Genomic DNA, 138,048 nt, shown 5'->3' on the forward strand with positions numbered 1-138,048 from the left:
GGCCCTTGGACTCCAACACTGGCCCTGCTGCTCAGGCAGAGAAGCTGTGGCCTCTCCAGGGCTGTAGCCCGGAAAGCCCTGCCTTCGCCTGCTGATCATCTGCCAAAATGCCAAGTGGTCCTTGTGTAAACTGTGTTTTGTGTTCCCGGGGAAACAATGCTGCTTGCATTGTTTGGGGCTGAAATAGCGTCCTGGAGAGCCTCAAAGCCCTCAGAAAGCTCTGGCTTTCTATAAATACAGAGAGGCAACTGGGAAGGGGGACTGGAGCTTGCGACAGTCGCTAGAAGGAAGGTTTCTGCCCATCTCCAGGTTGTGTCACACATGCTTGTTGTCCGGACCACAGGGAGCCACAGCTGAGGCGCAGCTTAGCATCCTCTACACGTGGCCAGACGCAGGTGAGCTGGGAAGGGCTGTGCCTGCCTGGCAGGGCCTTTGTGAGGCTGCTGGCTGCGACCTGCACCCTCCCCGTGCACTCACGGGCACACGCACACGCGTCCCGCTCCCGGCCCCGTGCGCCCCAGCTCCCGTTTCCTCCCCGCGGCAGCCGCGGCGGGCGGGATTAGTGATTTATTAATGAAGCAGAGTGACTGTGCCGCTGGGGCGTGCCCGGCGGAAATGTCTGCTCCGAGAGATTGGATAACCCTCTGGCCTGTTTCCCCTCGCAGCCTTCAAACGGCCGCGGCTCCCAGAAGCACCATATCCTTTTCCTCTGGCTGCCAGCTCCCTCCCTCCCTCCCTCCCTCCCTGGGGCAGGCTGGCTGCCACTGAGGGCACGGGGCGCTGCAGGGACACCCTCGCTCTCCACTCTAGTGCCTGATCAATGGCACCAGTTACAGGATCATTTCTTGTTATTTGGTTGCCACAGGACCCATAATTAGTTTATTATCATCCATGGAGATAATAGATGTTGCATTCCAGTTGCTCTAGGAGTAAAGCTGTGTTTAACTCTGGGGAGCTCCAAAAGTAAACAACCAGGGAAGAACTGGCTCAGCGAGCAATTGCTCGTGGGCTGAAACCTTTCCTGGGAAAACTGAAGCCAGAAGCAAATATTTATGACTGACCTGTAAACACCCCTGAGGAAGGTTTCATAGAGGGAACCATCCCTGTTGTGCCTGTGCACCCTCTGGTCTGACACCAGGTGGGCTCTGGGCTGTGAACACCAGGACCTGCCCACAGGGTGCTTAGAATCATAGAATCATGGAATGGTTTGGGTTGGAAGGCACCTTAAAGCCCACCTTGTTCCAAACTCCCTGCCATGGGCAGGGACACCTTCCACTAGCCCAGGTTGCTCCAAGCCCTGTCCAACCTGGCCTTGGACACTTCCAGGGATGGGGCAGTCACAGCTTCTCTGGGCAACCTGTGCCAGGGCCTCCCCACCCTGACAGGTAAGAACTTCTTCCTAATATCCAATCTAAATCTCTCCTCTTTTAGTTTAAAATCATTCCCCTTTGTCCTATCACTATCTGCCTGTGTTTCCAAGCACGGAGAACTGGTGATCAGCAGTAATGCAGTGTGTCCCCAGCGTGGCTGAAACCCTGGGCCGTGGGGTGTGGAAGGAATGTGTGTGCACCCGCACGCACATACGCAGCCTGTGCATCCCGTGGCAGATCCTGCCCACCTCCATCAGCACAAACTGCTTCCAGGAAATGAGCTGGGACAGGAAACAAGCACTAATGAAGAATCCCTTGGTGAAAAATATGTTTCTACAACCATTAGATTATTTTGTCCTTGAGAGGCAGGGGAGGAGATAATAAAACAGTTTCACTGCATTCCAGCCTTGGCTTTGGGGGCACTGATGCTGTGCTGTCCAAGGGCCCTCTCTGGGGGTGCCTAATCACCCCCTTGTTCCTATCAGGCCCCACCTTGTCCCACACTGCTGTGGGAGTGAAAGCATCTGCTGTGGGGCTCTTCCTCTGCAACTATGTGCATTGGCTCAGGTCTTTACTGAACAGAGAGGTGGCCGTAGGGTAACCATCCAAAGAGCCAAAGCCAGAGCCCGCTTTGAGAAAGAGCCTGGGGAAAAATACATCCTAATTTAAGTGATGGCATGCTCCCTCCTTTCAGATCAGAAGGGTCCCTGTGGGGTTTGTGCAGGGGATGTGTGTCTCCTGCCAGGGACAGCAGTGCCTGCAGGTTACCCCAGCTGGCTCAGTGGGCACCACAACAGGGACACACAAGTAGCAGGGACTGTCTCAGCCATGAGATGTCCTGTGAACATCCTCCAGGCATGGGCTGGGGCATCTATTGAGGTTGGAGGGGACCTGTGCTGTCTTCTTGCATGTCTTCTGCCCATTCCCGTGGCAGTTCCCAGCCCGAGACTGCCAACTGTTCCACACCCTGGGGTGCCTGCAGCACCCACATCCCAGCTGAGCCCGCCGCTCGGCATCTCCTGGGCGGCCAGCAGCAGTGACATTCCTTTAGAGATGGGACGTTTCTGCTCAGGAAGGCCTGAAAAAAGCCAGGGACAAAGGGGGGAAGTGATGGTGGCTGTGTCTGGAGTTATCTTGCCGCTGCACTTGCGGGGGCCGCTGAGTGACAGCGCTTTTCTGTTTCGCTCCGGAGAGTCAGGAAACACTCATCTCCGCCGGCTCCCTTCCTGCCCTGCCTCGCCTGTGCTGTGGTTCTGTGGGTCTGGGAAGGGGGATGGAGCCCACCAGCCTTCCTGGTGGTGCCCAGTGCCTTCCCTGTGGGTCCCTGTGTCAGCACATCCTAAATCTCCTCAACCAAAGTCCTGAAGCCAGGTGGGCTTCTCCTATGCGGAGCATAGCCAGGATGGCAATGGAACATCGATGCCTTTTACCCAGACCAGCTTGTTCCAGCAGGTGGGAAATTGGTCAAACAGCTCCAGACAGCTTGGAAACCCCCAAACCAGCTGCTTTTCCACTGATTCTTCACTCTTTCAGTTCATTTAAATCAGATCATTTCTCTGACTCGGCTCCTCAGCAGACTCCCAAGAGAGGAAAGCCCGAGGGTGGGAAAAGGCAGGGAACTGCACATGGTCCCCTGGCTGGTGGGCATGGGAGCCTGGGATGGGAGATGCACCATCCTGGCCGTGCCACTGAGCTGCAGGAAGCTGGCAGAGAATCACAGCCCCACTCCTGCAGCCAAACTGGCCCTGGGATGGCTGCACAGGGAGGGGATCCCCCAGCACAGCCTTCGTACAGTTTCCTCAGCACAGCCTTAGTACAGGGTGCAGGACCATTGTATCCTCTTCCCTCAAATGGGAAGTGAAAGAGCAGTGGTAAAAGGATGTTTAGCTTAACCCTGTCTGCTTTGGAGTATCCTGTGATGAAATGTTGCTTTACAGCTTCTTCCAGAACTTACTCCACTCTGGATGCCAGTGATGCACCTGGGGCTGCAACAGGAACAAAGGAATCTGTTTTCTCTCCCTTTAGGAGTGAGAGAATCACACTAATGTTTTCAGTGGGAAGGACTAGTTTTTCCACCATGGAAAAAAAAGTGTTTTCATTTTGCTAATAATATTTAGTACTTCTCGAGCCAAAACCAGCCCCAGGGGCGTTGGCTGGACTGAGCTATGGCTTCTCCCACTCTTGTGCTGCCCCTGTTTCAGCCACACACACAGTCTGGTGTCACTGGTCCCTTGGTGCCAGTGGTGGGACAGGAATGAGGATTTCTCCTGCCTGTGTGCTTAGAGCCAGTGCACAAACCCCAGGTCCTGCCATGGAGACCTGAAGGAAGGAGTTTATGCAGCACCACAAGCACGACAGGAATCTGGTTTATCACTAGAGCTGGTTTAACTCTCCCAGGCTGTCCTGGTGTTTGAGGTGCATTTCAGCTTCTTTCAGACATGGATGTTTTATAGCTCACTTGTCAGCCAGGTTCTCTGCCAGCACTGCCCACTGTGGTTTCAGCCCCTTTTAACACTTTGACAGCCCTGCTGGGTCCTGTTTGCTTTGCTGTTTGTCCCAGGCTGGGGTGGGCAGGATGTGCTACACCACGAGGACCTGCTCTGATGGTGTGACAGGGATTTTAGGGGTCCCATTTATGGGAGGGTCTGTCACCAGGCCCTGCTTTCAGGCACTGAAAACACCATTGCTGGAGATTTTGCTTCTCTTTTCAGGCTTTTAAAAATTATTCGAAAACACAGAGGTTTCCACAGTGACTTACAGGTTTGGAAATGTGAGTGGTGTGATTTTTAATGGGGGTCAGAGAACTGCCAAGTTTCAGATCCAAAATGGAGATGTTTGCTTGGGCACAGACTGGGGCACCCCTAATCCCACCACATCTGGAGATGGCATTTGATCTCCTTCCCCTGGATGGATCCACTCGGCTCCTTGTGATGGAAATGTCACAGTCACTGCCTGCAAACCTGCCCCAGTCTCTGAGCTGAACAGTCCTACAACAGATTTTTCTAGGGCCAAGTTCCTAAAGTCCCGCAAAAACAGGGCTTTGTCATGGAAATGCTGAGACGACATTAATGGCAGTGTCCTGAACGCAACTCTAATTAAAGAGAGGAAGGAGAACTGAAGCAGGATGTCCTGTTTGGCTGCCCAGGATGGAAAGCTTGTCACAAATAAAGTGCATTCTCGTACTTTGTCTCCGTCCCTCTGCACAAGGCTTTCCCAGATTCTGCAAACGCTCGTTTTCTTATCTCTCCTGGATTCTTGTTTCTTTTCTTTTGAAACAGCTCCTCACAAGAATGTTTTTTCTCTGCCATATTCCCCACCGAGCTCTCAAACTCCCCCATCACATAAATGTCATCTCAAACACAAAGTGAATGTGCTTTTTATTCCTTGAACAAAATCACTTGGGCACAGTTGCTGGTTGGCTCTGTGCAAAGAAACTTTCCTATTAATGTTGCAGAACAAGCCCTGGTGAGTGAGCAGGGACAGGCAAATCAAAGCTGGGAGTAAGATGGCAAATGTTTCCTTTTGAAAAGAGGCTTTCCATGGAATCAGCCCAGGGTATGCCACAACCAATCTCTGAGCTGCTTCCTATGGTGGAAAAATAAATCAAAATCAAAACAGAGAAAAAAAATAAAAGAAAAAGAAAAAGAATTCAGAAATTACAGAGCAGTAATTTTGCTCACTGTGTGCCACAGGATTCCTAATTCACCCATTTTTGTACTCATATGGAACCTGCTGAGTGTTGGTCACTTCGTAGCTGGGACTAATCTCAGTAAAGCTCAGGTTTAAGGCTGACACTTGAACTCAAAGCACTGTCCCAGCAGCGCTCTTCAGCAAATCCAGGATTAACAACCTGGTGTGTTTATGGAAAATAAGATGATCCAACCTGAACTGTTCCTTTGTGCAGCAGGAGGAACTGGGCACGTGACGATGTCCTGCTCCAATGACTCCATTTCTCTGCTGGTCCCGATGTTATCGCTCCTGCTGTGACACTGGCTGTGGTGCCTGTGCTGCCCTGCTGGTTTGCTCGGAGCACAGACCCTCTCTGGGCTGGTGCCAGAGAGGCAGCAGCTCCAGGGCTGGTGTGAAGGCTGGATTTCTATGAATAAAGCAGCTGAAGGCTCCCTGCTGGGCTGGCACAGCCTCCCTGAGCCTTGCAACCTCCAGGAGTAGAGGGAAAATGAACTTTTGCTGCTCAGCTAAAGTTGGGTCATTCCCACCAATTCTCCTAGGCAAGTTTATCCTCTTTGTTGGGGCACTGGGGTGACACTTGGGCACCTGGATTGGGGTAGAAATTCCAGTGTCTGCTCAGCCCTGGTTGGGACTGATTCTGCTGCTTCTGATGGGCAATCAGGGGCTGGGGAGGGAATGAGCCCACTCCGGCCCCGTGGGGGACTTGGCAGCCCTGCAGGTGATGTGGGGCTCAGGGCTCCTCTCGTTACACCTCCAGCTCTGCCACTATCCCTGGCCTTGCACAAGCACTCAGAACCCTGTCACAATCTGCCCTACCTCGGCATTCCCGCCTGGTCCCACCACAACAGCTCTTGTCCCCCCAGTCTGGCCTGGAGTCCCAAACCCGGTGCCGTGACTCTGCTAAACCTGCCCTTCCTGTGAGGGGAACAAAACACCTCCTGGTATCCAGACCTAAACATCCAGCTGGGCTCTCCTGGACCTTGTGCCTTTCCCTTGTCCCTCTGCAGCCCTCCCACACCCCAGGGTCCTGCTTGGAGGGTGCATTCCTGAGGAGCTGTGTACACATCCCCTGCATGGCTGGCACGGCTCTGGGAGCGTGTCCCCGACACTGGGCATCACAAACTGCTGCTGTCACAGAGACTGGGGGAAAGTTTAGGCCTCCTCATTCCTGCAGGTTAATGAATTACCTTTATGCACCATGCACACCCCATGCTGAGAGCTCAGGGGGGAACAGAAATAAGAATAAAAAAACACGGGGCAGGCAAATTCCCATGTGTTTTGTGCACTCTAATCCTCCCCTTCTCCATACACCTCTCACAATGCTGCTCTGCTCACATCCAGGGCTGGACATGGGGTGGGCTCCCCACCTTGGCTCCCTTGATGTCAACAGACCCATGAGTAGGACCTGAAACCTTAATCAGGCTTCAGCTGGGGGAGTTTGGTCCAAAAGTTTTGGTAGCAAAGGGTAAACCAGCAGGTTGGATCTGGCAGCAGTGGCGGGGTGAGGGAGCAGAGCTGCTTGCACAGGGCTGGAGGTGACACCATTTCCTCATGCACTGAGTCATCCCAGCCTCGGCATTTCCAGATGCACCTTTGCCTAGTGCCAGGCTCTGCAGACGTCTGACCTTAGCAGAGATGATGCCTGATCCGTTCAGAACCGATTGTGTTTGTCCCTCAAGGTGTGTCTCTGCTCTGGGTTTGTCCCTCTGAGCGTTGGCCGGGGCATCCCTCCAGCTGCACGCACCGGGGACGGACAACTTCGGGGAAGAAAGGTGGAAGACTGCCAAAATATATTTGGAGAACCACAGATTTAGTCCTGAGAGGTGATTTCATCCGAGTTCAGCTGTGAGGTGTCTGTGATGTGCTGTCAGGGGGGTCCCTGCCCACGTTGCTCCCTGGAGCCAAGTGAACCCCTGGGCAGGCAGCGAGGCTGCCTAGATAAAAGCAGGATAGAGGCAACAAGAGAGCACAAAATAATCAATTTAACCACTAGGCCACATTCACTCTTCCTACAGTGATCACAGAGGAGCTCCTCCCTGGAGAAATTTGGCCCATTTTGTCTAATTAGTTTCTCTCCTGCCGACACTTGCTGACATTTGATGCTGACATTGCCCAGCCGCGGCTCCACGTTCCGAGCAAATATTTTGGTTGGATGGGAGAAAAACTGCTCTGAGGAACTTGTTTGAGTATGTGGGAACCCGAACTGCAGCTGGATCCCCTGAGCTCCCTCGGGGCCCTGTTTATTACCTGCAGCCCTGGAGGGAAGCAGGCCTGGGAAAGCGATGCTCTTGCTGCAGGATGCAGGATGTGAACTGTTAGCCTGGGCTCTGATTTTGGGGCAGAAACCCCTCATGCAAACTCTGTCAGGGGTCCAGCACAGGTCTGACTGATGTGTGAGAAGGAGGGAAGGGTGATGAGTCCCTCAGCTGCAGCAGTTTATAGCCTAATGCTCTTTTCCCAGGATTTCTCTGGCAAAGTGCTGGGTACCACAGGGAGGGCCCTCGCCTTGACTGATGCATAAAACTGACTGACTCAACATCTTAAAATGCCTAATGCCCCTGGAGATAGGATGCTCAAGCATCTCAGCAAGGTTCAACTGCATATTCTCCAGCTTTGGAGCTTCCTTGGAAATCTGGCTTGCGAGGAGGAGAAAGAAATATAGAGAAAAGTACTCTGTGGATATTCAAGGCTCACTAAAATGGAGAGTAGTGGTGAGAACTAAAATGGTTTGGATGAGACCACATAGATGAGACCACACAGATAATGTTTTGACTCTTGGTCAAGCCCCTGAGACCTCATCCTCTTCCCAGAGAAGCTGGGAGAGGGTTTGTGGTTTGCTGAAAAGGGACCAAAATTGGGCCAGTGTGAGGTCTTGGCCACATAAGAGGTCAAGTTGATGCCCTGCCTGCTTGTACAGACAGCTATAAGTAGGACTTTTGGGGAAAAAGACGAGGGGATCCACTAAATCCCATCCAGTAAGTCTCATCTGACTCACCAGCCTGGCAGCGCTGGGGAGGGACAGAGAGAAAAATGGTAAATATTTTTCAAAAAATACCCAGGGACTGTCCCTCCCGGGCAGGAACTGCTGACAGGTTTTGGTGCCGCCCTTCACCTTGGATAAGTAAGAGGGGAGCACCCGGAGCCGTGTCTGCAGTCGGGCCCCGCCGCTGAAGGACGGCGAGAGCAGCCACGGGAGCCCTTTGTCAGGAAAAAGCCTTCATGACTGTATTTGTGCAGGCAGCTCTAAAGGCTCAGACCTTTATTCTTTCAGGTTTTTAAACTAAAGGTCATTTTCTCTTCCCTTCCAGAATTTAAAAAAAAAAAAAAAAAAAAAAAAGAGAGAGAGAAAAAAAAAAGTGAATTCCTCTTGACGCAGATCCCCTTCCCCTCTGGATGGGAGTTCAATTGTTCTTGCAAGCAAACTCCAAATCTGCCCCTCGCATTCACTTCCTTTTTCCTGCCTGAAAGGAAACAGAGATTTCTGACTGTGTGAACTAGTCCTTTATTTAAGGATACAAGAAAATAGCTAAATGCTAATTCAGTGTGGCTCTATGCACTTTAGCATGTGGCACGGCAGAACAAAAGAAAGAGAAACATATCCCCGCCCTTCCCAGCTGAATTGTAAACTGCCCACTGGTTTGAGTATAATGGGTATTTATGAAAGTTATCCTAAAACATTTACTGAAGTCCAATGCAAACCCAAACCGCTCAGTCAGGAAGTTTTTAGCTACCAAAAATAATCACCAGGCCCTGGCTAATATTTTTAACGATCATGCGTGCTTGGGAATTTCCTCTTCCCTCCATGGAGATAAGTGATTAAACAAAATAAAGGCAGTGGCCATTTTGATACACTGCGACGTGTCAGAGAAGAGACATATCAACAGTTCTTTTTTTGTATCTTTTTCCTAAGTCTTGACTTCTGCATTCACTGTCTGACTTTTAGGCTGAATCCCACTTCTCTATTATGTTGCTGAAATCCAGTGAAGTCAGCAAAAAAGCCATGAAAGTTTCCTGGGTAGGACTTTTAAGCCAAGGTATGAGATCCACTGAGGGGGGAACAGTTATCCATTACACACCTTATTAATTCTGTAAAAAGGACATCGAGCTCTATTCAGCTCATGTTATTTGGCTTAATCATTTCTTTAGAACAAACAGCATTACTGTAACGTCCTGTCCATTCTCCAGGTCTTCTCCATGGAGACCTGCTCTGGCCTTAATTCCACACAATGGGATCAGAAATGGACCTTGGAGTGCATTTTTCCATACACCAAGTATTTTTGAAGTAGAAAACTTTCAATCAGTTTCAAGTGTTCTCTTCTGCTACTGGGCACATTTAAAATGTCAATTATTGTTCTCTACAATGACCAGTAAGTGTTGCTGGGAAAGAGGTTGTGGGCTGCAGGCAGGGAGGAGGAGGAGGGCCCTTAGCCCTCAGGATTTTGGTGCAGAACGGAGTAACCCCAAAGAAGTCACCTTTGTAAGGGCATGGAGTGATAGGACAAGGGGGAATGGCTGCAAAATGAAAGAGGAGAGAATTAGATTATATATTAGGGAGAAATTTTTCCCTGTGAGGGTGGTGAGGCCCTGGCACAGGTTGCCCAGAGAAGCTGTGGCTGCCCCCGGATCCCTGGAAGTGTCCAAGACCAGGCTGGATGGGGCTTGGAGCAACCTGGGCCAGTGGAAGGTGTCCCTGCCCATGGCAGGGGGTAGAACTGGATGAACTTTGACATCCCTTCCAACTCATACCAGTCTAGGATTCTGTGAAATTAATGGCAGGTCTGAGGGAATCCTTGACCGATCATTTGGTGTAGCTTTTGGCAGAGAATTCAAAATGCATATTTTTGGTCTTTGCTGAAAGCAAAGTTCTGCATTTAGGATTTGGATTCTGTTATCATAGAATAGAAAAAATAAAAGAATGATTGCACATGTATCCATCTTCAGAGATGTTCCTGGTACAAGAAAATGGCAGCTAGATTAACTTAGTGAAGTTTTGGCAGTGGAAAATATTTTCCCATCTTTCTGTGGTGGTGGGAGCTGATTCCAAGGCAGATGCCAGGGATGTGCAGGGAGTGCACCTCATACCTGATGGAATTTGGTGGGGGGGAATGGGCAGGTGTCTCAACCCAGTAAGAAGCCCAGGCACCTGGGTCCCTATTCTGTCTGTGACAATTCTTCTCCGTAGGGATTTGCAACAAGAGAGGCCCCCACAGTCCCAGTGGCTGAGGGAACGTGCTCTGTCCTTGCATGAGCTGGAGGCACTGAATCCCCCCACAGTGCAGATCTAATCCATCCTGTGTGTCTTTCCATTGCACACGGGTTTCTCAAAGATACAGTCTTGCTCAAATATTTTCTGAGTGCCTGATACCTTCCTGCAGCCAGGGGAGGTATCTGTGAGCGATACAAGCTGCTCCAGCAGGACAACACTGAAACCTTATCTCTCACCAAAGGGCAGATAAAGGAGCCCTTTACCACGCTGGCTTAGCAAAAGGGAGGCTCTGGGCTTTTTCCCATCTCTGTCCTCGATGTTATCACAACAGCAGCAGTGAGGCACGGCCACAGCCCTGACATTGGGTACACGGGGGTCCCAGTGGTGCCCCAGAGCACATTGCTGCAGAACAGGGGAGTTTGGCAGTTTGTCCCCCAGCCCAGGGTTTGCTGCTTGTGTGCAAGACACCAAATTGCACAATATTTAGTCTCTGCTCCCTGTCTCCCTCACTTTCTCCCCTTCTCTTATCAGGCTTTCCTTGAACTCTTTGTCAAGAGTGAGAGGGGAGGCTGAGCCCTCAGGGTGGCTCAGATGAAGCACAGCAAGGGCTGGGCTGTTGTTCAGCCCACCTGAGTGGGAGCTGCTCACCTTGGTCTTACAGAAACTGCCCACCACGGTGTTACTCCCATCTTACAGCTGGGGCTGCAGGTGTTGGTGCTTCAGTAGTGTCTTGGGGTCACTCTGATTCAGGAAAGTGCAGATGGACAATGTGCTTCACAGTAAGGTCTGGCTGATCTCTTGATGCCAGTCTTAATTTTGCTGGAGTTGATTTATGGCCCTGGACAGGCTGACCTTGATGGCACAAACTCCCCCACACCTCTGACAAAGCACAGGAGCACGTGCAGGGCTTTAAGCGTGTGCTCAAGCATTGCTTGCAACAGAAATGTTTCCCTGGCCGGGGGCTGTGTCCCACATGGAGCCTTTGCTTTGGCTTATTTCCACCTGCCAATCTTCTGTAAGAAGCACTACTTAAAGTCAGCATCACAGAAGTCAACTCCCAGCTTTCTGTCATCACAACCCCAACTCCTTGTGCAATATGATGTCGAATATCTAATTAACATATGGGTAGCAATTAGCTTTTGGTGTTAATGAGCAGCTGCTAGTACAAGTGGGAGGGAGGGGAGGCCTTACAGATGTCAAAAGACCTTGAAAAATGTCTTTATTGCAAAAGTGGAGACTTTGATGAGGAATGAGAGATCTGCACAAAGGGAATGTCTTTGCCTGGGGAAGAGATCCAGCCACGCTCCAACAGCATCTGCAGCCTCTGGGTCAGAGGCAGATCCAGTCATCCCTGGAGGATATTGCAGGGTGCTTCCCAAGTGTTGAAAATTAGGAGTCTCTGACTCTCACTGTGAGAGATAAAATAAGCATTTACTGTGAGATAAAAACCTAGAGATGCAAAGTTCTTTGGGCAAGCTGGAAACAGAGGAAGACTCAGCAGAGGCAGCTATCCCAAAGCATCTTTTCTTTACCATTTTTCTTTTCTTCTCTCTTTTTTTTTTTTTTTTTTTAAGACTAATAATCAAAGACCTTTTTGAAAAGACTAATAATCAAAGAGCTCAGGGAACAAATATTCCCCAAAGAGCTCTGCCAAAAGAGCCTTCCTCAGTGTTGTTGCTTTGTGACTGAGGGGAGGGTCCCACTGGACATGGGGCTGCAGAGGGCCCCAAAACCCCTCTGCAAACAGGAGCCTGTTGGTCCTCTCAGCTCATCACCCCACAGCATGGCCCCATCCCAAACCAGGCATCACGTGCCCAGGTTCAGGTCCTCCCCAGACACTGCACTAATGAAGTTTTGTTTAACAACATTTTTTTGAACCTTTAGGGAAATTCGAGTGGGAAAAACACAATGTCAACCAATCATTCACATTTCGAGGCTCTAAAGTTCAAAGCTCAATTTTGGAGCTGGGATAGTCTCGGAGGAACTTTTTTCCTGAATTCTGATTTCTCTGAAATGTACAACATTCTCTGCAAAACGCAGATGAAATTCCTTGTCATAGAAAGTTTCCAGCAGGAGAAGACAAATGTGTTTCCCAGCCAGGCTGTGGATGCCTGACAGACTCCCAAGGCTCTCCCTGCGCAGTGAGAAGCACTAATGAAGAATTCAATCTCTGAACTTGATTAATTACGGCTGCACTGTCGGGTATTCCCAGGGCATCCTCAGAACTCCTCCATCCTGCCCCGTGTGTGGGAGGCACATTGTAATCTCCGGGCTGGACTCTGCCCAGTGTTGTTCCCTGTTGTTTTCCCCATCATCCTCACCTCAAGGACAGACTGGAGAGTGGCCAAGTGGGTTCAGAGGTGCCACATGTCCCCAGGATCTTGTGAGATCTGGGCATCTAAGACCAGGTGCCTCACAAGAAACAGCAGTGAGGGGATGAGTTGAGTGGGGTGCAGCTCATCCAGGGGATGGTGGGGAGCATAGGGAATGTAAAGAACTTATTGAAATGTGGCTGCTGGGGGTCTTGCCCTGGTAGTTGTGTCTCTGACTCTCTGCAGCATCACAGTAAGCAGCACATGCTGGCACAGAGCAGCCTAAAAAGGCCAATAAAACAAACCAGAAAGGACTTGGTTTCTCAGGAGCAGCTGAGACTTGGAGGGAAAAAAAAAAAAAAAGACATGTAAAAGTTCCTGCAGCAAAACCGTGGGGGAAAACACCAAACACAGCCTCAACCTTAAAGGGATCAGAGTGGGCAGGGTGTATTCAACAGCAGCCACATCAGCTGACAGGAGGACAGCATGCCACACTAATTGGCCTAAAGCCCACTCCATCCCCCTACTCAATTCACGCCTGACAGGCCCTGAATGCCATGGAGCAGGTCAGTGGTGGAGGGGGCTCACGGCCTTTGGAAAAGCCTGTGGAAAACACGTGTCCCGGCTTGGGGCTGCCTGCCCATCTGCGTGCTTTGCTCTGGTGGGTCCACTGCCACCTGCCACCGTGGGCTACACAAAAGGTCACCTCAGGATGGGCTGGGAGCTGCCAGGGAGCTAGAGCCCCAGCGGAGATGCCAGCAGGAGGTTGGGGGACAATGGGAAGTGCAGGCAGAGGCAGGACTGTGCGTATGGCCAGCATGGCCGAGTGTGCAGCACCAACACCCTCTGGCTTCCTCCCTCCCTCCCTCCCTCCCTCCCTCCTTCTCGCACACCATAACTGAGCCTTGGCTGACACCCAGGCTTTCCCCCAACACCGACCTCCCCGGGAGGACAGTGGCGGCTCTGCAAGATGAGGCGTCACGATTTCAAATGTAAAAACACCCATTCATATGGCCCCTGCTGACCAATTCCCACTCCAACAGCTATTACTGAGGACTCCAAAGACTGGGTAAACAGGAAACGTTTTCCACACATCCCGCTTCACTCCTGCGGCTCCGCTGCTGAGGCCAGAGCAGTTCCGCTCCGTGCCTGGCTCTGCGTGCACATGGAGGTGTGGGTGGATGATGTCCCTGTCATGCCCTGTGACCTGCACTCATCCCAGGGCAGAGGACACGGGAGAGATGGCACAGGACCAAGCAGTGGTTGTTTCAGATGATAAAATTTGAGTGTAGTGTTTTCGGGAGGATTCCAGGAGCTGTTGAGAAGGCTCTGCACATTATAGGGATGAGCCTGTGTGTCTGCTGATGGTGGAGAAAGCTCTCAGCTCTGGACCTGAGCTCCCAGTGCTCAGCATTTCTGATCTGAACGGAGCATCCAGCGCTGCCTCATCTCACAGGTGACACGTGCCATCTGTGTGAACCCTGTACCTTTCCACAGGGAGATGATGCTTAAAACTCATCACCAACTAGAAAACCACAGGGAGATAGACCCTCCCTATAGGTTAATGTGTGCACAACAGCATTTCATGCACAACCGAGCACACACACACACACACAAACACACACACTCTTTTGCCTCGAGGAGACTCCCCTGGACAGGTGTGCTCCCACAGAATCCACCAGCTGGGAATGCTTGCTGCCAGCAGCACATGATGTATACAATCACCTATTGCTGGAGAGGATGATGGGCAGCAGAAAGCAGCCTTTAAAACCCTGTCTGCCAAGGAAAACAAGAGGGGGCTTTCTTTAGCCATGCATTTATGTAAATAAACACAGGAATATTTTGCAACTCCCAGGGGACTTGCCCAGAGTACTGTTTTGCTGAATCAGGGTGGGAGTAATCCTGTGCTCACCGTGAGCCTGCGCACAATTGGGAGGACCCCGGCACGTGCGGCACGAGCCAGGGACACAGCCCTGCTCCAGGGGAGCCCCACATGGCACGTGTCCCTAAACCCACACCATGTGCTCTGCCAGGATAGGGGCAGAACCCACGGGCTGCCGTGGGGGTCTTGAGGGTTGACATATAATTGCCACCGCCACAGCCTTCATGCTTCTAAAATGTCTCCTTTCTTAGCATGGTCTGGATCAAAGGTTCAAAATCCAATTAAAAACTGTGTTGTTCCTCCTTTGGTCGCCCAGAACCAAGGTCACACATACACGTGTATTAAATTTGGAATTATAATCAGTTTTGCCCCAGAATGGGCTTGAAAATTAGGGCACCAGGGCAGTTGTTTTCATGCTTCTCTGCTGCCCGGCCCTGAAGGCGCCATCTTTGCTGGGTGACGTCCTGTAGGTTTTGTCACCCAAACTGCGTGTACCTCACTCCTTTCCAACACAGGCACAGTGTGACGGGGGTGACAAGCCATCCAGCAAACTGACTGACCACAGTGCTGTAACCCAAATTTCAGGGGGTCACAAATACCCCAGAACACGCTCCGCTGGTGCGTAACACCAACACGGCCCCTCATGACAAGATGGCCGCCACCCCCGCCATGCTTGGCACGGGCTGTGAGGGAGTATGGGGATCCCCACTTATCGCCGATCCACCCCCTCTGAGGGGAATGAGTGGTGTCTGTGGTGGGTGCTGCCGAAATGTGCCCCAGCGAGGTGGGAGGGCGGGGGGCAGGAACCCATCTTACGCCTGGTGAGAGGCGCAGGAGGAAGCCCGGGCAGCCGCCCTGTCGCTCCCTGTGTCCCCGGGGACTCGTGTCTCCCTCCTTTCTGTTTCAGCCCCCCGTGTCCATCCCTGGTGGTCACGGTGTGGGGGTGCCGCCCCTCAGCCCCTCTCCCTCTCAGGGTGCGGGGCGGCCGTGTTTGTTCTCCTCGCGGCGCCTGTTATCAGCTCACAACACACACAGGAAGTCCTGTCTGGGATTGTCCATCCCCGGCCTGATTTATACAGGAAGAAAAGCATAAAAAGCCGCCCTTCCACCTCAGCAGCCACCTCCTGCCTGTGCGTGGCCGGCAGCTGGCCATGCCGGGGCCACCGGGCAGGTGCCTGGGCCCGCTGGACCCGGGGTGGCCGGGCAGGGATGGCCACCGGGAGCCATCTGGGAGCACAGCACTGGGGCTGCTCCCAGCGCAGCGGGGGACAGTGGGGTGCCACAGGTACTGTAGAGCCATAATGGGAATGGGGTGGATGGGATGGGATGGGATGGGATGGGATGGGATGGGATGGGATGGGATGTGGGGCTGGCGCTGGGGCAGCGGGAGTGTGTCCTTGCCAGGTGAGACCCTGCGGGCTCTGGGTGTTTTTGCCCCTGCTCAGGCAGAGATGATGGTAGGAGCGTGGAGCAAACAAGGGCGTAAAGGATCTTTTGGAGCACATGGGTGTGTAAAGCATCCTTCAAAGCACAAGGGTGTGTAAAGCATCCTTTTAAGCAGAAAGGTGTGGAGAGCATCCTCCATCTGATCTCCTGGTGAGGCTGTCTGCTTTGCTCAGAGAGGAGCTCAGCCTCCAGCACTGTTATTTTTAATTCACCCCACTGGCACTCAGGATGTTTTCCAGGAGCAGAGAACTCCACGGGTAAATTTTACCTCCTGTGCGTGTAGAGGCTGCAAACACTTGCACAAATTCCTGTGAGATGGCTGCAAATTCTTAGTAAATCTCTTCACTTTCCTTTACTCTTTCCCTTTTTCCTTTGCCTGCTCTCTGACCACTGATACACCACCGCACTGTCCATCCTTCTGCCTGTGTTCCCTGCCTGCTGCTCTCCTCTCTGTGCTGCCAAATTCAGCCCCAAATCCAGGCAGGATGAGGGGCAGGACAGGGATGTGGGCAGGGATTCTCCTGCCTGTCACACCAAGGCTTTGTCCTGCCTAACAGCCGAGCCTGGAGCGTGCCGGGTGTGCATGCCAGGAGCTCAGCAAAGCCACGGAGCCGGCTGATTATCATGCTGTCTGTTTTCAGCTACCTGTATTTTGGGATAAAAGAGCAGCTGAGATACCCAGGCACTGGCTGGCTGGGTGGGAATATGGAGCAGAACCACACCAGTGAATGCTCTCAGTAGAAATAACCCAGCATACTTTTTCCAAGGGTCTAACATTCGTGGAATCAATTCACTGAGCAGAGAATAAAAAATAAGAAGAAACAACATGGCTTTGTCAGTGATGAAATCAATTTAAGACTGGATTGGGAAGCTGTGCGAGGCAGAAGTCCAAATGTGGTGGGCTGGATCCTGAGCATCCTCAAAAATAATCCACCTCTGGGCAGGAGTGGAAAACATGGAGTCTGTCCTGGCAGAGTCTCAGTATTCTTCCCTGTGATCTGCCGATGGAGTTACTCCCCCCTCTCTGCTGTTCCACTACCATCTCTCACAAGTTTCCCTGGAGGTAAGAAAGAGAAAATGAATCTGGTCTGGAGGCTCATTTGAGGTATTTCCCAGGCTCTGCTGCTGCAGATGGGGCTGGCCCGGGGGAGGCAGATTTACAAACTGCAACAAATTAGGGTAAACCAACCTGCCTCACAGCCCCACCAGCAGCAGGGGGGCATGGCAAAACACCAGGGGAGAGGTCTCAGACCGGACAGGAAAAGAAAAGCATCTCTGCAAAGAGAAGGGGGTGATCAGAAATGTTTTCTTTTGCTCTGTCCTCTCTCCCGAAGGGAGCTCTTGGATCCCCGTCCTGCTCACAGCCTGGGAGGTGAGGGCAGAGAGGAGCTCTGCTTAGTACAGGTTCCTGGAGCTGGAGATTTTCTCCTGGAAGAGAAGGATAATCAGAGCAAAAATCAGAGCATTTCTTGTGGGAAATGCTCTTTGCTGAGCTGCTCCCTAGGATGGTCACGGTTCAGGGACCAAGCTGTCCTGCATCTCCCAGCTATCCCACTGCACTTCCCATGCTCCCCTCTGGAGTGATTCACTGGGGAAGTGGGGTGGGGGACCATTCCCTGCTGACTAATGCCGTGTTTTGCCAGGGAAATTTCACAGAAAGCTGCAAAATTCAGTTTATTCCTGGGTGGGATGAATCATTTCCCAGTTTTTACACTGCAGCCACTGCTGCCTTCTCTAAATGTAAATAAGAGCTCAAGTGTGCATGCAAAGGAAAATAAACCTAGCTATGGGATGTTGCCCTGTTCTTGCATTTGTTTTTGCACAGCTGCAGCTCGGCTGCTGGTTGTCCCCATGGTCACCTTAAGTTATAACACACCTGTCCTGAGACACTTAATGCTTGTTAAGTCCTTACTCAGGCAAAAAAAATACCACTTTGTGGGGCTCCAGTCTCAGTTATAATACACAGAGCCCTGGGCAACTGGTGACAACAGACTGAGAGCTACAGGCCAAGTACCTTTCTTGGTTTGACCTGTTTTTATCCCACTGCCATCAGTGGACTCATCTAGATTTCCACTGAGATAACTGGTCTGCAGCTGACGCAGCTGAGAACAATATAGGACATAATAGAATAGTGGGAGGTCGTTTTCCTCACAGAGCTCTGCAGAGCAGGGGCTGCTCCAAAGCCTCAACTCAAGTGTAAAGTTTACAAACAGCCTTATGAAAAACCTGAGCAGAAGAATTTGTCCTAGAACAGGAAAAGCCATTCCCCCCTTTTTTTGAGAAGCACCAAAAATTCCTATTGCTTTAGCAAGTGCTTCCAGTTCTGTGCCAGACCCCCGCAGAGGCCAGCGAGAGCCCATTGTCCACAGCAGGTACGGGGTCAGCCAGGGCTTGTAGCAGCTGAAAGGTTTTGCATCTGTATGTGTGTCACTCTCCTGCCTGTCCCCCCATCCATCTGCCATTTCAGCACCTCTGGCCCCAGTTTGGGGCAGCACTCGTGTGCCTGGGCACGTCCCATTTTCTGTGATGGGATGGAAGTGCTCCTCTCTGATGTGGGACTTTAGTGCTGACCTCCTATTAATTCTCCTCTGTTATCATTCCTTTTTTGTGCCTACAGAGCCAGAGCAAAGTTAAGTCCCCCCATCCCCAGATACCTCACACCCTCCAAGCTCTCCTATCACACAGGGGACCGCTTCCAGCCCACAGCTCCATGCCTTGATCCACCACAGATGCTCTCAGGGGGATGTTGGATGCCCAGGCAGGTGCACTGGGCTTGGCAGGTCTGTGGGACAGGCTCTAGGAAACAGGAGGGTGGGTGAAAATCTGACTTTTGCAGCCAGCCCAGTGCTCAGCCTGAGACCTGCTCCAGGCCAGCACTCAGTGTCCTTCACAGCTCACGCTGGTGGTAAAACCAGTGGGAGACAAGGAGGTTTTGACATTGTTAAATCTAAGAGGGAGGTTGGGCAGAAACATTTCTTTCTTGGCCTGGAGACAGGCATTAATATTAGAAGTCATGGGAGTACACTTCTAGTGTGTGAGGGAGAAAGCTGTGGGGGAAAAATGTAAAACATTGGTCAAGGGAGGACTTCAAATTCAGACAGCTTTGCAGGCAGGAGCCAAAATCCCTTGCTGCCTTTGTCAGAAGCTCATTACACCGACCTTAACAGTGCCAACAGATCTGATCTTCCCCCACTCTGAACTGGCATAACTCCTGCTTCCAAGGGAACTTTGCCAGGCAGTGTCCTGGGGGATTTCCTCCCAGCATAATGAATATTAGCACATAAGACACCGAACCCTCCCCAAGAGCAGAGGATTAAATGCTCTTTTAATGGGCTATAAGCAGTTCTTTAGCAGCTGACACGGGCACTTGCTTGAGCAAAGATTTGACCCAATAAATGGAACTGCGAAGCAAACATTTTGCAATTAAAATACTGGCAGAATTTTAAAATGCTCAGTGCACTTAGGGAATAATTGCCTAATGGCTGAGAAGGCCCCACTGGGGACCCTGGAAGGTGGTGTGCTTGGTCCTGTGCTGGGTGGTGTCCTGCAAAGAGCTGAAGGATGAGTCCATCCTCTTCCTCACCATCAAATTTATGCTTGGTATCCCAGGGACTCAGGCAAAGGTTTCCCAAGCAGTTAGGGCCTCCCTGTGCCCTACCACAGTGTCACAGTGTCCGTGCCTCTGGCACACCAGCGGTGTGAGCTCAGTGCCAGTGCCACAGGGAGTCGCGATCCTGCTTCCATCCTCCACCCCACTCCACAAATGTTTCATCCTCCACAGCTCCACACCTTTGGGAGTGTCCAGGGCATCCCACACCAGGTCCATCATGGGCAAGGGCTGGGTCACTGGTCTCTGCCTGCCTGACAAGGGGAGTGTAACAGTGGGCTTTTTCTGTCCTGACAGTAAGAAACCAAGATGCTCCTTAAGGAAAGGATCCCTGCCCAGGACACATGATGGAGCACCGTGGACAAGGTGAGTGCCTTGGCTGCAAAATGAGATCCTGTGCTTTCAGCATGGCCGGATGGAGAAGCTTTCCCTTGGCTTCCAAATGCATTTTGCAATTATTAGGCAATAATTCAAGCTCTGTTCATCTCCCCCGTACACCAGAAAAAACAGTAACACTCTCGGCATAACAAGATAATTACCGTCCCTTCAAGGCTCTTGGGAAAAGTTGCCTCTGCTTCGTGTTTAGGAGATTAAATGAGCTGAAATCATTCCCGGGAGGTAGGATGGATCCACAGGGTGAGCAACCCCGCCTGTGCTGTACGAGATGCTGTGTAACGTGGAGCTGTGCTTCCACCAGCACCAGCAAGCCTTTCCTTTGCTGCTGGGAGGGATCCCAGCACATCCCAGAGCGGATTCCCCTCTGTTCCCTTCCTCAGGGACAATCCCACCAAAACTCCTTTCACACGGGGAGCCCTACTCCAGAACACCAGCACCCATCAGCTTCCCGGGGGGGTGCAGCACGACCCGGGACAGCTCCAGTTCCATCAGCGGCCTCAGCGTATCCCTGAGGAAATAGAGGGGATGGGCCAGTGATCTCAGTTGCTCTTTTGGCGCCATTGTTGTTTAGCTGGTAAATATTTCCTTTAAATGCTTACATGCTTTCGAAAAAATTACAAAACTTAATGGGAACAAATATTCCCAGGGGGCTGTATCCTGCCATTCATTCGCACATCAGATCCCCGCTATCTTCAAGAATGGCTCTGTGCATGGGCAGGCGCCTAAGTCATTTGAAAAACAATAAGCCTCTGTGCTCTAATTTTCCAGACAAAAATGTAGACAAAACAAGTGGCAATTTGGCACAAACCGAACTGCTTTGATAAATAACTGGGCATTTTAAGAGGAGCAGCCTGTAGGCAGCTGGGATGGGCTGCCTGAGCTGTCCCGGGGCAGGTGTTGCCCAGCCGGAGCTGAGCCCAGTGTGTCACCCTTGGGAGTCTCTCGGGGTCGATCCTCACATGGCTCCACAGCTGGGGGGCCCTCCAAGGAATCCTGTAATCATCCTTTAGGGCTCGCTGAAAACCAGCCTCCCTGTCCTGGCAATTTATTGCCGGCTTCTGCAGGACTTGTTGTAATGAGCTCAGAGGGATTAACGGGGCACGGCGGGAGGCTGTGGACCAGGTCTCTAACCTAGGGAAACACGTCTCCTCTTAAAAGTATATGTGCTCGTGGGGAGTGCGGAACCAGCCACAATATGTTTTAGCAAAGAGAAATAAATTTGCCCTGGGCACTGCACTGGCGATGGACCATTTCCCCGGGGAGTCTGAACACCCCTGGGCGAGGGGCCGGGGGCTGCGCTGGGATCTCCCCCTCTTGCTATAATCCCCTGCCCACCCAGGCGAGCTGGGCCATAGGGGGTTCAGGGACCTCGTGTCCTCGCAGTGTGGGGCACACCGGGGCTGAGGGGCTCAGCCTGACGTGGGGTCACCAGGTAAGGCTCCAGATCAATCCAGGGCAGGGGTTTCCTGCAATCCCGTCTCCATCAGAGGCAGCGAAAACTCACGGGGCGCACCACCAGCGTGTCCCACCACCCCAGGCTGGGCTCCTGGGGGGGTCCTGCCCTATCCCCGCATGACTCCCCCCCCCGCAAGAACTGATTTCTCCGGCGGTCTTGCCGTGTCCCCAGATGTTCCCGGGGCGCCGGGGGCAGGTGGCGGCCGGCGGGGGCCGGCGGGGCGGGGGCAGGCGGAGGCTCCCCGGGCCCCGGCGCTTCCCCCCGGCCGGGAGGCTCCGCTTTCCTCCCCGCCGGGAGCTCATTGGGCCGGGGCGGAGGGACCGGCTCGGGCCGGGGGAGGAAATGCGCGGGGGGCCGCGGCGCGGCGGCGACTCCGCGGCTCCGGCACCGCCACCGGTGAGTCCCGGCGGGCACCGCCCGGCGCTCGGCACGGCCGGAGGGGCCGCGGCCGCATCCCCCGGCGGGGAGGGGCGGGGGGTGTCGGCGGAGCGGGGCTCGGTACCGCAGCGCTGGGAGGGCGGCCGGGGGGGGCCCTGGGCCGGCGGAGGGGCTGCGGGGCTGCGGGCAGTGCCGGGGAGCGGGGATGGGGCTGCTTCGGCCGCGATGAGCATCCCTGCGCCGCGTCCTGGCAGCCCCCCGGGGTACCCGCGTCCCTACAGTTCTTGCAGCCCCCCGGGACACTCGCGTCCCTTTACACGCTGTGACACCCGGGATACTCGCGTCCCTGCAGTTCCTTCAGCCCCCCGGGACACCGGGTCCGTGCAGATCCTCGGACACCCGCGTCCCCGCAGCCCCCCGCGGCCTCCGGGGGTCCCCGCAGCCCGCTCCGTGATTCCCGGGTCCCCGCAGCCGCTGCGTGATAACGGTGTCCTTGCAGCCCCCGCGGTCCCGTGTCCCTGTGTGCCGCCGCACCGTGCCGTACCCCCGGAGTCCCCTCCGCCGTTCCCCCTCCCTTCTCCCCGCTCCATAATGCCCGCATCCCCGCGTCCCGCTCCATCCCGCCCGCACCGCGTGCTGTGCCCCGCGGTGCCGCATCCCAGCCTGCGCAGGGAACAGCTGGAGGTGTCTGTAAGGAACAATCCATCCCCCTGCGGCTGGTGCAGACCCTCTCCAGGAGGGTTTGGCTCTAAGGGCACAGGCCAGGGCCAGAACACGGCTTGGAGCCACGGTTTCACCTGCAGAACCAGGCCAGGCTGTTGGGAAAAGTGCAGCCTGTGAGGTTTATTGCATCCTCCCGAGGGGCTGGATTGTCTCGTATCCCTTTGCAGACAGAGCTCGATTCCTCCTGCTGCCATCAGCTGGATCTTTAGTCTTGGTTCCATGGGCAGAGCTGCACAAAGTGCTGCTCACCTGTGCGGTGGGTTGTGTTTGCCATTGGCAGCTGTGGCAGGTGAGGCAAGAGCAGAGTTAGGAGAGCTATAGGAATGTTTCTGGCTGGCAGGAGAAGGATCCCCAGACTCACAGGAGCACGTGGCCAGCCAAGGAGGCTTTGCTGACTCCTGAAACAGCAGAAACTTAGAGGCACCTGCATAGTTTCACTTGCCAGACCTCTTCATTTGAGGGACTACAAAGGCAGTGACCAAAAACTATTTTCTTTTTTTTTTTAATCATAAAAAGATGTTTCTTGGGTTATATGTGTTAAAAGAGCAATATTAGAATAGGTGGTGGCAACAGGTTGGAAGATCTTCAGTGGCTATAAAGAGGCTGATTTTCATAAAATTATAAAAAAGACAAGTATAGACTATCATGTTTTGCACTTTTGCAACTTTTTCTTGTATGAAGCAACCATAGTTTTATGACCCAGAGGGATCCTCTGAACACTCGAGGTAGGGCAGTGCTGCTCCATTTCAAAGTGAAAAAACAAACCGTCTGTATTTTAGGCTCGTGCCCTGCATTTCTTGCTGTCCCCACAGGGAAAGCTCCAATGGCAGCCACGGGAATCCTGTGGGAGGACGGAGATGGTTGGCAGAGTTTGACTTAGAGACTTCAGAAGAAGCACTGCTAGCCTGGGGATCTGAGATTGTAGGGAAAATATGTGTCCCAGTATAGCCCTGGGAAAAGCTGGCTGGCGGAGCAGGGGGGAGTTAGTGTGTCTGTACACCAGTGTCCTTGGGATGTCTCCAGGAGAACTGGGGAAAAAAAAGGCTTCTTCACTACTTTTAAAAAAACCTTCCTGCAGGTCAAGCAAGGTTTGCTTTCCTGGTGGTGGAGATGCCATAAATCAGTCATTAGGAGATGAAGTTTTTTGCTATGTTTGGAGGAGAATGGAGGACTATAGGCTCTATAGCACCAAAATCCTCCTTACATCCTCAAAATCGGGCTTGCATGGAAATATGCTGTGATATTTGACATTTGATAGTTGATGTTTGATATTAAGGAACAGGAAGGGAGCAGGCTGGTTTCTCTCCAGTTGTGAGTCTCCATCTTTCCATGTTTAAGTTTCTCTACCCACACAAAGGAAAGGATGATCCTGAGTGCCTCGGAGGAGGGATTTGAGACCTGCAGGGTCTACAGATATATGGTGGCTATCCCTAACAAGTTGTCTCAGAGTTAGGAATTAATCCTAATGGAGATTGGGGATCCACCTGCAACTTTCCAGTCCAATCCCACCCCAGAGCACTTGGGGATTTTAGCAAGTTGGTTTGCAGTCACCATATTTCCAGTCTCAGAAGGGGGTTTCTTGTGTTGCCTCCCTTTTCTCAAGGTTTAATCAGAACAACAGATTCTTTCTTTAATTTGTGTATGTTTAAGGTGGGTTTCTTTATTTCTTCCTCCTTCAGCTGCTGCCATCCGGAGGCCAACTGGTTTGTTTAAATGCAATACTGTTTAAATTAGATATTGTTACTGACCTTCTTCTGCCTTGTTTCATGTTTGTCCTCGGCTAGAAAATCAAAAGCTCTTTATTTGCGGCTCAGATCTGACTCTGCAGACGGTACATATGGCCCTTGCAGCACTTTTCTCTGGCACGAACTTGTATTTTAAAGAGAAGAAGATCAGATTTCAGTGTGTTATGTGGTGGGAAAACACAGCTTTACAATGCTGTGTGGATTAAGAAATTAGGGGCCATTGTTTTGCCCTCACTGCCTAGAATTAGCAGAGTGTTTCAGGCGACACAGGTCCCTTCCCTGTCTCTCAACACATGACTGAGTGGACCCTGGTGCTGTGAGAGCCTCTCCAGGCATCCCCTGGGGTAAATCACCACCACAATATTGAGATGAGTGGGGAAAAGTGGGTTTGTGCCTGGAGGAGCTCCCTCCTTTCCAGGGGTGTGTCCCCCTTTCCAGGGGTGTGTCAGATGTCACCAGCTGGGGAAGGACATGCATGTTCACACTGCTCTTCTCCTGTTTGCAGGGTTCCACGCTGAAGGACGGGACATGTGGTAGGAGGCAGCACATCCCACTGAAGAGCGAGAGCTGGTCGTGCTGCACAGCCCGGGGTGCTGTGGGAGGGACAGGACATGTGCCACCTCAGCTGCCTCCTCTCGGGACTCCTCCTCATCCTCAGCACCACCAGCACCGATGGCTTTGCCCGGGCAGGGTAAGGCCCCATTCTGTCTGCACCTCCCAGGCGTGCCCGTGTGCATGTCATGGTGAGGCACATCCTCCCCAGGTGAAGAGCCCTGTTTGGCCAGCATGGGCATGGGCAGCTCCCCGGGCTGGTCAGGAGGTGGAAAAAGGCTCTGGCAGCCCTTTGCTGGTTGTTTGCTTTGTCACTGAAGCTAAAAAACCTCTCAGAGAAAATGCCCGTTTAGCTCCAGGCAGGGACACAAAGACACTCTGGGCTTTTTGTCCGTGAGAGTCAAAAGGTGATCAGGCCCTGAGCTGTTCAGGAATTATTATTATTATTATTGTCTCTTTCAAGCACATCCTTCACAAAAATATTTGTGAAATCTTGCTATCAATCACAGCAGCTGAGCCTTGTGAAAAAATTGTCAAAGGAGGATGCAGCTCCCATCAGAGGAGGATGCAGCTCCCAGCTCTGATGGACACAACATCTAGGGGACACGGGTGTGGAATGCCCTGGTGGGCTGGTGCCTGCTGTGCCCTGTGCTCCCCGGGATGGTGCTGTGGTCCCTGATCCTACAAATCCAGCAATTTCCCTTCCCTTTCCAGGAAAAGGGTCTGACCTGGCACTCGGGATCCCAGTATAGGCTGGGCAGGCACAGCTCAGCTCCCACTGCATCAGAGGAAGCCCAGAGCTCAGTGCCCCAGATTCTTCCCCAACCAAGAGGAGCTGGAGCTCAACATCCACCTCTAGATACAGCTCACATTTTCTACAAAGTTTGTTTTTACACTGAAAGGCTCCTCCAGCATCAAACCTTTCACATTCTGAAACCACAGCTGAATTCCTCACTCTCACGCACAGGCTGCAACCAGAGCTTTATTCTAAATTTTGCAAAGCAAACAATTGCCATTTAAAAATTGCATTTTCTATAACATTAATCACGAGGCTGAGAGGAGTTCTCTGGAGTTAATGGAAGCCATCTGATGTCCATGCTAATTCCCAGGCTTTTTATTTTAGTTTCTAATTGAGCTGGGAGGCTGAGATGAGGGGATGAGTTCCTCAGTGGGACTGACCTGCTTGGGCTGAAAAATGTTGAAAAAGAGGGTATTTAACCGAGACCACTTTGGCTGTTAACCTTGGGAAAGTTTTTGACTGGATAACAGTTATCTTAGGATATCTTAGGAAGGCTGGAGGGCCCCTTTCATCTAGCCTCTATTTTTTTTTGCGGTGAGCCTGACCCTGCCTATGAAGTCATTAATTTCTTAGTGACCAGAGAGGCATCTGTTTCAGGAATGCAAAAGTCTCAGAAAGGAAAAATCCCCCCAGAAAGTGAGTAATTTTAGAGGAAGGGAGATGATGAATGGAACGAGTAAATAATCCCTAAATCTGAGTCCTGACTGCTCCCCTGGGACAGAGGGACCGTGCTGGGTGAATGTTCGAGGAGGCATCAGTGTCTTGGCACAGGGGCAGGGGGGGAAGTGCCTGTACAGCCCAAAGTGCTCCAGATTTGGGCCAGTGCCCCAAAACAGCTTGAAGTGGCCTCCCAGGGCACTGGGGCAATTAGGCACTGCTGTTTCACTCACCCTCTGCAGAGAGGGGCTGTCAGGCCCCATCCTGGCGGGTGAGATGTGACCCTGTCCCCTCTGCTCAGCCGCAGGGTCTGTGCCGCGGCGCCGCAGAGCCGGGCGGGCGTCTACACCGAGTCCCACGTCCAGCCCGTCTACCAGCCCTACCTCACCACCTGCCAGGGCCACCGTGTCTGCAGCACCTACAGGTGAGGGCACTGCCTGTGCCACAGACCTGCTCCCAGTGTGGCAGCAACTGGGGGGGCTGTGGGAGGGGTCAGTCCTGCCTCGATCCAAAGGGACGATGCTCCCAGTGCCTGGTGGTGGGTGCCAGTGCAGGGAATGGGATGGAGGCTTGGGGAAGGTGCTCTGGCACCCAGCTCAGCCCCATCCTTGCATTGCAGGACCATCTACAGAGTTGCCTATCGGCAGAGGTACAGGCAGCTGCCCGAGCCCGTGGCCTCATGCTGTCCCGGCTGGAGCAGAGCAAACACTCACACGCTCAGCTGTAACAGAGGTAAGAGGTTGCTGGACCAGTGCTCATCCCCAGATCCCTCGTGTTCCTGGAGGAAGCCCAGGACCAGTTCTCTCATTCACCAACACTCTGCCTGTCAGGTGGATTCTCCCTCTAGGAAAGCATTTAAATTTTAAACGTCACAACCAAATGCAGTTCAATATCTGATTAATTCCCAGCCTTTCTCTGCTGCCTCTTGGGCCTTTTTCCTTTGGGATCGCTCATTACCTCTATAGTTAACAGAGGATAAATAAAGTGAGTAATTCCTTTCCACATAAATCAGCAGTAATGGAAGAGAAATGCTTTCAGGAGTCCACAAATGCAAACCACAGCAGCAGTCAGTCCATCCCCTGACAAGCTCAGTCCATCACCCTCCTCCCTCTGTCTTTGCTGCCCCTGGGCTGGTGCTGGTGTGTGTTTTGAGGTGTGCAGTGTGTGTGTTGCATCCAGGGTGGGAGGGGGGAGCTCAGGACCCCCAGAACTGCTGGGTGACGCTGTGCTGGTGTTTCCTCTCACAGCTCTCTGCTGGGTGCCGTGCCAGAACGGCGGGAGCTGCACCTTCCCTGGCAGATGTGCCTGCCCACCCGGCTGGACAGGGCGAGCCTGCCAGACAGGTACTGGCCATGTCACTCCTCTCCCTGCTCCCTGTGCTGCTGCTGGAAGAGCTCGCCTTGGGAAGCATCAGAGCTGCTGCCATGGGGCTTTGGTTGTCCTTTGACCATGCACCGACCCCTTAGTGGGGACAGGGACCAGCACTGTGGCTCCTTACCAGACCTTGGGATGTGCCTGGTGTACACACATGCACAGCTGCATGTGTCGCTCCATGACACTGATGCCTGATGGTCTGGCCAGGAAAGGATGGGAAGCCTGGCTCCCAGGGGAGCTCCCTTTGGCTGCCTCAGTGCTCCCAGTCCTCATGTGCAGTCCCGGCACCCACATTTTCTCTCCGCTTCTGGTCAGAGTGAGCAGAGCTGTGAGCACACCAGCAAGAGCCTTTCTGCAGCACAGAAACCTTGTGGGGCTGGCCCGAGGTTGTGTGCTTGTGATCCTCCCTCTCCCAGGCTTTGTAAACTCTCCCTGTAAACTAAGACACCCATTTACTGCAGGGACTAAATCTGTAAATATCCAGGGGTGGAAGGGAAGCCTGACAGTCTCCAGGAACCAGGCTCCTCTCCAGCACAGGAGCAGCCCGATGCTCCTCACAGCACAGGGAAATCAGGCAGGGTGGAGCACACCAGTGGTGCAAAGCCCCTGCCATGGCATTTCCCAGCTTCTCCCAGCTTTCCACCCTCCTGTGAGGCAGAGGAGGAGTGTGTGGCATTGACCCATGCTGGGCTAGGCAGAGCTGAGCCCATCACTGACAGCTCCAGCTCCAGTGCAGGAGGAAAAGATTTTCCCACTGCCTAAAACAGTGCTCGGGCGTGGGAAGCGGTTCAGCTAATTCTGCTTTGTGGGAACAGCTCTAATAACTCCCCCGTGTGAGGAGAGGTTACTGGGTTTTGTACACACTTGAAAGGCTGATGGCTCCTCACCACAGCTGGCTGGAACCAAAACCCTGGCCGTAAATCCAGGATGAGAGCCGGGCGCTGCCTGCGCCTGCCTGGCCAGAGCCGGGACGTTTCTGACCACAGCTTTTGCTTCTGGCTCTGTTGTGGGGGGAGTGGGCAGAAGGGAGGAGGCCAGATCCCCCTCGGGCTTAGCACTGGTTTATCCAGCTGGGCTGTCCCAGATGCTGGTGGTGCTGAGACACCCAGAGCTGTGCCCAGCACAAACACCAGCACATTCCGGGGACACTTGCTGGAATTCCATTGCAGCCCCCCATGCCTAAGCCATTTGTGCCACTCACCCCTATCCCTCCTGCCCTCACTGAGTCATTCCTGTGTTTCAGATGTGGATGAATGTGCCAGCCAGAGCCATGGCTGCAGCCAGCTCTGCATCAACACAGCCGGGAGCTACCGCTGCACGTGCCAGGATGGCTTTGCCCTCGCTGCTGATGACAAGGACTGCCGGCCCCTGGTGCCAGTGCCCGAGGTGGACACCTTCAGCCAAGCAGGTAACCTGTCCCCCCAGTGCAGCCCCAGCTGCTCTGGGCCTTCAGAGAGCTGGGGTTAACACTCAGCATCACTGGCTGGAGCAGCTGTGGCCGGATAGGGGACAACAGCCAGAGAACCCCTCGGCTTTATTCTCGGTGGCCCAGGAGTCCCTCTCCCACCCAAACAACTTCCCCTGTGCACAAATCCATCTGTGAGAGTGACACAGCCTGGCTGTGGCTTGTGGTGTCCAGGATGTGCCTGTTCTCTCCATCACCATCATCGTTCCCACAGGGCAGGTCCGGAGCCTCGAGGAGCGGCGCTGGTGACGGCCCATTATTACTTTTGGTACGCGCTGTGACACTTCAAACTCGTACCGTGAGTAATAATGCGCTGTGGCCAGCACGGGCATCACGCAGCAAACACCTGGGAGAGCAGGGCACTGCCTGCATGTGCCATGCCTGCCTTTGTCCCTGTCCTGGGCCCTCAGCAGGATCAACTCCTTGTGCCCACCGTGGGACAGGGCACACTTGGGTGCTCTCTGACAACATGGGTGCCAAAGGCCAGGCTCCACCAGACACCTTGTCCTTCAAGCATCACCCCATTACCTGAAGAATCCCCCACTTTGTTGCAGGTGCTCCAGCAGCAGGAGAAGCCTGTGCCATTAGCAGCTGGACTAGATGCCAGTGCTTGCAGCAGATGTTGAATCCAGCTGATGCTCTGGGGCCTGATTCCGGCAGGGCAGACTCTGGGGGCTCACTGAGACGGCAGGGGAAAACAGCAGAGCTTGGCCTGAGCCCTGCAGAGATGTCTTTCTCCCCAGCACCTTCAACTTCACCTTGGGCAATGGGCTTTTACCGACTGACCTTCCCCTGGTCACTTTTTCAGGTCCCTCCAATGAAGTGAAGGAAGAAATGAACGACCTGAGGAGCCGAGTGGAAGCGCTGGAGCAGGTGACTTCCAGCACACCCCTCTGCCTTGCCCTGTTGCTGCTCAAGGCTGTGCTGAGCCAGCTCCCACCCCGGGCTGTTCACAGCCAGGGTTTCCCTCTTCCCCAGCTCTATTTTTAACACAGTGCTGCCTCGGCAGCGATCCCAGCAGCAATCCCAGCTGTGCTCCACGCTGCCGGCAACACCCACGCCGCGGCTTTTCCAGCCCAGCAGCCCTTTGAACACCACCAAAGCCCCACGAGCCTGACCTGGTGGGTGCTGCATTCCTTCAGGAGGTCCTCCTGGTGTGGGGGGGACACACTCATGGCTCCCCTTCTCCCCACAGAAACTCCAGCTGGTGCTGGCCCCTTTCCACAACCTCATGCCATCAGCGCCAGAGGACGTCGGCACAGACCCCATCAGCCGACTGTCCCACTCCCTCCAGCAACTGGACAGAATTGACTCCCTGAGCGAGCAGATCTCTTTCCTCGAGGAGCGGCTGGAAACGTGTAAGTGCCTGGAAAATCAGGGCTGAAGGATTTCCCTCCACCCACACTGGCCACAGTGAGCAGATGCGGGCCAGCGAGATCAGTAACACATATGCCACTGTTAATCTAGATCTCCCTCAAGCTCAGCAGCCTGCAATTAATAAAAGATGAACACAAACAGCCCATTAGCTTCATTTCAAAGCCGTTTCTGTGGCTGCACCATCTGACTGCCCATGTAGCAGCCAAAAATTGTAAGGTTGGCACAAGGAAACGTGGCTGCAGGGCAGAGCAGAGGGAGCCACTGTGAGCAGTGGGTCACGTCTGGCAATCAGCACCTCGTGGCTGCAGTCCCTTCCTGTATCCTTGTAATTTGGTCCTTAGAAAAGAACTCCCAGCTCTTAGGAAATTAACAGTCCAAGAAGTCAATCAGGGAAATTTAGGGAGCGTGCAAAAGTTGGCAGATTTACGAGCCTGGGAAGTTTTGGGCATTTCTTTTTGAAGCCTACAGACCAAGCAGTGCACCAGAGAGGGTCTCCCAAGTAGCAAATTGAGCAAGAGACCTCAGTGAGAGTTGCCATGGGTGAAGTGGCTGGAGGTGGGGGGGTCCTGCCTGGCATGTCCCCCCATGGCACCACAGAGAGGGGCAGCATCCCCTCATGGCCCTGTGGTGCTCTGGAGAGTGGCAGTTTGACTCCAAGCAGAGCACAACCATGTGAACACTTTATTTTGATAGGGAGCTCTTTGCAGCTCATTTTCCCATTAAATAATTCCAGAAACTAGGCATGGCTGGGCCAGCTCAGGAGCTGGTGTGCAGCAACAGCCCGGAGCTCGTGGCAGGAGACTAAAGAGAAACTGGTTCAGGGCATATCCAGTCCCAGTTCACTGCTTTCAGTAATGGCTTAGATGGAAAAGAATTCAAAGAACTTGTTTGAAGACAAAGTAGTTGCAAATAGACACTTAAAAAGCATCTCAGAAAGGGGTAATTATCAGAACCATGGAGTGTTCCAGCAGACTGAGTTTCCTAGTAGTGCTCTGTACATATTATTAGTGACAGCATTGAGGAATGTGAGCAGTATCACAAGGTAACATGGATTTATTCCAAGGGATGACTCCAAAGTGCTGAAATTAATTTTTGCCAAGCCTGTTCCAGCAAGCAAAACTTGTTTTTGTTCCTTTTCATGGTCTTGCAAGTCCCTGGAGGACACAAAACTGTCCTGTCATACTCCAGCAAGCCCTGGGGCTCACAGGGCATCCCATGGAGTTACTCAGCCATCCACGTTCTGTGCCTGGTGAAGCATTTCACAACTGAATGCTACAATAAAACTGCACTCCCCAATTAGCTGCTCAGTGGGGGTGTGTGTAAGGACCAAGAAAAACTACTTTCTCTTTAAACCACCAGCAAAGGCACCAGAGGAGAGCTCTTGAAGCCATAACCACTTTGGCCTCTCTAAGTCTGAATTAGCTTTGGGACACTGCACGCAGGGCCCAGGCAAGGACTGTGACACACCAGGGAGGTGAGAGTGACACTCCCTAGTGTGGTGGGACAGAGCTAGCCTAGGGTTGTTTGCCAAAGGGAAAGCTGCAAGTGTGGGTGATATTCACAGAGGTTTAAGGTCAATCTGCTTGGGAAAGAGACAAACCAAACCCAGGCTACGGATGTTGCTGAATTGTTTCTTTTTTTTCCATCTTTCCAGGTTCCTGCAAGAATGAACTCTAGCTGAACACCCGAGGCCTTGGAACAAGCCGAGTGCATCCGCAGCTCTTATCTCACTCTCCAGCCCCAGGCTGGGGACAAAGCCACATCATCTACAGGAAGGCACATGGTACCAGGAGAAGGCTGGTTTCCCATCAGCATCTCCATAATTTTCTCTTCCAGCTCACCTTATCAAAGGTCACGCAGTTACTTCCAAACTGGATTCCGAACCCTCCACATCTCCCCCTTTCCTGCTGGAGAGGCAGCAAATAAATGCCTTACCTCGTGCCACGAGTGCCTGGCTGTGCCAGACTGCCTGTGTGTGAAGCTGAGTTTGTTTAGCTTTGCCTGGCTTTTCCTTAGCATTATGCCAGGCCGTGCTCTCCCAGGGAGCAGCGGGCACAGGGCTGGCTGTGCTGCCTGCCCTGCAGAGCACAGGCCTGGCCTGAGCAGGGCAGTGCTTCCCCACACTGCCCCGACTTGCTGTCACGTGGAAAAGGTGGGGACAAGTCCTTGCAGCCCTGAGATGTCATGGCAGGGAACAGGTGCACATGGTCCCTGCACTGGGTACAGGGAGTGGGTGCCCATCCCTGTGGTTTGGGGAGTAGAAGCACAGCCCTTCTGCCTGGGGGGCATAGCGAGGGACAGGGACCCCCCACTGCCCCTCAGTCACCAAACCCCCTCCCTGCAAGAGCTGAGGGATCAGCACCCCACATCCTCCTCCCTCAGCTCCCACACAAGACCAGGAGGCTCCTTTATTTAAATAATCATAGGTGTAATTTTTTTTTGTAAAGCACATAACATCCTCAACCCAATTAAAAGTGAACAGCAGACGACTGCACACAGAGGCACTGCTCCCTCCTCCCAGGAGGAGTCAGACATGGTTACCATCCCTCAGGAGCCCTCCCAGGGCCCTCCTGGGTTTCCCCTCCATGACAGCCCTTTATCTGCCACTCTCACAAAGTGCTGGTTTGGTTCCCATCCTCCCACCCCGACCCATCCCACAGAGGGTCTGACCCCTGAGTCTGTACCATAAGGCCCCTCCAGTAAAGCCCCTGCCAGCACCAGCTCGGCCCAAGGGCTCCCTCCACAGAATTCCCTGCCTTTCCCAGTTGAGGCTTTAACCCCAAAATACCATATAACTGCGATTCCACTAACACAGGCTGCAAAAGCTGGTCGTGTTGGTTACCTGAGTAGCCCCAGGTGGCTCATTCCAAGGTCCCTTGTGCCATGAACAGCAGAGCTAAAGGTAAAGGAACAACGGACCTGACCCAGCCTTCGAGGGCATCAACACTTCCACAGCTCCCAGTGAGGGATCCAGGAGCTCAGTTGGTCCATCCATCACCCCAAAGCACAGGGGAACCCCCTTTATCTGACCGGAAAAGGAATTCATGTCCCCAAAAGGGAGAGGTGAAGCCTCCCAAGCCCCGTTCCAGCTGCAGCTCACCCACCCTGTGGCTCCGAGGGGGTTTTACAATCCTCGGAGAGCGGCAGAGATACGCGGGACAGGCACCATCTTTCGGCCGGTGCTGACCATGACAAGTGACAAAACGAGCCCGACAGAGCCCTTTTCATCTGTAAGGGGGCACTGCAGGCACCGAGATTGTGGCCAGGCTGAGCCACCACCACGGTAGGGAGCTGCCAGCAGTTTCCCAAAACAAGATGCGGTTGGCATCTCAAGGAGACAGGCCCGTGAGTCCCGCTGTGCCGGGTGGCAGTGCTCTGGGCTGTCCGGGGGGGACACTGCATTCCCAGCACTGCTGAAAAGCCAAATCTGCATTTTCACCCAATTCTCGGCCCTCTCTGAGCATCAAGGTTGTGCAGATACAAACTGCTGCCTGGTGGTTTCCATCTGGGACATCACAGGGCTGAGCCTGCAGGAACACACTGCAGGGACACTCACGTGAGGCAGAGCCCATGCTCCAGCCAGGTTTTTGCTGTCACCCCATGCCAGCTGCCTGAGCTGGCGGAACTCACCCCTCTGGTCATTGAGCCCTTTGGTAGCACAAGTTTGATGCCTGAGAAATTCAGAAAAAGGAGACGTTTCATAGTGAGAAAATGAACCCATAAGACAAATCCGCTCGAAGGGAAACCTCAGTGCTGGCTCGACACCCTGTGTGTGCCAGTCCACGGTGTTCCCAGAGTTAGAAGTCACTGCAGAGGAAGAGAAGTTCCTTCAGTATTTGGCAACAACAAACAAGTCCCTTCAGCCACCACCACACGGTGACATCACTGGAAAAGCCTCTAGGACGAGTCCTTGGCCTCACTTGGACGGCCTGACAGCCTGAAGAGGGTCTCCCTCATGGTGCAGAAGCATCTGTCAGTGAGGTCGGTGACATCGTCTGATGTCAGGCCTTTGGTCTCTATTGGGGGCAGAACCTCCACCTTGATTTTGCCTGGGAACAAGAGAGGAGCCCGTGAGAAACCCACATGCCACAGGAGCTCTGTTCCCTGCTCTGCTCCCTGCCCTGGGCAGTCCCAGCATAGCCCTCATCCCGTCTCAGGGCTTCAGGCATCCATCCCTGGAGTGCAGGCAGAGGCTGATCTGTGGTTAGACCAAGAGCTGTGCCAAGTAGAATATTCCCTTTGTGCCCCAATTGCCACCCCAGCCAGAGCCTGCCCAGAAAAGGAGAGGTGGTATCCAATCTTTAATGAAAACATCCCTCAGTGTATTTAATTACAGCCTTTCCTGAACTAACCCAGCCCAGGCTCTGGTGCCAAGTGCTTTGAACTGAGTCCAAACATCTCCCAGCGGGACTCCTCCTGTTCACCCCAGCTCTGCTTCCCTCCCACACCCTTGTGAACCAGATCTCCACAGGAGACAACATCAACACTGTCTCCAAGTGACTCTTTGGTACCTGATGTAAACAGTTTCGTCTTTGGGTTATAGAAGGTGGTGAAGGAGGAATACACCACAGGGATCACGGGGACCTTGGGGAAGGAAAGAAAAAGAGGAGTTACTTGCACTGCAGCAACTCAGGGCTGGCCAGAGACAGGCAGCAAATCCCACACAGCAGAGCTGACCTGGCCTGGCTCTCAGACACACAGGGCACACACAGCAAGACTCACTTCCAAAGGCTGGGACAATTAGGAGTCAAACAGGATCAAAAACACTCCCCAGCAACTCAAGGCACAGGGATACTCAAAGAACTAGGGCCAAGTTCCACTTCAGCCTCAGATCAGCACTGGCTTCTAGGGCTCCTCATCCCAAGCCAGGCTTCAAAGCTTGGGTATTGTCTGTCCTGCAAACAAACACTGCAGGATGCCTGTTCTGCCAGGCCCTGCCTGCTGTACCAGCACATGTCTGGGGCAGGGCAGTTGCTGTGCCTTCAGCTTCTAAGAAAAGGAGTCACCAGTTGCCATCAATTGCTCCTAGGGAAGCTTCAGGCAGAGCCAGGGCCAGGAGGGCAGGCACAGAGTCCTTATTCCATGCTGATAACACAGACAGGATCTACAGTAGGTGACTCAGGGGGGTGTAGCAGAGGCGGGTACCAGTTCCACTGACATCCTTCCCTTCCAGCAGCTGCCAGGCCCTGCCTTGGCTGCGTCACCCAGGCAGGAATGGGGATGGTACAACACAGGCTGCACCCTGGGTTTAGCTAGTCGATCTCAGCAAGAGATCTGGCACCTACTCCCTTCTCCAGAACCCCTGCTGGAACATCTCTCCTAGGGAAACCAATTTCCCCTGAGGCCTCGAATCATCCCAGTCCCTGGCACACTGCCCCAGTGCCCTGCCCAGGCAAGCAGCCCCCTCTGAGTGCATGGACAGCTCTGGCTGGCTGAAGCCAAGGAGCTGTTTGCCTGCTCCCCCACTGACTGCTCATGGATGTTGTCACTTTGGGGAAAAAAGACATACCAAGAAGTGCCATATGGCCATCAGGGAGGGAGCAGCTATTTCCACACAGAGCAAGCCCAGATGTTGCTATAAAGCATGAGCATTAACAATCCTGAATCAACTCTGCCCTATTGCAACCTGGGGGATTGAGAAATGCATCGACAGCTTTGGGATTCCCCAGGAAAGCACCCACTGAGCTCCCTTCCCAGAAGGAGCTCTGGGCTGCAGCCATGCCCCCAGGAGCCCCTGGGCACAGGCCCTGCCAGGAAAGCCTGGAGTGAGGGTCAAGTGTGCCTGCCCTGCAGATGGAACACTGGGACTGGGGCGGGCAGGACAGAGGAAAAGGCAGCTCTCCATTGCCTGCAGCCACCTGTCCCCAGGGTCAGGTCACTCCCACAGGGGATGGAAAAGGCTCTTGGCTCCTTCTGGGCAGCACTTCTGACACCTAACAGTGGTTTACCTGGGGAGGTGTTACCTGGGAACCTGAGAGCAAATAAACCACACACTGCATGACCAGCCTGGAATGCCACTGCAAAAGCACTCAGAGTGCCTGTGCAGGGGCAGAGCACTGTTACCTGTGCCTGGACAGCGAGGTGAAATGCTCCTTTCTTGAACGGCAGCAAATCCCCAGTGCAGTTCCTTGTGCCCTCTGGGTACACCCACACCTTCAGCTGCACATGGGAGAGACAAGGCTTAACTCCAGCAATCCACCTGCAGTGCCCTGAGCTGCCAGCCAGCTTTGCCAAGAGCTGCAGGTGGCTGTGACTCCAGGTCAGCCAGCACCAGGAGCTCCCCATGCCCCCGTGCCCAGACACAGGCCACCCCACCGAGCCCCACGGCCACACTCACGTTCTCATTTGCCATGGTCTTGGCAACCTCAGCCATCACCATCTTGGCGCTGTTGGTGCTCTTCCTGTTGATGAAGATGACGCCGCCGAGGTAGATGATGAGCCCCACGGTGCCCGTGTACATCAGCTCCTTCTTGCCCACCTGGACACAGTTGTCAGGCAGGATCTCCATCAGCCCTAGTGGGATGGCAGAGGGCAAGACCCAGCAGTCACCCTGCCTGCCTGCACCTCAGGTGGGACAGGAACACGAGCTGAGGTTGGGAGGGGACAGGGAAAGGCTGATGCCTTGTTTCAATCCTGGCTTCCGCTGCCACCAGCAGAGCAGGAGACTTGGCACACAGCAGTGTTAGTGAGGCAGGGTGGCTGCAGGTGACAGCAAGAACCCCCCAGAGGCAGCTCAGTCCTCAGTCCCAGGGAGCCCAGAAGGGCCACTGACACACACGCTGGGCCAGCCAGGCCACCAGCAAGGCAGGGATGTAAAAGGGAGCTGGGAAACACCCGAGGGGCAGCAGTACCTGGGGTGCTGCACAAGTGTGGGATTGCTCAGAGCAAGGGGAGACCCTTCCCACGTCCAGCACTGACAAGGAAGCTGGACCAGCTGGCTCTGCAGCACAGACTGGCCAGGGCAGGGGCTGCTTGGCCAGGACACACGAGCAGGACTTCTCTGATGGTGAGCAGGAGAACTGCTCCTTCCCTCCCACCAGCTGCTCACCCATCATGTCAAGGATGCTCTGATGGTTGGACACAATGATAGCAGGGCCCTCCACCTCGAAGTTCTCCAGCCCCTTCACCTCAAACCTCAGGCCAAAGAAATACTTGAAGGTCTTGACCACAGCTTTGATGATTCTGTGGAAGAGAAGAGCAGTCAGTCATGGGGTAGGGGGGCGACAAGGGCTGCTACACCCAGGGTGGGTTGGGAAAGACAAGAACTCTAGGACAGAGAATCTTCAGTCTTATTTGCCCTCGGGTCCACCCAGGTGTCTGCCCTTCATGGTCCCATATGCTCAAGGTACTTCAGTTGCATGCCAAGTCCTCTCCACTCCTAGTGTGGGAATTTTACTGGAAGCCTGGGGGAAGCTGACTGTAATTTTGAGGCTGGTTCAGCCAGACTCAGTAGCCCATGCTTCCTTTAAGCTGACAGCATCAGCTCACAACAGGCTCTTTGGAAATGGCAAGCCCAGCCTAGTGCAGCTGTGAGAGCTTTGCAAAGAGGGCGCACTGGAAACCCTCCAAAGTCCAGGAGAGGGGACATTGTTTTCAGCACTGGATAAAGGACCACTCCTCCTGCAGCCAGTCCCAGCTATGGAATGCTGTTCTTTTCGTCTGTGCCATGGTTCTGGTCTGCTCCAGTGCCACCAGTGTCTTCCTCTTGCAATCAGTGCCCCCCTCCCCAAGTTGTTCAAACAGTTCTCCCAGGAGCTGCCACTCCCCAGCATGCAGGGATCAGCCCTCACACCCAACACCCGAGGAAGGCTCTGCCCGTTCTGCTCCTCACAGTGCTGGAAGACACTGCTCAATGATACAAACAAACCTGGAGTGCCATCACCTCATGGGAGTCCAAGAGAGGAAGGGAATGGAGGTGAGAGACACTTCCCTACACAACCCAAGGATGTGAGCAGCAATTAGGATGCTCCCCACGCAGCTTGGCAGAGGCCCGGTGCCCCCCGGCAAACACATCTTCAAGCTTTTGCCTGTCAGTTCCCTTCCCCAGTGGATCTACAGGTCTGACAAAGCTCCCAGCTCTTCCCAGGGCTGGGGGCCCGGCTGGGAGACACTGGCAGCTCCACTCAGCCGTGCCAACACATGGAGCAGGCTGCCATGCCCTTGCCAAGCACACCCAGCCCAGGCCCACCGGCCGAGCCCCTGCCAGCCCATGGCAGCAGGGCCCATCTGTGCCACCCCCAGGCAGGTGGGACCTGGGGACCCTCCAACTGGGCCAAAGGACACAGCCAGAAGCTGGCAGAACACAGTGGCTATTTTGGGCAGGGGAGCAGCCATTTACCAGGACAGGTGGCAGAGGAAACTTGCACGTGAGCAAAGCTCCCAAGAACAGCCACCAGCTCTGCTCTCCCCCGGAGCTGATTCAGGAGCTGACCTGCCCTCCAGCAAGCACCTGGATGTCCTGCCTCAGGGACACCTTCTCCCTGGCAGACAGGGGATGGAGCTTTCCTCCCTACAGGAGGAGACAGAGGGACAGTGTCAGCTTTGCCACCCCACCACCCCACCACAGGGTCCAGCTGAAGAGCTGTACAGCAGCATCCTCCTGGGAAGCATCCTTGTCACCCATAGCAGGAGGTGAGCACCTGGACAGCACCTCATCCTGGATTGGCAGCAGCTCCCAGCATCTGCTCTCCAAAAGTATCCACATCCCTGCCATCTGCTCTTGAGCCACATGACTTTCCCCAGCTTGCTCCTACCCACAGTGGGGTTCCCATCTCTGTGGGGTGTCCTGCCATGCAGACCATCCAGGCACTGGCTTTGACACTGGAGTTCAGGCCAGGCCAATGCCCCCGGGTGACACTGTTATCAGTCCTCAGTTCAACTCGCTCCAAAGGTTATGGCCACACCCAGGGAAAGGACACAGGGAGGTGTATGGAATGCAGAGCTCCAGAGCTCCATGGGCCTGCTCCAAGGCTCTGGGGGTGTAGCTCAGGCGAAGAGACGAGGCTGCCCGTGAGAAGAGGCAGGGTGACACGAACCAGTGAGGTCATGGGGGATGCCATGCCACCAGGCTGACCTAAATCACACTTCTCCTCCCTTCTGACTGCCAACCAAAAACGAGGTCACTGCTCTGGAAGTCACACTGCTCAGTGGCTGCCGGGAGAGGCTGGTTACACATTACTCAAGAGCAACCACCCGGCTTCCTCCTGCCAGTCCAGAGCCAGTGTTTCCTTGCACAAGATATGGTGTGAGCCACTGAAAGAGGCAAAGGGGCAGAGCTCAGAGCAGTGACCAGCAGCCCTGCTGAGCTGCCCACGTCATCCACAGGGTTAAGAGGATGGATCCGACCCTCCTCAAACCCCAGAAACAGCTTCTCTCTTGGTATAAACGATCCAGACTTGGTGCAGCCAAAGCTGCAGAGAGCTGTAAACCCAGTGTACATAATGCCAGATGCAAAGAGTACAAAAATAAGAGGGAATGTGGCTTTTCAGTGCATCCATAACAGTCTGAGTATGAAAGCCAGCAGCCCCCAGATTCACGTGCTGTGCTCCACAGGCTATCCCAGAGGCCTGTTTGGGATACTCTGATTTTCAAGGTCTAAGGAAATCTGCTTACCAGATTTGAAGCCCTTACGAGAGGTTTCACCACTAGATAAACAGCTCTATCTCTATCAGACACCCAGGGCAACCTCTTCCAAGCCACACCAGCTTGGCACTGGAGCCAGGAGCACAGCAAGAACGGGGTGTTCTGCGCCAGACAGTGACACTGTTATCACTGTCTGTCCACCAGCACATGCTCTGCTCCAGCCTCCTTTCTCAAGCTGGAATAAGCAGACTGGGATGTTGGAGAAATAAGGAACTTGCTGGATCACCTCAGCCACAGACCTCCCAAGGGCTGGGATCCATCACAAGGATCATCAGCCAGTGCCAGCATGTGATTCTGGCAAAAACTCAGCTCAGAGTTTCAAAATGAGGCATTATCCAATGCAAGAAGTTCTTGTTCCCAAATAATTCCTTTAAGCTTACAGAAAATTTAGAGGGTTTATTTCTGGGGAGGAATTAAAAGGAGAGCATCTCTATCACTGACATCATAAATTCTCCCAGCTGCAAAGATGGTTGTGCATTAGAAAGCTGCTCCTGAATGAGCCAAGGCAACCAAAGCTGGAGACAGGGATAGGCAGGAGATTCCAGAGCAAACTGCTGTTTCCAGAGCCTGGGTCCACAGTACGGGCTGGGGTGGGCAGGGCAGAGCCCTCAAGGCAGCACATCAGTGCCCTGTGCCCACTCACTCTGCCCTGAGTCCTTCCTGTGAGAGCCACACTGCAAAGCAAAGTCCAGCTCCACCTGCTGAGACGCTGCCCAACCTTTGATCCAAAAGGATGTAATAAGGCAACAGGGCTCCCCTTTCGCCTGCATCCATATAACCCGGCCCGGATATGGAGGTGAAAAGTTGCCTATGGGATTGCAAATCCAGGAAACGGAGTTGTCCTGTGCTGCCAGCAGAAGTGCCATCTCTGCCCTTAAAACGCGCCTTGGCACGTAGAGGAGCTGCTGGACGAGAGCAGCTCCTCAGCCCCTGCCCCGGGCGCCCTGTCAGGACACACGGGCTGACAGCAGCTGCACGGCTGCCCCGCTGCCGGCTCCGGGCAGCACATGGCACCCTGCCGGGCACGGAGGAAACACCCCAAACACAACCACAGAGCCGTCAGGGTTGGAAGGGGGGGGATCACCCAGTCCCAGCCCTCCGCCGAGGCAGGGTCGCGCACAGCAGGTGACACAGGAATGCACCCAGGTGGGTTTGGAATGTTTCCAGAGAGGGAAAATTCACGACCTCCCTGCGCAGCTTGCTCAGCGCTCTGCCACCCTCAAACACTGCCGTCCTGTAGCTTCCCCCCCCCCCAAAAAAACCCCACCCCGTGCGGGGTCTGGACCTTCCAGACACCTCATCCCCAAAGGCGGCTCGCTGGGGGCGAGGGCTCAGCCACGGCCACGCCGCGAGCCAAGAGGGGACCCCGGCTGATGGAACAGAGGCCGCCACCACCCCACCAAGCGCTCCGGGGCTGACCCCGATGTCCCCAGCGTGTGTCTCACCCGACAGCCCCCGTGCCCCCTCACTCACCTCATGTTCTTGACGGTGCGGCCGCCGTTGACCAGCAGGCAGGCGGCGGCCGCCAGCGCCGAGGACACCAGGCACAGCACGCAGTAGAAGCCGATGCGCAGCGCGAAGTTGACGGCGGGGCTGAGCTCCATGAGGACGTGGAGCAACAGCAGCACCGCCGTGCCACACACCAGCCACCCCAGCTCCATGACGGGTTCCACCCGAAGGAGTTCCTGCCACCACCACTGCCGCCTCCTCCCCGAAAAGCCCGGGCTGAGCCCGCCTTATGTGGGCGGCACGTCCCGCCCCGCCGCTCCCTCAGCGGGGCGGGACGGGACGGGCGCCCGGGGAATGTCCCTCCGGGAGCGGGGTGTCTTCCTGGGGGGGAAGGTCCCTCCTGGAAAGGGGGTCCCTCATGGGGAGGGAAGGTCCCTCTTGGAGCGGGGTGCCTTCGTGGTCAGGGAAGGTCCCTCTTGGAGGGGGGTTCTCGTGGTGCTGTGCCGGTCTGGGTGCCCCATGGCACAGTGGGCGCTCAGGGATTGTCCCTCATGGAGAGGGGGTCCCTCATGGGCAGGGAAGGTCCCTCATGGAGTGGGGGGTCCCCTCATGGTGCTGTGCAGATCTCAGGTGCCCCATGGTGTGGTGGGTGCTCAGGGAACGTCCCCCACGGAAAGGTGTCCCGTCGTGGTGCTGTGTGGGTCTGAGTGGCCCATGGCAGGGTGAGGAGGGAGTATGGTCCCTCATGGAGCCCTGTGGGGGTTTGGGACCCTCACGATGGGTTGGAAGGGACTTCAAAGATCATCTCATTCTAAGCCCCTGCCCATGAGCAGGGACACCTTCCACTGGACCATGTTGCTCCAAGCTTCGTCCAACCTGGTCTTGAACACTTCCAGGGATGAGGCAGCCACAGGTTCTCTGGGAAACCTGTTCCAGGGCCTCAACACCCTCACAGTAAAGAATTTCTTCATAGTATCTAGTGTAAATCTACCCTTTTACTGTCTAAAGCCATCCCCCCTTGTTCTATCACTGCACACCCATATCCAGATTCCCTCTCCAGCTTTCTTTTAGTTCCTTTAAGTACTGGAAAGTGCTGTAAGGTCTCCTCAGTCTTCCATTCTCCACAGGCTGACTAATGGGGTTATAATAGTTGGTCCCTCTTGGCATGGTGAGGAGAACCTTGGGTCCTTTCAAGGCCATGTAGGGCCTTCAGTTCCCTCATAGTGCCATATGGGCTCTTTGAGGGTCCCTCGTGGTGCTGTGTGAGATCTTTGGATCCTGTCCTGGCATGGTGTGGGGTCTTTGGGCCTGTCATGAAAATTCACAGATCAACTGAGTCAGCTGTGAATTTTGGTGACAGATCCCCCCGGCCACATCTCCCTGCCCCTCATCTTGCCCACCTTCTCTACTAGTGCTTGATGCTTCTTTTTTAGTAGCACAAATGTGCTGAGTGGGATGGAGCTTTCCCTGCTGGCACTGGAGGTAGGGCAGGATCAGGCCCAGCAGCTCTGTGGGTGTGAAGCTGGCACAGGAGATGAAAGCGTCTGCTGGAACTGACACAAACCGTTCACTGGCCTTGGCAGGTTTTGCAACACTTTTTATAGCAAAACCCCAGTCTCGTGGGTGGCGGAGTCTCCACTGGGATGAGATGTGACCCTGCAGCTCTGATCACCCTCTTGGCATCCACAGCCTTGCTGCTCCAGGAAAAATCAAAGAAAAGTGTTGTCCCTTTTAAAATAACCCTTATTCCCTCAGCTCTCCTTGGATTCACCAACAGAGGTTGTGTGCTGTTCCCAAACAAGCTGTCACTGGAACGGGGAGGGCTCACTGTACTTTCACTGCCCTGCAGCAGCTTTAGGGCTTGAAGCAGGAGACAACCTCCTTCTCTCCGGAGAGCTCCAGGCCAGCACTCCCTATGACTGCCAGGCAATGACATCTCAGAGCTGGTCTCATGATTCCAGCAAATGCCACAAAGAACCCTTATTGTATTAGCATCTCGACACAGCATTAGATTAATCCCTCCGGCCTGTGTCGTACAGACTGTTCAGAGAGCTCCAGCACCCAGCATATGCCTGGGAAGTCACCGAGACCTTTGCAGCTGAGCAGACGCTGGGCCCCGAGCGATTCTGCGTTGTCCTCATGACGTTTGTGCTTTTGTTGACATGGGAAGAAAGTCACTGGTGATCTGTCACCGGGGCATCGTGTGAGTCGATCCGCAGAGCTCACGAACGCTGGCTGACGTTGAGAATCTGAAATGTAAATCCTGGCGCGGCCGCGGTGCCGGCGGCAAAAGGCATCAACAGATACGGCGTGGTGGGGATGGCAGCGGCGCGACGCTTCACGTGTGGGCTCCTGAAGGAGCTTGGCTGCCATTCCCTTCTCCCCACGCTCTCCAGCAGATTAGCTGGAGTAATGCAAATGAAACGTTTGATATCAGTCTGTAGCTCAAGGAAGGGGAGTGCTTTCTGATGCCAGATTAGAAGCCAGACATGGGCCTGCCCGCTAGCAAGCAGAGCTGTCACGCTGAGTTATTTCATAAGGCAGGCGGTTGTGCTGCCAGATGACGACAGCCTGTGCGTTAACATTGTCATAACAAACTGCCTGATGGAAGAGGCCCCTGAGCCTCAGTGCGCTGTGGAACGCAGCAGGGATCACCTCAAAGCCCCTGAAACGCGGCTGTTTTGGGACAGAGGCAAAGGTGACCCCCTCCCTGCCCTCCCAAGCTTCAGCAGCCAGGATGAAGCAGTTCCAAATTCTTTAAAAAACCCAGTTTACCAGACTGCGCTGTGTGTTTTGCATATTTAAGCTACTGACTGGATTATTTAGATGTGATGGAAGTGTACCCTGCAGGTAGTGTAGCTAAGCAGGGTCCAGAATCCCTGGCAGAAGCAAGAATCCACCAAGTGCCAAGCAGAAGGGTCCACACAGCATCACAGTAGGATTTCTCTGCCTCAGTCCGTGGAGAGCCATGAAGCTAAAAGTGTTAGCCTTGGCCATAGTTTTCTGATGTCTTATAAAAATCTGGCTGTGTTATTCTTTATCTTTTATTTGTCTAGACTTATTGCTTCCCTTGGAAACAACATGTGACCTCACTGTGGATGACTAGCTTCTGACTGGAAAAGAAATAGAGCCAGGGAGAACATGTCCCACGCATGCAGGGAGAAGAGGAGTGGAGAAGGGAAGAGAGGGAAAGCACTCAGAGGGGTAGGAAGGAAGATGTGTTCATTGCCTGGCATCAGTGCACAGGGCTCAGCAGGTCATAGAGTAGCAGGAGGCTCAAGGCCAGGGGGGTGAGTGCTCAGCAGGACCCTCCAGGGGCGCTGGCTGGGCCAAAGGAAGGTTGGATCTGTCTGCAGAGCAGCATCTTGCTCCTGCTGCCTCACCTTGCCTCTGCCCTTTGGCAGCTCTACCCCTCGGCCTCTTTGCCTCCTGCCAAGGGACGTGTGTTGAAAGCAGCAGCTGGGTTTGGTGACCTTAAAGAGAAGGGAGGAGGAAACAACCAGCCAAACATCCTCATTCTGGGCCTGGCCGTGGCACGCATGTGCGTGGCTGGGGAGCCCTCACAGGAAGCTCCTCGGCACCAACCCCTGCTGCTGGGTGCTTCAGGGCGGGGACTTGGGGGCAGTAAGATGATCCACACATCTGCTGTATCTACTTCCAGACCTCTGTCAGTCTATGCATCTATCCTCTTCCCTCTTTGCCTGTCTCCACTAGCAGCTGTCTTTGAGAGACATGTCAGAGTCTGGCATCACCCCTGTGTAGCTCAGGCTACACAGAACATCCCAGCATCATGATACAGACAAAGTTATGCTGCTATATTGCTCCCACATAGGCAGGGCTACAAACTGGGAATTTTGGACCATCTTTGCATCCATAAGCAAGGCTGCCTCAAGGGCTGACACCCGTGGGATGGCATCACTGAAACCTTTTCTGGAAGTGTTGCTCTGGCAAAGACAGCAAAGAGGTCTGCCCTGTGCTGTGCTGGCCTGGAGAGGGACACTGCAGGCTGCTTGCAGAGGGTGTGCTGGCTAAGAGCAGTTTGTGCAAAGGATGTGGGTGAACCCCATTTCCCTCTCAGTTGTTTCAGCCTAGAAGAGCACCAGCACATAGGAGGTGAAACCCTCCTGCTGCTCCTCATGTGGGTGGTGTAGAAGCCCACGGCTGAGCCCGCGCTTGCACAGGCAGAGCTTCAGACTGACCCCCAGCCCAGCCTCTGTGTTGGCTCCTGCTGCTCCATGGCCACACTCCCTGTAGTTGCTGGGCTCCCCAGCAATAACACGTCAGCGCTCTTGTGACAACAGAGTAAACAGTCAGGGAGGAACCGGGCTGGTGACTCAGCGTGGTTTGAATGTGAGCGCTGCAGTTACCCACAGGACAGAGCAACAGGCTTGCACAAGAGCCAGGAGCATGAGATTGCTAAACTGCCTGGTGCACAGCCTCCACTGGCCACTGGAAATACAAAGAGCCCGAGGGACTTTGACTCTGGGAACGTGCAATTAAGCGAGAAACACATTTTAAAAGGCTATTAGATAATCTGAACCTTCCTTCCTGTAACCTTTACTCACCTACAAGTAACTCTACTGAGAAAGTAATGACGTTTTATGTGGGATGTTCACGCCAGCCAGTTGTGGGTTTATGGTACCATCTCTGTGGAACTGGAGCCCTTGGCAGGTTTTGGGCCCCACACAGCCTGTGCTCTGCAGGTGCTGTGGGACTCCCAGCCCTGCCACTCCTCACACACCTAACACCATTCTGCAGAGAATGCTTTCTCGGGGCTTGTCTTACCTCTACCTTGAAAGACTCAAACGAGGATTTAAATCCACGCAGGGCACAAGGCTGATTTGGCATGATCCTTATCCATGAGGAATGCCGCAGCAGCAATCCCATGGAGTGCCAGGGCTGTCAGGCAGAGTCAGTGCACATCAGTCAAGGACTGCTGCTGGGGCTTACACCCCACCATGCCCCCCAGCACTGGCTTTTATTTTTTCCTCCTGGCAGACTCTGACAAAAACAGGAGCTAGCAAAAACATGAGACTGCAAGATCTCTACTGTTGCATTTGCATTTGTACCCACAGGCTGGAAATCCCCCTGCACCTGATGTTCTCTGCACCGTACGCCCCAGGAGAGGCTCTGAATGAGAGTGTCCTTGGCACAGAACATGGCCCCTGATACAGCATCTCATCTGGCTGCAGCACCTGAGCTCCTTCAGGCCCAAGGATGGAAAGCTGAAATCACTTTATTTTCCAAGTTGCAATAGGATTAGGCTTTTTCCTAAATGTCATGTGTTAAATTAAGGAAATCAAATTGTTTCTGATGGATTTTGTGTCGGTGGAAGGGACTGGGTGGATGACCTGGAGACTTGACAGACTGAGCAGGGAAGGCAGAGCCATTAGCCAAGGGCTTCTCTTGATGGGCAGCCTGGGACTGGAGAGGGGTTTGCTGCATCTCCCATGGCAGAGTCTCTCATCTCAAGTCAGCAGCAGCGTGACATGTCCCACCTGGGCTGGATTCCAGGGATGGTGCTGAGCTCTGTGTTTGTGTTTTCAGGGTTGTGACTGTGTCTGGAGAGGAATAGGACACTGATGTCCATTGGGATCTCCATCCCTGCCTCCTAAAAGGCATTTCCCTTGCTCTGAAGCATCGCTTGGTACCTGCTCTTTGCAGGCCCTATTAGCTGAGCTGTGCTCTCTCCCTGTGCTCCCAGCAGCAGGTGCTGAGCATGGCATTACCAGGTTGCCAGACCTGCTGGCACGGTGCCACAGGGTGTGCCAGCACTGTGGCACACAGCAGGACTAAAGGGCCTTTGGGCTAAGTCCGTGAGTGCAATTAAACCTTGGCTCAGCTTCTGCATCACAGGGCAGCTCCTGGGGCTGAGCTCAGCCATGGGAAGCCACAGCACCTCCCGAGCTTGAGATGGCCCAGGGACCATGGTTTGCTCTGCTGATGCCAGTACTGCCAGCTCTCTTCTCAGTCACCTTTGAAGGTGATTCCATCCTCCTGCTCCTGGAGCACGTCTCCATCCCCCTTCTCTGCCTCTCCCAGGGAAAATGGGCTCCTCTACCTGCACAGACGGTTGCTGTTGCTGGACAACACAGGAGCTGTTGGAGAATTAAAAGGGGTGTTGCCACCACAGAGCAATGGAAATGTACCGACACCGTTGGGAAGGGCGGGAGGGAGCGGAGCAGCCCGGGGTGCTTTCAGCACAAAGACCGTTTCTCTTGTGAACAACTCCAGTCTTGCCACAGGAATGAACTCAGCCGTGGGCTGAGCCACTGGGCTGGGGTTGAGCTCACACAGGGCTGGATCGCTGAGCAGGCTGCTGGGACCTGTTGCACCACTGCCAGGCAGCAGCTTTGTTTAGTAGATGCACAACATGAAACCAGCACCCAGCTCTGAAATCAGTACCTAGTTCTTCCAGGAGTACCTCTGTGCGAACAGAGGGTCTGGGTGGCTTGTGGTGCTGAGGTACCTGGAATTGGATGCCACAAACTCCACAGCTACTCCCATCTCATTCTACAGCCTGGTCAGAGCTGTCAGTGTGTTGCAACTGGCTCAGGACCTCCTCCAAGTGCCACAGTCCAGCACAAGGTGAATCCTTTTCCTGGCAGAACTCCCTAGAAATAAACCACGCTCACCTCAGCGGGCTAAAATCTAAAATCCACGTGGGGAATATGTCTCCATGAAACAAACAGTTTCTCTCTTTCTGTTTCCTCCATTATTGATTAATGCCTCTTAATGACTCCGGCTAAAAAACTCTCGTAGTTGCCGCCTGTCATGGAAGATCAATGGAGCAGCATTAGCAGGAGATAGAGGCAAACTGTCCTGGTAAGCTCTTCAGAGGCCATCCCAGGAGCAGCCCCGCCACCTGCACGATCGATAGTTCAGCATGACCTCTTCCTTTTGCTTGCTTTTTCTCTCCTTGAGCTGGTTGGGCAATAAAGTCTGACTCCAGCCTTTTACCAGGACTAGATTATAACTCTCCCGATTGATCTGATATGTAAAGAATAAAGGGCCCTCTTAAGCCAGCTGTCTGCACTGGAAGAACTCAAGTGGCTGCGCAGGCAGGGTCAGACCCTCATTAATTCCTGGCTGCTCGGGACCCTGCTCATGCGAAGCGTGAAACTTGTACCACAGTGCTGGAGGGAGTCCATTAGTCATGACAAATCCAATCTGACTTCTGCCCAGAGCTTTCCCAGTCAGCTGCCTGTGCTGCTGGTGCCTTTTCACAAGTGCATCATCATCAGAGCCACCATGCCCTGTCCCTCCTGCTCCCTTTTTGTGATGCATCTTCATTTCTTTTCTCCAGAAATTGAAGTGCTCGGTGTGTGAGGAGGAGGGGGAGCCCTTTGTTGCTTCACACACTGAAGGTATGCTGCAGCCAGCAGATGTGTGTCCCAAGTGAAGCCACACGTGGGGGTCCTGGGCAGAGGAGGTGAGGGGGGTTCTCCTTCCTCAGACAGCCACTGTCTTCTTGAAAACCTTTTGCACACCAACCCTCCAAACTATAGCCTCTCTCCTGCACTGAGGCTGATAAACAGGGAGCACCTGGAAGATGAAGGCTGACTTAAAAACCCAAGAGTTGTGTGTGTTTTCTCCCAGAACAGGACCACTTAGAGATGCTCTGATATCTCAAGTGGGTATGTGGGCTGTGGCTCCAGATAAAATTCATTTCCTACTGCATGTTGGTGCAGCTGTGTTGTCCCGATGCTGTGGGTTACTTGATGCGGTTCAGATGTCAGTTGGGAAAGCCCAACCCTTCTTAACACATCAGCACCCTGGGCACGACCCCAGGAGGCTTCAGAGGTGTCTGTGAGCATCTGAATGGCATCTGTGGGGTGAGGGACCACCAGCATTTGCCTGGCCTGTGCCATGCTGTGATGCCACAGCCCATGTTTTCCAGGGAGAGGAATGTTGAGCTGCTGGCATTAAGCCAGCTCGTGTTTGGATGCCGTCCCTCTCTGAGCACAGTGGCCTGTGTGTCCGCACATGGTGTCCAGAGCTGCTCGTCCCACCTGTGCATCTCAGTCTCCTCCAAGGCCAACTGAGCCCTGTGCCTGTTCCAAGGAATGTCCCCCTGGCCAAGCCTGACTTTGGAAGCCAAATGCTCAGGGTGAAAGCCGAAAGCCGTGTCCTGGCTCTCACAGCAGCAAGAGTGCTTTGCCTCAGGGTGTGGTGTGGAGGGGCTGGGGGTTGCCAGGGGCTGTCTGTGGCCACCAGTGAGGGAGGAATGCCCTGGGTTGTGTCTCCCAGTGCACTCTGTGATGATGAATAACTCCGTAACCAGCTAATCCGGGGATCTGTTTGCTCAGCCTCCTTCTCTGAGCTCCTTTTCCTCCTTGGCTGGGAAGTGCCCACAGTTGGCACATGACAGAAATCCCAATGAGAATCCCTTCCAGAGCCACTGGGCTGGCAGAGCCACAGGGCTCCGGGCCACAGCCACCACCCTTTGCCTTTAACCCTGGCACTGCTGGCAGCAAAGCCCTTGGGCTCCCCCTCTTCCATCCCATGGTTCAGGTGCAGGGCCTTCCCTGTCCCCAGCCCAAGGGGATGGTGGTGAATGGAGGTGGGACCCCCTCAACCCACGAGCTCTGTGGGGGCTGCACACCCTGCCCAAAGCGTCCAGCGAGCCCCAGCAGCCCCAGCTTTTGACCTCTGCTAATTCCGTGGTGCTTAATTACAAGTAGCAGGGATTTGGAGAGGAAGCAGAGGGGGCGAGCACAGGACAGATTGGAGGGAAGATTGTGCTGGGGGTGGCAGGGCTGTCAAGCCAGAAACACAAGAGCTGATTAGCATTTCTAATTATAACTGCTGCGCTCAGCCCGGCAGCGCCCGGCAGGCAGCAGAGGCAGCTGACGGGCTGCACGGAGCCAGCTGTGGATGCCACGCAGGAAGCCTCAAATCCTTAAAGGATGCACAGAAAAGAGCATTAGAGCCTGGATCCATCATCGCCGGGGGTTCCGGCAGTGCCTGGGAATGCACAGCTCCCCAGGACTCATATCCCCCTGTTTTGTGGCCATAGGGCTGACCCTGATGGCACCGCTTGGAGAGGGGAGAGCGTGTGCCCCTCTTTTGGTTCTGGGTCCTGCACCCCCTGCCAAGCAGTGGCTCTGGGCCCTGCAGGCGATGGCATTGGGCTGTGCTGTCCCCAGCTGTCACCCAACCCCGACATCCCACCTGCAGGAAGGCAGGTGCTCTGGAGGGGATGTGGAGGTGGATGTCTGGGGCGTCCTTGCTCATGAGTAAGGGCTGCTCCTCACTGCTGTTAGCACTGGCTGGCTGATAATTTATTCGTTATCATTTAATCAGGCAAATATTATGGGCCAGCAAATGACCGCTCAGGGCTGCGGCTGCCCTGGGAGCTCCCATGTCCCGAGGGCACAGCGCTCTTGGGGACGTGCCCGCAGAGCCACCGCCTGGCTGGGAAGTGATCAGAGGCCAGCGTGCGGCACGCTGCGGGCTTAGCTGGGATTAGCAGGGCTTTGACCAGGAGAAACTGAAGCGACTTAATCAAGGGAGCGAGTGAAAGAATTCCCAGGGAAGAGATCATCATGGACTGCTTTCGGCATCTTCCGGATGGTGCCTGGGGGACCCCCTTCCCCACTTCCGAGCCGCACAGCTCAGCTCTGAGTGCCTGCCTGCTGCTGGGAGCCCATCCTGGCAATGCCAGGGGATTTTTGGGAAGGGGAGAGATCCCTTGCACAGGGGCAGCCCAAGCTGAGGGAGCAGGAGCATCCCTGGTGCCGGGTGCCTGAGATAGAAACAAGAGACAGGAACAGCGGGGAAAGATCTCTTTTCCCTTGCACACTGAAAATAAGATAGAATCACACCTGCAGAATTGTTATTACTCTTTTGATTGGATTAATTAATCATTCAGTGATAACTGCTTATTAGGCATTCTAACAATCAATACTAATCACTTAATTACTTGGCATATTACAGCTTGGGAAGGTCTGCTCATTCCTAATTAGATTCGCTGGACAATCCACCTCTGAGTGTTGCAGAGCCCCATGGCAGAGATCCCTGGATTTCAAGCCTCCCTCAGCTTTGGTCCAGATCTGTAATTCTCATCTCCATCCAGGGTTTCATCCCACCTGTGTGTGCCACACGTGACCCCCAAAATCAAGGCACGGGGAGCTGTGGCAGGAGGGTGAGCAGGGAGCAAGGGGTGCTGGGAAGCCCAGGCCATGGCACAGAGGGGACATCACTGCAGGCAGGACAGATCCCAACAGGCAGCTCTGTGATGAGGATGGGCAGGCAGGAGTTGGGGTGGAGGTGAGGAGCCCAGGGTGGGCAGGGCAGGAGAGCTGCTTCCACTGCTCAGCCTCCCGAGATGGCACCGAGGGTGGTGGGAGAGAAATCCCACTGAGGAACGCTCGGGTGAGCATGAAAACATCTTCAGGCTGGGAGGAAAATAAGGAATTTATTGGTGCTTGAGAAGAACTGTTGCCCTGTAGCTGTGCAGGAAAGCAGCATATCACAGCACTGAGACCCTCCTCATCCTCACAGCTGGCTCAGCTACCGGGCACCCAGCGATGCACCTTCCTGTCCCCGCTATTTTCCAACCCCACCATGAAAAATAAAAATAAATCCCAGAGGTTTTCTCTCTTACTGCATTAATTAAAACTAAAAATAAGCCGTAGAAGTTCCAGAGAACCACCCTGGATTCAGTGGGATGTTAAAACCTGCATGGGTGGGAGCTGTGAGTGGCCAAGGCGATGTTCACCGGCCCTGTTACTGCAGCAGTGCTGTGGGCAATGTCAGCTCACGTGGAGGTCTGGGCATTGCACGGGCTTCTCACAGCACAGGAGCAGTGGGATGATCTCAGGGTTAAAAGCAGACAGCAAACACACTGCAGGATTTGGGGGTTTCAGCCAGTTTTGTGTGATGCTTTTTATTTATCACCGGTATTTGGATTAGACCAGCAAAGGCTTTTGCTTGACACTGAGTAGTGAGCTTGACATACACACTGAGTGAGGATCTGGGTATGGAGTGACCAGCTTGTTTTTAAAGGTCATTTTGAGCCAAATGCAAGAGGAGGGAGCAATCTGAACCGTGAAAAGGGGACAACTTGATAATATGAAGATGTAATAGCAAGCAAAGAATTATCTTAACGATGACCCTCCAGGACCAATTTCCATCATATTTTTGTCTCCCTGTCCCCCTTGCTTGCCTGTGTACACCTGGACAACGCTGTCCCTGGCCTGTCTGTCGGTGTCTGACACAAAGCAGCCCCTGTCTTGCCCCGAGGTTTCCCTGCCGAGCCGCAATGCAAACAGGGAGGGCAGCCAGTGCTGCTGCTGGGCTTTGGGATGGAGAAGGGAAACAGCGAGGAGGCAAAGGAGCAGGGATGATGGCAGGTCTCAGCGTCGAGGGGATGCAGCCCCCGAGCCATGCTGCGGGTAACCGGGGGAGGCTCTGGCAATCTGCCACCCAAAATAGCTTTAAATAAAGCTTGGGGCTTGGGGCCGGGGCACATCAGCATCTCCATGGACCCCCTCCGACAGGGTCATTAACGGCAGCTGGGAGACCTTGCCTAGCCTGGGGTGGGATCCCCGGGTGGGTGGGACCCCTGGGCTGTGGGATGGGACCCCCAGGTGGGATGCCCGGGCGGGGTCCTCAGATGCGAGGTCGGGTTGACCCGGCGTGGGTGCGACTCCCGCGGGGCCGGTGGGGCGGGGGCTGATGCTGCGGAGCCGAGCTGAGCCGAGCCGGGCAGCAGCCCCCCGCCTCCCCGGGCTGCGGGAGCTGCGTGCACCGCCCCCCCATCCCGCACCGCCCCGCGCCGGGCGGAGCCGCCGAGCCCCGCGGGCCGGGCCGGGCGCTGCGGCGGAGCGAGCGGGCGGCGCGGCTGGGCCCCCCATCCCCGGCCCCCCCCGGGCCCCTCCGGCCCCGGCGGCGAGGCGGGGGCCGCGGCCGCGCCGGCCATGCCCCCCGGAGCCTGAGGCCCGCGGCCGCGGGGCGCCCGCAGCATGCGGAGGATCCGGCGGCTGGTGCATCTGGTGCTGTTCTGCCCCTTCTCCAAGGGCCTGCAGGTACTCGGGATAGGGGGGATGCGCCGGGATGGAGGATGCGGGCTCGGGGGTGCGCCGGGCCGGGGAGATGCGCCGGGATGGGGGGATGCGCTGGGATGGGGGATGCCCGTCTCCGCATCCTGGCACCGGCCGTGCACAAAGGGACGCTCCGCCGCGGTCCCACCGCCGCCGGTGCGGGGAGATGGGGAGCCGGGAACCGGCACCGGGGAGGTTCTGGACCGGCACTGGGAGGGTCGGGACCGGCACCGGTGGCCGCAGCTCGTTGCATAACCCGCGCCGCGCTCCGCCGTGCCGGAGCCTGGGAGGATCAGGGCAGCCCATCCGGCAGCCCGCAGCGGTGGGTGAAGCTGCCGATGCAGCACGGCAGGGGTGGCTCCTTCCTTCTCTTCCTTTCTTTCTTTATTTCTACCCCTCTTCCCATCCCCGCGCTGCCGGGGGGGCTGGAGACCCGCCTCAGAGCTCCAGGGACTGGAGATGCTGAGGACCAGGGATGTCAGGGATGCTGGTGTGGGTGTTTTCTCTGCAGCTGTGGGATGAGAAACCCCGACTCTGGCAAAAGTCCTGGACCAGAGAGGTTATTCCTGAGGGCACGTGGGGGACACAGGAGGTGGTTCCCATTGGGCAGAGGGTGCTGGCAGGAGGTGGGTGCAGAGCTGGGAGTGCTGTGAAACAACCCCCGTGTGCCCAGGGTGCTGCAGGGGAGACACAGGGATGGAGCAGGATTTTGTGATGCTGCATCCATTTTACCTTTGAAGTCAGCTCCTGCCCAAAGTCACTTCCAGGTTCCTCCAGAGTCATCCTAAAACTAAACACATCAACTCTCACAATCAAAAGGTAACACCCTTTGGTGCAGGGCAGGCAGTGGGCAGGGAAGCTCCTGTGCCTTGAGACTGAGGCCCTGGAGGAGCCCTCGGCACCACCTTGGATTCCAAAATCCACCCAAAGCCCAGTGGTATCTCTTGTTGAAATGCATCCCCCACATATTTTTCCAGCATTTAGGGGATGATGAAGCCAATGCTCCCCATGATGTGCTCAGACCAGAGTCCTGATCCCCCTCCTGCCCCAGGAACATGATGAATTCCAAGTCTGAAATAAGCAAAAAGGGACATTCTGGCCTTTCCAGGGTTTTGCTTTTCCAAGACATGTCTCTAGTAGGAGATCCATGGGAAGAACCCCTTTGCTGAGGGCAGGAGGCCTGATGGGTCATGTACCCACCCTTGGGCAGTTCGGGGGGGGCTGCTGTGCTGGGGAGGCTCTCGGGGGTCACAGAGGTGTGTGTCTGATTTCAGGGCCGTGAGCTGGTTCTCAGCTCACAGGAGCAGCCACCCATCCTTTGTCTTTGCCAAGTCCTGGCCGTGGTTGGGTACTCTTTAATTAAATTTCACATTAATTAGCGGTGCCATTGCTTGACAGGCAAACCAGGCACCCTTGCCCGCTTCTCACTCTGGGGTTTCCAATTAACATGAGAAATGCCATGGTCTCAAGGCAGACCTGCCTGCTCTCACCTTTGCCTGCTCATTCCTGGGACTCCCAGGGCTGGGGTGAGCCAGTGGCTGCAGCCAGGAAGGCAGGAGGCCCCATCACCCTGACAGAGCCCCTGCAGAACCTGCAGAGGGGTGGGGAGGAGGTGTTTCGGAAGTGGGAGTGGGTTTGGGCTATGAGACCCAAGCAAGGATCCCTGGCAGGTTGTAACGGCGCTGCACCCACTCAGATCCAGCCCTATCCCAGCAGCAGGTTGTGCTCTCACCAGCACAAGGAGGGAGGAGGCTTTGGAGGTGGCCACTGGCTCTCTACAGAATTACCTGTAGAAACCAGAGGGAATGAGGTGTTTGATGCAAGGATTCATTCCCTGCCCTTCAGAAGTGCCAGGGATCTGCACCATGTGACACGAGGCAGGTGAGAAGCTTCTGTTGTGGGAGGCCAGATGGCAGCAGAGCTGCTCGTGCAGGGTCAGGGGGAAGAAACAAAGCCAAGAAAACAAAATCCCGTTGTGAGCCTCGAGTTGTTTGCACAGAGCATTGCCCATGTGCTGCCAGGTCCCTCACTTGCCTGTTTCCATGCAGGAGCTGGTGGTGGCAGCCACCTGTGCCTGTGGGGCTTTGCAAGGGGGGTTCTGCTGAGAAGGGTCTCCCCAAACAGGAGCAGAGCCTCTCACAGCCCTGACGGGGGAAGGGCAGGAGAGCGGGTGTTCATGGCTGCAGCTCCCAGGGATGCACAGCATCCAGCTCGTGCAGCCCAGTGCTGTAATCTCCCTGCTTTTAGGGAATTTTAAGTGACCTACTTGAAGCAGGAGTTGCATAATAGGCTGATGAATATATATAAAAAAGGCTGAAGGTTTTGCCAACGCTCAGGTCAGTTTGTACAGCAGAAGTTGTCCTTGTCCGGCCGCTGCTGCCCTGGGCAGAGCCCTGCCCTTCACCAGCCTTTCCTTTCCCTTCCAGGGTCGCCTCCCGGGCATCAAGGTGAAGTACCTGCTGGTGGTGTGGCTGGGCATCTTCGTGGGCAGCTGGGTGGCCTACATGCACTACTCGTCCTACTCCGAGCTCTGCCGCGGCCACGTCTGCCGGATGATAATCGTGAGTGGGCCAGTTTGGGGTGCTGGGGTGAGCAGGGCCGTGGGAGCCCCATTCCCTGCCTCCCAAGCCCCAAAGCTGGGCCAGGGAGCCCTCCTGGCAGCTGCTTCCCTGGTGCCATCCCCGGGGGTGGGAGAGGTGACCTTCCCCTACCAGGGAGAGGGAGAAACAGGGTAATGAGATGTCGGAGGGAAGCAGCCAGGGCAGGCCAGGCAGACGTGGGCAGATTAATGCCTGTGGAGATGAAGCTGGAACATCAGTGAGCAGAGAGCAGGATCTGTGGGCAGGGACAGCATCGTGCCACCCTGGGCTCCACAGAGCTGGAGAAAAAAGGGGAGCAGGCAGTCCGTGGGTACCTCTCTGTAGTTGCTGATGTGCCCTAAGGAAAGCACCAGAGCAGACACCTCGTGGCAGCTTGGCTTGGTGTGTTTTTCCCCTGCCTGAGGCTTGCAGTGGGGTGCAGTCTGTCCCCCACAGATCCCAGCGGGATGCCCCCGGGATCGCTTTGTGTGGCCCAGTGGCAGGGGAGCAGGTCACCTGCCCAGCCCAGGGGAGGAGGGGGATGCCAGGCTCTGTCAGAACATGCCTCGTTGGTCAATCCCCCAGCAGAGGAGGGAGACAGGAATTGCCATAACAACAGCGACGAGATCGTTTAATTTGATTTTCTGCCTGACTCCGACCACGGGGTCTTGGGCGCTAATTCCTGCTCTGAGCTCGGGGTTCCAGACACTCTGTCTGGCCATGTCTCCTGTGAGCAGGTCCAAGGGTTAATTCCCATCCACATCAGAAAAAAAAAAGGAGGAAAAGATGCAATGAATGTCTGCAGCTCCTGCTTTCAGCCCCGAGGCTGCTGTGCCCTCGCTGAGGAGCTGCAGCGCTGCAGCCTCTCCTGCCCAGGGATGTCTCCAGCTCCCAGCCCAGAGGATCAGAGCCACCGTCTGTCCCTGTCCCTGCCACCCCCTGGACCAGGGCCAGCCCATCTCACAGCAGGGGCTGCTGCTCTGCTGAGCAGCCTCAGCCTCTGCATCCTCATTCTCCTCAAATCCATGCTGTCCTCTCCTCCAGCCCTGGAAGCTCTCCCAAACTCCTGGATTTACATCCAGGAGCAAATCTCCTGTGGTCCCTCCAGCAGCACAGGGGGTCCCTGCCAGCCCAGCCCCACTGTGCCCAAGGAACTGAGCCATCCCCAAGGGCCAGACCCTTCTCTGGGTCTTAGAGCAGAGGAGATTTTGGGCTGGGACATCTTTGGAAAATGGAATAGGAAGTTTGGGGGTGCTGGAAGAGGCTGGACTCTGAGCAACTGGCACTACATCTCCCTGATCAGGGTCTGAGCACAAGGTGCTCCTCTCCCTCCCAGCCCCCTGAAGTGGCCGAAATGGCCACCAAGGTGCAGACATCACCCAAACCCACCTGCACACTGTGCTGGCATGGCATGGGCGTCTGAGGGGGGTCACACACCCCCAGCTTGTGTCCTTGGGGTGCTCCATGAGCTGCGGGAATAAGCTTGGATCTATCAGACTTCTTTGGATGAATGTGAAGCTGCCCCTGCTGAGCTCCTTTCTCTCCTTCCCCTCCCCAGTGTGACCAGTACAAGAAAGGAATCATTTCTGGCTCCACGTGCAAGGATCTGTGTGAGGAACGTGGCCTCCTCTTCCAGCACTGCCTCTCCTCCTCTCCCACCCAGCAGGTAGGTCTCTGCCTCCTCCACCACATGTCACGGGATGGGTACAGGCATAAAACCCGGGAGATCTCCTCCTCACCCCATCCCTGTTCCCGTCCTCAACCAAACCAGAACCCAGCTCTGGGGGTTTTTTTGCACTTGCTGTTCTCCTCCCACCTCACCCTGTCCCCTCCCCTGTGCTGCAGGTTTACAGCGGGCTCTGGAGGGACAGGGAGGTGATCATCAAATGTGGCATTGGAGAAGCCCTGAGGGCAGACAGCCGCCCGGACTCTGTGCCCAGGAGGGACGTGGTGCTCTTCGACAAACCCACACGGGGGACGTCCATGGATGAGTTCAAAGAAATGCTTCTCAACTTCCTCAAGGTCAGTGCAAGGGTCTTGTGGGATCCCACAGGCCCAGGATGCCACCTTCAAGTTGGGAAGACTAATTGTGTCTTTCCTTTCCCTCGAACAAGATCTCCCCTGGCCCACACTCCTCCACCCACTGCTGGGTGCTGGGCTGGGTGCTCCCTGCCACGTACTGGATTAGTGGAGAAAAACCTCCATTTTCTCCCAGGAACTCTTATTGGTGATATTTGAGTAGCAGCAGCCCTGGAGGCCTCTGTGCCTTGGCTCTGGGTGGCATCTGTGCTGGGCAGAGCTGATTCACAAGCCCATGGTGGCCCCTGTGTGGGGCTTCTGGGTCAGCAGTGGTGCCTGGCCTTTGCTCCCAAAACCATGCTCCTGTCTGGAGCCCTGAGGCTGGTAACATTCTGCTGGAGCTGAATCTGTCCACACAATATTGTGGCATCAGATCTTCTGGAGTGTGGCGCTGTTTCCTCCTCTCCCCAGCTCAGGTCTTCGCACTCCCAGTTTGGGTTTTGACACCTGAACACAGGGAGCTCTGGGGGTCTGATGCCACCTCTTGTCCCATTTGCAGTCCAAGCTGGGAGATCAGCCATCCCTCCCAGCCCTGGTGAGCCGGGTCATCGCCATGGCTGACGTGAACCGTGACGGGAAAGTGTCTCTGGCCGAGGCCAAATCCATCTGGGCGCTGCTGCAGCTCAATGAGTTTCTTCTCATGTTCTCCCTGCACGAGAAGGAGCACACTGCCAAGCTGCTGGGGCACTGTGGGGACCTCTACGTCACCGAGAAGATCCCCCACACCTCCCTCTACGGGCTGGATGTCCCCCCCTTCCTCCAGTCGCTGCTGCCTTCCGTCGCCCACCAGCTCCTCCACCAGTGGTTCGCGCCGGCCTGGCCCCGGCGCGCCAAGATCGCCATCGGCCTCCTGGAGTTCGTGGAGGAGATTTTCCACGGCACCTACGGGAGCTTCTACATCTGCGAGACGGGCTTCAGGAACGTGGGCTACAACGACAAGTTCGACTTCAAGATGGTCGACCTGAGGAAGGTGGCGACGGAGGCGACAGTCAGGGGGTTCCTCAAGGGGCGTCACTGTGAGCAGAACGTGGACTGCACCTACGGGCGGGACTGCACGGCGGCCTGCGACAAGCTGCTGAAGCAGTGCAAGGGCGACATGGTGCAGCCCAACCTGGCCAAGGTGTGCGGGTTGCTGCAGGACTATTTGCTGTACGGGGCGCCGCTGGAGCTGAAGGATGAGCTGCAGAAGCAGCTCCGAACTTGCATGACCCTCAGCGGCCTGGCCAGCCAGATGGAGGTGCACCACTCCCTCGTGCTCAACAACCTCAAGACCTTGCTCTGGAAGAAGATTTCCAACACCAAATATTCCTAACGGGGGAAGCATGGCCCTGGAGTTTAGGATCTGCCACCTCGGAGTCAAGTCTAAGGGCTGAAGGCCTGTTTCTCCATCTTCCCCACAGGTAAAATACACCCTGCACAGGGAGTTCAGCAGAGCTGCAGCCCCTTCTCCATGGAAAACCAAGCTTCATGACTTCCACCACCCAGCAGGATCATGGATCAGTCAGCAGGAGTGTCTGCAGAGCTGGGACACCAGGCTGGACAGGCTTGGGGGAGGAAGATGACATGGAAAGGGATAAGGAAGCGGAGCCCAGCTGGATGCATCTGAGCGTTTCTTGATTAACAGGAAAGCAGAGCAGAGTGATGGGAATGAATCATTCATGCTGTACTTGTCACATCTTCTTTTGATGAACGTCTCTGATGTAAATAAACAGCTTTTACGTGAATCACACCAGTACATCAATAGTGAAACAGCAGCCTGTTAAGTACCAGCTTGTTTGTGATCTAAAAAGGAGGAAAAGGTAGATTTCCTGATTCAAAAGTCTCTCCTTAAGTGTCTGAGTCATCTGCCATCAGATCCAGCTGTAACATAGGAAGCAGATAAGCAGTCTGTTCCACAGTGTTGAATCCTGGCAATTCTTTGGTTCCATTTTTAAGTGCCTGACCCTGACAGTGATGCCATGGCTTGTGTGAGGCTCCCACTCGGCTGCTCCCACCCCAAGTCCAAAATTGGCAGCACAGGCCATTCCCTCACCTGTTGGCTTTGGAAGCTCTAAGGCCAAGGAGAGCTTAAAGGCAAAGGGCTAAACATGAACAGTTCTGACCTGTTAATGTGCTCCATGTGTCCCTTCCCACCACACTCAGAGCAGGGATAAACCAACCTCTCGGTTTAATTCTCCTAAAACTAAGCTGGGCTTGCCCTGCAGAGGTTGAAGGTTAATACCAGAATAATCCAGTGCTTCTCTTGTTATTAAAGTGAATTTCCAGGCAAGCTTTCAGCAGGTCTCAAGACATTTGTTTGGCTGTGTATGTACTACCAGGGCTCTAAGTATAGTCGTTTCCTTTAAATGCCCAATTATAGCAATCTTAAAACTGTGGGTAGGGAAGAAGAGCTTTTATAAACTCCCCAAGGCTGCTCTGTTCCCAGCACAGCCATATTCCTGCTGCTGGGGTGCACGGTGGTTCTCCTGCCAACAATTCCTGAGTGGAGTGTGCAGCTGATGTACAATCCCAATTAAAACTACACCTGACAGTATCACCTGGGAATGTGATCAGCAGAGCTGTGGCTACATTTAGGAGCCCTCTGAGGAGAAAGACCAGGATTTCCTTGTGTTAGTTCTTTCGGATCCTCATCACCTCGCACTGGTGTTTATGGAGTCAGCAGGGCCCTGTATCCAGCACAGACCTCCCTCCCTGCTGAGGAGTGGCCTCTGCAGAGCAATTTATCCCTGGATAGGCTGAGCACTCCCGAAGTTTCTGTGTTTGGAGGGTGACAAGTCCTCAGCCCCTTGAGTCACCTGGCTCAGGTACAGACACCGCCAAGGTGAGCAGGGCCCCCTGTAAGGTGTGGGTTCACCTGCACAGGAGGGAGCACGTGGGCAGGGCTGGGATTCAGTCATGAATCTCCACACAGCCACTGCAGCTCATCCATTGTCCTGCATCCCCATGGCAACCAGCTCCACTGGCAAATTAATTTGCTTCTGCTATTAGCAAAGGAATCCAACACCCACCCATGGCAATGCCCTCCTCAGGTCATCAGAGAAGCCATTTCTCACCTTCCCCTCTTAGTTACTGGTAAATTTTGTCCACATATTCCCACTAAATCCCTGCTGCTCCTTTCCCCCAAAGCAGTGTTAAAGCAGCAGGCAAGCACCTGGAAAAGGGGTTTTCCCCTCAATATCAGAATTTTTAAGTAATTATGGTGAAGATCCAGGAGAGGCAGCTCCTGTACCTGACAAATTTATTGAAATAAACACTTCTGACAACAACTTGTCCCATCACCATCACTGATCCACAGATCCCACAGCACTGGATACTCCCAGGGATCACTGATGACTCAAAAACCCCAAAAGCACAGTTTTGCTCATCCCTAAAAAGCACAAAGTCTTTCTTTGCAGTGCTCATGGTTTACAAGCTACACAGGAACATAGGAGAGAATGAGTAAAGGCAAAGCTATTTTGCAGTCAAACCTCCTCCAGATTTCCCACAGAGGCTGGAATAAAAAGCCAGAACACAAACACTGATAATCTGATCTCACTGGATGCTGCTGCTTCTGCAGCAGAGATTTGTGCCCAAGGGGATGGAGGTAAGAAATACCTTTAATTCCAGGAAGTACAAAACCATCCCAGCTCCCAGATCTACAAACAGAAGTCTTAAATCCCAGAATGGTTAAAAAAATATTGTTACTTGGGGTGCTACAACTACACGAGCCCCATTCAGACTTATGGTAGGTGGCATCTTTATTTAGTCCTTGTTTTAAAAATCCTTCTTAGCCATGTAGAGAAAACACAGATGATCAGCTTTTGAGGAATCCATGAATCTTCACATGCAGACACTGCCAATCACTTCTTTTGCTGTTGCCACTTTTGTTAGGAATTCTGAAACTCAGGCCATGACCTGCAAATAAAGAGAGGGTCCAGGATGTCAGACAAATTCTAATATGGCCAGGAAAAGGGAGAAATAATGTCAATACTAAGGAGCTAATTAACTCCTGCCATCCAGACTTTGCTGCCCTTGTTTGTGTTGGAATTGCCCAAAGATTTTTTACATCCCAGATGTGAAATAAAAAAGCTTCATAAAATGAACCCAAATGTTAGGGCAGTCATCAGAAGGGCTCAGTTATGAGGGTTCAGAAGGTTACTTTTAGAAAAGGATTTCCTTCAGTCCAGAACCACAGGAACACCTCAAATCCTATTGCCTGGATTCCCTGCCTGGACATGTGTGGCTCAGGACCCACAGCAGAGACAGAAGCAGATGGCACCAATTTAGGAGAAATTCTTTGCCATTCCAACAGAAAGCTTTTGGAAAAATATCTGTCTGGGCAGACAGTGCACTTGGGTGAGTTTAGGCAAGGGCTAATCGAAGGGAAGGATAGCTGGAGCCTGCTCTGGGTTATTCCTTCACTCCCTAAAAATCCAAGCCGAGTTTGCCAACCTCAGGGCAGAGCCAAACTATTAATAGTGCAGGGAAAGAAAAGCTGGGCTTATTCCAGTGTTCAAAGCCATGACAGAAACCAGTCATAGATGATGAAGGGCTAAGTTATGTGCTGAGACATTTTTAATTTCTCCCAAATCATCTTAATACAAAACATTTCCACAGTGGAGAGCCAGGTATTCTTTCAGTAAAGCCAAATTCTTGGCCCAGGAATGCTGCTGAGGCTGGGGAAGGCAGTTCACAGCAAATCCTACCAGGAAAACGTTCATAGTTATCCTGTGCCTCACACAGGGAAGTTCTGGAGACACTTATTAGCACTCACGGCCCATCCAGGACCCCTGATGGGAGTAAAGCCTGATGAAAAACCCCAAACATGTATTTTAGGGTTGAAAGAAGCCAGGAAATTTAAATAGAAGAGTCACATCCCATCTCCCCCCAACCTGATTAGCATTCTTTTCCAAAGCCACTGCTGGAGGCAGTGACTTTTCCCAATTAAAGGGCTCACTTTGCAGCCAGCACAACCTGCAGGCTCTGCAGCACCTCTGGCCCTCCTTAATGCCCATTTAATGAGGTTTCCCCCCGTTTAGCTCTGCCAGAGTCTGTCAGAGCTGCAAAGCCTCAGCTGCACAATCTCTGTGTGGTCAGAACTTCTCACCCCACTCATTCCCAGAATAGGTTCATGTCACCCAAGGACAGTGACACACAGAACTATCTGCATACAGGGACACCTGTGCTCCCTCCTTGGAGATTCCTTTGCCATCATGCCAGAAAATAAATACAACAACAACAAAAAAAAACCCAACTAAAAACTCTGTGCTCAATAAATTATATTTTTGCTTCTTGTCTGATGTTTTACCAGCCAGAATGTGATGCATGGGGAGGTGAGATCTTGTCTTGGGAAACAGGGCAAAGCACTGCTGCACTTGAAATCACTCCTGAAGGATCTCAAAAGACTTCCAAGTTTCAGCATTAAATTTTTCCCTGGATTACCCAAATCAGTATTTTTATTTCTTTCTCCATTACCTCTCTAAGAGATCATCTCCTTATTTTGCACATCTGTGACATGAACATGACTGCAGCAGTTTTGTGTCAGCAGCACCAGAGCCTGTTTTGAGAATCTTCAGGCACATAAAAAGTTTAAGCTCTTGGCCTGACAGAGCTGTCCCTGAAAGGAGGCACTTTGGGAGCTGAGAAAGGCAGTTCAAGGAACTGAAATAAGTGTCAATCAGAGGTGTTAAACACTGCTTACAAAAATGCCTGCATTAGCAGAACCTGAAAGTGTTTCACCCAAAATAGGGGTTTGTCAGCAAAAAAAGATGAAAAAATACTGAATTTTAAGGCTTTTTTCTGCAAGAATGCTTTAGTAGCATTTTAATTTTTTTTTGTCCGTGTCCTGCAAAAAGTTCATCAGGACAAGATGTACCAACACAAGGGTTTCTTTCCACTCACTTTGGTAACACGTTGAGAAATGACCCAACACCCACCTTTGACATTTGAAGATCATTCCAGAACTCAGCCCTGCTCTCGAGAGGAACTGTGAGAAGGAAAAACATCCTCAGTTTGGGGTTTTTTTTGGTAAAGGATTGAGCTGATTTTGTGTTTCTCCCCCCAAAAAGCAAGCATGATTACAAAGCCACATTTCAGAAAATTCCTGATTGCATCTTCTGCTTTAATTTTACTCCAGGTGTAACTTTCTCCCTAAGCTAAATCCACACCCAACTCCATCTATAACCCTGCCCATGTTTTGGAAACAAAGTAAGTGTCTGTTTCCCTCATCTCTTCCACTCCCAGGGACAGTTCTTGATAGCTACACAATGCCAAACCCTGCACAGCTTGAGGTGCCCTTTCACAGGCAGCAATCAAGAATATCTCTTAAGGCCAGGAAGGAGTAAAAATAGAATTCAGGAACAGAGCTGTCACTTCTACTTGTCCTTGTAAAAATAAGGAAGGACCTTCCCCTGATGCAGTTAAAACTAACATCATTTTAACTGCTCTTAAAAGGAATTGTGCTCCACCTTTTGCTGATTCTCTGGAGAGAGAGTTAAATGTGGAAACAACATCAAGCAACTCATCTCTGATCTCTGACCTCTAATGAGATCAAAGGAGAGCAAATCTCCAAGGACTCAGGATTATTGGAATAGATAATACTACAATTTGCCAATCCTCACAAGAGCATCCAGTGACAGGACAAGGGGAAATGGCTTTAAACTGAAAGGGGGGAAGTTTAGATGAGATATTGGGAAGAAATCCTTCCCTGTGAGGGTGGGGAGGTCCTGGCACAGGTTGCCCAGAGAAGCTGTGGCTGCCCCATCCCTGGAAGTGTCCAAGGCCAGGCTGGACAGGGCTTGGAGCAATCTGGGCTAGTGGAAGGTGTCCCTGCCCATGGAGGGGGTGGAATGAGATGACCTTTGAAGTCCCTTCTAATCCAAACCATTCTGTGACTCTCTAAAGCAATAAAAGGAATCTGAATTAGCTTTTAAGACAGTGTTAGTAAAACAGCTGCTGTGCCCTGTCCACGCTTCACCATTTCAGATTTACATTAAAGGGAAAAAAAAAAAAGTCACAAACAGGAAAAGCAATAAATAAATGTCAGGTTGTTGAGCAATCCTGGGAGCTCACAGGGGTCAGAGCACCAGGGAAGGAGTCTCCTGTTCCTCTCTGCCACCGATTGACACAGACGTGGCACTGCAGCCACGCCTGCAACACGAGATGGGGCAGGGCTGTGTGAGCAACTCACACTGCTGTGGCTCACCTCGGGTCTGGGACACCTCCTGCTCTGCCAGTCACGTGGCTTTGTCTGGAAAACACGTGGAAAATACATACACAGGGTTTAGACACACTTCAAAGCCTGGTTATACAGTTACTGGTGACAGGAACTTGAAAGAAATGCATAGCAGAGGAATGTTTTTGGATAGAAACAGGGTTGGCGACTCCCAGGACATGCTCCCAGTGATGTCACCAACTCACCACATGGCTTTAGACTAATAACTCTAACTCATTCTTCTACAAGATTATGCCCACAGGATGTGTTTTTCAAGGCTATATAATCATAAAGCCACGTGCAGCTTCTCTGCAGCACATCCACTACAGGTCAAACAGAACAGCTCCCCATCGTGCTACACACAGACCTCACACTTAGGGCAACCAGAAGTGAGTTTTTCACCAGTCTCCTCGGAAGCAGCTGGTTTATTAATGATGTCAGGCTGTCAATCACTCTGAGTGCTCACGGGCTGCAGAGCAAACGAGCATAGAACACAGCCTGTCTCTCTTGCCACGTCTTGACACAAAGATGCCACAGCAGCCATCTCTGCAACGCCAGTGGCAGCTTGGGAAATAAAAAAAAAAATCCCCAAACCAAAAGCATAAAGACTGAAGAAAATGCAATTACGGGTGCGTGTCCCACTCCTGGAAGCATTTGAGGCCAGGCTGGATGAGCAACCTGGTCTAGTGGAAGGTGTCCCTGCCCGTGGCAGGGGGTTCAGTGAGATGAGCTTTAAGTTCCCTTCCAATCCAAACTATTCCATGACTTTATGGTATTTATAAGAAGATTATATCACCTCTTGGAAAGCAGTGTTACAAAGGCATTCGGTGGGCAGCATTTGTGTGAATCATCACCCTTCTCTTCTGAAGACACACCATCTCTGCCCCTTCATTTTTTGCCTGCTGATGGGCTGAAAAAAGACAAATAAAGAATGCAGTGAATACCACACGAGTGTTAGGCAAACTATGCAACCACCTTTTTTTTTGGCGAAACACACTGTTTACCTGAAAACTAGAGATTTAAAACATAATTTAAAAAAACAGAATATCTGCCGAAGCCTAATTTTAGCTACTTGAATCTTTAAAAAAATATTTTCCTGAAAACCTGAATAGGCGGCAGCCTTAGATTTTCCTCCCCTCCTCGGAGGGGGAGTATATATTAAAATATATATTAAATGCATATATTGAAATTTATATTAAATGTATATATTAAAATATATACAGCTGTATTCAGATATCTGTGTGTGTGCATGTATATATTTATACATATATATAAAATGGCCCTAGCCCATAGCTATACATGAGCTGAAGATATACCGGATTTACAGCGCACGTGGCAGCGCCTGGAGCCCCCGGAGCCCCAGAGGAACCGCGGCCCCTCCAGGATGGGTCCAGCTGAGCGGGGACCCGCCTTACCTTCACTGTCCCCTTCACGTCCCCCCGGCGGGGCCGCTCAGCGCCGGGGCCGAGGGGAAGCGGGACCGGCCCTCAGGGAGCTTCGCCACAACATGGCACGGGAAGGGCAGCGCGGCCCTGCCCGGGCGGGCCCTTCTCGGCCAGCACCGGCTTCCCGCCACCGAAGGGCCCCTCAGTTTCGCCATGACCAGGCCGGGAAGGGCCGGTCCCGCTCCCATTCCCAGTCCCACTGAGGAACCCCCGAAGACCCGCACGCTCCGCTCCGCGCCCGCAGAAAGGACGATCTAATTCCCGCCTCCCGCTTATATAGGCCGGGAACGAAGGGCCCGCGCGGTGCTTTCACGCCCGCGAGCGCCCCCTGCTGGGCGGGAGGTCTCAAAGCAGGGACCGGGGACACGGGCGAGGAACGGGGGGCCCTGCTCAGGGCTCTTCCCCACCCTGCAAGACTGCTCTAGGGCCTCCCATGGAGGCACGAGGCGTACTAGGGGATGGATATCCCTTTTCTCAGCTGCTTCGGGAGCCCCTGCTTCCCGTGGTTTGGCTCCGAGCATGTCCTGGGACAAAGCATGGACCCTCCAGCCCCATGATGCAGCAGCCGGTGGAGATCCTTCAATTCTGTGATGAACCAGCCAGTGGGGATCCTCCAACCCTGCTGGGGCCCCTCCAGCCCTGCAATGCACCAGCCACCCTGCAATGTCCCCAGCTTGGGGACATTCTTCATCCCTTTCCCTCCCATTGCCTTGACTCCCCTGGCATTGCAGACTCCCCTTCCCATTTCACCATGGAAGAAACAAAAAGGATCAGAGGGATAAACCCCTTTATTTGTTAAGAAGAGGCGCGAGATACAACTGGTTTCAGGTGAGATCATGAGCTCAGGAACAGGAAGGCCACAGGACATCGGCACTTCCTTGCAACAGGGACAAACCCAAGGAATGGGGCAAGGTCTGGCATGGCTCCATTTTCCCTGCGTGGCTCTGGAGGGAGCAATTTGAGCCGGGGACTGTGTGTGGCTGTGACCACCACGGGATCTCTGTGCACAGCAGACCTGGGGGGCCCCTTCCACAGCCAGCCCAGCCCTGCCAGAAGCCAGTGCCCGGAGTGCAGAGCCAGTCCTTTGGAACTGGAGCAGGAGACCCATCCCCAAGGGACTGAGCCCATCTCGGGGGCTCTAATTGCCCTCAGCTTTCCTCCGCAGCTCCTCGACGGCCTCGCTCTGCCGCCTCTTGTCCTTGGCGCGGATGATGGTCATCCTGAAGAGCTTGCAGTAGAGCTCCACGGCCGAGGGGCTGTCGTCATTGCCGGGGATCGGGTAGGTGATCAGGGAGGGGTTGCAGTTCGTGTCCACCACGCCCACCGTGGGGATGTTCATCTTGGCGGCGTCCCGGACGGCCACGTGCGTCTGGAAGACGTTGTTGAGGCTGCTGAGGAAGACGATGAGGTCGGGCAGGCGGACGCCGGCGCCGAACTGGATGTGGGCGTTGGTGAGGAGCCCGCCCTGCCAGTAGCGCGTGTGCGCGTACTCGCCGCAGGCCCGCGCCGTGCACTCCACCAGGTGGCAGAACTGGCGCTTGCGGCTGATGAAGAGGATGATGCCCTTGCGGTAGGCGATGTGGGCCGTGAAGTTGAGGGCCAGCTGGAGGTGCTGCATGGTCTGCTCCAGGTCGATGATGTCCTGATCTAGCCGGCAGCCGAAGATGTAGGGCTCCATGAACCTGTGGGGGCAGAGGGAGGGCGGCACAGGGGCACGGGGACAAGGTGTGCAGGCACTGAGCGCTTCTGGATGTGGGGTGGCCGCACAGGAACCTTCCTTTCCCCCAGTCCAGCTCCCGGCTGATACCAGAGGTGCTCTCTGCAGAGAGCCCTCGTGTCCAATGTCTGTTCCAGCTGGGCTTGGGGGGCTGTGGGTCTCACCCCCCTTGGTGCCCACATTGTGGGGGGTCCCTGTAATCTGCCCTGTGTGGGCAGTTCCAGGCTCAGACCAATCTAGTGCAGCCCCCAAAGCAAACATTGTTTATGGAAGCACTCCTGATGTCAACAAGCACTGGATGATGAAATAATTCCACTCACCTGTGCCGACAGCCCTTTTTGTGGCCCAGGTGCACCCGAGCATCAAAGAGATCTTTCAGGGTGAAGAGCTCCTTCACGTTGAAGAAGTCGGGGTGGTTGAGAGGCTCTGACAGCAGCTTGTCATCCGCAGCTGAGAGAAGGGAAACAATCAATCACTGCTCCCTCTGGTGTTTTGGGGGACGAGCTGGGACTGCAGAAAGGACCCCGATGCACCCACGACCACCTGCTGCAACGAGGCGATACCTGCACGGGCATCGCTCCTGGCCTCCCGGGGAGGGAAAACACTCACCGCTGGGCTGGGTCGCCACCGGGGCCGTGGCCGTGGCCGGGGCCGGTACCAGGACGGTGCTGTAGAGCCGCGGGGCCGCTGCGGGAGAGAAACACGGGGGTCACACGGGCGGGCCGGGGCGGACCAGGCGGGGCTGGGCAGCGCCCGCTCACCTGCCCGCAGGAGCCGCGGCACCGCCATGCTCCGAGGGCACCGCGGGGCAGCGGGAGCGGGAGCAGGAGGAGGATGAGGAAGGTCAGCGGCGCTTTCCGCTTCCTGCGGGGCGGGGCGGGCCCCGCGCCCTCCCCGGGGCGGAGCGCGGCGCGATCGCGTCCCGTCGCCGAGCAACGCTCAGTGCCCTGAGCCATGTCCGGCCCCGACCCCGGCCTGCCCGGCCGCTTCCGACAGCCCGCCTTCTACCGCGGCTACGGGTGAGCGGGGAGCTCGGGGCGGGCCCCCCGGAGCCCCCCGTGCCCCCACCTACCCCGTGCTCTCGCCCCGCAGGCAGCCGGCGCCGCACCCCCGGTTCCGCACCACCAACCAGACCTACGGCAGCAGGGCCCCCACGGTGCACGAGCTGCCGGTAGGTGATGGAGGGACCCCCGGGGGGGCTCGGGGTCAGCACGGCCAAGCTGTGCCCTCCGCGGCGTCCCCGGTAGCTGAAACCCAGCTTCGCATCCAAACTTTGCAGGCGCTGTCGCTGTGGGCAATCTTAAACATCTCCCTTCTTTTCTCGCCCCTCCCCAGACCTGCTTCCGCGTCATCTCGCACAAGTTTTCGGATCATCTGGGCAAGGCTGGCATGTACAGGAACAACAGCCTCAACACCTCGCTGGAGAAGAGCTACTGCACGGGCCCCGACACCTTCATCACCGCCTACGAGCACATGGACTTCCACCCCAGCTACAACCCCAGCGGGCCCTCGCACTGCAGGAACCTGAGCTAGGGAGGGACACCAGGGAGCCACCGCGGCTTCTCCCGGTGGGGAAACCACGCACAGCTGAGATGAAACCCACTAATTCACAGAACGACTGTTATTGTTAATAGCATATATTGTTATATATGTTAATTTATAAAGATTTAGTGTGGTTAAACGTCAGTTAAATAGCTCATAGGAGCCGTCTCGCTTAGTTTATAGGCAGCATATAAATCCTAGAACAACATATATCCCCTTAACCTCTTCTCTGTCACTAATGATCCTTTAAATTCTTGGCTCATGTACCACATATAATTAAAAATTAAGATTTAAACTGCTTCTCTACTATTCAATGAATAACCAATCTGCAAGTTTTCCAGAGGTATCCATTAACCTTTTGGATTGCTTGTAGAAAGTTAATGTTTCTTCTATCTCACAACTACAAAGCTTTAAGGAATTATTCAAATAACGACAAGTAATCAAAAAGAAAACGTTTTCTCAAGTTTTATTGTAACAACTGTAGCTACAGCCAGTGAAACTGCACTGTCCAACTGCACTAAAGGAACACCTTTACATTTTTAGCTTAAAAACTAGTTTTGAAGAAAAACTGCTCTGCCTGTTTACGGATGAGAAACAGTCCCATGTTACAGGTGTAACACAGGGATAGTATCCATTAAAAATGAACATAATGCTATTCTAGCTGTTTGCAAAAAATATAAATAATGAGTTTAGTATTATGGCCAAGCACCACTGCAACTGATATTCTTCAGTGTCATAAATATTCCCTATTTGTGGCACTTGGTTATCTCAAACAAAGGAATAGCTGGGTAAAATCTCCCCCCCCGGCTGCAAACACACCAATACATTGGAACAAATAAACAAACTGAGCAGAAACAGGCCTGAAAAGTTAACTTTTAAAATATTTAACATGTGAAAATAAATAAGCAACTCTCTACTGTTCACTGTTAATTCTTCTATTAGACTCTAGACAGTACCTTGAGCTTCTTACAACTTCCCTTTCTTCTCCTGAAATGAAGAAAATAACAAAGTGCTGAATTAATATAAATAGTTGTGACTGTTTTACGTATTATTTTTATCCACAGATTTTTCTGCAGGTGGCATAATTTAGGGATAAGAGTGCCTCTTAAAAATATAACTGTAGTGGATTCTGTCACATATCTTCCCACTTCATCTGAAAACACCCACCTCTTTTCTTCCTTGCCTCAATTTCTTGTCTTTTAGTTTTATTCTTGAACTGAAACCAGTTCCTTTGAAGAGTTTGACATGCAATGTGCCTTAGTGTTCAGATGTTAGACCAAATACTTAAGAAATACCTGCACAAATTCAAAATATCATCCTAAAGATGACACATTTTACCACACAGAATCTCCCTGGAACAGTCTCTTTCTACTCTGTCTTTTGAAAGGAAGATTTTCATGTTTGCAGATACAACTATGTGAGGCTGAACTATCACAAACTGAAGGTTTGAAAAATTGAAAAGCTTATACATTAATAAAAGAAATGGTGGCAGGGATGGTGTGTTCCTGCCTCGTATAAAAAAGCAGCTACACGTCGAAACGTGTTCTTAAAATAGCAGCAAAGAATGTTTATAAAAAATTAAGGTAGTTCTTGTGGTCTCATGAGGATCCTTGAAGATTGTTGCTCCCAAAGCACTGAAAAATAGTCACTGAGGTAAAAATAAAGCACTAAATCTATTTTCAAAGTCCTGCACAAGCATAGATTTATCTGAGAACCGTGGTACTGCAGCCAGGAGGACATCACTTACCAGGAGCCATACTGAAAAATACCAAGTGGTTTAAATAACTTAACATCCAAATTAGCACATGTTGTGCTCTGACTGAAAAAAATAATCACTGCTCACTCTTAAAAAATATGAACCAGCATTCATTAAAAAAGGTAATTGTTTGCAAGAGTGGGAAGACCCAAGTTCATGATTCCATCTACTGCAGTAAAGGATAAATTGCTGTCCCTGGAGGGTGGAAAAACGGGAAAAGGACTTTGTTCTGGTCACTCCCCAGAGCTGTCACTGGGTGCTGAAAAGGGCCAGGAGGGCTGTACAGTCTGTGCCCACTCTGGGGCTGTTGTGGTTGCTATAAACAGGAAATAAAATCTCCTTTTGGAACTGCATCTGTCAAGATCCAACCTTGAGAGATCTGCCCTGCAGTCCCAACCTCGGTACCATGTGTGGTATAATGATATACTATTATTATCAATTAAAAAATCAATATCATCTTTCTACTCCTCAGCTGGTCAACCTTTAGTAATGTCTCAGAGGGATTTCTTATTGATCCCAGACACACTTTTTTTTAAACAAGTGATAAAAACTGTAGCAGGATGAGGACACTGCCAGTGGAGCCATGCCACTCTTGTGGCTGTTGTCCCAATTCCACAGATGTTCCCTGACACACATTTAGTTACACAAGGAAAGACTCCACTTCTTGACCACAAACACCAGCAAAGAAAACTGCTGTTGGGGTTTTGCTAAAAGAAGCACCATTCTCACCTCCCAGAACAGCCACCACTTTGTTTGGCCGATGTAGCTGGCAGACTCTCCTTCATTTTTTTGTTCTAAAGAAGTTAATTGCACCCTCAGAACACAGGCAGGAAGGGAGAAAAGGGAACAGAAAAATGCTACTCACTCAAGATGATGACACAAACCATAGGAGCACTCCGGTTTCATGGTCCATGGGCAGAACCCCATTTATTAAACATTATAAACTCAGCAATGTACACCATTTCCTATATACAAATCAAGTTTATCAATTTAAAAAAAGTGCTGTTTGAAATCAGGTTTTATTTAAAGCACAAGGTAACTGGAATTGCATCTTAACTGGAAGTGAATCAGTTCACAAGTTGTACTGAGGACACAGACACAGCGACAGGGGCACGAGACACCTTTAAAGTCTTAATGTTGATTTACTGAAAACTTGGAGGAGAAACATTCAGCTTTTTATACAAACAGTACATAGTGCTTCCACCATCTCTAGGAAAATTAAGTATACAGTTTAATCCTTTTAAAGCAAGGTACTCAGAAAACTTCTATTTTAAAATACCAGCCTACTGACCTATTCCAAACAAAAGGCCCAAATCCTGCAACGGAATCAAGGCAGACCGAAGGATAAGCCTGTGTAGAGGGACTGCAGGCACTGAGCTAAGGAAAAAACCACTTTTCCAAGGTATCCTACCACAAAATGGAGATGATTTAACACACTGACCTTTTAAACAACCCGACCAACCAACCCAAGGACTACAAAAAGGCGGCCGGACAGTAAGAAATGTCAAGTGAGCACTATAAACATGTTTAAAACGTAACTGCACAACAGCATAAACACACCAAGGATGTTGTTTCTTTCTCTACATGCCACAGTTACTCGTTCTACTCTATGCTACGCTGCATTTTGCCACTATTCTGCATCACACCAGGGACACCATGAGACACTGGATCCGGTCTTGGCTGCTTTTGCTCCAGTTTGCAATTTTAAGGCCAGCCTCGAGGAAGGCTGAAGTGACTGAGGAACAAAGTGATGCTAAGTGGTGGTTTGGCTGAGAGAAGTTCTGCAGAAGGCGAGACAAAGAGAATATCAGATCAACTCACAGGGACAAGATGTAAGAACAAACTCCTCAAAGGACTTCACTACACACAAATGAAAGAACGACCAACAGCTCCAGTTCACACTTTTTTTTTGAATTTTCAGTGAAACCAGTGTGAGGGCACTTTTCTTTTTTTTTGTGACATGAATGTGCTACTTCAATCCCGTTTAAAGCCAGTACAAATAAAAAGACAGTGGTGAAAAATTGCTTTATTCTGGCTGCTGGAAACGGAGGCAGAGAAAGAGCCAGTATGAAAGAACAGCGCTGAAAATATCCGTGGCGTTTACGTCGGGGCTTCCTACAGCAAACCCAGCTTTGCTCTATTGCACAAAAACTGCCAGTGAAAAGTTCACAGAAATGTAACATCTTAGAAACCACTTCTGAAAAAGGAAAGTAAGGGCACTCAATTCCAGAAAGTTCATTCAGGAAACCAAAAGCCATCTCTGGGTAACTGCAGGGCGTCAATTGAGGCTAGCGAGGAATTGTTTCAGCCTTGCAGGCCCAGTAGTATATAAATCCAGAGAAATCCAGGGAAATCGTGTTGTCTGAACAGACAATGCTCCTTCACTTGTCTTAGACTGCAATTGTGCTTGGAATCATCTGCTAGCAGGAGGTCTTAGGTATTCAAAAGGACTTCCAGCAGCTGCTGAGATCACTTTACACAGGACAGTGCAGAGAGACTGATCCACTTTATTTACCTGAATTTGCATTTGTATCTTCCAGGTTGGATCTCCTGGAATTCCCCTCAGGGAACAACCCCCAGAGTCCTCAGGGGAGGAGGACTGAGACTCCAGCAAAAAAACAGGACTCAGGACTGTCCTAAGGCAGCTGGAATGTGACCAGTGTCAGAGAATCTGCATTGCTATCCAAGGCTGTGTTTTCCTGGGATCTCTTAACAGGTTGCCAAATATATTCTGTGCGCAAACAGGTTCCCCTTTGATAGGTGATCAGAGGCCTCATAATTTAAAGTGTGATCAGCCAGTATCTTATCTACAGTAACTAGAGCTTCCTGTAGTAATGCAAGCCCTAAAAATCATCATAAAAAATATTTCCTTAGAGCACTTTAAATAATTTACAAAATTCTACAAAAACTATGTATGTTTATCCACGATATCCCTGTTAAATAGAAGCATTTTCACATTAGTGTGTTTATGACATACAGGTAACAGCATCTCCCACTGTCTCTCCTTTCCTGTCTCAAGTTTTATCAAGGTAATTACCATGACAGATATTTTCTAAAAAGACTGTTACTGTAAAAAAAAAGTGTACTTACATATTTGAGACCTTTTTTTCCAAGAGGGAATCTGGGCAGTCCCCTGCAGATAGGTCAGTAAATTTTGCACAGGTTTTGGCTAAAAATTCCTGCCCTTGGTGCACTTCACTAGCAGTTTCCCTGTTCTGCAGGACAGGTATTTTTTCTTCCAAATTGGAGCTGGTTACTTGAATTTCTTCCTGCCTGTCAACTTTTTCTTCCTTAATGCACAACTGCACACTGTTATCTGCACGTGCTCCTCCACTAGTTTTATCCACTGCTGCTGCTGTCACATTTAATTCCTCCTGTCGGCAAGCTAAACTGGGATCTGGCCTCTTGTCCAGGGGGTTATTCCCTCCCTTACTGCACGCCTGTGCACTCTGCTGAGCTGTGTCTCTGCTAATTTTATCTGCTTTTCCGGCTGCCACGCTGCACTCGGGGCGTGGGGGATCTACATTTGAATCAGCCCAGCTGCCCCCTTCCTCCATCCACACCTGTGTGTTCTCAGCTTTGGATGTTCCTCTGCAAACCTGATCTGCTTTTACTGCTGCCTCACTCTGTTCCTGAGAGGAGAGGCTCAAGTGAGAATGTGATTGATCTCCTGAGGCATCAGCCTTTCTGCAACCCTCGGCTTCCTCTTTGACACACAGAGGAGCAGTCTCAACTCCTGCACAGGTTTCTGCTACATGGGGACTTGACACTCTCACAGTGACTTTCTGAGAAGAACTGGATGCTTTTATTGCTGTTGTACTCTCCCCACTAAATTCACCTGTTGGCAAGGGGTTAAGCACATCTGTATCCTGGGAAGCTGCCTCCACTCCCAACGTGCTGTTCTGGGCGAGCAAACTCTCTGCTTTCTGCCTTTTGTTCAAAAGCATTGATTTCTTCCTGTCCCGGGCATATTTTAGACCTGCAATAAATTTACTGGAAATTTTTAGGTGAAAGGTGTTCTTTCTTTTAGATCTAGGCTTTGCACTCATTACTTTTTGTACTTTACAACCTTCATTTTTGCTGGGTTTAGGGGGCTCTGTTTTGTGGACATTCTTTTTACCTGTTGCATTCCCAGGTAACTCACCAGCACCACCTTTAACCCCCCCCACTCCTTGCTTAGCTTTTGACTGACCAGTAGCATAAACATTCTCTGCAGAGGAAGCACATTTCCCACTGCCATACAACATTGCACTTTTCCCTTCCGTTCTCTGGGAGTTCCTCGACTCCTCAGTTTGCTGAGGTACCTCAGTCTTTTTACTCTGACCCGGCACGAGGCTGATCTCGTTCTCCACCAAAGGCTGCTGCTTTGCTTTTCCTCTATTACCAGTTTGTTTGGTCACTCTAAATAGGTCTAAATCATCTTTTTGTATCTCTGAATTGCTTGCAGAGTCTTTGGCCTTTTCTGCCAAAAACTTCCTGATTTCCTGCTCAATGCTGTCATCGCTGTCCACTGAGCTGCTGTCCTCGGTGTGACACACAGCTGGGAAAGTACATTTTCTATTTTTAGCCACCCGCTGGTTTGAAACTGGTTTAGGTTTATTCCCCTTTTTAAGCTGTAAGTTAAACTCCAAGTTTTTCATGTTTTCTGGTTTCTCATTGGGAAGTTTGATGTTCATGCTGTCTGAAGGGTTCCTCACTGCGTTCTCTCTCACAGCTTTCTTGGGTTTTGAGAGGCAGCTTTTCAGCAGCGCAGGATTTTTACATTTCCACTCGTTTTGTTGGAGGCTGCTGAAATCATCCAGCAGCTGAGCTTCTGTCTCGCTGAATCTGACTCTCTTCTTGCACTGAGATTTTTGGTCCTTGGACTTCTTCTTGAGCTTTCTTTTTGACCGTAGCAGGTCCTTGATAGCACTATCAAGGTCCTCATCGCTGTCCAGAGAACTGCTCTCATCATCCGACCCCTCCCTCTCTGGAGTTTGGGTTGTATTTTTCACGAGTTTTCTTGTGCTACTCTGAACCTGCAGGAAAGGGTTTACAGAGTCCAAGGCCACACATCTGCCATCAGAGCCAGACAATTTGGGAGACACGAGCTGCTGCTGCCTTGTCTCTTTACTGCTGAGGCTCTGAGCATCACAGGGTTCTGCAGGGCTGCTCAGGGCACACTCCTCTTGGAGCACGGGAAATTTTGAATAGTTACCTGCTTGGAAAAGTCCCACCTGCAGCTGTTCAGCTGTTTTTGATGCCCCTTGTTGTGCTGTTCTACCTTCCCTTTTAAGTCTCCTTTTCTGACTCAGTGATAGCTTCAGTGTTTTGGGGAGAGAAGGCTCCAGGGTACGGGTGAGGCTGTTTTGATCAGAAGGCAGAGGCATCTGGATCGAGCGTGACAGGCTGGGAGGCTTTGCTCCAAGGTTTTCTGACTGTGCTTTCAGAGCCAAAAAAGCCCTGATTTCCTGCTCTATACTGTCATCACTGTCCACAAGGCTGCTGTCGCTTTCACAACGGGAGGATGAGAGAAGCTGGGGAGGAAAGAAGGAGTCTGCAGCGAGGGATTTGTTGTCACTCCCCATTTGGGATGGCATGATTGTTTTGGAAATATCAAGGATAGCTTCTGCACACATGAGCTCTGCAGATGTGTCTGCTCTGCAAGAAGCCTGCAATGTGAGCTCACAAGCAGCGATCTTGTTTTCTGGAAGTGCAAAATGTCTGGCCTTTTTCAGTGGTTTAAACAGCTTGTTAAAGTCATTGCTGGTGCTTTCTAATCCCGCTGACTTGGAATTAATTTCTTTTCTCTTGTTGCTTGTAGGGCTTTTACGGATTTCTGGTGAGGCACTTTTTGTGGAGCTAATTGTCAGGCTGGCAGAAATGTCCGCCATCCCCTTTGGATCAAATTGTTCCCTCTGCAAAGGGACACAGTCTGCTGCATCACCTGCCTCTTTCCTGATTTTCTCCAGCTGGTAGAGCTGAATGGCTTCTTCAATGCCATCATCACTGCTCGAGTCAGATGTGTGCATGCTCTCCTTGATGAGTGCTTCCCTTGGCTCCCAGTAATGAGCTCCACTTCCCTCATTCTGCTCCTCGAGCCAGGGCTGGCTGGCAGTGCCCATTTCCAGATACGCTTGGTTCACCTGGCTGAGCTCACTGGGCTCTGCTTGGATTTTGGACTGCAAACACTTGGACTGTGTGCCGGATTTCTGCAGCTTGGGATGGTGTCTCAGGAGCAGCGCCTTACAACCTCGCTTTATAGCACCACAGTTCGTCCTGTTTGTTGTTTCTTTGTTGCATTTGAGGACAGATCTCACCCGGGAATCCTTTTTATTCCCCTCACTAACACATTTACTAATTTCTTGCTGCTTCTTCTCATTCAGGAACTGCACTATTTCAGCTTGTATGCTCTGTTCAAAAGAGTCATCGCTGCTGATGCTCTGAGGGGAAGCAGGCTGGAGCCTTTTCCCAATTCCCAGGTGGTCAGACAGGTACTCTTCAGAGAGCATCTCGGCTTTAAATTTCACAGGGAGGAGGTCACCAGCCGTTTTGTCCTGCGAGAATTCTCTCTTAAACCTTTTGTCTCTGCTTGTAGTCACAGAACACTCCGCATTCCTTGGCAAGGACTGGTCACTTTTGCCTTTTGCTTTCAAGTACTCCTGGATGGCCTCCTCTATTCCTCGGTCCACAGAGTCGTCGCTGTCAGAATCGAGCAGGAGGGTCCCAAACTCCACATTCTCTTCCACTTCAGTGTCATCTGAATCCTCAGGGGATCCACACTTGGTATATGGAGGCTGCTTCTGGAGCAACGGGGTGCTGGATGTGACTCTGTTACTGGTGCCTTTTTCTCCCTTCTGTTTCTTCTGCATAATACAGCCACACTCATTGTTCATACCCAGGGCAGACTCTTGACTCTGCAGGTTGTTTATGATCATCTGAACTTTTGCACTTACACAGGTTCTCGTGACGTCCCCGTCAGATTCAGGGAAGCAAACGGGATACCTACAATTCCTTGCTGGTCCAAAGGACTCCCATTTTGTCTGAAGAGCTACCAAAGGAGGAGCATTCATAAGGAACATTCTAGCAGGCAACAGCAAAGTCCACGATGGAACAGTTTTTCAGACTGGTCTCTCTTCCATCCTACAAGGGAAAAAAAGGAAAATATTTACTATTATGCACATACCTTCTAGAAATTCCATGTAATAATACTGGTAACATAAACTGCAAATTATTAACACACAGAACTACTGTGTCAGATAATCACAGCAGTCAACACCACTTCAACAGGTAAATCAGTCACTGCTGCCATCAGGGATAAGTCAGAGCACTCGTCATTTGTGGTTTGCAGTATTTTCTGGCACAATCATAATCAAATTCAGGTAATTATCTCCACTTCTGAAACTCTTTCTGCAGTTCCCACTCCCTTTTGCATGTGGATGTAGAGTAAGTTGGACCGTGATCCGAGGTGGGGGGGGGACAAACCAACTCTTACTCAAAGAGCAGAGTAACTGTGTTAGCAGGAGGCTGGACTCCAAAAACTCAGAATGTTCCGTGATTCTGTGAAAACAATATCCCAAAATAGCTTTTACTGGTTCTGGCTTGACATTAAACATGCACAGCTGAGGGACTTGGGGCAGCTCAGAGAGAAGGAAAGGGAACTTAATTCTTCCTGAAACACACTACACAGCAATAACCCCAAGACATCAATCATCCGGCCTCACTGCAGGATAAAAGCCCTTGGCAAACACAGATCTTTAGGAGTGTGCAAAAGCAGGATGGAGATGATGAACTATTCTTTGTGTTACAGTAGAAACCCCAGACAGAACAAAGCTTTGTTTCATGGAAGAGTGAAAAAAACCATCCAGAAAACAACAGATAACACCCCAACTCTGCCTCCACGTGGCCTCATGAGGGCTGATGGTTTCACCTGCAGCATCGTTTGGTAGGACCAAAACAGTATCTGGTTGGCACAAGGCAGTAATTCCTAAAACACTACAGCAGTTGGGTATTTCTTCAAGCTCAGGCTCCACACAATCGCAGTGAGCTCCGACTGGAGAGTGGCACCGGACTCTGCCAACCTACAATTACCCTCTTTTCCCTATGAAACCTCTCTGACCTTGCCCTCATCAATTATTCTCCAGTTCTGGTTTCAAATTAATCAGTGACAATAAATATTTTAAAGAATTAATGATTCTAAACTCTTTCAAACTTCTATTTATTTACTACTGAGAGCAAGGTAACAGACAAGCAGGGAAGACAATTCTTTCTTTTCCTCAGTGGTAATTCACCTCAAAACATCATCCCTGTAGAATTAAAATTTTAAGTATAATGATCAAGACCATCCCTCCTCGCTGGGTGGTACCTGGAACAACACAACATACGCTGTTTTAACTTCCACCTTTTATTCATCTGAAGACAGTTTGGATTTATTTCAGCTCTACACATGCCAGTAAAGCCAGTGCTCCCAACAGAACCTGTATTTGACCATGAATTAACTGAAAGCACCCAAACCCCCTGACTTTTAGAACCACATAGCTGAACACAGTTTCTAATGCGGCCTCTGACACATTCACTAGGGCAAACATAAACTAAAAACATTTTTTCCTACTAATAAGCAGCTAAGGATCAAAAAGACAGAAATTAGAATACTTCATTACCTTGAAGAAACGCAATTAACACACTCTAGCTCCCGGCTTCATTAAAAAAAAAAAAAACAAACCACAACGTATTTCCTATTAACCTATTTCCACAGTTTTTAGAGAAGGGGCAGGTGCCTTTTGCTGTTCCACGCCTGGGTTGTGGTTGTCCTGCAAGAATTATATGGGACTGGGGTGAATTTTGGTGCCACTGCACCGCACCAGGGCACCCACCCAGGCTCTGAGGGGGCACCCACCTGAGGGCACCCATGGGGGCTGTGAGGGGACTTCCAGGGGCATCTGGAGGCTGTGTGAGGGGGGACGTGAGGGGACACTCGCCCAGGGGTCACTCACAGAGGGTGTGAGGGGACATAAGAGGACACTCACCAGGGACAGCACCCAGAGAGGGTGTGAAGGGAAATGAGGGGACACACAGTCAGGAGAAGAGGGATAACCCCTGGGACTCTGTGAAGGGAAATGAGGGGACACACAGTCAGGAGGAGAGGGATAACCTCTGGAACGCTGTGAGGGGAAATGAGGGGACACACATTCAAGGAGGAAGGGGATAACCTCTGGAACGCTGTGAGGGGAATGAGGGGACACCCAATGGGGGACATCCACAGGCGCTGTGTGAGGGGACATGCCGGGACACACACCCGGGGGACACACAGAGAGTGTGTGAGGGGACATGAGGGGACATGAGGGGACACACACCGGGGGCACTCATAGAGTGTGAGGGGACATGAGGGGACACACACCCGCGGGCACCCACAGAGAGTGTGTGAGGGGACATGAGGGGACACACACCCGGGGACACCCACAGAGAGTGTGAGGGGACATGAGTGGACACGAGGGGACACACACCCGGGGGCACCCACAGAGAGTGTGAGGGGACATGAGTGGACACACACTGGGCGGGCACGCACAGAGAGTGTGAGGGGACATGAGGGGATACACACCCCAGCGGCCGCTACAGAGGGTGTGCGAGAGGGACCCGAGGGTCCCCCCACCTCGGGGGGCACCCACAGCGGGGCTGTGCCTCCCCCCCACCCGCGGGGGTCCGCCCGCAGCGGCCGCACGCGGGACCCCCGCGGGGCGCCGCGCCCGCTGCCCGCGGCCGGCCGGGCCCTGCCCGCGCCGCCATGGCTCCCCCTTCCCGCCTTCCGCCGCCCCGCTCCCGGGGCCTCCCTCGGCCGCCGGCCCGCGCCCCCCGCCCGGCGCCCGGCGCTCACCTGCCGAGAGGAGGCCGAGAGGGGACGGGGGGTACGCGGGGCGGGGAGGGGGAATCGGCGGAGCCCCGGCCGGGCTGTGCGCTCCGCCGGGCTCCGCTCCGCCGCTGCCCGCCGCACTGGTGCAGGGGCGGGCGGCGCTTCCTTCCCTGCCCCCGGGGAGCGGGAGGCATGCGCCGCAGGGCTCCGCCGGGGAGGCGGGGAGGGACCGCACCGCGGCCGGGGCACAAAGGCAGGAGCGGCCGCTGCGGCCGGGAGCCGGCGCGGAGGGGCGGGAAGGAGGGAGGGAAGGGAAGGGAAGGAGGGCGCCTGGAGCTCGGTAACGATCGTAACGGAAGGTCCGCCGGCGGAGAAGGGGCACCGCGGAGCCGCGGCCTCCGGCAGCCCGCGGGGCGGGCTCCAGACGCTGGTCCAGCAGCGCTGAGTGGCTGCGGAAACACCAGGGGGAAAGAGCAAGATACGTGTGAGATAAGAGTCGAGGGTAATCCATCCCGCCCCCTTCGGGGTGCCAAAGTGGGGGAAACTCGAAATATCTGCAAAACGTGACACTGACCGTCCCAAGCGCAAAGTTTGGGGGGTGCAGAACTAGAACTGAGGCGCAGAGAGCCGAGGCCTCTGCTTCCAGCAGCTGGGGCAGCCGGTGCTTTGGCTCGTGGAGTCATTGGAGCTTTCACGTGGAGAAACAGCAAAGTTTTAGTGCTCTAATTCATTCCTGCGCATCCCGGGCTTTCCCCGAGGATGCGCTGCCACCCCTGTGCCGGCATCCTTCCTTTCGGGATACCCGTTCCAACCTGCTCGTTCACTAAAACACACACAGAGTGAGTCATAACTCTCAGTCTATAAATCCCCACAAGCATTTCCATTCCTAGTTTCTGGCAAACAAAAAGGCAGTGCCTCGACACAAGGTGCTGCCCGTTTTCGCTTTGTCAGTGCGTTGCTTTTTTCCCCTGTGGGGCTTGAACACACCTGCGATGCTGCAGAGGAAACCAGTGTCTTTTGGGGGGGGGGGTGTTGCCAAAATCACGGGAAAAATGCTCAGGCTGGGAGATGTCGAATGGCAGAGGGGGACAGCAGGTACAGAAGGTCCCAGGCTGAAAATGGGCTGACTGAGAGTGTTGTGCTCTTTTTGTGTTCCCTCTGTGGCAACACATCACAACATGACATATGGTGAGTGCTGTGGGACAGATTTCCGCCTGTTTTTATCCCAGAGGTTCTTGGGGAGCACACGTATTTTCAGGCCCTGATGAATTGTGTGCTTTCCTGGTCTCCAACTTCACATTCTAATTTTTTTACCCCCCCCCAGGAATCCTCTACCACCAAACCAAGTCTGACCTTGGGACTGTGGGATAGGACCGTATTTCAAAGCATCACACACAGTTACAAACTCATATTAATGTATCTCCTGCTCTTACAACAGATAAAACAGAGCCAATAAGACATTTGCCTGTGTGTTCCTGTCCCTGGGATATGTAACGTGCTTTTGTATTCTGAACTGGCTCGCTTGAACGAGGCTGCTGAAAACAGCAGAGCCAGCATCTGTGTGCAGAAGGAAACAATGAACTTGCTTTTCTTTTGCTGCAGAATTGCAGCCTGGAGGTGAGGAAACTTTGCTCCGCTCACCATGTTCCTCCCAATGCCACGGCAGGGAAAAGAAAGGGCTCTTGTATTCATGTATCCTCTCGGGCCAAGTCAATTTACATGTGAATGCACTTTTAAAATAAAATTAAAGTCAAAGCTATGGCCAGAAGCCTGATAAATGTTTTTGTGCACATGCAGTTGCTTGGAAGGGGGGAGGCTGGATGCTGCTGGAGAGCTCTGCTGTCACCAGCCGAGGTGGCACTCGTGGCTCTGCAGAGCAAGTGGCCCCCATGTGCCACTTCAACTTGAAAGAAGAGCAGAGCCTCTCCCCGAGGTCCCATTAGGGATGATTTGTCTTCCTGATCCATAATCTTTGCGGAAATGAGAGCAGTGGTCCCCATCCCTGCGTCCCCTCTGGACTGATGACAAAGTCACGAGCACTAATTGGACCCCTTGTTAGGATGGCTGGAATGGCAGGGAAACATTCACGTTCCCGAAAAGAAACATCTCCCCTGACCTCCGGATCTTCTCATCCCATTTGCAGCTTATTGCAGGGGGTAGGAACAGGTGCTCATTACAGGTGGCTTAGGGTACCTTAAAGGCTATGGGTTATCAGAGGCTGAAACCAGAGCTCAGGTGATGTTTTTTGTTATTTTTTTTTTCCTCAGCAAGAGAAACGACAAGATTAAAACCAAAATAGTAGGAATAAAAGGGCTCACCTCACAGTTGTTGTTGTCAGGTAACCTGTGGCTTTGTGGCCAATTACAGTTCCTACATGGAGCCGTGTTAAAACACTGGGCATGTCTGCTGTGCTGCTGCTTCCTTGGGAATATGAGGCATAGCCATGCCTGGGACATGAAGGAAGTCCTTTCCTCTGCTAGTGGCAGTTTTGCATTCCCCAAGCACGTAGTTGAGTCTTGGGGCAAATCTGATCCACGACAGTGCAATCCTGCAGTGATCACTGAGTTTTTGGTGGAAGAAGCAGCGAGGAAAGAAGGTGGACATGAAGTCCAGGCTGAACCTTGATTTTCCCTGACCCCAAGTATTTGGGGTTTGTGTATCACTTCAGGACACCCAGTACTGGTCCAGCTCCAACATCCCCCTGCCACATTCAGCTCCTTCAGTTTAATCTCAGACAATTTCTTAGATGGAGAACAACTGCAGCATGTAGGAACATGGCAAATTGAAGAGCTTAGTTGTTATTTAATAAATGCCAAGGAGACTCATGAGGCCCTGAAGTTATAATAGAAAGATCTAATTTAGGAAAAAAGGAAGAAAGATGCCTGTGAAATCTGCCAGAAAGCGGCGCTGGGTATTGAACATTTCTATTTACCTTCTGAATGGAGCAGAGATGGTGTGAGCTTCCTTACAGCGGGGCTGGATGCTGCCCAGGGAAGCAGCACCAGGGGCAGGAGGAGGTCTGAGGGCAGTTCTTGGTGGAGCTCAGTCCTGGAAAGCTCTGCTGTGTCTTGCCTTGGAAGACACTGTTGCTGTAAATGGCCTTTGGTTGACAGATTTTTTTAAAGGAAAGAAACCCACTGGCTCCATGAAGTGAATGAAGTTGTATGTATAGCACAGAGGCAGGTTACAGAATGCATTTAATGTTTTTGAGTCAAATCTGATCAACTTCCCATTCATTACTGACCACTATACAAAGTATAACTGAAGGTCTCTATGGGGCACAGATCTTTGCTTTGGAAGATATTCCTTTTCCATAGTAATTCCCGGAGTATCTGGCATAAGAACACAACCTGAGAAACACAATTTAGTGCCGAGAGGTAACCCTGACCTTTCCTTGCTGTCATAGGGCAGAGACCTCTAAAATTTCAAAGGAAATTTTGAAAGGTGTTTTTAACAGGAACTGTAGTGACAGGACAGGGGGGAATGGCTTCAAACTGAAAGAGTAGCTTTAGATTGGATATTGGGAAGAAGCTCTTCCCTGTGAGGGTGGTGAGGCCCTGGCACAGGTTGCCCAGAGAAGTTGTGGCTGTCTCATCCCTGGAAGTTTGGATGGGGTTTGGAGCACCCTGATCTAGTGGAAGGTGTCCCTGCCCATGGCAGGGGGTGGGACTGGATGGGCTTTAAGGTCCTTTCCAACCCAAACCATTCTATGATTCTAAGTGATAGCACCTCTCTCATATTCTGTACCTGGAACCTTCTAATAGTTTTTGTATGACTCACTCCTATCTAGGTTAAATTATAAATTTTTCATGTTTACAATCATGGACATGGGCCGTGTAGGCTTTTAAGAGTTTTCTTTACACAAATCTCCCCTTTCCGTCCACCTCCACAGGCTTTGCTCGGAGGCAATGCTGTCTGTATTCCCACAAGGACATTTCCAGCTGGATCCTATGCTTGTCACAATTCTGCTTGTGCCCATTAGGTGTCAGACTCTTATCGGCTCAGTCTCTGGTTTCTGGGATTTCGAGGAGGATATGAGAATATGAGAGCTGGTGTGGCTTGTCTGGGGTGTCAGCTGCTCTCTTGCCTATGGCTCCTACCCAGAAAGGACAGACTGGGTGATGTGGTGCTCACTGGGCCACTGAAGGAGACTCTCTGCTGACCTTGGCCCAGGCTTTACAAGCTGGGATTCCTCCAGAGCCACTGCTCATCCCAGGGCTGCAGAATGAGCATCCACAGGCAGCAACTCCTGCCCCAAAGCTGCTGGGGTTTGCAGCATGCTTATGTTTTAGATCTCATCTAATTACATTCCTCAGGTCAGCTCTTTTGGTTCCAGTAGCTCCTTCCTTCTGCTTTTGGCTCTGCAGGGTCACCGAGGCACTGCCAGAGCAGTGATGGGCCTCTTTCCACCTTGTCCATCATCCTTTTGGGATGAGCAGTTGGAATTTAGCATTGATGGTTAGTGCCAAGCCCTGCCAGCAACATGAGTGCAAGGTGCAGGGGCAGCTTGGATATTTCCTGCATCTCAGGGCTCGGGGAGCTCTGTTGAACACATGGGGATTCATTCAGAGACAGAAAGTCCTTTTTTACTTTTTAATGAACCATGTGCAGAGTTTCCCACAGCAACACTTTGATTTCAGCCACGAGCCAGGATATAAACACGGGTGTTAGGTGCCACGAGCCAAGCTGGATGGTGATGAAAAGGGGTCTGTGAGCTTTAAAATGGCCTATTTAAGGGGCAAGATCAAAGATGCACCATGGGATAAAGACCTGCCCTGCTACAAGAAGAAAAACCAGAATGAAACAGAGATGCTGCACTTGCTATATATTTCAAAAGAAAACTGTTCTGCTTTGACTTTGTGCTGCAATTGCTGAGAGCTTTAAGGGGGCTGGGGGAGGGAAAGAAAACACATCGTGCTCCAGCTCCTCTCATTACTGCTCCTCTGACTCCTCTGCTGAGGAATCCCAGCACAGCCGGGGACTTGTCCATCTGCAGTTATCGGGTCCTGAATTTACAGAGCACCTTTTCTGCCCAGCTGCTTGCCCAGGAGCATCCCTGCAGCCCCCCATGAGCCAAAGGTCTGCTGGATTATCTTCATGGAGCAACTCCTGAATCTCAGCAGAGGCATCCTGAGCACTGTCCCAGCCCCCATTAGCACCAAGCCAGTGTTTTTAAGAGGCATCTTCCCATATAGGAAAGCTTTTCAGATCACCTTCAAGGAGTACTCTATTTTTAGCATCTGTGGACTCTCTTGGCTGCAAACAAGCAAAACCTCTCTGCAGTGAATTCACAACAGGGCACTGGCTGGTGTTCAAAGTCTCTGTCTGAAGTGTGGCACAAAGGAAGTGAGGTCCCTGTGGAGCGGGTTGAGCCCATGGTGCCACCACAGGATGCTGCCTGTCCAGTGGCCCCAGGGTGGGCAGAGGGACTTACAAGGGCCAGGGGGCACAGCCCATCCATTTCATTCACTGACACCTTTGCAATTGCCAAGTGCTCTTTGCACAAACAAGTTTTGATTACGGATTTGCAGACAGCTGCTACTCGGCTCAGTGGCCAAAATGTTTCCTTAAACAAGTTTTGGATCAAAACAAAGATCACCACTGTTTTGAATTTTCACCAGACTGAAAAAACACGCTGGAATGGGGGAGTCTGTGAAATCCTTTGGCTTGGGTTCTTCTCCAGCAAACCAGCACAGAATGAATCCCCCTCAGCAGAGCATCCGTGCAGAGCCAAAGCCTCCCCGCTGCTCTGGAGGGTGAAGGGACCTCCCAGGAGAAGTTTCAGGCAAACTGGGTATTAGCTATATTTGAAGTATTTATTTTTTTCCTAGTCCTAATTCTGCTCTCCCAGTGGGCCAAAGGCACCTCCCAGTGCTCCAGCCTGGAGAGGGGGAGGGCAGGAGCCCTGACCACCCCTGCTTTGTGCAAGATGCAGCTGCTCACACTCCACATTCACATCCCCGCACACTCTTGCTTTTTGTGGGGCTTTTAGGGCATGGCACGTGTCCAGTGATGGGAATTTTGGCCTAAGTGCAGTGTCAGATTCACCCTCCCATCCTGCAGAGCTGTCAGGGATGGAGGAGTATTGACTGGGCACTGCAAATGCCTCCAGTGCAACAGATCCATAATGGCTTTGGAAACAGAGAATGAGATCAAAAGCTGTCCTTCTAGTAAGCGTTAATAAAACATGGTATTTAGAGAGGTGCTTTCTCCTGGATGGGGTGTGTGCTGCTGGCATTGACAATCTTTTAAAGTGTTTCCTAATCCTGATCTTGAATTCCCTGGCAGTGGCCTGAGCCCCTTGGAGAATGACCCAAATGCTCTGTGATCCATCCAGCACCCCCAGAGATGCTGGCTCTGTGGCACCAGCAGCTGCCAAGCTGAGACGACAGTGTGGGGCTACAAACCCTCACCCAAAATGTGGATCACAGAGCAGGTCCAACCATGTACCAGTACCTGGCACTGCCCAACTTGTCTGGGAGAATCAGAGGGAAGCACAAGCCCATTCCCTGTCATGCTTTGCATTTTGCTCACTGCATCCTACGCAATGCGGGGCAAGGGCTGGGTCTGACCCTTGGCCAGGCCTCCCTGCTTGCTTCCCAGCTTGGCTGAGGCTCAGGAAAACCCACGGGCATGCCAGGGAAGGTGTGGAGGCAGCACCTCGGGCAGGCTGTGTGTGCCTGGAGCCGCGTGTGGGCTGGGAAAGCCAGAGCAGCTTGTAGCCGTACGTGCTGCAGGCCGGGAGGAAGGAACCGGCTGCAAGGAGCAAGTGGGAGGAGGAGGAGGAGGAGGAGAAAACTGGGTGTCAGCAAACGAGGCAGATTGAGAGCTGAGACGTGTTGGTGATTGTATTTGGGATGTGATCAACGTTTCCTTGTGACTTGCACAGTCGGCAGGGGCCTGAGTTGCATGGAAAGAAAATATAAAATCAGTGGGAATGGAGCTCCAACATCCCCTTCTGCTGCTGGGGGCTGTAAAGGAGGGTGAAGCCCTCACATCCCATGCAGATCCAAGCATGGGTTCTTCCAGCTCCTGCAGGGCAGGAGGTGGGTGATCTGGTGGGTGGCAGAGTGCAGACCCCTACTCCTGGGAGCTGGGACATCCATGGTTGGCAGGTGCTGCCAGCACAGCCAATCCCATGGAGTGCAGCCTCCTTTTCCTCTGGATACCAGTGGGGCTGGCCCTGATGGTTCGGTCCCCAAATCTCTCTCTGGGGACATCTCCAGCACACGGGAAGAGCGGCTGTTGGCAGAAACCTGCCACTCATTTGGAGTGCTGGGCAGTGGCTTGGCCTCAGCACCCTGGGGAAGGGGGAGCCGGGAGCCCAGAGTGGGAGGAGGGGGAGCTTTTCATCACCCACTCGAATCTCCACCGTGGTAATTCAGATGAGTGTCACTGGCACATCTGTTCAGAGAGAGAGAAGTAATACAGGTCCAGCTGAGCAACGAAATTGCTTTCAGGGCTGTTGATTCCCAGCTCGGGGGTGTGCGGTCAGCTTGACTGCAGACTGGAGATTTTTAATTTATTTTTCCCCTCTCCTTTGCCCTGTTCCTTGCAGCCAGCAGAGATCAGTCACATGTAAAGCAGGCACAGACAGGATCTTTGAATCCTATTCCCCCTGTTCCCATTCTCTGGGATAGATGGGCCATCTGGGCTCATTCATGAGACCCTGAAATCACTCACATGGCACCTCGATGAAGGATTTGCAGCTCACCCGCGACCAGGCTGCCCTGCTTATCCTTTTGCCTGCCTGGGTCTGGGCTCTGCTTGAGGACCCGTTTCTCCTCTAGATGGTGCAGCTGCCATTGGGCACCAGCGAGGCACCGAGATGCAGCCAGACCCCAGCCCCTGCAGCAGAACGTGGGGTGCAGCCAGCCCTGGAGTCTCCTCATGACCCTTCCCAGTCTCTCCCAGCAGCAGGATGGGTGCTCTAGGGCATAGCCCCCAACGTGTCACCTGCCCGAGGGTCTGTGCCAGGTACCTGTGGAGCATCATTACTCTGCCAACCATGGGCATGGAGCTGTGTGGAACCAAAGGAATGAGAAATCCACCTCCTTCTATTCCTGGCGTCTCTGTCCTTGGCAGGGCCCGTCCCGGCAGTGCCCAGGGGAGATGCTGGCAGAGCTCAGCGGAAGGCGGAGGAGAGGGGACACATCCCGGGGGTGACCCCGTGCCTGGTGGCAGTCGGGCTGTTTCCGTTCACACCAGGCACAGACCAAGCTGCCTGGAGGAGCCGAAATGCCATCACAGTCCTTTGTTAGAAACCCTGCTCCCCTGCCATCCCCTGACTCATCTCCAGGCGAGGAGGGATGTGCTGCCAAACCCGCAGGGCTGGGCAGGAGAACGGGCAGCTCCAGGCTGGCATATACTGAACCTCATCTTCCCACCTGGAGTTCAACATCTTTGCCCACCTGATGGCAGCGAGAAGGACACACACACACATGCTCCCCTCCTCCAGGGCCACTATTCCTTGTAGGAACCATCTCCTTGCTACAGCAGGGATTGTGTCAGGGCAGAGTGAGCTCTGCTGGGTTTACCAGCCCCAGTGAGGACACCAGTGAGCTGAGCAGGTTGGATTCGGGATCCTGCAGACAGGGGAATCCTGCACAGCTCTCCCTGCAATACTCCCTATTTGTTTAGGCTAAAACCAAATGAATACGACCTTAATGATTTGAGTGAAACAATAGGAGAGATTCCAGCATAAAGAAAGATTTCCTCCCATTAAGCTTTGCTGGCAAGCTTTAGAGCCTGTATTTTAAATAAATGTTATGAGTGCATTTAAAAACACACCATATGTTCTCCCCTGGATCTTTCTGGGAGCTGCTATAGTGTGGCTCTCGACTGGATCTCCCCCTCCTGGTGCCAGGGTGTGTTTTGCCGTGTGCCACCCTCAGTCCCAAAGCTGTGTCCTGACTCCTCCTCGTGCCAGTGAAGAAGCCATGTGAGGAACTCCCTGTGCCCCACAACACGGGCAAGTTTCTAGAAATCTCTGCTGAGTCGCATAATAAACTCTTATTAAAGCTCTGGTGAGCTGATTAACTTGCTGGGGGCCTGCCCTGCATCCCTGCCATGATTCCCACAGCTCTGCCAGCTGCGGCACCACCCTGTTTTCTTGCAAAACAGCCCCAAAACAACAGTGGCAGCAGGGTTTGGGATGGCTTAGTTCCCCCCGACCGCTGTAGGTGGCACTCCGGCCCCACCACCCGCCCGGCTGCCAGCGCTGTGCTGATGCTGGCAAGGAGTCAGGGGATGAGCTCGAAGTTTACAGCAGATTTTCCCTTCTGACAGATTACTTCTTCATTTCTAAGAGGAGGACTTCTCATTAAGTACATTTTTGACATTTTGTCGAGAGGGGGGAAGCTGAGAGTTGTTTTGTTCAGAGTGCGGCTCCGGTTTCACAGGTTTGGGGGCTGTGGGGGGAGTTTTATTATTTTTTGCTTTGGCACCAAGGTCCCTTTTCATAATTATTCAGTTCTGAGCACAATTGCTGCGGATTGGAGACAGACATGTTCCAAACAGAACCCAACTGAAGAGCCAGGAGGACTTTGAGGTGGAAAAGCAACAGCTCCCTGTTCCGGCAGTGTTTGGATTTCAATGCTAATCCAATAAGGTTTGATTAAAGTGTATTTTCAAGGCAAATTCAAATCTAACAGCAAGTATCATTGTTCTGGGCACTATGTGATTGCCTGGGCATGCCAGGCTTTGGCTGAGCTCGGGGCTGAGGATCATAAGGCATGAAGTTGGTCCTGACTCTGCCAGGGACTCGTGGCTGCGTGTTGGGGACCTGGGGACATCCCCAAGGGGACCCAGTTTCCTTTGGGCAAAGCTCTGCTCTCACCAGGTTCTCTTTGCAAGATGTCCTAAAGGACAGATCAACAACTAACTTTAGTGTCAATTATGCAAATCAGCCTTGATGGAAACGCAGGAGTGAGGATATTATCACTTTTATTTCTTTCCAGGGTGGGGAATAGCCCTTTTGGAAAATCCTTCTTCTTGCACAGCCACGAATGTTTCTTCCTCTTGGGTTCCTTTCAAGTGAAGAAAATGCTGAGCGAGGTTGTTGCCATAAGCTCCCAGGACATTTTCATTGATCCAAATCAAAGAGCAAGCATCAAAAAGGCACCGTGTGACGTTGTGGATGTATTTTAATTATGAAAAATGTTGCAAGCAGCTTAAAGAAAGCAAGTGCCTCATGAGAGGAAAAGCATTTCACTTCTCTTCTGTCAGAAAACACTTTTTCTCATTATCCAAGTGCTGAAAACGTGCGCTCCTCAGGGGCAAGGACCGTGCTGGCCTTTCACAGCTCGCGCCGAGTGCAACATCAACAAAATTGTATTGAAGTGCCCTGAGATTTTTCTCTTGTGCACTAATTGCCATTCCAGCCTGGACTCTTCCCACCCCCTGTGCAAACACGGGTATAAACTGCCTTGCTTTGCTGCCCCAATGATGCCCAGCACGCCTGCAAAGAGGCTGAGCTCCTGTTTAGGTGTTTTCTCCAATAAACACTTTTTCATCAGCTTTGAAAAGCATTTGGAAACCTGATTTTCTTTGTATCAACAGCTGTGGGTGCAGATGCCCTGTTCCTCTTGCTGCTCCCTGTCCAGGATTTCAAAGCTGGGATAAACCCTGAGCTACTGATGACTGAGACACTTTCCTTCCCTCTGCTGGTCCCTGGGGGACATTGGCCTCGGTGGTGACAGCGCTGGCAGCAGTGGCCACGCAGGGTGGAGGCACAGCCTGAAGTGTGATGGGCTCAGGACTGGGATCACCTCTGGGTGATCCACCCCTCCCTGGCACTGCCTGGGAGTGGCTCCTGTTTCGCAGAGGTTGCTGGCTCTGGGAAGAACGCCCTTCTCAGCAAAGCTATCAAATCCTTCTCCCCTGGTGAGTGACATGCTCCTGCCCGAGAAAATCAGATTACGGCGTCTTTTATCCGTGACGGCTCGAAGTGCTGCCGCTGCTTGTTTTAGGGAAGGAGTCTTGTAGATGGAGACAATCCTATTGATGTTTTTCCCTGGAAGGTGATGTTAGAGCTGAGTGCTAAAGACACGTCAGAAGGTGCTTTAAGCCGCCGACCTGGTCACCCTCTCACCCACGGGGCCATCGCTGCAGACTTGAGGGGCACCTCTGGGGGGAGACTAAAAGGACCTGCTTGCCCCCCACAAGGAGAAACACAAGTGTGGGTCTGTTACAGCCTAAGACAGGCTGAGTGGGCCCAGGGAAGGGGCTCAGGGTTTCTCTGGCGAGGGAGGGATGCGGCACATGGCGCCGTGGCTCCCGGCAGATGGTGCACCCGTCTCCGTGCACTTGATGGGATGGTGGGAGAAGTTATTATGAAAGACTGCCGTGACATTCACAGCACAGATCTGCCAAATGGTGTCTCGGGGAGATGGAAGGAGCACATTGCCATGCTGCATAAATTGGTGCAGAGATATATCTGGGGCTGTGTTTCGGAGCAGGGCGGAGAGGAGCCCTCGGCTGGCTGTGGAACGGGGTGTCCAGCCAGTGCCCTGCTCGAGGCCGGCACCGAGCCCCCAGGGAGGCAGTTTGTGTTCCTGTGGATGCCTTTTGCTATCAGGATGTTCATCATTTGTAAAATCTGGTCCTTCTGTGACAGTGTCTCAGATCAATGCAGTGTCCCCTTCAGTGTCCCCTCCCAGTGTCCCCTCCCCAGTTTTCAGCTGCATGGACCCTCACAGATGCCCTGTCCCAGCTGTGGCTGAAGGTCCTGCAGAGCCACATGGACTCTCCATCCTGTGGGCCCATCCTGGAGGAGCAAGGGCTGCACATCCCAGTCCAGGATCCCTTGCCACCTGCTCTGCAAGCCTGGGTCAGAAGAGAGCTGTGCTCTTGCTTTCTCTGTGTGTGGAGACAGTATCTCCTGGAATTATCATTCCTGCTTTTTGGACAGAAAGCAAATCAAAATTCAGAAAATCCCAGCCCCAGCAAGAAGATGGTCCAGCTCAGATTTAAGTGGGATTTATTTCCCTGTTTTTTTCCATCTCTTTGCTTTCAGGGTCAGGTCCCCTCCACAGCTTGCCCACCCTGAGGAGCAGAGGCACCACAAGGATCCTCTTTCATATTTGCTTCCTCTGAATCTTGACAAGGGGGTTTAATTTTCCATGGCAACTGCATCCACGAGACCTCCCCACACACAGACCCACTCTGTGGGGTGCCAGAGGGCCGTGCTGTGCCCAGCTCCACTCCAAGCAGGGCCCTCTCCCTGCCAAATCCTACAAATAAAAGTGACTAGGGCATGAGCAAGTTGTGCCCTCTGGAGAACTTTTCCCACTGGCACAGAAGAATCCGGAGGATCCATTCCTGAGTTTCCCTGTGCTGCCTCAGTGGGCTCTGCAGTGCAGGGCTGGCTGGGGTGGTCTCCCCGTGGTAAAGGAGAGGTGTTCCCAGCTGGATGTGTGCTGGATGTGGTGTCTCAGCAGCCGGGAAGCATCAGCCCGGGAGCGGAAGCTCCCCCTCTTCCCATAAACAGCCAACAAAAACGAACGCCCACGAGGACGACATTCATACCTACAAATTAGCTGTGCCGTGGAGCTGCACTTAAACAAACCTCCTCCAGTGTGACGGGAAACCTGTGCAGCTCCCGCCCCATCCTGTCCCTGTCCTTGTCCCCGTGCCAGCTCCTCTGTATCCTGAGCTCCTTGTTCCCCCTCCAGGATGGTGCCGCTGGCCCCTCTGAGCTGTGCGTGCTTTGGGCTGCTCTGTGGGGGTGGTTTTAACTCCCCAGGGGATTTTCTGAGGGAAAGAACCTGTCCTGCAGGTTGCAATTCCCTGGATCTACAGCCATAAAGTAAGGTGGGAAAGGGCCTGATCCTGGCCTGACAACCAGAGACCCACCAGCTTGAGGAAGAAGACAGAAGGAAAACAACCATGCATGTGGGAGCTGGGCTGATTTCTACCTCATTTGCTCATCCCATCAGGAAAATCCCAATTTCTGACCATTCACCATCTCCCAGCAAACACCTATGGACACCTCCCTAGTGGTGGCACCTGCTGTCCCCAGCCCAGGGTACCCAAAATATCTCTCTGCTCCAAAACCCCAAAGGAGGAGATGTGGATGGGAGGTCTCAGTGGAGCCCATGGCAGTGAGCAACTGTGGGAGCTCAGGGAACCCTGGAACCCTCCAGAGTGAGACATGAGCCTGACTCCCTTGGGCTGCCCAATGCTGGTGAGACAGAGCCCCCCTAGAGTCCTCCCAGCCTTTTGAGGGATCCTTTTCTCCCTCCTCAAATAGCTGGCAGTGGTGGGAGACCCCCAAGACACCCTAAATCAGCTCAGTGAGTTCTCCTGGGGACATTGCAGGGAAAAGGGGGTTTGAGTCCAAACTCACTCACTCAGTGAAGGCTTTTAGGAAGAAATAATTAGCTCCCTGTTTTTTACCAAGAGCTTCTCCCCCTCCATGCCCTCTCATGCCAGGATGATGTGTCATCACGAGAAGCTGCAGGATCATTTCCATAAGATAAAAAAATTAAATAGCTCCTATTCATCACTGGGCTTTGTGCTAATAGCCCGTGCTCTTTAAAGCAGGAGCCGGGGCTGTTCCTGCTTCCATCTTGTGGGATAAAGGATCTCTGTGCAATCCTGTAATAACCTCTTTCATCTGACGCCCTCAAAGTGCTTTTGGACATAAATTAATTAAGCCTCACAACACCCTATTGAGTTCAAGCTCACCCGAGGTTTTCATCATGTGTTCCAACAATTCATGGCATCTTTGTGGCACCAGTTTTTGGCAGCCCAGGGGTCGTGTCCAGCTGGGGAGGGAGTGGGACCCGTGCAATTATTTCTGCCACATGTTGGCTGCTCCTGCAAGGGCTGGGCTGCCCTTGGGGTTAATCATAGAATCATGGAATGGTTTGGGTTGGAAAGGACCTTAAATGTTGGAAAGGACCTTCCCATGCCCTTCCACTATCCCAGGTTGCTCCAAGGCCCATCCAACCTGGCCTTGGACACTTCCAGGGATGGGGCAGCCACAGCTTCTCTGGGCAGCCTGCACCAGAGCCTCCCCACCTTCACAGGGAAGATCTTCTTCCTAACACTTAAGTTAAACCTGCTTTCTTTCAGAGAGGCTGATGAGGCTCTTGCAGGATCTGGGCTGAGGAAGGATTTGCCGTGTGCTGTGAGAGGAGAGGGGGGAGCAGGAGCTGTCGGTGCGGAGACTGTGGTGCTGGGGATGCAGAGTGGCTCATCAGTGGCTTCAGAGTCCTAATTATATCTCTTTAATGAGCACCCACACTGTTATCGGGGGTTCCTCTGGGGCTAAGCGGCGATCCAGGTTCTTTTAATTACTTCTGACTCTTAATTTTCATGTCTGTGCTAATCCTCGTAGTTCCCCTTCCTCACTTGGCGCTAAGGACTCATTACCAGGAAATGCTTCCTCCTCCTCTCTGCTTCTTGCACAAGGTTTTTTCTTCTTTTTTCCCCCCAGATCTTGCAGAAAGAGATGGAGCAGGAAGAAACTGCTCACCAAAGACAGCAAGTTAGGTCGGGAGGGTTTAAGTTTCTGGAGGAAGCACAGGAAGGTGGTTGGGATGGAGAGCTCGTCTCCCACTTCCACAGGGGCTGGAGCTGAGAGGGGGCCAACCCTGCAGGCATCAAGAGCATCAGGGATAGATGATTTCCTGCAGGCATTGGCTGTGCTCAGCCCCACTCCCAGCACAGGGACTGCTCCTGGTACACACATCTCATCCAGGAGCTTCTGGCACCTCTCCAAGGTGGGAATTGCAGCGGTTTGGGATCCTGATGGTCCCTGAACTCTGGCTTTGCTGCTCAGCATCCCACGGTGGGGAGTGGTGAGGGCTCCCCCAAACGTGCCATGGTGCTTTTCCCCATCCCTGCCCCCTCCCTGCAGGGACAGGCAGCCTGTGGCAGGTCTGGCAGCTGCCAGGGCTTGACTCAAAGAGCACAAGTGTCTCAGGGAGGCTTTAGTTCTGTTTTTGGATTGTTCTGGCCACAGAGGGGGCACTGACGGAGACATGAAAGCCCGGAGGCACTTCAGAAGGATGGAGGCGAGGAGGATTCTTGCTGGGAGAGACAGCCCAGGCTCTCAGCGCTGCCCCAGCCGTTTTTGAGAGCAGACTGGGAAAGTGTTTGATCTCCAACCAAGTCCTCGATATTTTTGTGATTGGGATGAGACCTCTCCTGCCTGGCAGTGCCTGTGCAGCCTCCTGCTCGGGAATCCCTTCTCCAGGGGGAGGCTTTAAACTCCCCTCTTGCAAGCTGACCTTCACAGGGGGGTCCTGGGCAGCTCCTGGAAGGGGAAAAGTCTTTGGGGGCATTTCTGCTGCTGGCATCAGGATGGGAGGACAGAGGTGGTGGCTGCCACCCGCTCCAGCACTGCTGGGAGGGCAGGAGGGGCTGGGAGGGCAGGAGGGGCTGGGAGTGCTCTCTGTGCCCCCCACCCTGGGTCCCAGATGCTTGTGCAGGTCCCTGCAGGGCAGTGAGAGGGAGTGGCAGGGTCCTGACAATGCCAGTGGTCCCAGTCTTAGAAAAAAGCACCAACCCAGCCCCAGAGGCAGAGCCTGCTGTGGGTGATCAGGGCAAACTGAGGCTCAGAGATGCCCTGAGCCTCACAAAGCACTTAAGTGCTCAAGCCTTAAGTGAAGCTGGAGCCTGGGGATCCACACCTGAGCTGGTCTCCCCCATCCTCTGATGTTTTCCACCGGTTTTTTTCCCCTTGACTGAAGCAAAAGGCTTTCAAAAGTGGGACTCGGGCCTTGAAGTGACACGTAATTGAAGGTGGTAATTAAAGGCACAGCCGAGCGCTGAGTGAAAAAGGGAAAAATAAAGGAAAAGCGCCAGTTGCAATTTTACAATTTAATTAGGTTTGCTTTCTCTCGTGGTGGGGAGGTGGCAGGCAAACCCCGGAGGCACACGGGACTTTCTGATGTTGCTGGGATCCAGCTTTCCCAAGGATAACTGCGCAACTCCGCCACACATTAAAAGGCAGAGATTAGCAAAAGGCCTTTTTCACATATTTTTTTCTTCCCCCCTTGAGAACGGGAGAGCTTCTTGAAGCAGAAACTTTCAATAATTAAAAAAAGCAAAAAAGGAAAAAATAATAAGTGTTGATATGGAAAGCATATGAAAATAGATCTCTGCTGACTTCCCCGCTCTGAGATATCGTCGACTGGCAGTATTTTAAGTTTCCCTAATAAGAGAGCTCCAGTTGGTGCTTTGGCAGCACTGGGAGGTGGAAAGCACCTGTTTGAGGGCAGGGACTGTGTGTCCCCAGAGTCACCTGGGCAGTGGGTTGAAGCTGGAGGTCGGTGCCAGCCTTGCAGCGGGATTTTGGGGTGGCAGCTTGGGTTTTGTGGGGCACAGCCCATCCTGGGGCGAGAGGCACCCTTGGCAGAGCAGCTCCGACTGCTGTGCTTTGGCATGGGAGTATTCTCACTTGTATAAATTATATAAATCATCCCCCTGGATGAGGGAGTGTGCACATAAATATGTAGATTCAGGCTCCAGCCCTCATGACTTATTCACCAGCAGCATCATATTGTTTCTAACTTTGGAGCAGTTCCTGGAAACTGTTCGTTCTTCAAATTAAAAAAAGATATATGGGCGCTGCTGGAGCGGCCACGTGTTCTCCTGGAAGCACTGGGTGTGCTGGGGACGGGCTGAGCAGCAGCAGTTGTTGCCTCCCACCAGCTTGGATTCATCTGAGGGGCTCACACCCACGCTGGGAAGCCAAGGGAGACCTGTCTGGATGTGGAGTGGGAGTTTGCAGGGTCCTTCCCTGGCTGTGTCCCCCTTTCACAAGGCAGCCCCTGCCTGAAACCTCCAGCTTGCAAAGAAATGGCTGGAAATCTTCACTTTTGCACCAGCCTCAGTTCTCCTCCACCTGAGGCACCCTCGGGGTGGATCCCAGGTGACCCAGCAGCTTTTTCCACATCCCCATGCCCGATGCTTGTGGTGCTGCAGGGTCCCAGTGATGCTTCAAACTGAAAGAGTGGGTTTAGATTGGATATCAGGAAGAAACTCTTCCCTGTGAGGGTGGTGAGGCCCTGACACAGGTTGCCCAGAGAAACTGTGGCTGCCCCATCTCTGGAAGTGTCCAAGGCCAGGTTGGACAGGGCTTGAAGCAAGCTGGGATAGTAGGTGTCTCTGGCCATGGCAGGGGATTGAAAGTAGGTCCCTTCCAACCCAAACCATCCTGTGTTTCTGATTCCATGCTCACCTCAGCTCCCACCCCAGCTGCTCACCACTAAACTCAGCTCCCATTTTACTACATTTTCCTGAGATTGGCACATGAAGGGGCAGCAGCAGCAGCATCCAGCCTTCAAACAAGGCAGTTACACCCAAAATGGGAGGATGAGCAACCTCTTTGCTGCTCCCACTGTGTGAGACCATTGCCCAGTAAACGAGCAGCCCTGATAAGGATTAACAGCAGCAGTTGTTGTGCATCCCAAAACATCCTGCTTAATAGACTCCGTGGAGTAAGTATTGTCCTAAGTGGTTGGGAGCGAGGAGCGTGGAGGCTGTAACAAGGTGGACGTGCCATTTGTGCAGGAATTATGTCTCACTGAGATTTATCAGAGAGCTCAAATCGCTGTTAATGAAACACAGTTTTGCTGGTGCCAGGGAAATTGGTTTTTGTGGAGGCTGGAGGGATCAGTGTAGAATATTCCAGGTATCACCTCCAGTGCAGCAGGAAAATGAGCTTCCCGCTTTTGGCGAGGCCGGTGAGGTCAGATCCTTGACCCTGTTGGAAAGGGTTGGGAGGAGCCCCTGAGTAAAGGGCTTCCCCTCCTGGACTGCTGCTGGCTCCCGACAATCACTTAATTCTTTCACGCTCCACTTTGCCAGCCCTTAAATCTGCCTTATGTGTTTTCAATGTATTTTAAATTTCTTTCCATTCCTAAAAGCTCCCTGAGAAGATCTCCTGTCCACAGCCTCTTCCAAGTCTGCCTGGTTTCCTTCCAAATTTCTTTCCCCACGGGCGGCCAGGCTGATCCTCGTAGCTCTGTGCTGCTTTCACAAGCTGGGAGAGACCAGCCCCTTGTTTTAAAGCACAAATAAACACACCATCCTGTAATTCCTCCACTGCAACTGTGTTATTTTCCTCCCAAGCCCCCGTGCCTTGTGCATTCAGGGGAGCGGGTGCTATAGAAAATGCCGCAATTTAATTTGGGAATCATTCTGCTCAGAGAAACCGCAGAGGAGGAGAGTGGAGATCTCTGGCATCAATAAATCATGACATGTTGGGAATTTCACAGCTCTGCATAGCACATTGTGTGGCACAGGACGGATGTGGGCATCCCTCATCCCTGGCCCATCTGCAGAGGGACCCTCCCAGGGAGACGCGGGAAATGGGGGATTAATATTTGCTTAGTTTGTTTGCTTAAGAGGCAAACATTTGCTGATGTGTTCTTGGCAAATCCAGGACATTAATTACTGGGTACCAGAGCACTGGAGTGCTGTAATCCACTCCACACCTCAGCGAGTCCCTGCTCTCATATCTGCTAATCCAATACTTGGAGGACAGCCCGCATCCAGGGCATCACACGGGAGCTGGATGGAGCTTTGGGACTGCCTGTGGGGAAGCACCATCCCAAGAGGTGCCGGGCTCTGTTTACAGCCCCAGCCCTTCAGTGAGACCTTCTGCTGCCTTCAGACCTGTGGTGGCCCCGGGAAGCCCAAGGCACTGAGCCCTTGTGGGCTTTTCTGCTGCTCTGTCTTTCCCTGGGGAGGGACAGGATGGGCTCAGCCCTGGGAACGGGCACCGACCAGTGCCTGGGAACCCCCAAGGATCTGCTGCCATCTCCCCTCCCAAGGGTGTCAGAGGAGCTGAGCAGGCAGCACTGACAGCAGTGCCTGGGAGATTGCTGGAAAATTTTAAAGCAGAGAAAAAGCCACATTTCCCCTCCCCTCCTCGTGGAGATTAAAACGGAGAGTTGCGCTGGCCTCGCCACTGCCACTGGAATAACAATGGCTGTGAGAGATAATTAGTTGAGCTTCTCCAATCCTGACAATCAACTGAACCCCTCCAACCCTGATAATTAACTTGACCCCTCCAACCTTCATAATTAACTGAGTTCCTTCAACCCCAATAATCAGCCAGGCCCCTCCAACCCTGATCAATAACTGAGCCCTTCTAACCCTGATATTTAGCTGAGCCTCTGCAACCCCAAGCCCCAGAAGCTCCTCATCCAAAGGGGATGCTGGGCAGCACAGAGGGTCCCAAGGCCTGTTCTCCTGGCTCTGCCCAAACCCAGCACCCTCTGCACTAGCCAGGGCCAAGCTCCTTCCCAACCTCCCCCAAAACCATCACAGCCCAGGAGCAGCAGCCCTGCGCCGGGTCCTCTCGGTTGGAGGAGGTTTAGCAAAGCCCTAAGAGGATCGTGGGGAATTTTTCTCCATGATTATTCATGTCTAACAAGAACTGGCAGCTTTTTTATTTTCTGCTCTCCCAGGCTTTTCCAGAGGCTTTTCCCCCCTCGCCCCGCAAGGGCTTTCAGCAGGTTTCTTAAGTTTTATTGCTTTGATCCCATAATGTGCTGTTATGCAACGAGACAAGCTCTTCCCGTCACTTCCCAGGCTTCAGCCAGGCCTTTTGCTGTAATAGGCACAGCACTGGCTTGAAATATTAACGAGTTTTACCTTAATTACCTTTCAAGCTTCTCAGGGCTCTCTTCATTTTCCTTCTCACTCACTTTTTCATATCAGCCAGGAGCAGAGGCAGATGCTGGGGGAAGGTGGGGTTCATCCCCCTCCTCTCCTCACCCTGTGCATTGGATGCTGCCCCAGTGAAGGAGGCTCCTTGGAGGGGTGGGCAGCTCCCCGAGCTCTATGCTGGCAGGGCAATGGGGGGATTTTTTATCTTATGGTGAAACATTTCCCCCCAGAAATCTGGTTGCTAAAAAGAAGAGGGCACTCTACGTTCTTCCTGTGTTTCAGATAAATTAACCTCTTATCAAGTGTGAAGCATGGGATGTCCCAACCTGTGCTACTCAGAATTGGCCTCTCCATCCTCCCTGGCACAGGAGACCTTTCTCCCCAACCCTCAGCCCTGTGCCCATCACCGTGGCATTGGGAGAGGCAGCAGCTTCCTGTGGCACTTCCCCAGCTGTCCCCGCTCTGTCACCACTGCCAGTGACACTTAAATTCCTACAAACCTTTATTAGATAAGTGCATTGGGGCAGCAGCAGAGCAGTGGAGTATCTGAAGCACTGCTGAAGCTAATTTCCTGATTCATCCAAATTTCTCATCAAGGGGAGTGGTGGCCCTGCTGGGGACGGTGCTCTGGCTCAGGGGACAGAGGGGAAAGGATAAGGGGATGGGGCTGGATTTTTATTACACAACTCAGCTGTGTAAACCCAGCTCCTTTTTAAGCCACAAGCCAGGAGGAAAAACTGGATTGGTGCTTATTTATTAATATGCTTTTTGGTTCAGTAACACTCACACGGTGCGTTTGCTGCCGTGGAATTCCACGCGGAGCGTCGGAAAGTAGGGCGAGGGAGACACTGATAGCTCCGAACGAGGAGGCTGATTCATGGCTCTTTGCTGCAAAACTCCCGTTTATCTTCCCAAAGACTAATTTTACGTTTGCTGTCATGTTCCATCAGGCCCACGGAAGCGGGCTGGGTGCTGGGGATGGTGGGATGCGGGCGCCGGGTGGGATGTTCAGCACGGCACAGCACCGGCTCTGTGCAGGAGCAGCATCTCCCCATGGTTGCTGTGTTTTATCAGAGTTTCTCTACCGTGTTTTATCAGTTTTTCTACCCATCATCTGGGAGGGCTGGCAGGAGGGACATCTGGGAGGGGACAGCATTTCCAGGTGCAGTGTCAGGGAAGGAACCAGCCCATGAGCTTTGGTGTCCATAGCAGGGGGTGCCAGTGGCTGTGTGTCCCCTGGTTGGTGACTTCAGTAGCGACAACAACACAAGCCTTGGCTGAGTCTCCAGGAGTTATTACTCCCCAAAGCTGCTCCTGCACCTCCTGCCCCAAATGTGGCTGCACAACACCAGGCAAAGGCAACTTTCCCAGCAGGAAGATGGGTTGTGATTATGTTATTAATGCCACAGAGAGCTGTGAACCCAAACCAGCCACTTTTTAAATGGTTTGGGGGTTTTTTTCCCTCCATACAACTTGATCATCTCTTCTGCTTGAATCTGTGGCTGCTCTAATGAGCTGTCTCACACGGCTGAGCAGGCTGGAGAGAAATGGGGGAAGCAGGAAAGTGGTGTGTAATCCCACAGGGAGCATTGGCACTGGCAACTCCAGCCCCATCACCCCTCCACCTGGCACAGCAGAAGACACCTGAGCCCCCAGGCCTTTCCCTTTGGATCTTTCTTGCTTTCATGGGTGTTTTTCTAGTTAGCAAAGTGGTGGGTGAAATTCCTTGTACCCTGTCAGAGCAATGGGCTGCCATGTCTGTACAAAATAAGGGATAAATCCTGCTTTGAGGGGTCAGTTTCTAATGAGCTTTTTCTGCTGCCATATTTTCTTGATCCTTAAGTTTTGGAGTGGTGGGGGATTGTGAAAGTGGCCTTGGGTTATTATTGAGACTAAGGGACTGCCTGGGATGCTGAGAAGCAGCACTAGGAGAGCTTGAAGGGACCAAGGCTGGAGGAGAGCACAGAATAGGAAAAAACCCCAATTCTTCCCCAAATCTCTGTGTGTATCACTGTCTGTGATGCAAAGCAATGTAATCAGACAACTGGGATGCAGGACATGAATTAAACATTCCCCCATAGCTCCTGAGGACTAATTTCTTGAAGCCCAGATCCATGGGTTTTAAAATCAGGAGGGACTGTTGGCATCGTTTGATCCCACCTCAGTCAGTCGTGTGGGACTGGGGAGGAAAGGACACTGTGTGCCAGGGGCTGGTTCCCATGGCACAGCTGTCACCATTCCTCTGTCACTGCCAGGGAGGGGACACTGCTGCTAGTGTCCCATCAGTATGTGAGGATGGCTCAGGGGGAACCCACTGTGGCCATGGAACAGGGGGATTTACCCCCAGGCAAAGCAGGACCATCCCCTGAGGCAATAAGTGGTGGGGAGATAAGCAAGAGATCCCCACTTTGCAGCTGGAGCATCATCTTCAAGGATGGTCTAGTGGCCCCCAGCTCTGCTCTTCCAAAGAAGGGGGTAGTGACAGTCCCTGTGGATTTTTCCTGGATCTCTTGTGGTTTGGAGCATCTTTTCCACCAGCAGGTTTTGCTGTGAATGGATGGGCAGCCTCTGAGAGCACACTGCCTGTGTGGTTCATTAATTACTCACGTTATAAGGCTATTACAGCCAAGAAATTGCATTATTAAAAAGAAATCTTTGCAGACGCTTCAAATGCGTCAACTCATTCAATAGCTGACACTGGGTCATAATTAAAAGTAAAAAGTATAGGCCAGAAGGGGACAAAAAAATGGCAGATTTCCTGAATATGGCTAATGGAAACATTATTAACATTAGAAAATTGCATAGGAGAAATCACTGGCTCCTGGCCCAGTTTAAATATGCATCAGGCTCCTGACGTGTGCCTATGGTGATTAACAGCACTAACTGAAAAAAATATTAAATTAAATTCATTGAGCTGCCTTTAATGGCTGTGTCTGGCTCCTTTGTTCCCTTCATTACAACAGGCAGGCAGGCAGGGTCAATCCTGGGATGCTCCTGCCTCCAGGATGTGTATGGCACCACGGGCACCCAGCCAGTTTTCCAGCCAAACTGAGGACAACCCAGAGCCCAGGGCTGGGCACAGCCACTCGTGGAGGAAAACTGGAGAGGATGAGGATGGGGGAAAATCCCCTATTTGCTTCCATCTGTGCTCTGCTGCCCATTTGCATCCCTGGGGATTTGAAGATCCTCCAAGCCTCTGCCCAGGTCTCTTCTGCACCCCAAAAGAGCCTTTGGGTGATGCTTTTGCTCCCTTCTTCTCAGCTCAAAGCTCTCAGTTCTGTCACCGCTTTGCTTTGCTCTCAGGTTTTTTGGCATTTCTACGTTTGTTCTTCGTGGACGTTGCCGTGAATCAATCTGGCATCAGGCCCATTCCCTGCCTAATATTTCTCAATAATTTATTATCAGTGGTTTAATCCTCCTGGGAGCTCCCTCCACATTAGAGCCTGTTGTTCAGTCAGGTCATGTCCCAGACTGGAAGCACTTCCAGCCCTTTGATTTGTTTGTGTTTTATGTTTTTGTTGGGAGAGCAGTAAAAAGATATGAATTTTTCCCCCTCTTGAAATTAATTTATCATCTCAGTTGTTTCCTTTATTCTCTCCAATTGAACCACAACTTTCTGGTGGCTCTCATATCCCTCTTTAGCAACTCTGTTCCATATGGATGCTGTGGGATGCAGCAGGATGCAAGCACATCCCTGCCCCCTGCACATCCTGCTCCCCCTTGTCTCTGAGTTATTCCATGGGAGACCAGTAGTTTGCTGAATCTCCTGGTCTGATCAATCTGGTTGACATCCCCCATTTCAACCAAACCCCAAATTTGGGTTCAAAAAGCTAAAAAAGCATCAAGGTGACCTGAGCAAGCAAGGATTTGGGGTGGGCTTGTAACTGCCTTGGAAAAGAGATTTATTTTTGAGGTACTGTAGCCCTGAAAATTAAAAAGTCCCCAACTTTCAGCCTAAGAAGCCCCATGGTCTCAGCCCCTCTGCTCCCTCTGGACCAGCACATGGCAGCAAGGCTGAACTCTTTGATGGTTTGCAGGGCAGAAATCAGCTCATCCCACCAGACTTTCCCATCCATCAAGTTCTCCATCCCTCCTCTCCTCCCAAAGTTTAGAAAGTGTTGGGACAGCTCATCCCTGGTAACAGGTGATGCAGCACCACTGCCAAGTGTTTCCATGATGCTGATTAAAACCATTCATGGAGAATAATATCAGTCAACACTGTTACCCTCTCCCAAGGAGAATCAGGTTGTATGTGCTTCTCCGTCGTGTTCCTCGGAGCAGTTTTCAATCCAACATTCAAAGCACCACGTGGGAGCTGCTGCATCTTTGGGCAGGGAAGTGTCACAGCCTGACTCTCTGTCTGAGGTGCCAGCCTGGAGGAGTCAGGCTGCAGCCTCTGGAAGCTCAAGGAATGCAGTGATTTCAGCATCCCCCAACACAACCCGAATCCCAGGCGTGGTTTTCCGCGCACAAAGGCAAAGCCTTGCAGAAAAAGGCAAAACCTTCCCTCCTCCCCTGCAGTCATGCTGAAAAGGGCCTTTTTTTCAGCTCCAGGAAAGAGGGTTTCTTTACCCAGGGGCTGAAAGCAGGGTCACTGCCGGGTAAATCCTGGTTAATTCCAGGCATGGCCTCGGATGGCTGTGCCCTGCTGCCGTGCCGTGGCTGTCACGGGAGAAGCGGCTCGTGGATGAACTGCAGGCACAGACAGGGATGGTGGCACTGGCAGGGGACACGGTGCCATCCCAAGTTTGTCACATGCTCTGTCACACTGCTGACAGGCCAGGCTGCTGGAGAGACCGAGGGGAGGGAGAGACTCAAAAGCATCCAGAAAACTCGGGAAAAACTTGGGAGCAGCAGAGGAGCTCTGCACCTCTTACGTCTTTGCACCCCGGAGAGGAGCCAGCAGCTTTAGGCAGGAACAGGGACAGAGAGCTGGAGATTTTCATATGAAATATTGAGATCCTGAGATCGTTGGAGTGGAAGGCAGAGCCGATGTGGCTCCTGAATAAATCATCGGAGCCAACACATGTGCTCGCCCGCAGTGACGTCTTTGAGGGGAGAGCGTGGGACTTGGAAAGAGGAAAAATAAAATGGAATAAAATGAAATATAGGGCACTTTTCCCCCCCAGGAGCTTTGTTAGTGTAATAATTAGCTTATCTCAATCTCCTGTAACATGTAACAGCCCAAATCTGCCCCCTTGTTTGCCTCTCATCAGCCCGTCCACCGTGCCCTCCTCCTGCACTGCCAAACCACAGCGTGCCTTGGCAAAACACAGAACTCGGTTAAAATTTCATGGTCTCCACATAAGCAGTGGCCTGTCAGGAAAAAGCTGAAGCCTGGGGACTGTGGTGCCTTCCTCAAGCTGGAGAAATGCTGGAAGAAACCGCACACGGAGATCACCACGTGTCCAGAGCTTTCTTCAAGATATGCTCTAAAACCTCATTTGGACCTTTCAGTACTTATAAAAAAGAAGGAGAGAGACCTTTTACATGGGCAGATAGTGACAGGATAGGTGAGAAAACAGATACATGTACTGAAGGATGTTACTGAGCTTGAAGAGTGCAGGTGATACTAATCCCAGTGAAACGGAGATTTGCCCTTGTTAGGAATCAAATGTTTCTCAGGTGGTTGATTCTTGTCTAATTAAGAGCTTCAGAGACCCACAGAGGACTGGTTTCAGCTGGTTCCGAGCCCTCCCTGGAAATAATGTTTTCCAACATCTCTAACATCATCCTCAGAAAATGTCTCTGGAGTTAAATCCTCAAGACAGACTCGGGTTTTTAAAAAATGCATCGCGAGCGCATCAGCAGCACCATCACATGAGCAGGAAAGTAGGACAGGCACGGTGAGTTCTTCATGCTCCCTCCCCCCTGTGCTGGGCACTGGGGCTGCTTGGGACGTCCTGGATCCTCTGAGCTGCCTCATGCCACTGATTCCTCATCTCCAGAGGCACTCCAGTGACTGTTTCTCCTGCAAAAGGCCTGGGAGACATTTTGGTGTGTTTATGATATTTTACTTTGAAAAGCAGGGTGAGCAGAAAGCCCTGTTGCTGGCCCAGCTCACCAGCAAATGAACCATCAGAGCCATCTCTGGGCTGGAGGGGGCTGGGTCTGGTCCAGGCTGTGGGTTTGAGCAGGGTCATGCAGCAGGTCTATGGAATCACCCCAGTTTAATGTGATTATTAAATTAACAGTCTTTCAGTACCTAAAGGGGCTACAGGAGAGCTGGAGAGGGACTTTCACAAGGGCATGGAGTGACAGGACAAGGGGGAATGGCTTCACACTGGCAGAGGGGAGGGTTAGATGGGATATTCTTCCCTGTGAGGGTGGTGAGGCCCTGGCACATGTTGCCTGGAGAAGCTGTGCCTGCTGCATCCCTGGAAGTGCCAGGCTGGATGGGGCTTGGAGAGACCTGGGCTAGTGGAAGGTGTCCCTGCCCAGGGAAGGGGGTTGGAAGTAGGTGATCTTTAAGGTCCTTCCAACCCAAACCACTCTATGATTCTATGATTATTGGAAAGGTTTTATGTGCTTTTGAAGATATGTGTTAGAGGTTTCCTTGCTAAACGGAGAAGAAATTTCTGCTGCAGAAGTGAGCTGTGCTTGAATTCTGGCAGTGAGCGTCCTCGGCATCCCCACAGTTGATAGGTATCAATTAAAAAAGAAAAGGAAAACTCCTGTTTTCACCTGCCTGTGCTCCTCTCTATAGTTAATGTCCTGCTGGGATGTTCATGCAGCCCCTGCACTGCCACAGGACACGGACGTGGCTCCTGAGGCACCACAGGACTTGACTCTGGCGTTCCCTGCACAGCCCTCGTTTGATGGCTGGGATTAAGTGGCTCTGGGTGGCTGTGACAGGAAGCAATTATATGCAAATAAGAAGCCGCGCAAGTGTGAGTAAACATTAGGGGTTGTTTTTTTCCTGTTGAACCTCTGTGATTTAAAAGCCATTAAGGGCGCAGCCAGCTCACTGATGTCAGCGTTTTCCCGGTGCTGCTCGTCCCTCGCTGCTGTGTGGCTTCAGTAGCTCTCACATCCTTCCCTTCCCACAGCTCTGCGGGAATCTGCTGCCTCTTATACCGTGTGGAACTGCCAGAGGTCCGGGATGAGCAGGGGGAGAGCCTGCTGCCCCACATCCTTGGACATGTGCAAGGTTCATCCCATGCACCCTCCTGCTGTCCCTGGCTGCTGGAGCACACAGGGCTTGGCTCCCACAGCAGGAACAGGTATTTTTCCATCACTCTCTGCCCTCCTGAGTCCCGCTTCTGTGGAGAGCATTAGGGTCTGCTGGGTGCTTTCAAGAATTAAGTGGAGTCTCTGCTGCTCGGTGCCTCTAATAAAGTGGCAATAAGAACAGTAGCTGCTGTTGGGGCAGGATGGAGGTGTGGGGGCTGCAGGACCAGCAGCCTGTGTTTGTCTGGTGTTTCCTGTGGATGCTCTAGAGCTAGAGGCTGTGCTCCCACCTGCAGGGACCAGACACGTCTGTGCAATGTGGCTGTGAGGTCCCTGGTGAGGGGTCCCGGGGGGTTTCACTGCTCTGGTTGAGTTTTGAGAGCTTTGGGAAGGGTCAGCCAAGAGCCTGCTGGCTCCTGTTGCTGAGTGAGTGGTGGGATGGGGTCTGGGCAAACCCCCTCCGTGGGAGAGGGAGCTCAGGGGATCAGCAAAAACGCTCCATGAAATGGCTGTAGCTGCAATCCCAAAAGTCACTGCTGGGAAGGGATTTTTGGGGTGAGGTGCTGCAGGTCCTGGTTGTGATCTGAGGGGAGAGGCAGAGCTGCAGCTCAGCAACTCTGCTCAGGGGCAGGGAAGGGGACTTCACCCCCCTGGGGCTGCTCACTCCTGCACCCCCTGGCACCCTGAGTCCCCAGGATCCAGCCCTCAGCTGTGGGGGTCTTGCACAGACATTTCCCCTCGGTGTTATTAGGGATAATTATAATTCCATCTCCCTCACAGCCTCCCTCCAGGCAGAGATGCAAGATTGATCCTCCCGTCCTGCCCTGAGCTGTTGGTCAAACATTTGTCTCTGGCACCTGGGGACGTGTGTTGGTAAAAACTGCAATTCAGACCGAGGAAATCACAGAGAAAACAAATACTGAGCCCCCATCCAGCCATTCGTAACACGTCACGCTCCTGACAAGTTGCTGCCAAATAGCCAAAAAAAAAAACCCAACCAGCTCCAGCCTTGAAATTTTTCTAGTGCAAAGATAAATGAAGGAGATTCATGTCTCTGTTGGCGCTACATTGTTTTGCTCAGCTGGCTGCAGAGCAAATAAGATGCGGTGGCGCATTGATTTGTAGCCCGAGAGCTGTCCTAGCAAATGGATGGGCTGGGAAAAACTTCATTTGTGGCTTAAATTGGAGAAAGCAGCGAGTGTGGGGAGGGGACACAGCTCCCAGACACTCAGTGCCCCTCCGAGCCTCCTCCCCGGGGGCACGTGGCACAGGAGGTGAGAAATAGGGCTGTGCCCCCCAGCTCTTGCTGTTTTCTTGGGATGCTTTTCCCTGTGGTTCTGTGGGGTCTTCCCTGTTCCCCACTCAGAGCTTGCCACCCTCGTGCTTGGACACAATGCCAGCAGTGATAAAAACCCAAACAGGGAAAAGGGAGGGGAATGGCTCTTTTTCTAAGCTGTGCCCCACCAGCCTCGGGCTCTCCCTGCAGGGAGGTGACAAGAAGGGGTGACATCACGAGAATTTTGGCAGGCACAGGCCCAGGGGAGCACGGCAGAGCCTGGATGTCCATCCATCACTGTGGGTTGTGCCCCGGCAGGCTCCGAAGGGGGCAGGTGGGTCCCTCACCACACTTCTGCTTGCTGTTGCGCGGGTCAAACGACGCTCATCAACATTAATAAACGCATAAAAATACCAAATCAACGTGCAAAGAGCATTGAAAGGCTGGCAGCTCCACTGGGTCTTTCTGCAGAGGGTCTGGGTGTCCAACCTGCCATCGAACGAGGCTCCCCCAGCGCCACAGAAACACCCGGGAAGAGGGCAGAGGGAAGATGAGGAAGCACAAGGAGGCTCATCCCTCCCGTGGCTGCTCCCCTTCTCTCCCCATCAGCCCCTGATGCATTTGATGCAACCCTTGCTTAAGAAAAATCCCCCGTTGCTCTCTCTAGACAGGAGGCAATTTGAAAGTCCCAGTGATTCCAAGGAAAAGCGATGCCGGCTGCGCCCTAATGGAAAGAGAGCCAGTTTTATAGCAGAATGCAAATGAAAAGGTATAAATAAACAATCCCTCACAAATAAGTGCTCGCCTTTAATGAATATTTCATATACAAAAGGAGTCATTGACATTTTGCTGGATTGCTTCAATTAGCTCTTGAGCCTCGTGTTCATGCAAATAATAAGCTTGCTTTTCATAATGCTTTGTTAATCTGCTTCATAGTGTGAATTTATACAGTAATGCATCACACAGACCTCCTGCTGCAGCCTTTATTGGATATAAATGACTTAGTAATTGCTATTGATCATTAAAGAAGTGTGGTGTTATTTTGGAATTACAGTGTGGGGGATCTTTGCAAGGCTGAGGGAACTGGCTGGTTTGTTACACGCAAGCCTGGTTTATATTCAGGGCAGTGACTAATGGGTCCTTGGGAGGAAAAGCCAAAGTGTGCCAAGATTGAGTCTGGGGAAAAACACTGCTGGAGTCATTGCTGCCTTCCCATCATGAAACGCTCCCGGCTATATATTCAGAATATATCTCAACATATTCCATTTCGCACATCGATCTCTATTCCAACTCAAACTTTGCTAAGATTAGCCAGGAAAATATTAAGGCTGGCTGGGGACAGTCAGCAGCAGGATCTGGGGGGAAAACATGGTGACACTCAGAGTGGCTTCTGTGGGAGCCCCGGGCAGGTCCCTGTGTGTGGTGACCCCCTCGGGGTGGGCAGGGGCTGCCTGGCAAAGCCCTTCCCAGGGCTCCCAGCAACCCCAGAGAGGCTGCAGGTCTTTAATCTGGGCTTGCTGTTTAGCTGCAGCATTTGAGTAATTAAAGCAAGTGTTTTATGACTACCCCTGTTTGCAATATTGGGAGTATTGATCACAGCTCCGGATCCTGGAGTCAAGTCAGCAGGAAGGCCTCTGCTTTCCCAACAGGGATATTCGGGCTGAACCTCGTTTCCATCACTTCCTGGTTGGCTTCCAGCTTCCAACATTAAAACTTCATTGCTTTGGAATGGAAAAAAGCTGGAGTTGCACTTTAGATTTATATTTTTCATTTAGAAAACCCTTTTCTTGTTCATTGTTCTTGCTTTTCTTCCCTGCTATTCTCCCTCTGATCCCATTTCCTTCCCTGGAAGATCTGTCCCTGGCTTGCACATTCAGCTATGCTCAGTGCTGGCTCCTGGGTTGCTCAGAGCACAGCAGAGCTGTGAAATCTCTGCTCCTCCAGTGCCCCAGGAGGGTGCCCTGAAATGCTCCCCCCTCCATGGGGTTTCAGCCAGCTTTGACATACACATCCATCTGGAAAATGGTTGGGGGCATTGACTCCTCTCTGCCTCAAAGGCTGTGCTGGGACTCAGTTAATTAACATCTTGAAAGGGCTGTGAGATCCCTCTCTGACACTGTTTTTATTAAAAGCCTATATGCACATTTTTCCCCTTCCAATTTACCTCGTTTCCCCCCTGGAATGTGCTTTGATTTTTAAGCAATTTATAAGTCCTTGGGCTTTGCCTGGGAGTTAATTTATACCAGTTTGTGTTTTTCTGTGTATGTACATGTGCTACAGTGCATGGGGAAGAAACAGAAAAAGCAATTGAGTGTGCTGAGGGTGGTATTGATGGAGTAGCAGTGGAGGAGTTATTTCCAGGAGCTGAGAGCTCGCTCCAGCCTGCCCAGGCAGATACTGCAATGCCAAACTGTAAATCCCACCAGCCCTGGAGGGAACTGCACCAGCAGGACCGAGGGATATTTCTGGGCTGAACTCTGGGAAGGGCTCTCTATGCTCCATGTGGGGTCTGGATGCCTACCCAGGCTGAATTGCAGAATCACAGAATCATTTACACTGGAAAAGAAGTCTGAGACCATCGAGTTCAACCTTTGACCAAACACCTTGTCAACCAGACCAGAGTTTTAAGTGCCATGTCCGGTCATTTCTTGAACACTTTTAGGGATGGTGACTCCACCACCTCTCTGGGCAGCCCCTTCCAATGCTAGATAACCCATCCATGAAGAAATTGTTCCTGAGAGTTGCCACAAACTATATGAGATGCCACTTGGAGTGGGTCACCAAAGCCAGCGAGGGTCCTTCTGCAGCCCCAAAGGATCGAGGCAGGCGTCCAGCCAGGCACAGTGTCCTCCCTTTGCTCCCTTTAGTATGAGCCCCATGGCAAGTCCCTCTTGCCCAGCTCCTGCCCAGCAGCCTGGCTCTTGGGAGAGGCTGTTCTCATTCCCATCAGCACAGCTCTGCTCCTGCCTCATCTCTGGGAAACCGGAGCGTGATGCTGACGGCATCAGGCGCTGCTGAAACGTTCCCTGAGTCACCCCAGTGCCCCCTGGGCCACTCTGACGTGAACTTTTGCACCACCAAAGCAATTTGTTTCAGGGAATTTTATATATGCAAATCCCTGGTGATATTTCATGCCATCCACAACTCCAGAGGCAGCTTTTAATAAAGGCTGGGAGGCGAGGGGACAGCCAGGGGCCGAGCGGGTCAGCGCTCCGGGAAGTGAGGAGCTGCCTGGGATTTAATGGCACCACATCCATTTATGTCCATTGGGAATGTGACCCCCCCCCTCCATCCCCCAGGACTGGAGCTGTCTGCATTTCTAAAACTGCTCCTCGGAGCAACCTGTCTCTTTTCATTTGTGATTTGGCCTCGGGAATGCTGGCGGATCCCTGCCTGCTGCAATTCCAGCCCCTTGGGTTTAACACTTATTTCCTCGCCATCCCATCCAGTTTTTATCTCTCCTATTGCTGTGCAGCAAATCTCCAGGCACATTTGCAGTGGGAAAAGGTGAGGAGTTTGGGGTCTGGGCTTAGGAGCTCCCGCAGCACTTGAACCCAACGGTTGCTTTTATAATTTATTTACAACCATTATAGATGTTTGCAGCATCCTTTTCTTTTTTTTTAATGGCTTTTCAAATAGGAAAAAAGAGCAGCAGAGGATTCCTCAGGCTCGTGCTCGCAGGGGAACACGTTTGGTGCTTTGGAGAGCAGGGCTTCATGCTCGGAGTGGATTTCCATCAGTGGAAAGCCTGACTTTGCTCACCTCCCCACACTCCAGCATCCAGCCCTGCTCTCCCTCTTTGTTGGTCCACTGAGGGCAGAGGTTGTTTCTTCTGTCTGCTTTGGTGATGCTGGTTGTTTCAGGTTAAACCTTTGCATCTCACTCAGACCCAAAGCATCATTTTGGATCTCAGCAGGATTGTGCAGACTGAGGTTTTACACCCCAAGTTGCCCTTTGACCTCTTGGGGAACCCACTGTCCCTCTCCCACACCCACTGTTACTCCAGATATTGGCATTTCTCATACCCCACCCTGTTCTCCAGCAGCTCAGGCAGGTGTGTGTGTCCAAGGTGCATCACCCTGGTCTTAATTCTGTTCCTTCTTTGCCTTGTCTCTGCAGCAGGTTGTGCCCTGTGCCTTGAAATGGGAAAAGCAAGGACAGAAAGGACCCCTCCACCTTCCACTCATTGTGAAACTACAACTGTCACCTCCCGACAAGGGGCAGAGAGTGAGTGGGGAATGCCAGGACTGATCTGCATTTAAAAGAGGGGGAATCAGCAGAAGGAAGAGGAGAGGAGAGGGGGAGATAAAAGGGAGAGGGGCCTGAATTTGCATGTTGTTTTTCCTTATGGCAATAATTATTTGAAAGCCCATTTACTGCCAAGAGAAATAAAAAAGAGACCCCTTGGCATTGCCCCAGACTCCTCATTTACTCTTTATAAGGAATACTTATAAAAACTGAATAAAACATCTAATAAGCCTGTTTGGGATTCCTTGAAAGATGTCTCCATCAAAGCACTGGGGTCAGCCTTGCTCTTCCTGCCTCTACTCCAACATCCATGGTGCAAACACTTCCCTTCTCAGGAGGATGCCCAGTGTCAGGGCAGCACATGTTCCTCCCAGTGGGACATTTTGGGGTGTGAATAAGCCCTTCCTGGCTGCCTCCTGCCCTGGGTGATGATGAATTTGGCAAGGAGGTTGGACTAGATGAGGTCCCTTCCAACTCTAAGAATTCTGTGATTCTGTTAAATCCTTTTAAAGATCCTAAAGAAGGATGTTGGAGTGGAAAAGCTTTTGTGTTCCTTTGGAGGAGGGATGAAGAGGATGGGGAGAACTCCTGGGGTGGAAGGGATGCTTGTGGGAATGGATGCCTACAACAGCAAGAGCATGGGGAGGAGGCAGGGGCAGGAGAGAGAAAGGTTTAATTACACTGCAAACCCAGGAGCCACGAGCTTTGCAGTGCTCAGCTCATTAGGCACTTATGAAATTTGCAGGCCATTAGATGGGGCTTTCAAACACCAATTTCATCCTGCAATTCCAAGACTCTTTTGCTCTATGTCAGCTTCTGGTTGCAAAGACAGGACTCATTTCCTCTGCAGTGTGGGAATGCTGACCAGCAGAGTGTGTCCAGCCTCTGCCTGCCACGCTCCCTTGTGTCCAAGCCCAGCCAGGCACAGGGATGTGTCTGCACCTCTTTGTGCTTCTCACACTCATCTACCCAGAGAAAAACCTCTCTCCTCTATTCTTCTGTGCTAGATGAGCCAGGGGGGCTCATTAGTGGGGTTAAATTAACCAGGGATCAGCTGGATCCATTGCCTTACCAGCTCTGACAGCAAAGGAAGCTGAGCATCCCAGCGTGGTGCTGCCCTGCTCCATGGGGATCCCGTGGGACAGCCGTGCCCCTGCGTGCAGGATGAGACCCACGGGGCTTCCCCCTTCCCGGTGGGAGCAGCCCTCTGGGAGGGACATGTCCCCGGACCAGCAGCTCTCCCCCTCGAGGCCGGTAAGCCCTGAGGGAAGCGGGAGCACACAGCCAGCAAATTAGCCGGCTGTAAGGGAGGCTTTAGGAAAATCCAGCTCGTTTTGTGGCAGCAGGTCAGCGAGGCTGATGGCAGGAAACAGGGCAGGGGAGGTGGGTGCCCAGGCAGGTGGATGGGGCTGGTGATGGGGGTCAGTGCCTGTGGTCAGCCCTTTTCACCAGGGACACCCTGAGACCCCCCGACACGCTCAGCTCTGTCGGCAGCAGGAGCACACGGAGCACAAACCTGCAGCCCCCCAGGGAAATTCATGGAGCTGCCCAGCACTGGGAACATCCCTGGATCTCTGCTGTTTTGTCCCTTTCCAATACAAAGATCCCAGCATTGAAAACAAGGAAAAACAGATTTATCCTGGTTTTCTCCCATACACTGAGAAATTTGGGAAGAAATGGCTGAGTGTCAACGCTGTAACCCAGGGAATCTCCCCAAATAGAACTCTGGAGCTGCCTCTCCTGCCCTGCATCCCATGGCCTGATCCATCTGCTTCTGGCTGACCTCTGGGATCACCTGCTGGGGAATCATGAAATCACAGAATCACAGAATGGTTTGGGTTGGAAGGGACATTCCAATCCCCTGCCATGGGCAGGGACACCTCCTCACCAGAAAGCTGCTTTTTCCATGACTTGCTTTTCTCCTGGCATTGAAGAATGTGCAGAGCTCTCCGAAAAGCCCCGGCACTGTCAGCACTGCATGAAGCCTCTCTTTGCTTTGTGCTTTGCATCAAATTTGGGAGCTGCTGCAGTGGTTACAGTGATGGAAACATCCACCAGAAAAAATAACCTGGCCATAAACTCCCAATTTGTTAATTATTTCACTGTTTGTGAAGGATCCCCACAAATATCATAACCCTGCTACACCCCCTTCGCTCTCAGATGGGAAGAGGGGTTGAGGAGGGAGAGAAATCACTGCACTTAACAGGTGTAAATATTTTACATTTTTTAATTAAATATGAGAATCTGCTGAGGCTGGGAGCAGGACCATCCTGGAATATGAATTATCAAGAATCCCTCTTCCCAGATGTTCACTCTCTCCACCCCAGACCCCAGGCATTTAAGACAAATAAAATGGAAAATAAATCCAGGTTTAAAAAAAATCCCAAACCCACAATGGCAACAGAGCTCCCCAGCTCCTGCAGAGCCCTCCCAGCCCACCACTGCTTTGACAGGGACAACTTCCATCCTGATTGCTTCTAAATTAATAAATTCAATGCTAATTTCAATGAGGGCTGTTTGGGGGTGGGGGTCAGGGCAGTGGGGGCATTGCTGGTCTGGGCGTCACAAACGGAAAACTGGAAACTCAGCAGCTGGAGACATCCATGGCAGTTTGCAACCTCCAGGAATTTTTTCCTGCTGTGATAAGAAAAATGAAACAATTTTCAGGGACAAAGGGATGTGAGAGGGTACAGGTGCTCAGCAGGATTTACCTGTGTCCCTCTGGAATATGGTGATGGTTTTTGGTTACGTTTCCTGCTGGACCAGCCTTGTCCAGCAGCGCTGGGTCCCCGGGTGCCATCCTGGATCCCAGCAGAACTGAGCTGCTTCTTGGCTCTCCACCAGCACAGGCACTCAGAAAGGAGACACTGCTGAAGGTGTTTCTATTCTGGTCCTTTTGGGAAGAGGTTTTGAGTGGGCACTGAGGATGGAGGATGCCTGGAGAAGGTTCCCTGCGAGCTCTGCACATCAATTAAGTGGTGCTTCCCGAGAGAAGATTAAGTGGATACAATTGGCCAGGATTGACCTCGATGGATCTCTTTTGATTTATACCAGCTGTGGAGCTGATCCAGCATCTGCTGGGCTGGAAGTTATGCAATGCCTTGTCCTCAGGAACCTGGGGCATGGCTCCCATGGCCGGCATTCCCGTGCGGAGTAGAGCAGCAGACAGCCCTGCTGAGCCCCTGCCAGGCACACAGTGCAAATCCAGGTCATGATAAGGCAAAAATTCAGCCTAGAAATCATTTATACCCCTTACTTTTCCACCCTGAGGACAGAGGGGAAACGTGCACTGGACTAATCTCTGTGACCAGCTCAGCTTCACCCTGGGCTTCCTTGTGGGAAAACATCCAAAAGCTCTTGATGTCTCCTGCATTTCCAGGCTGGACACACTTCAGGGCCAGTGGTTCCTCTGTACTTAGGAAGCCAATCTCCTGCTGATTAACTAACAAATGACACCAACATCTGATGTAAACCACGACATCCTACACCACCCTCAGTACAAACAGAGGTCCAAATTGAGTCCCTGAAAATGCAGCTCAAATTTTTCCACCTCCCCTTGCTCTGACCTTGGCCTGGGCAGTGCTGGTGGTCAACTCCAGCTCCAGGCTGACCTCAGCCAAGCCCTGATCCCCAGCACAGACAGATACTGATACACTGGCAGAAGCTTTGTGCTGAACCTGTGGGATCACAGTGGGGCAAACACAGACACAAACTGTACCCGTGGATACTGCAGAAATATCTGCACCTTCTCCAAGAAAATGTGTCACCTCCAGCAAGGAGCCGGTGTCTGGAGCAAAGCGAGGCACCAGCAGGGAGCAGATGAGCCTGTGCCATCCTGTGATGTTTATAATTAGGCTGTGTGGCAGCCTAACATACATTATTGGCCTCTTCACTAATAGACTTCTCTAATAAGGGAGCCCTTAAGTGACCTTGGCGAACAGTCGTCTCCTTCAAGCTGGTTTTATAATTGTGATTGATCTCCGAGGTGCTGAAGCTTTGCTTGTCCTGTTCCACATCTCCACATGGTCACAGGGACCTTGTTCCCTCCAACCCACCTTCAGAGCTGATACTTCCTCTGAACAACTCGCAGCAACCAATTAGTGACACATCTCTCGCTTACAAGCAAGACCCCTGAACCCCAAGGGAATGGAAATTCCCAGGGTGGGTCCAAGGCTCAGCACAGTGGTTTAGTTTGGCAAACAACCAGTTGCATCGTGCTGGAGCACAGATCAGCCCTGCAGGGGTGATACCTGTGAAGGCTTTGGGCACTGCTTTGACCTGGTCCTGTCTGGGACCACCAGGAAGTTGGTGGATGCCCTCCCAAAATAAGATGATGATGAGCCAAAGCTTGTTACAGGATTCTAGAATCATGGAATGGCTTGGGTTGGAAGGGACCTTAAAGAGCATCTTGTTCCACCCCTACCATGAGCAGGGACACCTTCCACTAGACCAGGTTGATCCAAGCCCCATCCAAACTTCCAGGGATGGAGCAGCCACAGCTTCTCGGGCAACCTGTGCCAGGGCCTCCCCACCCTCACAGGGAAGAATTTCTTCCTAATATCCAATCCAAACCTGCCCTCTGTCAGTCTAAAGCCATTACACCTGCATTATCCCTACCCATTGTCCTACACAGCTCCTCTTCCATAAGTCCTGAGCTCCTAACCCACCTCACAGCCTGGTTGCTCACCTACAAAATGATGAGAAAAGCTTTGAACCCTTTGGCTCCACGACTGAATAAGTCATAGAGGAGAACTAAGCTTCATCCCAAATGCTTCTTGCCCTCCTGCATGGCTGAGCACCTTTAGGGAGAAGCTGGGAGATGTTCAGCACATCTCCAGGGCAGCGTGAGCGTTCCTGCCCTCCGGATGCTCCGGAGCCAGGGATGAAGAGAGTGACTCTTGCTTCCATTTTTCCTCTCACACTCTGATTCCAGAGCTGCAGCATCGAAGCTTGAGCTGGGATGGGAGGAGGAAAGTGAATTCCCTCAAGGTGGATTTTGAAAGAACTGTGAACAAATAAACAAACAGACGTTTCAAACGGTGAAAAAGAGGGTCACAGCTGAACGAGCTGTGAAGCAGCGCGTTCCCTTTGTGCAGATGTGATGGAGTGTTGATGTGCAGCGTAATTTCACACTGCCAGACATTAAATTCACCCTTGGTTTTGTTGTGAGTGTGAATTTTCTGAGTGGTGATCAGCTGTGAGGAGCTTTTGGGGAGCTCCCAGTGCAGGGAGTGAACTGGGGGCTCGTCCCCACACCAGTGTGGCCATCCAGAGCAGGGGACTAGTTGTAATGGAGCTCTCCCTGCTCCCAAGAAAGCAATTAAGAGTAAAAACTTTGGCTTTTCTTAAAAAAAAAAAAAAAAAAAGGGGGCTAATTTTTTCCAAAGGCTCTTGCTCTGTTGGGGCAGCAACAGCTTCAGCATCACTGGGAGAGGCTGCAGCTCTCCTTAGCTGAGGGTGCTGACCAAGTGCAGACCTTCAGGGACCTTTTAGTCTTCCCAAACTGATTCCCACTTGCCCCTGGTGACCTCTCTCTCTCTCTGTGTCTCTCTCTCTGATTTCATGACAAAACAGTAAATTCGAGGAGGCATTTTTGGTCAGCAGCTGACCTGGCTGTGCCACAGCAGCACCTGGCTCATTCCCTGCCTCTGTAATTGCAGGTTTGATAGGGCTGGGAGTTTTGCTGGGATTTTTAATTGCATGCTGAAGCCAACCCCGAGGGAATATTTATTTATTTTTATTTTTGGAGTATTGGCTATTTGGTCAATACCCTTCCCATCCTGAGAAAGTCAGTGCAGTTGTGTGGCCAGACTTGTGAAAGGTAGTGATTTTCCATTAGCCTTTGAGTGGGAATTGGCTCCTGAGCTGGGTGGGAATTCTTTATGGACTATGTTTCTCAATGAATCTGCATCCTGGAGCAGGCTCTTCAGGAAAGATCAGTCCTGATGAGTTGCCTCACTCAATACTTCACTTCCATGGGAGAATCACAATCACAGAATATTGCGAGTTGGAAGGGACTCACAAGGATCATCAAGTCCAACTCTTCAGGGATCAAACCCACAACTTTAGATGTAATTAGCACCGTGCTCTAACCAGCTGAGCCCATCTCAGGGTCAGAGGGGAGGAGGATGGAGGGAGGAGAGAGGAGGAAGAGGAGGGAGGGCGAAGGCATTGGGAAAATAATCTGGAGTTCTCAAAAATGTCCCGTGGATCTGCTTTGTGGATCAAAAAGGTTGGGTTTTGTAGGATCACCCTCATTTCAGAGTTTTGGTAAATGCATCTACCCTGTGGCCTGCAGCTAAATGTTGAGCTCCAGTGAGCTCCAGATCCCTTGGTGGAAGATATTGGGGAATCTTTTGGCCTTGCATGAGAAAGAAAAACATCCTCCTTGGATGTCCAGCCATCATGGAACATTACCACCAGCTCCCTGCCTGCACAGCACATCCCCAGTTGAAAAATGGGTTTCTTTCCCAGGAAAATCTGTGCTTGCTGCTGCAAAATAACACCAGATGAAGCACATACACCCAGCACACTGTTATTAGCCCAAATTATTTGGCTTGCTTTCTTGCTTCCCATTTTTTTATTCATGCTGTCGGCAAGCAAACCCAACCAGCTCCATTATGTATAATTTATTCTGGATTAGATCAAAGGAACAGTTTACAGGATCGGTTTGGGCATTATTATGAATTATTTTTTTTTTTTAGCTTTTTCCATTTTTTTATAAATATATATTTATTCTCCCTCCCCTTCTCTACGCTCCCCACTGCCTTTGCTCATAAGCAAATTATAAATTATTCACCAGCCCATACAAGACAAGTGCTTCTCAGGACTAGAAATCAAATCAGCCCCAGCAGCAGCGTGGGGTGGGGGCCTGGTGTTTGCAGGGGGCAGAGGCAGACGTGGGTGTGTGTGGGGATGCAGGGATGCAGCACCCAAACTGGTGCCATGGAAAGGCACCTCTAGGACCTGTCAGTCCCCAGGGGGGTCTCAGGGCTGTGTCCCAGGGCTCTGCACTTTGTAGGGCAGCTGGAGCCTCCCTGCCCTCACCCTGCAGTGCTGGGACTGAGATGCCCCTTTTATAACTGGAAAGGGACTTTTTGGGTGCAGGGTCCCTGAGTGGCAGCATGGGCAGCTCACAGAGGTGTGAGGGCTGTCAGCTCCCCACTAATGCCACCTTTCTGGGCACAGGGAACATCAGTCCTGCACAGACTTCAGGTAAAAGCGAGGATTTAAAACTTATCCCTGTCTCTGGCTGCCAGAGGGGTCCATGGCACCCCTGGACATGCTTTGCTGGGGGGTCTCAAAAGGCATTGAGCTCTGCACCTCCCATTACTCCCTAAAAATGGGGTGATATCTCCCAGATTTGCAGTTGGAGGAGGGCTGCTGGAATCCACCCCGTGCCTGGGCTCTGCCTTGCTGAGCATCACCCGAGCGGGTTGGCAGCACCACTGGGAAGCATTTTGCTCTCCACAGCCAACCAGACCACCTCTGGGGTCTCAAAAACCTAAAATATTTGTTCCTGTGGCTGGTGCAGGGCATTTAGTGCACGGCAAAGTCATTTTTAACACCCAGCAGAAGGGTGTGCTCTGGGAACAGGGCTCCTGAGCAGGCGACAGCTTGCTGGTGCTGTAAAAAGCTAATGCTAATTTAGCAAGAAGCTGATCTAGGGAGGCATCTGCTCATCTAAACTCTCATAATCTCCCCGGCTCTACAGTATGATGCTTCAAAATCACTCACCCAGACAAGGCTTCCTGAAAGGGGCTGGGGGTGATGGTGGGACTGAACCCCCACGGGGCTGCAGGTACTGGGGGATGTCTGGGAGTCACTGATCTGTCACGGGGTGCTGTGGCTGGAGCACGGGGAGGTCTCTGCAGCTCCTCACCTGCTCCTTCAGCCCTTCCCATGGGAAGAATCAGGCCCTTTCCCTGCCCCTGGGGTGTGTGTGCACATGTGTGGATCCGTACCCGTCACACAGATGTCCCTGGAGCAGCACAGCTCTCCTGCCACGGCTCTAATCAGAGATTTACAGGCAGCCAGAGCCCTTATTTAAAGGTTGATCCACAGTGGAGCCAGGAAAGACTCTCTCAGATGTGAAATAGGCCTGGATTAGTTACAATCAGTAAAGTGAACTGATGCGTTTCTTCTACATCAGGTCAAGCCACAGACCTGCCAGCTCGGAGCAGGCTCGGAGTGTTTCCCGTTGCAGGAGGGCTGGGATGGGGTTTTCCACAAACCCCATTACTGGAGGGAGCCAGAACTCCCTCTGGCCACCTCCCCAAGGACCCCATCTATTTGGACCAGCCCCACAGGGCCACCAAAATCCCGCTGTCCCCAGGATTCGTAAGTGGCTTCTGTCACTTCCAAAGCTGCAAATAGGGATAGGGACAATTCCCAGCCCTGTACAGGCCAGGCAGCCCCGACACAGGCTCGTTTTCAGGATCAAAAATGGGTCAGGATGCAGCAGAAACATCTGCCATTGATCCACAGGAGCGACAGAGCCAGCAAATAATTGTCTCTTTGAAAATCCATTATCACCTCCACCCTCTTTTTAGCTGGGAGCTCTGGGAGCTGACAGAGACTGTGCTTGGAGTGTGGATGGTAAATATAACACCATATGGCCGAGGTATTATCAGGCTCCTAATGAAATGCCATTTTTATGCATATGCATTAATAACTCCTGCATCTTTGGTGGGTACCTGTGTGTGTGCATGTGATTATTGCTTATTGAACATCCTTCCAGGACACCTCGTCTGGGTCCAGAATGGGTGGCTCGTGCCAGAGAATTTCTCTAAAAAAGCTTTAAGGGTGGTTTTAAAGGGAGAACGGAGTGTCTGAGCCCAGGTGAGACCTGGAGGAGGTGGTTTCTGCAGAGCCCCAGCCCGTGCCCTCGGGGGGATGCTCCTGGCAAAGAGCTGCAGGGCTCGGTGGCACCGGAGGCAGCGCCTTGGCAGAGGCAGCCCCGGGCACGCAGAGGGAACTGTTTACTTTCCTTTAATCTCTGCTCCTCTGTGCTTTCCCATCTTCAAACACAGGCTGTTCTGCCAAGGCGTCTGCTGGTTGTTTGGGCAGATCCTCCCTCGGGAGGAGGCGGGTTGGGAGCACACGCAGAGAGCAGGGGGTGTTGGGGACACAGGAGACGCCCAGTCAGCTTCTCTGAGGGATCAGGGGACAATGTGAGACCTCACCTCTCCAGACCTGCTGTTCCCTCCCCAACTCCCTCTCCTGCAACACCGTTTTTTATTGCAAAATTTGCCTTTTTTTTTTTTTTTTTTTCTCCTCACCAAAATACAAGAGCAGCCTTTCCTGGTGGCAGAGGGAAGAAGGCTTTTCTCAGGGAGACATCCATCACAGCCCAGGCTTATGCTGACTTTTCCAGGAGTCCATCGTTCACCCGAGGCACTCCCATAAACCCTCCATCTCCCTTCGCCCTCAGAAAATCCCATTGACTGAGACATCCTAAAAACCTCATTGAAAGGTGAAAATTGTCTCATTGACAGGTGCTGTGCAAATTACCCTGAGATTCATGACCTCAGCAGGGGATGGCTTCAGGGAGACACTGGAACATTTCTGAAGTGTAGGGTTTAATGTGATTGGATTTACAATGACTTTTTGGTCCTTTGCTCTATAACTCTTTACAGACTTGGGGCCATCTCTGTTCCTCCCTTGCTGTAGATGGAATTTCATCTGTTCTTTTGCATGGCTGAAGTGTGGCAGTGGGCAGGGGAGCAGAACATGCATGTGGGGCTCAGTCTCCTGGGGATTTGTAGAGCAGCTCTCCTCTTTCTGCCTGTTTTCCACTTTACTGGATGATCCACTCTGCCAACATCCGTTTTTTTTCCCCTCACCTTGCAGCCAGCTTGGAGGCAGCCATGCCTATCCCACATTCCAGCCCCAGGGCAATGCTGACAACCTGCTGCTGGCCATAATTCCAGGGGCTCAAAAAGCCCTCCAGAACGTGGATTGCCCTGCTCTGGAACAGGAAGGTGTCACAGAGCTCTCTCAGACTCATTTCCACCCCGGAGAAAGGGATGTACAGCAGCAAACAGCTTTGGGCTGACTGCTCGGGGATGGCAGGCCTGGCCACAAGCCTTCCTGCCTCCAAGAAATCCTGAAAACCCAGAGCCAGCACTTGGGTTCAGTTTTCCTGAAACACCTGAATTTTAATTGCACTTGTAGTCCCCTGCTGAGCCCCTGGACCACCAGCCCATCTCCAGAGGGAGCAGCAGGACCCCCTGGTGGTGTGCAGTGCAGAGCTGCTGTATTTTATCAGCATCATTCCACGAGCACTCTCCTGGTGGCATTTGGTGCTGGAGCCGAGCGCTGCCCAGCAGTAATTAATGGGGCCCTTTCCTACCCCTGAGCTCCACATCAGTGGACTATCAATTACCGAAGCCGAGCTGTGCATTTCTGAGCTGCTGAATAACTGAGGGGACTGCTGAGAGTCCAGAAGTGGCTGTCATCTTCTCATTAGGTATTTATTAAAAGTAATTTAGCGCCTGTGCCTGCGTGTTAATGGAATCCCAGCGGCACTGGGGGACGGAGCCGCCCTGGTGTGAGAGCAGTGTCAGCCCCCCCTGGCAGGCTGTGGAGACAAGCAGTGGCCTCCATCCCGTGTCCTTCACTGCTCTGGGATAACTGGAGGCTGCCCAGACCTGCCCGTGGTGCTCTCAGGCAGATCCTTGTGAAGGCTGGGAGTGGGCAGGTGGCAGGAGGCACCCAGAAATATTTCCAAACTGCTCAGCTGTTCTCTGCTGTCCTGTGTGGGACACCCCAAAGCTGTCCCCAGTCATCAGGGCTCCTTCAGAGCCATCACTCCAAACCCGTGGGCAAATTACTCACCCGGCGATAACCGCTATTATTCCTGCTGCTCTCACTTCCCATCTCCCCATCCTCCCTTGCCGGCGCATTATTTATTCCTTGTTACACTGTTCTGAATAATTCCTCTCTCTTTTGATCACTGCAGATCCTTGAAGAGGGTTGTGAGGAGACCAACCACCGAGGGCAAACTTACCATAAACATTCTGAGCTGTGGGTGAGTGTGAGCTGAGCTGCAGCTGGGCTGGGAGGGGGCTGCAGGCTGGGCAGAGCAGCCGAGCCTGCAAGGCTTAGGGAACACTTGCAAGGATGCTCTTCCAACTCAGGCCAGGCTCTGAGCAACCTAGTCTAGTGGAAGGTGTTCCTGCCCATGGCAGGGGGTGGAATGAGAGGGTCTAAAAGGTCCCTTCTAACCCAAACCATGCTGAGATTCTGTGATTCCCAGGCTGTGAGCAGAAACTCAGGTCCTACCAGCACCACAATCTCCAAACCCCCAGGGACAAAACGTGCTTTGGGAAACCTGCAATCCCTCCATCCTCCTACCATGAAACCCTGAGGCTAAGAGGGTTTTGAAGCTGAGAGCAAGACTTCATCAATCCAGAAACCTGCCAATACCCAGAGGGGTCTCCCAGGAGAGGTTTGCTGTGCTTGCTGCTCCATGGAAAGATGTGCAGCATCACAGAGAAAAGCTGGGAGCCGCACAAGGCAGAGCCATCATCCCACCAGGATGCTGGAGCCCCAGGAGCTCACCTTGCACTTGGAGCACAGAAATATTTTGGCTGCATTGTGCTCTCCCCAGCATCTTCCTTCCACTCAGCCTTGACATCTGTTTACTGAGCTGATTAAATCACCCCAGAGCAGAACCTGCGTCTGCAGGAACGTGTTCGGGCTTGAGCAGGGCAGGGATTAAAAACAAAAGGAAATGGATCTTTTATCAGTACATTTTTTTTTAGTGGGAGACGCTGGGGTTTCTAATAAAAAACACCTCCAAATTAGTGTTTTTCTTTCTTTGTTTCTTCAAGAAGAAGCTGCTTTTCTGATTCTTCCAGCTGTGGAAATCAATTGCCAAATGGGATGTTTGTGGATGTTTGAGCAAGACCCAACAAATTCCTTTAAAACAAACAAGCAAACCAGCAGTTGTTGTGTTTGGGTTTTTTTTGTTTGTTTGTTTGTGTGTGTGTACAGGAACACATCTCAGGGCTGGAGGATGTTTGGGAGAGGCTTTGCTCCTCCTGTCGCCTTTATCTCGCTGCGCTGCCCGGAGGAGTTTGATCACAGCTGGGAGCCTGTAAGCTGCCTGTAATCCAGTAATATTCATAAATGACTGTGCATGTTCCAGAGCCTTTGTCCAATCCCTTTTTATCCCGGGCCTTAGGCATTTGCAGTGGAGCTGTAAAACATCTCTGGCTCTGTCCCCAGTGGGCCGGTCCCTGCTCGGGCCACGAGGGCGGCTCTGGGGCAGGTGGTGGCACCCAACAGGATGGTCCTGGCTGGCTGTGCTGGGCCCTTATCCCGCTCCTTGCAGCCAGTGCCACAGGGCTTTTAACTCCCCCTGTACCCAGGCCAGGAACGAGCAGATGGGACCTGTCCACATGGCTCTTTTGGAGGCTTTGCGAGGCCAAACCGCTCGTGGGCAGGAGGCTGGAGCAAGGCTGGTGAGATCCAGCTGTGTGTTCTCTCCATCCCAGCCCTCAGTACCAGCCAAGCCCCTTCCACCCCGAGGCAGGAGCAAATGTTCCCCCTCTGTGGAGCTGTGCCAGGGTATCCTGAACATCCTCCATGACCCCACCCTGGCAAATCTAAAGGCAACAACTCTTGTGGTTGCAGGTATTCCTAAGTATCCCACCCAGGGCAGTGAACCAGCAGCTTTGTGCTGGGCTGGGAGCCTGGATGGTGCTTCCCTGAGGCATCCCCACTTCCCAGGAAGCTCTGCTCCCAGCAAAGTTGCAGCAGTGCTGTAATTGCAAATCATCTTTGTAATGCTCTCACTGTAAATGCTACTTAAGATGTCATCAATGATTGATATATTTGCTAATTGAGGCTTCCACTTGGGCTGATAGCCACGGTGCTTTATTCCTTTTATTATTTTCTGTTATTTTTATGACTGACATATTTGTAGCAGCACTTCTTTAATCTTCATTAAGCAAACTCCCATGGGAGATGTGGTGGCAGCACAGCAAGGGCTGCCCAGGCAAGGTGGGATGATGCCAGAGCCTCTGCCTTCCACAGAAGCACTGGGAGACAGTTTGGCTGAGTGGAGCAGATGGGAAGGGGCTGTTCTTTCTCTTCTGCAGGGGACATTCACAAGAAAGGGAAGTCCAGCCCACGCCTCAGTTTCCCTCCTGGTAAAGGGCAGCTCAGCTATTTAATGCAAAGGGGCACTGGGAGAGAAATATTTAATAATTTTTACATGGGGGGAGTTGTCTGGTCAAACATCTCATGAAATAAATAACCACTTCACTGATGCCCAGGTGGAACAACACCTTCTCCCTGCAGCTCCTGCCTCCATCAGGTCTCAGCACCCACTGGATAAACCAGCCCACAGCTGGAAACCACCAGTTTGGCTTCTAGATTCCCAGGAGGGGGCTGTGTGGTGCCATGTCCCAGCACCCAGACCTGCCCAGCACCCTGCAATGGTGCCACCTCTCCCGATGGGCAGCAAATCCAGCTCATTTTGGGGCTGTGCTTTGCTTTTTTCCAACAGCTTTTTTTCAAAAACGTGTACCTGTGCCAGGAGGCACCGAGGCTCTGCACTCACTTAAACCAACTATTAAATAATGATAATCCCCTGAATGGCATCCAGACCCGCTCTCCACTTCCACTCACTCCCTTCAACGCTGCCCATCTTGGAGGGGCACCAAGAGCCAACTGCAGCATCTGCATTCCCTGCCCAGGAGAGCTCATCAAACCTGCAGGAAAACCAGCCCCTGCCACGCTCACCAGGCACGCCTGGCATCTCATTTTCCTAACTGAGTGTTGGGATCCAGCTTTATTAACACCAAACCCCAGGGCTCAGAGTGCCAGCCGTGGTGGGCAGCAGCGTCCGGGCCCATCTGCTGACACCCGCCTGCCTTTCTGCTTGCAGGGAAGGGAAATGGGTTTGCAAGTGCAAATATGATGTAAATAAATAAATAAAGCACCGCTGCCTGAGCTATAAAGTAGGGGCAATGTTCTTTCTGTGCAGGCCCATCTGCTGCACTTCCATCTTCTCCGGTGGGAATGAAAGACAGGTCGCTTTGGGCAGTGCCCAAATGGGTGACCCTGGGTGAGGGTCTTTATGAGGTGGAAGCTTCTGGGGGTGAAGCTCACCTGGGGTTCACTGCAGCATCTTTTGAGAGCCGTTAGGATGAGTGGTGTTTCCCACCTCCACTCCTGCTCCCACCCTGGGATGCTCTGCAGCAATCCAGCATTCCACCACCCTTCCAGGGGGCACAGCCACCTCCCTTACACCTCTGGCTGCTTTTCCCTGCACAGAAGGCTGGTAATAAGCTATAAATGAGACATTATGGAGGTTGAAAGCCCTTTGGAGCACCCTTGGAGAGCCCATTCCCTTCCTGCTGAGGGTGCCGTGTCCCCACCCGCCAGAGCTCAAGGACACCAGGATGAGTGGTGGGACAGCTTGATCCCTCCTCCCCACCCAGCTCCCAACAGCTTTCACCAGGCTCAGAAGTGCCTGCTGTGTCAGGTGTGAGGGCTGTGAGTGTTTTGCAGGGTGCCATGGCCATCCATGCACCCCCAGCTCCGTGCTGTGCACACTGGGAGGGGAATAATCAGCCCCTGTGTGCTTGGATCTACAGAGGGTCTGTCCTTGAACAAGAGGGGGTTAATAAGGAGCAAAAGAAGGGGGAATGAGGCAGAAAGCAAACCTGATTTACAGCAGCAATTTTCTGGGAGGGCAGTGACTGTGACCAAGGGGGCCCCTTCCCCGGCAGAGCTGACCTGGCACATGTGGCATGGCAAGGCAATAGTGTTCCCTGCCCTGGGAATGGTCCTGCTGCCCAAAACCACACAGCCACCTCCTGGAGGTGATCCATGGAGGGACCTGGATCCAGTCATCCCGAAGGAGGATGCACAAAATGTGCAGCTTGCTTTGAAACACAACTCCATGAGCATCCGACACTCGTAACACGTAGTGATGCCGACTGTCATCCTCACCTGATCCAACACAACTGAAAAATGGGGAGTGGGAACATTAAGGTTTTGCAGCTCCAGGAAAGAGCAGGTTGCCATGGTGATGCCAGTTTCCCCCTCCCCTGTTTTCTCCTCCTCCCTTTCCCACTCTTTGGGGTCGACCAGGAGGAGCTGGCAGGCTGCTGGGGGGATTTATAAGCTCCAAAATAGGCCATGGTTCAGGGAAGGGGGAGAAGTACTGCAGTGGTCAGCAGCAAGAGCCTGGCCCTAATCCATGTCCTGTGCTCTCTGGGAAGGTGTAAATCAGGGCTGGGCAAACACCGGGGCAGCACCAGAGTGGCTCATTTGCCTTGCCTTATCCTCGGAGGGGATCTGTGGAAAACTCCTAAAGGATTTACTGCCACTGCAGCTGAACAACGAATAATAAAAAGAGGGGAAGAGGAGAGCAGGCAATTTAAAGCCAGTTGTACAGCCCTGGGCTGGTTGTGGCTCTCCAGAGTGGGGCATTGCCCTTGGTGCCAGCCCATAGCTCTTTCTGGGGCCATTTCTGCACGGACCTGGGGGGGTTTTGGTGGAGCTTTGCTGGTCCCCTCCTCGGCTGCAGAGATACAATATATGGCAGCTGGGCAAGTGGTTGGACCCTCTGAACCCAGATGGGTTCTGGGTGATGGATCAGGTTCACCTCATCCCTGCTCCTGCCTCAGTCCAGACCCACATCCTGCCAGCCCTGCCCGTCCCGTGCGGCATCAGCTCCTTAGTGACTCAATTTTCTTTAAGCTTGGAACAGTGCACTTGAAAATAATTAGCCTGAATAGGCTAATGGAAGGAAACAAGAAATCCTTTATGGACAGTTGGCATGGGAAGGTTGCAGTCTCCTCTGCACCGCTCCTGATCCACTCCAGCTGGAGCTGCTGCTGCCAGCCCCAAGCCCTGCCCTGTTTTTATGTTTGATCCCCTCCAATCCAAGCTAAAATCTGGAGCAAAGAGAGGTCTCAGGGCAACCTGAACTCCCCACAGATCCCTTTTGCCCCGTTTCCTTTGGCAGTCCTGACAGGCACTGCCTGTGTGACCCTCCTGGGGTACACAAACAACTGCTGCCTTTTCCATGGGGACATCGGGGTGGCTTCAGTGCTGCTGCTGGTGCCTGTCCTGGGAGGTCTCAGCAGGTAAAAGGGTGTTTTCCTGCACGTGGGGCAAGGTAGTGGGTAAATAAGTAAGTCCAGAAGAGTGTCCTAAAATTCCTATTCTCTTGTTTCAAGTGCTGGGAAGAGAAATCGCTGATCAGTCGTGAAAGAACAAAATGAAGAAGAGGGGGAGGTTACTGGGGAAGATGCTTAAGGATTCACAGCCATGAGCCAGCATAGACACACGTGGAGCCTTACATCTAATCTGAACCTCTTCCTAATCACCAGCCATGGGAATACATTTGCTTCAGGTTCCCAAATTGGCCTCTCCTTTGCAGCTCGACCACAGCTCTGTGGATTTGCAGCGACAGGGTCATTTGGAACTGCTTGAAGTCCCCCTGCTACAGGCAAACCAGTGACTCCCCACTTGGTCTGGAGCAGCAGCAGGAAGGACTGGCCCTGGGGGCTATGGGATGTTGGCTGTGACTATTTTGGGCAGCATCTCCAGAGCTCCAGCCCTGCTCCGTGCCCGCAGGAGGAGGCAGGTGGTGGGCAGGAGGGCCAGGGGCAGGCAGGCTGCCTGATCCAGGAGGTGCTGAGGTGCTAATTGCTGCAACCTCCTTCTGCAGGCACAGGCTTTTCACTGCACTGCCTCAGATATTTTCCCTGTCTGAATCTGCAATAAGGATTTCATCTGCTCCCAGAGAAGACTCACCCAACACGTGTCTCTCCCTACCTGCCCTCTCCTCTCCACACCGAGGCACTTACAGGGCAGAGCATCTGCAGGGATCAATTACTCCTTTACATCACCACTCCTTTTCCTTTTCTAGCTCTTTTTGCTGTCACCTTTGCATTTTAGGCTCTGGGAGCATCCCAAGGCAGGTGAACCTTGCCCTGCAAGCCATGGATGGGACTGAGGGGCCGTGGCACCTCTCAGGCTGCAGGACAGTCACACTGTCAGTGTGGTGCAGAGCTGGCACTGGGCTGCTCAGCCTGACTGTGCCTTGGCATGAGCATCATTAACATCCCAGCAATTAGAGGAGCTGTGTTGATTTGCATCAAGCTCAGAGCATAAAGAGTTCCAGACCAGATGGTAAATTGGGTCTGTGTGTGTTCCTGAAAACAATAGGAATGTATGCTGGGCTTGGACGGGGCTTTGGTGATGGATGGGATCTCTGGAACGACCCTGCTTGCCTGAGCTTGAGGACAAGCCCTGGTGCTTATGGCACAGTGTTTTGGCTTGGCCTTCAAACCACCCATGTGGGTGTGGAGGAGGAGTAACTCCCCAGAGCATCCAGCCAGCACGGATCAGGCTTGGATTAATCACCTGATCCAGTTGTACTTTATGTCCTTGAGCAAGTTACTGCCCTTCTGTGCCCCACCACTTGTCCAGTGTGTAATGGAATTACCCACAGCAGACCTGCCAGCATTTGGGATCTGGATTCCCTGTGCCTCTGGCATGAAAGTGCTGGGCCACGTAGGCACCTCATGCCTGCCCAGCTGGCGCCAACTGCCTGGAAAAGCTCTGCCTCTTCCCAGTGTTTTGCCATGATTAACTGGTCAGCTGTCAGGGCCCCATCAGCAGGTTCACACGTGCAGGCTGCCTGTCTCCATCCTGGACCTTCTCCAGACCTTGGTCCAAATGTTCTGGCTTGGAGCCATCACTAATATTTGCTGTTCTGCCCTGAAATACAAATCAAGCTGATAAAGAGATTGTCTCCAAAACGTATCCAGAAAAAATTCTCTACTTAAGTGAGATCATTCCCAAGGACACACTGGAGCTGGTGGAGGAAAAGTGGAGAACAGCTGGTGCCTGACCCAGCATGGACACACCCCTTGTCCTTCCCTACAACATTCCTGCTAAACCCATCTTCTCCTGGGATGGGAAGAGAAATGGTCTGGCCTTGTATTGGGCTGGGCTGGAGCAAGAAAGGCTCATTAAAGTGTGCTGAATGCAGGAGTTCATACCTGCTTAGGAGCATCTCTGAAATCCCTGGGCTCCTCCCCATCCATATCCCAGGAAAAACTCAATCACCCTGATTACCCCAGGATCTGTTGACTCCAACCCTGCAGAGAAGCCCCTCAGCCCTTACTGGAGGTCAATGCTGGCAGTCAGGTTTCAGGGATGCAGAGGAGGAGAAGGACCCCATGTCTGGGGACCAGGAGAGCCCACCATGGCCACCAATGCCTGGGAGCTGCTCCAGTGCCCCCCTGGGAGTCAGGGAGTGCCCAGGCTCCCCAGCACATGCACCAACACGTGTGTGATCGTCGTGGATCCTCCTCTCCTTGTTAAACTAAGGCCCCTCTGCCCATGTCCCACCCCTCAGCTTTGGAGGGGATGCAGGAACGTGGTGGCAAACACACACTTAAACCAACAGCCAGGCTGGATTATTCATTATTCTCTGACTCTCTCTCTGATGAAGGCAGACAAAGTCACCTCTCTTTTTGTGCAACGTGTGTGTTGTCTTTGCTTTATTTTTTATTTGTTTCTTCCCTTATAAAACTCATGTGAATAGGCCAGATGCTGTTGCCATAGCAACCCTCTCTCTTCAAGCAGCAGATGCCGGAAAAGGGTTTTGCAGTTTAATCCTCCTGGAAATCTCCCCATCAGAGGTTGCTGGTATAAGATGATACTAAGAGATGCTCAGCAGCAGTGCTTGGCATATTTTAAGTCCCATGTGCTTCTTTTTGCATGAAGAACCCGCCCTTTCACCCTTTGGAAATGGCACATATCACAGTAGGAGCAGCAAATGTATCCTAATGCCTCATCACATATTTAAAGAATCTTTCCCTGCACAGCTCCCAAAGCATTCCATGGGGATTAAGGCAGGAGTGCAGTATCCTGTTCTTGAGGAGTGGGGCAGAGACCAGGGCAGCTGCCTCCACCACACCTATCCCAGCCCACCCCGAGCTGCCACCAGCACTAAATGCACATCTTGAGGTGTATAAATGTGTGCCTTGCATTGAAAAAAAAAAAAAAAAAAAAGAGAGAAAAAACCCCATTTGAGCTTGGCAAGAGCAGCTTCCCATTCTAAATCCATGGAACTTCTGACCGATGTGGTCCTAAGAGAGAAGACATTAAATGCTGTTTGAAACCAGAAGTGACCTGCTCTGGATGCACACTGACAACACATCCCCCTTCCTGCTGTGAAAGTGGGGCCCTCCATGCAGGATTCCTGCTGCCTCTTCCATCACCCTGCTGCCCCTGCTTCCATCAGCCTCCATCCTGCTCCCTGGGCTGTGTCAGGGGGTTGCATCACTCAAGCTCCTTAAGAGGATGGATGGAAAAGGCAGGATTTCAGCCCGGCTTGTTTAACAAAGATATATCCATTTGAAAGAAAAAGCTTAGGAGTGGAAGGTGGAATTTAACTAGTGCAGAATGAGCTGTTCAGCCTCTCTTAAAAAAAGAAAATCCTGTAGAACTTGACAGAAAGTAATAGCCATTGTATTTTGGCTTTTTCATTGAACAGATTTTGTGTAGGCATAGCAGGAAACTTTGTGCTGATGGATTTTAACTCAGTTTAATTAAAGCAGTTGAAACGCAGTCAATTCCCTGCTTTCTAGTGCAGAAAGGCACAGAAAAGCAAAGGGCCTATTCAAGGCAAACCTCTTCAGGAATTCGTCTTCTAAAGGAAGCTTTTGCTTGTGTCAGGTAGTCTGAGCCTCCTTAACCCCAGATCTAACACACAGTGTCAGGTTTCTCCAGGAAAAATGTGTTATGTTTCATGTTTTATTGCATCAGGACATGGAGTCATCCTCAGAGGATCAGTCAGTTTGGTGAGTTATCCCAGAGCCAAACCACTGGTGACCCACAGGCTGGTGGGGGCTCTCTTAAAAATAACCATGCAATGATGTGATTTTTGGGGTAATCCTGTGCAGGGCCAGGAGCTGGACTCAATGATCTTTGTAGCTCCCTTTCTGATCAGGATATTTTATGATTCCATGATTCTATATGACCACGGCACAATGTGATGTCCCAGATTAATTCTGGATTATGAAGCTGGTTTTAGGGTGCAGGGAAATCAGAGGGTCACAGGCAGCAGACCCCTCTGCCCCTGGGCAGAACCAGCACCTCTGGCAGCAGTTAAGGTGAATGTAGGTTAAACTGCCTTCAAAATTTGTAGGGATGAAGATCCCCCCGTCTCAGCAAGCAACACATACTGGTCAAATGGAAAAAAGCTCACGTGTCAGTGGAGGACATGGTTGAGACTGGGCTTCCAAAGTGCCATTCAACCCTCCATACTGAGGACTGCAAAACCCAGCCAGAGTGAACTCAAAGGCTCCTGCAAAGCCACATCCTTCATGTTCCCTTTGCTGGCTGAGACACGGAAGTGAGTGAAGAGCAGAAACCAGAAGAAACTGGAATTAACAACTCCAATCTGAGCAATAGTGAGAACAATTTTAATTCATGGCAAAGCTCTGCTCCAGTTCTCCTCTGTTTGCTTTCCATCAGGAGAAAGCTTTGTCTTGTGATTAAGTGAAGGACGAAGGGATCAGGACTCCTGGGCTCTGCTTTTAACTCTGCTGCTGATTTCCCAGGTTTCTTCAGAGAGGTCACAAATGATTAAACGCTCGGAGCCGGTGCAGGCTCAAAATTCCCTCTGACGTCAATGGGGACAACAGGCTTCCAGCACCAGTGGGAAAACACAGCCTCTAAAGCATCCTCAGCTTCCTGGGTGCACAACTCTCCTGCCCAGTCCTGTGGAGGAATTTACTCAGATTTACGGGAAGGAGCCTGCAGGATTCCTCTGGTTTGCTGGGGTGGGGAATAAAAGGGAGTGCAGCAAGTCAGAGTCATCCTGCTGAAAAGAGACTCCCCCCCACCCCACCACTTCATTGCCAAGGTCTCAACCTCACCCCCAGCTCCACAAACAGCCTGCACAAACCCTGTGCCATGCTCCTGCTGTCACTGTGGCCTCTGGGCTTGCTGAACCTGCAGGAGTTTGGGGTACCTGGCATTTGGTGACCTTGGGGCCGTGGAGGTGTGCAGGGAAGGCACAGCCACGCCCCCATAACTGTGCTGGCCCTGTCTCACACACTGGCAGATGGCACTGTACCCATGGCATGCTCCTTTCCTGGCACAACCAAATGTCCCCAGTTACCAGCACAACAAGCAGATAATTCCTTGCATCAGCAAGTGATGGAGAGGAGAGCAGGCAGGAGGTGCAGTGGCAGCTCCTCCGCCACAGCTGCTCCTGGTTCATTTGCCCTTCCCCTTGGAGAAGACCCAGCTCGTTATTTCAGGTGCTCCTGCCAGACCCCACTTGTTTTGAAACCGGTGGATAGAAACAGCTCCTGACCCTGTGGCTGTAGCCCATGGGTTTTCTCTAAGTGATATTCTTGGCAGATAAATTAAGCCCACTTTAAGCCCTGCCCTGCTCCTTCCTTTGGGCTTTTCCTGATGCAGCTGCCTGGCAGAGGTGGAGAGTAGTCCCACCTCTCACTGTCAACCATCCCTTGCCAAAGGGCTGCAGGTTCAGTAAATTCTAGCCCAGGGAAAGGCTGTTTTTACATACTTGCTTTTCAGAAAAGGAAATGGGCTCTTAAGGGAACACAGAATTTTAATCACCTGGTTTGGGCTCATGCACAGCTCCTGGGGCATTGCCAGAGGTTGGACATGGTGGCACCGTCTGTCCCTTTATTTGCAAGCAGTCATTAGGAGTGATTAATTATAATGATGCTATTAGATTAGATACTAGGAAAAAATTCTTCCCTGTGAGGGTGGTGAGGCCCTGGCACAGGTTGCCCAGAGAAGCTGTGGCTGCCCCATCCCTGGAAGTGCCCAAGGCCAGGTTGGACAGGGCTTGGAGCAACCTGGGCTAGTGGAAGGTGTCCCTGCCCATGGCAGGGGGGTGGAACAAGATGAGCTTTAAAGTCCCTTCAACCCAAACCATTCTGTGATTCTGTGATTCTGTTCAACCCTTTTGCAGGTGTCAGCTGAACATCCTGGGGTGCTCCACCAGCTCCTGCCCGAGGCTGCATGGCTGGGGCTGCATTCCCTGTGAAGCATGGGGTGGAGATGCAGGGGAAAGGTGGAGGGAAGCCAAGATCAATCCTCTTTTGCCATCAAAATAATACAAAATTCATTTGTTTGAACAAATCCCAGGGAACTCCATGACACTGGTGCTTGAATCTCTGGGGTGTGCTTTGACACACAGCTGGGAGCAATGACTGAAGAATGCAACTGAAGAGCAGCTTCCAGGAGCCTTGCAAAAAGAGGTGAGCCTTCCAGCCTAAAGAACAATTTCAAACACTACTTATCCCATCAAATTGTGCTCTGTAATCCATAGTACTCTTAAAAAAACCCAAAAAATAGAAGGAGGCAGCGTAGGGGCAGGCTGTAGCTTAGGCATGTAGCAAGCTCCTACTTAGCATTATTTATCACCAAGGATCTCCAGGCTGGGCCATGATGAATAATTCATTTTTCTTCTCAGAGGCTGCATCTCGAACCCAGCCCGGTCTGGCACCTCCCCGCCGCGTCCCGGCTCTTCGGAAAAAGCAACTTGGGCATCTCGGTGCTCGGAGTCCTTGGCCTCTTCGTGTTCATGTGAATGTGACAGCCTAGCGAGGGCTGGTGCTAAGTTTATCCCTGTCTGTGTGTGCCTCGCTGCCCGTCCTCCCTGAGCATCCCCCGGTGCTGCGTCGCTCGAGCCTTTTCGCAGCGCTGCAGATCCGGAGCTGTGCGTGCTTCCCTCGCAGAGCCGATTTCCACCAGCTCGGGAAACAGCCGAGAAATTAAGGAGAGGAGCCGTGTCCTTGTTCAAAGCTCTGTCCCCCCGCCCCGACCCTGCCTGGCCCCAGGCTTGGGGGGGTGTGTGGAGATGCAGCCCCTCCCCGGTGCCTGCACGGAGAGGGAGAGCGGGAGACAGGAAGAGGAGCCAGCAGCCTTTTATTCTGGGACCCACTTGGAAACGTTTTCTAAAAGACCAATAAATAATTAACAGTGGTTATAAGCATATTGCAGACACGAGGAGTTTTTGCTGCAGGTGCCCGTGAGGACGTTGTCAGTGTGTTATCGACTGGAGGCTGCACCTCATCGACTGGCCGCTCATTAAGGCATCTATTCCATCTATTCATTAACTCCTCATGGGCAACGAGCAGAGTTTAATATAAAATGGAACGGCTGCAACCCCCCAAAATAGCTGAGCTTGGCTTTTAGGAGACGACGTCATATCTTGAGTAGGAACAGAGGCAGGGAGGATGGAGGGGGGTGGTCAAACCGTTCCCAAAACCCGGCTCAGAGCTGGACCTAGAGCCTTCCAGTCCCTCCCCGCGAGTCAGGCGCCATCGGGAGGCAGGTAAAGCCGGCGCATCTTTCCCGAATCGATTCTCCTTCACTTAACTTTGTCTCTGTAGATTCAACGTCTCATTCCATCAGTAATAATAGATATATCCCGTGCTGGGTAGGACCCAAATGCTTCCAGAGGAATTTCCAAAGCTCAGAGGAAGGGTCTGCCCCACCACTCTGCATACTGGTTTCTCTCTCTCCCAGGCTCACAAATTATTGCTGGGTGGGTTTACACTGAGCCTGGGGATGCTCATTGCTGGCAAAGGAGTTAAGGAGAGCTCAGGACAGCAAGAAGACACTGATGATTTATTTCACTCTCTCTCTAAGGTAATTATGTACCTAGACAGTCTTAAAGTGTGTATTTCTTTTCTCCAGCAGACCAGAACAGCCTCTCTGATTCCAGTCTAGCAGATAAATATGTATTTACACACTTTATTAAGATGGGTATTACTTTCCTACAGGACTGGCATAACTCTTCTGCTCTGGTATTTTATGTAAAACTCTATTTGTACATTAGTTTGAAAGATATATGACAAGTTAGATGGACCACAGCAGCCTTGGCCATTGCTGAGGAGCGATGTGTGAAGAACACGTGGTGGATGAGGGTGTAGATGAGACACGCAGCTTCCTCAGGACCTGCACTCCAGCTCTGCTG

The 138,048-nt window shown here is 52.4% G+C and overlaps 6 protein-coding genes, 2 long non-coding RNA genes and 2 other non-coding genes across 16 annotated transcripts; 4 read left to right on the forward strand and 6 right to left on the reverse strand.

The window, feature by feature from the left end:
* Positions 1–14,937: 14,937 nt before the first annotated feature.
* Positions 14,938–32,400, forward strand: EGFL7 (EGF like domain multiple 7). 5 transcript variants are annotated; one of them, XM_064676733.1, is made up of 10 exons: positions 15,377–15,745; positions 16,674–16,969; positions 19,811–19,879; positions 24,717–24,902; positions 26,521–26,643; positions 26,839–26,951; positions 27,467–27,562; positions 28,837–29,001; positions 29,867–29,931; positions 30,254–32,083. In XM_064676733.1, exons 4-10 carry the CDS (start codon positions 24,823–24,825, stop codon positions 30,440–30,442), a joined length of 831 nt encoding a protein of 276 aa, XP_064532803.1. In that variant the 5' UTR covers positions 15,377–15,745; positions 16,674–16,969; positions 19,811–19,879; positions 24,717–24,822; the 3' UTR covers positions 30,443–32,083. The 5 variants fall into 5 exon arrangements, with proteins under 5 accessions (XP_064532804.1, XP_064532803.1, XP_064532802.1 ...); XM_064676735.1 differs by lacking the exon at positions 16,674–16,969 and adding an exon at positions 32,090–32,400 and having other exon boundaries at positions 15,387–15,745; positions 30,254–30,416; XM_064676734.1 differs by lacking the exons at positions 15,377–15,745; positions 16,674–16,969 and adding an exon at positions 14,938–15,078.
* Positions 32,401–32,842: 442 nt separating this feature from the next.
* AGPAT2 (1-acylglycerol-3-phosphate O-acyltransferase 2) lies at positions 32,843–41,817 on the reverse strand. Its single transcript, XM_064676738.1, has 6 exons — positions 41,551–41,817; positions 37,484–37,617; positions 36,773–36,948; positions 36,499–36,594; positions 34,947–35,019; positions 32,843–34,484 (listed from the first exon to the last, which is right to left on the reverse strand). The coding sequence occupies exons 1-6, from the start codon at positions 41,736–41,738 to the stop codon at positions 34,333–34,335; spliced, it is 819 nt and encodes a 272-aa protein (XP_064532808.1). The 5' UTR covers positions 41,739–41,817; the 3' UTR covers positions 32,843–34,332.
* On the forward strand, positions 40,822–46,830 carry LOC135424972 (uncharacterized). Its single transcript, XR_010435441.1, has 2 exons — positions 40,822–41,223; positions 46,602–46,830. It is a non-coding gene; the product is annotated as an uncharacterized LOC135424972 (long non-coding RNA).
* Positions 46,831–53,332: 6,502 nt separating this feature from the next.
* DIPK1B (divergent protein kinase domain 1B) lies at positions 53,333–59,955 on the forward strand. The gene is made up of 5 exons (XM_064676739.1): positions 53,333–53,558; positions 56,000–56,134; positions 57,711–57,818; positions 57,998–58,174; positions 58,731–59,955. Exons 1-5 carry the CDS (start codon positions 53,496–53,498, stop codon positions 59,541–59,543), a joined length of 1,296 nt encoding a protein of 431 aa, XP_064532809.1. The 5' UTR covers positions 53,333–53,495; the 3' UTR covers positions 59,544–59,955.
* A 1,995-nt stretch (positions 59,956–61,950) lies between these two features.
* Positions 61,951–66,335, reverse strand: LOC135424974 (uncharacterized). Its single transcript, XR_010435442.1, has 4 exons — positions 66,220–66,335; positions 65,415–65,459; positions 64,147–64,196; positions 61,951–62,125 (listed from the first exon to the last, which is right to left on the reverse strand). It is a non-coding gene; the product is annotated as an uncharacterized LOC135424974 (long non-coding RNA).
* On the reverse strand, positions 65,248–65,381 carry LOC135425245 (small nucleolar RNA SNORA17). Its single transcript, XR_010435527.1, has one exon. It is a non-coding gene; the product is annotated as a small nucleolar RNA SNORA17 (small nucleolar RNA).
* Positions 65,857–65,986, reverse strand: LOC135425244 (small nucleolar RNA SNORA17). The gene has a single exon (XR_010435526.1). It is a non-coding gene; the product is annotated as a small nucleolar RNA SNORA17 (small nucleolar RNA).
* Positions 66,336–67,638: 1,303 nt separating the features above from the next.
* On the reverse strand, positions 67,639–69,477 carry MRPS2 (mitochondrial ribosomal protein S2). 2 transcript variants are annotated; one of them, XM_064676744.1, is made up of 4 exons: positions 69,347–69,477; positions 69,195–69,272; positions 68,906–69,029; positions 67,639–68,550 (listed from the first exon to the last, which is right to left on the reverse strand). In XM_064676744.1, the coding sequence occupies exons 1-4, from the start codon at positions 69,372–69,374 to the stop codon at positions 68,007–68,009; spliced, it is 774 nt and encodes a 257-aa protein (XP_064532814.1). In that variant the 5' UTR covers positions 69,375–69,477; the 3' UTR covers positions 67,639–68,006. The 2 variants fall into 2 exon arrangements, with proteins under 2 accessions (XP_064532814.1, XP_064532812.1); XM_064676742.1 differs by having other exon boundaries at positions 68,906–69,035.
* Positions 69,478–69,479: 2 nt separating this feature from the next.
* PIERCE1 (piercer of microtubule wall 1) lies at positions 69,480–70,422 on the forward strand. The gene is made up of 3 exons (XM_064676745.1): positions 69,480–69,604; positions 69,678–69,756; positions 69,921–70,422. Exons 1-3 carry the CDS (start codon positions 69,540–69,542, stop codon positions 70,116–70,118), a joined length of 342 nt encoding a protein of 113 aa, XP_064532815.1. The 5' UTR covers positions 69,480–69,539; the 3' UTR covers positions 70,119–70,422.
* A 155-nt stretch (positions 70,423–70,577) lies between these two features.
* PPP1R26 (protein phosphatase 1 regulatory subunit 26) lies at positions 70,578–81,990 on the reverse strand. 2 transcript variants are annotated; one of them, XM_064676740.1, is made up of 3 exons: positions 81,734–81,990; positions 74,974–79,005; positions 70,578–71,114 (listed from the first exon to the last, which is right to left on the reverse strand). In XM_064676740.1, exons 2-3 carry the CDS (start codon positions 78,942–78,944, stop codon positions 71,066–71,068), a joined length of 4,020 nt encoding a protein of 1,339 aa, XP_064532810.1. In that variant the 5' UTR covers positions 78,945–79,005; positions 81,734–81,990; the 3' UTR covers positions 70,578–71,065. The 2 variants fall into 2 exon arrangements, with proteins under 2 accessions (XP_064532810.1, XP_064532811.1); XM_064676741.1 differs by lacking the exon at positions 81,734–81,990 and adding an exon at positions 80,889–80,985.
* Positions 81,991–138,048: the final 56,058 nt, after the last annotated feature.

This window comes from Pseudopipra pipra, chromosome 20 (assembly GCF_036250125.1).
Source record: "Pseudopipra pipra isolate bDixPip1 chromosome 20, bDixPip1.hap1, whole genome shotgun sequence".
Lineage (NCBI taxonomy): Eukaryota > Metazoa > Chordata > Aves > Passeriformes > Pipridae > Pseudopipra > Pseudopipra pipra.

Bases quoted from the DNA above. Each gene is read 5' to 3' on its own strand.
- EGFL7 (XM_064676734.1), top strand. From the start codon at position 24,823: ATGTGCCACCTCAGCTGCCTCCTCTCGGGACTCCTCCTCATCCTCAGC. The intron at 29,002-29,866 runs GTAACCTGTCCC...TCACTTTTTCAG, and splicing joins GGACACCTTCAGCCAAGCAG to GTCCCTCCAATGAAGTGAAG. The intron at 29,932-30,253 runs GTGACTTCCAGC...TTCTCCCCACAG, and splicing joins GAGTGGAAGCGCTGGAGCAG to AAACTCCAGCTGGTGCTGGC.
- AGPAT2 (XM_064676738.1), bottom strand. From the start codon at position 41,738: ATGGAGCTGGGGTGGCTGGTGTGTGGCACGGCGGTGCTGCTGTTGCTC. The intron at 36,595-36,772 runs GTGAGTGTGGCC...TCCCATGTGCAG, and splicing joins AGACCATGGCAAATGAGAAC to CTGAAGGTGTGGGTGTACCC. The intron at 35,020-36,498 runs GTAACAGTGCTC...TCCTTCCCCAAG, and splicing joins ACCTCGCTGTCCAGGCACAG to GTCCCCGTGATCCCTGTGGT.
- DIPK1B (XM_064676739.1), top strand. From the start codon at position 53,496: ATGCGGAGGATCCGGCGGCTGGTGCATCTGGTGCTGTTCTGCCCCTTC. The intron at 53,559-55,999 runs GTACTCGGGATA...TTTCCCTTCCAG, and splicing joins CCTTCTCCAAGGGCCTGCAG to GGTCGCCTCCCGGGCATCAA. The intron at 58,175-58,730 runs GTCAGTGCAAGG...TCCCATTTGCAG, and splicing joins TGCTTCTCAACTTCCTCAAG to TCCAAGCTGGGAGATCAGCC.
- MRPS2 (XM_064676742.1), bottom strand. From the start codon at position 69,374: ATGGCGGTGCCGCGGCTCCTGCGGGCAG. The intron at 69,273-69,346 runs GTGAGCGGGCGC...TCTCTCCCGCAG, and splicing joins GCCGCGGCTCCTGCGGGCAG to CGGCCCCGCGGCTCTACAGC. The intron at 68,551-68,905 runs GTGAGTGGAATT...CTGCCCCCACAG, and splicing joins AAAAAGGGCTGTCGGCACAG to GTTCATGGAGCCCTACATCT.
- PIERCE1 (XM_064676745.1), top strand. From the start codon at position 69,540: ATGTCCGGCCCCGACCCCGGCCTGCCCGGCCGCTTCCGACAGCCCGCC. The intron at 69,605-69,677 runs GTGAGCGGGGAG...CTCGCCCCGCAG, and splicing joins GCCTTCTACCGCGGCTACGG to GCAGCCGGCGCCGCACCCCC. The intron at 69,757-69,920 runs GTAGGTGATGGA...GCCCCTCCCCAG, and splicing joins CCACGGTGCACGAGCTGCCG to ACCTGCTTCCGCGTCATCTC.
- PPP1R26 (XM_064676740.1), bottom strand. From the start codon at position 78,944: ATGTTCCTTATGAATGCTCCTCCTTTGGTAGCTCTTCAGACAAAATGG. The intron at 71,115-74,973 runs GTAAGTACACTT...TCTTCATTTCAG, and splicing joins GAAAAAAAGGTCTCAAATAT to GAGAAGAAAGGGAAGTTGTA.